Source organism: Engystomops pustulosus, chromosome 4 (genome assembly GCF_040894005.1).
Source record: "Engystomops pustulosus chromosome 4, aEngPut4.maternal, whole genome shotgun sequence".
Lineage (NCBI taxonomy): Eukaryota > Metazoa > Chordata > Amphibia > Anura > Leptodactylidae > Engystomops > Engystomops pustulosus.
Genome location: NC_092414.1, coordinates 76,875,250 through 77,019,428, shown reverse-complemented (window position 1 = coordinate 77,019,428; position 144,179 = coordinate 76,875,250). Strand labels below are relative to the sequence as shown.

The 144,179-nt window shown below is 40.5% G+C and overlaps 1 protein-coding gene across 1 annotated transcript; it reads right to left on the bottom strand.

Moving 5' to 3' along the window:
• Positions 1 to 24,767: 24,767 nt before the first annotated feature.
• Positions 24,768 to 90,699, bottom strand: IGF1 (insulin like growth factor 1). Its single transcript, XM_072146389.1, has 4 exons — positions 90,378 to 90,699; positions 86,799 to 86,955; positions 25,925 to 26,106; positions 24,768 to 25,138 (listed from the first exon to the last, which is right to left on the bottom strand). Exons 1-4 carry the CDS (start codon positions 90,438 to 90,440, stop codon positions 25,079 to 25,081), a joined length of 462 nt encoding a protein of 153 aa, XP_072002490.1. The 5' UTR covers positions 90,441 to 90,699; the 3' UTR covers positions 24,768 to 25,078.
• Positions 90,700 to 144,179: the final 53,480 nt, after the last annotated feature.

The following is a 144,179-nucleotide window of genomic DNA, read 5'->3' as shown; positions in this document are numbered from 1 at the left end:
TCGGGTCCTACAGCAATTACAATGTACTGTGTATATACATTTAATTGTTATATGTTTAATAACGAAGTGGGCGGCCTTCCAAGTTGAGAGAGAGCAGTAGAGGATTATGGCAAGAAGAAGGGAGGAGTTAAGAGTCAGTATTGAGCAGATTCAGTCAGAGGAAGTAGCTTGAAGAACTCAATGCTCAAAAGTGTTCAGAAGGAGTCTGAAGCAGCATGTCCTAGAGGACACAAGCAAGAGAGCCTGAAGCTCAGAGAAGCTAAGAAAAACAGAAGCAGAGTGAATCTGCACAGCAAGCAGAGGTTGTGCTTATGAGAAGCAAAAGTGCAGTGCAGCAGAGGAGCATATTGAGGAGCATATGTCACCAAGGTGGCCGGAAACCCTCGAGTTCAAGTTGAAATGCAAGTGTGCGAGTTGTTTATTTGAGCGCTGCCATTACCACAAGGCAAGTGATAAACACCTCCTCCTCCATTCACCCCCTGGGAGCCAGCCCTAGTCGTGAAGGGTTTATAACATCACGCTGACCCACAACACTTATCTCCCAGGGCCTAGGTCCGCGAATATTATCCAGACTGGCGTCACGAACATTTCCCTACAAGTCCGTTCCTTCCCCCTTTTCAGGGAGCAGAAAGACATATTTGCAATGCAGGTATGATGGGCTTCAGCTACCTGTCTATAGTGAAAATGAGGTCCCTGTCGACAGGTTCCCTTTAAAAATATAATCCAAATGACCCCTTTAAATCAACTAAACTTTCCATAACTCTTGAAAGCTGTTGCATGGAAAAAAAAATTATCACAGCTTATGTATGATACTGCAAGTGATAGCTTTTCCGAAATGCATTTTAATATTTTGGACAACAGAAGAAATGACTGTAACGACTGTTATTTAATAAAAGCAAATGAAATAACATTAAAGGAAAGGGAAACACATTTGACAAAGGTCACTTATAAGTGAAGTTATGACAATATTAGTGTACACTCCATGGAACAGATGTGAAGATCCCTGGGTGGGATATGATCTTGTAGTCCTCCCTAATACACACCTTCTTCTTCGAAAGCCAACAACAACAACAAAACGTATTGTTCAAAGTCTCACGGGAGACACTGGAGTGCTAAACCTACTATAAATGTTGCAACACTTTGCTTTTGATATTTGGAGTTGTTTTCCTAGTACAGGCGGTCCCCTACTTAAGGACACCCGACTTACAGACAACTCATAGTTACAGACAGACTCCTCTGACCTCTGGTGAAGCTCTCTGGATGCTTTACTATAGTCCCAGATTGCAATAAACAGCTGTAAGGTGTCTGTAATGAAGCTTTATTGATAATACTTGGTCCCTTTACAGCAAAAAATGTTTAAATTGCAATTGGCACTGGGGCCAAATTTTTTTTTGTCTGGATCTACAATTATAAAATATACAGTTTCGACTTACATACAAATTCAACTTAAGAACAAACCTCCAGACCCTATCTTGTACGTAACCCGGGGACTGCCTGTAATTATTTGCAGCCTGTTTTGAGAGACCTCCATTTCTACATTTCCAGTAATTCCTCAGCTAAGCAGTAATTATGGTAGATAAAATGCTGTGGAATGGAATCAACAGGTAACATTCTACTTGTGTGGGTGTCAGAATATACATTCGGGAACTATATTTAGCATTTTTCTTCTTTACATTGTACTTTCCCACTGTAAATGGGGTTGATATGGATACATATGTAAGGCTGTATTCATTCTTAATGTTTTTCAAATGCTCAGCGTATATGCCAGGAAAGCTTGTATGCTGAGCATCTCCATAGACATTCATTATTTTTGCCTCCATATTCACAGATTGGGGCACATTTACTTACCCGGTCCAGTCACGATCCCGCGGCGTGTTGTCAGACGCTGATTCGGGTCTGACGGGATTCACTTCTACTGATATCCAGCAGGTGTCGCTGCTGCGCCGAGGTCCGCTGGAGTTCACCTTCTTCCTGGTGCATGTAAGTGCTGATCTTGCGACACAAATTCTTTTTTAAATTCTGCAGTTTTTCCGAATGCGTCGGGTTTTCCAGTGCGAAAGTGCGGCATTCGGACCCTTAGTAATATGAGCCCCATTATGTTGCATACCAGAGGAAACACAGGATGGATAGATTCAGCATGGTATGTCTTTCTATTCTGATCCCTCCTGCTAAGTGATGTATACATTCAGCAGAGACCATTAGAGGCTATGCAGGACAGATGCAAAGTATTGCATCCATCCCTAGCCTCTGCTGTATTTTTACGAATTACAACTGAATGAGGTCTGAATGTAGCCTTAGCATCATAAACATGTTAGATATCCCTGTTATCCAAAATTCCAACCTGTAATAGTATAACATTGAAAGTTCCATATTGTAACACAGAAAAAGAACATTTGACATATTTTTGCCACTTTGCCTTCCATTAGAATGTTTATAAAAAGTGATCAAAAGTGGGTACAATTGTCAATTTGGGTTAATGAAAATATCTCACGTTGGCCCAGATTAATAAAAAATAGTGCAAACTACATTATGCGGAGTTTGCCTGTGGAGTGTGCAGTGTGCAGTGTGCGACAGATTCATGAAATGTGTTGCATGTTCTTCATGAATCTGGCGCCTCCTGCACTACTCCAGCAGAGTGCACCACTTTTTTCATATCTATCTATCTATCTATCTATCTATCTATCTATCTATCTATCTATCTATCTATCTATCTAATTATATATTTGTATGCATAGGTAGTCATTGCCCACAAAATAATTTAACTCCTGAAACACCTGATGCATTAAATACTGTATAGAGAGACATAGAGTGGTATAATTTTATAACATATTTGAGAGAATTAATTTATTTGGGGACTATAATACCTATTTTTATTTGTTAATACAGTAACCAAGGAAAAGGGTGCCTAATAAAATACAAGTTTTATTTACTCATTTAAAATCAGGGGACATTATATACAGTATAATGTGGTAACTTGTACCTGATGCAGAATCTGGGCTCTCCATGAGGGTGAGGTTATCACATTATACTGTATATAGTATTCCCTCATCTCATATGAGTGAGTAAAAGTTATATTTTATTATGCCCCCAATGTCCCAGATATATCATTGTGCTGTGCCAGATTTTTGTCTACCGTATATACACGAGTCAATGATAAAAATAAATACATTAATACTCACCCTCCGGTGTCCCCGATGTTCCTCACGGCTCCCGGCGGCTCCCGATCCCTGTCGCGGCTCCCGGCGGCTTCTTCACTCTTCACTGGCCGCGGATGACGTCATCAGCGGCGACAGCGCGGCATCACAGTGTGCGACGGCCAGCGCGATCTCCCGGCCAGAGAAGAGTGAAGAAGCCGCCGGGAGCCGCGATGGGGATCGGAAGCCGCGACGAACATCGGGACAACGGAGGGTGAGTATTAAGTTTATTTCTTTATATGTATACTGATGGGGGCAGGCTGTATACTACTGATGGGGGCAGGCTGTATACTAGTGACTGGGGCAGGCTGTATACTACTGATGGGGGCAGGCTGTATAATACTGATGGGGGCAGGCTGTATACTACTGATGGGGGCAGGCTGTATACTACTGATGGGGGCAGGCTGTATACTGATGGGGCAGGCTGTATACTACTGATGGGGGCAGGCTGTATACTACTGGGGGCAAGCTGTATACTACTGGGGGCAAGCTGTATACTGCAAGGGGACAAGCTGTATACTACTGGGGGCAAGCTGTATACTACTGGGGGCAAGCTGTATACTACTAGGGGCTGGCTGTATACTACATGGGGGCTGGTTGGCTGTATACTACATGGGGGCTGGCTGTATACTACACCCTCGGCTTATACTCGAGTCAATAGGTTTTCCCAGTTTTCAGTGGTAAAATTAGGGGTCTCGGCTTATACTCGGGTCGGCTTATACTCGAGTATATACGGTATATTTTCACCAAAAAAAGTGTCTTTGGATCCTGCACCTGTATTTGTGTGCACCACTTTTGTGTAATGGTTGCACTAACTGAACTAAGGCAGATTACACCAGTTTTCATATATCTGGGCCAATATTTATTATAATATTCGAATGGGGGTTCTAGATTATTTAAGGAGAGTACTAATGTGTAATAAATTCATTAATAAAGGGCAGCATACAAAATGCCCCCTAAAATAGTTAAATTTTTTTATCATCATAATTTAGATGTCCTGTGATTTATAATATAATTACGAGGGGCACTAAATAAAATAAAAGTTTTTATTAGGTCCAAAATTTATTTATGGGTTACACAGTGTGGTCAGTTATGATATGAAGGGTAAGCATTATTTAGGGGCACAGTATATTTATACAAGTGACATTATACTCTAAAATATCAAAACTGAAGCATTATTTTTTATTATAGCTGTATCATGATGCAAGGTAACTTTTCATGCATGCACGTCTGTTGTAAATAGTGGGGGGTCCCATTTGAAATATTGCTCCGGGCCAAGAGGACTCTTGTTACGCCACTCTGGTGAAGAATTCATGGGATAAAATCACTGCGTTGCTTGGAGCAGTTACAAGGACATGAATGGCTCAATGAAGAAAAGTGCTAAACACGAGAGATTAAGGCCATTGATTTTAATAGAAATGGAGTAACAAGAAATTCACCATGAAATTCCCAGTTCAGAGATTTAGGATGTCGTTTAAGATTATAATATGACTGTCTTTGAATAAATGTTGCTTTTTGTTTATACATTTTTTTAAATGGAATTCAGAGTTTGGAGAGTTATAATAATGTATAAAGAGCTATAAAGAGAAGTTGTTGACATAATGGCCTTTAAATAAAAAAATGTTGCTTCTTGCTCATGAATACCAGGATTGGTTAATGCACCATAGATTGTTGTACATGGAAGTAGAGTCACAAGACTTTCTTGATGGAATTCAGATGTTTATGCTGATGTATGTGATGAAATGACTTCAGTATAGCAATAAATGTTGAGATTTTTTTCATCAATGAATGTGAATATCAGTCCATGGATAAAAGAGACATTCCATGCAAATAAGACCTAGTGCCTCTTTAGGAGCAAAAATTTATATAAGGGGGTTATTTATCATACCTGAAGAGGCTTTGGCCTCTTGTAGTTAACTACAAATCTTTGCTGCTCATCCTGTGATGTGTGTTCCTAATTAGTTACTGAGTTACTAATGGAACATTTTTTTACATACCTACAGTGTTTCCCTGTAAATAAGCCAGTGGTGGGTATTTTTTAGGGCCACTGACATGGTATTTTTAGCTCCTTTGAAATTTGTAGTTGAACATTGTCTATATTACGGCATCAAGAAAAAAGAATACACTATATAGCATGAATTTTTTTTAAATGTTGGGCTTATTGTATCTACCTCTTTGCATATATCTTCCTCATTGGCCCACATTTATCAAAACTATGTGCAGATTGCCTGTGAAGTGTGCAGAGGGTGACTGATTCATGAATTGTGGTGCACGGTCATCATGAATAAATAATGTACTCCCCTTTATGTACCTAAGCCAGTAGCTCCGGCCGAGGTTGTTGTTTTACTCCATGATAGAGAAGGAATGTCTGGCTATTTTTTGTGCCCTGCAGCATCTGCAGCCCTACTTATGTGGGCAGCATTTCATTATAGAGACATACCACAATTATGGAGACATACCACAATCACCTTGGTGGTAACACTGCGAGTTTGCCACTCACCTTCCCAGTAATGCCAATGTGTTATCTGGGCATGGGAAGGTAGCAAATGGTCATGCAGTGAGACACTGAAAAATAATACCCTAGTGCCCTCTAAATGGGGGAAGATATCGAGAATGCTTATTTGCAAACAGTTTAACTAAAAGGCGGTTTGGCTTCAAAGACTTTGGATTTGCATTTTCACACCTGGGATAAAGTCTCCCTAAGACACACATAGCCAAATCTTCAAATCTTCAATCTTCTTTGCGACATAATTCATAAGGGAATTATGAAGTTATGGTATGGATACATTTCTGGAATCTGGGAAATGGGACATTCATCCGCCTCAGTCTCATGCTGTTTTGCAGCCATTGGATGAGGAGATACAGAGAACTTTCAATGGAAGCATTGGATCTAATGGCTGCAGAATAGAGATGAGCGAACATACTCATCCGAGCTTGATGCTCGTTCGAGCATTAGCGTACTCGAAACTGCTCGTTGCTCGGACGAATACTTCGCCCACTCGAGAAAATGGCAGCTCCCGCCGTTTTGCTTTTTGGCGGCCAGAAACAGAGCCAATCACAAGCCAGGAGACTCTGCACTCCACCCAGCATGACGTGGTACCCTTACACGTCGATAGCAGTGGTTGGCTGGCCAGATCAGGTGACCCTGGGATAGACTAGCCCCTGCCCGCGCTGCTCGGATCATTCTGTGTCTGGATGCCGCTAGGGAGAGAGCTGCTGCTGGTCAGGGAAAGCGTTAGGGTGTTCTATTAGAATAGTGTTAGGCAGGAGTGATTCAACAAGAACCCAACAGCCCTTCTTAGGGCTACAATAACGTTATACTTTTTTTTTTTTTGTTTGCTTGTGGCTGGGCTTGCTGGCACTAGTAGTGCAGCTAGTACCATATTGTGAGGAATTTGCAGGGGGACTTGCTACCGTTGTGTTTAGCTCTTAGTGACACACATATCCACCTCAAACACCAAAGTGGGAAAATTTATTAGGGGTTTGATTTCAATTAGGCACAGTCTGCCAGTTTCTTTTTATTTTACGTTTATTTTTTCATAACTCAGCGTCACCTCATCAGTGTGCTTTCATACTTGGCTAGAAAATAGCCAAAGGTGAATCCAAACGGCTTACTTACGCCTACAATAGCGTTATATATATTTTATTTCTGGTTAATCTGCTGGTGGCTGTCCTTGCTGCAGTGCATATACTAGCCAATTGTGAGGAATTTGGAGTGAGACTTGCGACCGCTGTGTTTAGCGCTTAGTGACGCACATATCCATCGCAAAGACCGAAGTGGGAAAATTTATTAGGGGTTGGATTTCAATTAGGCACAGTCTGCCATTTCCTTTTTATTTTACGTTTATTTTTTCATAACTCAGCGTCATCTCATCAGTGTGCTTTCATACTTGGCTAGAAAATAGCCAAAGGAGAATCCAAACGGCTTACTTACGCCTACAATAGCGTTATATATATTTTATTTCTGGTTGATCTGCTGGTGGCTGTCCTTGCTGCAGTGCATATACTAGCCAATTGTGAGGAATTTGGAGTGAGACTTGCGACCGCTGTGTTTAGCGCTTAGTGACGCACATATCCATCGCAAAGACCGAAGTGGGATAATTTATTAGGGGTTGGATTTCAATTAGGCACAGTCTGGCAGTTTCTTTTTATTTTACGTCTATTTTTTCATAACTCAGCGTCATCTCATCAGTGTGCTCTCATACTTGCCTAGAAAATAGCCAAAGGAGAATCCAAACGGCTTACTTACGCCTACAATAGCGTTATATATATTTTATTTCTGGTTGATCTGCTGGTGGCTGTCCTTGCTGCAGTGCATATCCTAGCCAATTGTGAGGAATTTGGAGTGAGACTTGCGACCTCTGTGTTTAGCGCTTAGTGACGCACATATCCATCGCAAAGACCGAAGTGGGAAAATTTATTAGGGGTTGGATTTCAATTAGGCACAGTCTGCCATTTCCTTTTTATTTTGCGTTTATTTTTTCATAACTCAGCGTCATCTCATCAGTGTGCTTTCATACTTGGCTAGAAAATAGCCAAAGGAGAATCCAAACGGCTTACTTACGCCTACAATAGCGTTATATATATTTTATTTCTGGTTGATCTGCTGGTGGCTGTCCTTGCTGCAGTGCATATACTAGCCAATTGTGAGGAATTTGGAGTGAGACTTGCGACCGCTGTGTTTAGCGCTTAGTGACGCACATATCCATCGCAAAGACCGAAGTGGGATAATTTATTAGGGGTTGGATTTCAATTAGGCACAGTCTGGCAGTTTCTTTTTATTTTACGTTTATTTTTTCATAACTCAGCGTCATCTCATCAGTGTGCTTTCATACTTGGTTAGAAAATAGCCAAAGGAGAATCCAAACGGCTTACTTACCCCTACAATAGCGTTATATATATTTTATTTCTGGTTGATCTGCTGGTGGCTGTCCTTGCTGCAGTGCATATACTAGCCAATTGTGAGGAATTTGGAGTGAGACTTGCGACCGCTGTGTTTAGCGCTTAGTGACGCACATATCCATCGCAAAGACCGAAGTGGGATAATTTATTAGGGGTTGGATTTCAATTAGGCACAGTCTGGCAGTTTCTTTTTATTTTATGTTTATTTTTTCATAACTCAGCGTCATCTCATCAGTGTGCTTTCATACTTGGTTAGAAAATAGCCAAAGGAGAATCCAAACGGCTTACTTACGCCTACAATAGCGTTATATATATTTTATTTCTGGTTGATCTGCTGGTGGCTGTCCTTGCTGCAGTGCATATACTAGCCAATTGTGGGGAATTTGGAGTGAGACTTGCGACCGCTGTGTTTAGCGCTTAGTGACGCATATATCCATCGCAAAGACCGAAGTGGGAAAATTTATTAGGGGTTGGATTTCAATTAGGCACAGTCTGCCATTTCCCTTTTATTTTACGTTTATTTTTTCATAACTCAGCGTCATCTCATCAGTGTGCTTTCATACTTGGTTAGAAAATAGCCAAAGGAGAATCCAAACGGCTTACTTATGCCTACAATAGCGTTATATATATTTTATTTCTGGTTGATCTGCTGGTGGCTGTCCTTGCTGCAGTGCATATACTAGCCAATTGTGAGGAATTTGGAGTGAGACTTGCGACCGCTGTGTTTAGCGCTTAGTGACGCACATATCCATCGCAAAGACCGAAGTGGGATAATTTATTAGGGGTTGGATTTCAATTATGCACAGTCTGCCATTTCCTTTTTATTTTACGTTTATTTTTTCATAACTCAGCGTCATCTCATCAGTGTGCTTTCATACTTGGTTAGAAAATAGCCAAAGGAGAATCCAAACGGCTTACTTACGCCTACAATAGCGTTATATATATTTTATTTCTGGTTGATCTGCTGGTGGCTTTCCTTGCTGCAGTGCATATACTAGCCTATTGTGAGGAATTTGGAGTGAGACTTGCGACCGATGTGTTTAGCGCTTAGTGACGCACATATCCATCGCAAAGACCGAAGTGGGATAATTTATTAGGGGTTGGATTTCAATTAGGCACAGTCTGCCATTTCCTTTTTATTTTACGTTTATTTTTTCATAACTCAGCGTCATCTCATCTGGCATAGCAGTGTGCTTTCATACTTGGCTAGAAAATAGCCATAGCAATAGGATAGCATTGTTTGGTTTTAAAAACTAAAAAACACAAAAAAAACCTAAAAAACACAAAAAAACACAAAAAAACAAAAAAAAAGTTAAAAAAAAAATTAAAGTTATATAACTTTCATTTTCAAAATGTTTAACCCGAGGGCTAGGGGTAGAGGACGAGGACGAGGGCGGGGACGTGGGCGTCCATCTACTGCAGGGGTCAGAGGCCGTGGTCCTGGGTGGGGTGAGACACCACCTGCTGATGAGGGAGCAGGGGAACGCCGCAGAGCTACACTCCCTAGGTTCATCATGTCTCAAGTTACTGGGACTCATGGTAGAGCACTGTTGAGGCCAGAACAGTGCGAACAGGTGATGTCGTGGATTGCCGACAATGCTTCGAGCAATTTGTCCACCAGTCAATCTTCCACGCAGTCCACCCATGTCACCGAAATCGGCACTCCTCCAGCTCCTGCACCTCAGCCTCCCCCCCCCCCCCAGTCTGCCCCCTCCCAGGAAAATTTGGCATTTGAACCGGCATACTCTGAGGAACTGTTTTCTGGACCCTTCCCACAGTCACAAACCACTTGTCCGGTTGCTGCTGAGCAATTTTCCGATGCCCAGGTTTTCCACCAGTCGCAGTCTGTGGGTGATGATGACCTTCTTGATGTAGTGGAAGAAGTGTGTAAAGAGGTGTCCGACGATGAGGAGACACGGTTGTCAGACAGTGGTGAAGTTGTTGTCAGGGCAGGAAGTCCGAGGGGGGAGCAGACTGAGGGATCGGAGGATGATGAGGTGACAGACCCAAGCTGGGTTGAGAGGCCGGGTGAACACAGTGCTTCTGAGACGGAGGAGAGTCTTATAGCAGAACAGGTTGGAAGAGGCAGTGGTGGGGCCAGACGGAGAGGCAGGGCCAGAGCAGGTGCATCAGCGCCAAATGTGTCACGTAGTGAAGCTCCCGTGGCGAGGGCTCCCGCGGCGAGGGCTAGATTTTCAGAAGTCTGGAGGTTCTTTAAGCAAACACCGGATGACCGACGGACTGTGGTGTGCAACCTTTGCCAAACCAGGATCAGCAGGGGTTCCACCACTACTAGCTTAACTACCACCAGTATGCGCAGGCATATGAATGCTAAACACCCGAATCAGTGGCACCAAGCCCGTTCACCTCCGGCCGTGCACACCACTGCTCCTTCCCCTGTGTCAGCTGATAATCAGCCCCCTGCCCAGGACCCTGCCACAAAAACCCCATCGTCGCCTCCACGATCCTCCACAGCATCCACCAGCGTTCAGCTCTCCATACCCCAGACGCTGGAGCGGAAAAGAAAATATAGTGCAACCCACCCGCACGCCCAAGCCCTTAATGTCCACATCTCCAGATTGCTTAACCTGGAGATGCTGCCCTATAGGCTAGTAGAGACCGAGGCCTTTCGCAACCTCATGGCGTCGGCCGCCCCTCGGTATTCGGTCCCCAGCCGCCACTACTTTTCCCGATGTGCCGTCCCAGCCCTGCACCAGCACGTGTCAGACAACATCATCCGTGCCCTGACCAACGCCGTTTCTGACAAGGTCCACCTGACCACGGACTCGTGGACGAGTGCTGCCGGGCAGGGCCACTATATATCGCTGACGGCACATTGGGTTAACTTGGTGGAGGCTGGGACCGAGTCTGACCCTGGGGCTGGTTATATACTGCCGACGCCGAGGATTGCGGGGCCTACCTCGGTCCAGGTCTCAAAGGCCTACTATACCTCCTCCTCCTCCCACCCCTCCTCCACCTCCTCCTCCGAACTACCATCCGTGGGCATGGCGCCATCAGTCGCTAGCTCTAGGCACAGCAGCAGTGCCGTCGCTAAGCGACAGCAGGCGGTGCTCAAACTGCTGAGCCTAGGCGATAAAAGGCACACCGCCCAAGAACTATTACAGGGCATCACGGCGCAGACTGATCTGTGGCTGGCACCGCTGAACCTGAAGCCAGGCATGGTTGTGTGTGACAACGGCCGTAACCTGGTGGCGGCTCTGCAACTCGGCAGACTGACACATGTGCCATGCCTGGCCCATGTGTTAAATCTGATAGTTCAGCGTTTCCTCAAGACATACCCCAATCTGTCAGATTTGCTCACGAAGGTGCGCCGCATCTGTGCGCATTTCAGGAAGTCCAGCACAGATGCTGCCACTCTCAGGGCAGCGCAGCGCCGCCTCCAACTGCCCGCTCACCGACTGTTGTGCGACGTGCCCACGAGGTGGAATTCAACATTAACCATGTTATCCAGAGTTTACCAGCAGCGCAGAGCGATTGTAGACTGCCAGATGTCAACTTCCACCAGAACTGGTAGTCAGGTCAGTCAGCTTCCTCAAGTCTACAATGAGGAGTGGACGTGGATGTCTGATATCTGTCAGGTGCTGAGTAACTTTGAGGAGTCAACACAGATGGTCAGTGGCGATGCCACCATCATCAGCCTCACCATCCCGCTGCTTGGCCTGTTGAAAAACTCTCTGATCAGCATGAAGTCGGAAGCTTTGCGCTCGTCACAAGAGACGGGGGAAGAAGATTCCCTTGTTGATAGCCAAAGCACCCTCAGGTCTGTTTCTCAGCGCATATCGGAGGAGGTGGAGGAGGATGAGGAGGAAGAGGAGGAATAATGTTGGCGAGACACAAGAGGGGAGCATTGCTCAGACCTTCACTGTTCAGCGTGTATGGGCAGAAGAAGAGGAGTTGGAGGAGTTGGAGGAGGAGGAAATGGACAGTCAGGCCAGTGAGGGGAGTGAATTCTTGCGCGTTGGGACTCTGGCGCATATGGCAGATTTCATGCTAGGCTGCCTATCCCGTGACCCTCGCGTTCAAAGAATTTATTCCAGCACCGATTACTGGGTATTCACTCTCCTGGACCCACGGTACAAGCAAAATCTTTCCACTCTCATCCCTGGAGAGGAAAGGAGTGTGAGAATGCATGAATACCAGCAGGCCCTGGTGCACAAGCTGAAACAGTATTTCCCTTCTGACAGCGCTAGCGGCAGAGTGCGTAGTTCTGCGGGACAAGTAGCGAGGGAGATTAGGCGAGCAGGCAGCTTGTCCAGCACTGGCAAGGGTACGCTTTACAAGGCTTTTGCCAGCTTTATGTCACCCCAGCAAGACACTGTCACCTGTCCCCAGTCTCGGCAGAGTAGGGCTGATCTTTACAGAAAGATGGTGAGGGAGTACGTAGCTGACCATACCATCGTCCTAAATGATCACACAGCTCCCTACAACTACTGGGTTTCAAAGCTGGACATGTGGCACGAACTGGCGCTGTACGCCTTGGAGGTTCTTGCCTGCCCTGCCGCTAGCGTCTTGTCCGAGCGGGTTTTCAGTGCAGCTGGTGGCATCATCACCGATAAGCGTACACGCCTGTCGACTGACAGCGCTGACAGGCTGACGCTTAATAAGATGAATAAAGCCTGGATTTCTCATAATTTCCAATCTCCACCAGGTGAAGGAAGCTCAACCTGAATAATTTATGCACTCCTCCTCCTCCTCATTTTCCTCCTTCTCCTCCTCTTTGTACACTAAAGCAGAGGAAACTGGCTATTTTTTGACAGGGCCCACAGGCTCTAGCTATAGTACTTTATGCATTTTATTTTTCTGGAGGGCCACCTACCCGGTCCTCTGTTTTAAACAATTTTTGGGAGTGCCACATACAGGCACTCAATCTATTCAATTTTTCTGGAGGGCCACCTACCTGCTCCTCTGGTTTGAAAACTTTTTTGGACTGCCACATACAGGCACTCAATCTATTTCATTTTTCTGGAGGGCCACCTACCTGCTCCTCTGGTTTGAAAACTTTTTTGGACTTCCACATACAGGCACTCAATCTATTTCATTTTTCTGGAGGGCCACCTACCTGCTCCTCTGGTTTGAAAACTTTTTTGGACTGCCACATACAGGCACTCAATCTATTCCATTTTTCTGGAGGGCCACCTACCTGCTCCTCTGGTTTGAAAACTTTTTTGGACTGCCACATACAGGCACTATCCAAATTAAATTGTCTCCATAGCAGCCTCCACACGTTGTCTCCATTGCTACCTCCAAAAGTCGTCCATATAGCTGCCTCCATACATCGTCCCCTTATCAAACGAGGTGTGTCAGGCACAAATTTGGGTTGTTTTCATGGATTCCACATCAAAGTTGTTAACTTTGTCGCCACCCTGCTGTGTTATCCACAAAATATACTGGCAAACTTTTATCATTTACCGATATTATTTCAGCGCTTCTTGCGCATCTGTTTACATTCCCCTCACCCGCCATATCCCAACCTTATAAGAACGCTACTACACTTGATCTTATAGAAAAGGTTCTTAGAAGTGCTGTTTGGGGAGTAGCCTAGAGACAGGGGCTTGGATTGGCGAAAGCTCGCCTGGCAGCGGAGCGCCAGCTCCATGCCAAGATCCAACTAACATAGTTTTAACTGCAGCACCTTTAATCTACTACTAGTTCACTGCCTCCATACATGGTCCCCTTATCAAACGAGCTGTGTCAGGCAGAATTTTGGGTTGTTTTCATGGCTTCCACATCAAACTTGTTAACTTTGTCGCCACCCTGCTGTGTAATCCCCAAAATATACTGGCAAACTTTTATCATTTACCGATATTATTTTAGCGCTTCTTGCGCATCTGTTTACATTCCCCTCACCCGCCATATCCCAAACTTATAAGAACGCTACTACACTTGATCTTATACAAAAGGTTCTTAGAAGTGCTGTTTGGGGAGTAGCCTAGAGACAGGGGCTTGGATTGGCGAAAGCTCGCCTGGCAGCGGAGCGCCAGCTCCATGCCAAGATCCAACTAACATAGTTTTAACTGCAGCACCTTTAATCTACTACTAGTTCACTGCCTCCATACATGGTCCCCTTATCAAACGAGCTGTGTCAGGCAGAATTTTGGGTTGTTTTCATGGCTTTTACATCAAACTTGTTAACTTTGTCGCCACCCTGCTGTGTAATCCCCAAAATATACTGGCAAACTTTTATCATTTACCGATATTATTTCAGCGCTTCTTGCGCATCTGTTTACATTCCCCTCACCCGCCATATCCCAAACTTATAAGAACGCTACTACACTTGATCTTATACAAAAGGTTCTTAGAAGTGCTGTTTGGGGAGTAGCCTAGAGACAGGGGCTTGGATTGGCGAAAGCTCGCCTGACAGCGGAGCGCCAGCTCCATGCCAAGATCCAACTAACATAGTTTTAACTGCAGCACCTTTAACCCCTTAAGGACGGAGGGTTTTTCGCCTCATTTCTCGCTCTCCAACTTCAAAAATCCATAACTTTTTCATTTTTCCATGTACAGACCTGTGTGAGGGCTTATTTTGTGCGTAACAAATTTTACTTTCCCTTAATGTTATTTATTTTAACATGCCGTGTACTGCGAAGCTGAAAAAAAATTCCAAACGTGGAAAAATTGAAAAAAAAACCGCACGTGCGTCATGTTCTTGTGGGCTCAGTTTTTACGACTTTCACTCTTCGCTTCAAATAACATGCCTACTTTATTCTTTGGTTCGGTGCAATCGCGGTGATACCAAATTTATACAGGTTTTATTGTGTTTTAATACATTTTCAAAAATAAAACGAATGTGTACAAAAAAGAAAAAAATTTTTTTGCCATCTTCTGACGCTAATAACTTTTTCATACTTTGGCGCACGGAGATGTGTCAGGGGTCATTTTTTGCGAAATGAAGCGACGTTTTCATTGCTACCATTTTGAGGTCTGTGCGACATTTTGATCATTTTTTATTTCATTTTTTATGTTATGTAAAAAGGTGTAAAAGTCGCATTTCGGACATTTGGGCGCCATTTCCCGCCTCGTAGATCACCGCCGCCCATAACAGTTTTTATATTTTGATAGATCGGACATTTTGGGACGCGGCGATACCTAATATGTTTGTGATTTTTACTGTTTATTATGTTTTATATCAGTTCTAGGGAAAGGGGGGTGATTTGAATTTTTAATATTTTATAAATTTTTTTTATTTTTTAAACTTTTTTTTTTCTTTTTTTTTTCACTATCTTTTAGACCATCTAGGGTACATTAACCCTAGATGGTCAGATCGCTGCTACCATATGCTGCAATACTTCTGTATTGCAATATATGGCATTTTTGCAGCACATTCATTACGATGAGCCACTGGCTCATTGTAACGAATCTGCAGCTGCCATGTAGCCTCGTGTCAAGAGAAGACACGAGGCTACCATGGCAACCGATCGCCTTCCCCCGATGACGTTCGGGGGCGTGGCGATCGAAAAAAAGATGGCGGCGCCCGCGCGCCGCCGTTTTTTAAACGCCGCCGGCGACTTTGCCGGCGGCAAAGAAGGTGTTGATAGCCGCGATCGGTGCAAGCACCGACCGCGGTTATTAGTGGTGGGGGTTTTGTGCAGAATGCAAAAACCCCCACCTTTGTATGAAGAGGACTCAGCCCGTGAGCCCTCTTCATACATCCCTTATACCTCTGCGCCGTAGAGCTACGGCGCAGAGCGTTAAGGGGTTAATCTACTACTAGTTCACTGCCTCCATACATGGTCCCCTTATCAAACGAGCTGTGTCAGGCAGAATTTTGGGTTGTTTTCATGGCTTCCATGTTAACTTTGTCGCCACCCTGCTGTGTAATCCACAAAATATACTGGCAAACTTTTATCATGTACCGATATTATTTGAGCGCTTTTTGCTCACCTCCTTTGGTTCCTCTCTGCCACCCATTGGTTTGAAGCCTGAGTCCATTTAGGGTATGTCGCCATGACACTCTCTAGCCTGCTGCCGCTGCCTCTGCATGCCGTCCCCTATAGTGTCAGGGTCAATTATTGGATGTTTTAGATGCTATCTAGCTTCATTCTGTCATGGCCATGCTGTTGCCCATAATTTTGGCATAATGGTGCGATTAAGCAGCCTCAGAGGCATCCATGCATGCTGCCCCTGCTGTTTCCTGTCCATTTCCGTGGTGTTTCCATCCTTTTCTGAGGTTCCCAGGTGTTTGGCCAAGCTTCCCTGTGCAGAGCCTTGGTCCCCTTGAAAAATGCTCGAGTCTCCCATTGACTTCAATGGGGCTCGTTATTCGAGACGAGCACTCGAGCATCGGGAAAAGTTTGTCTCGAATAACGAGTACCCGAGCATTTTAGTGCTCGCTCATCTCTACTGCAGAACCATTGCTCTATGATCTTTCATTAAGAAGTTTTGACTCATCTTGGGTCCTGAATTTACAGGCATTAGACCCAGGAGTGAGGAGCCCTAGCACCGTCCTAGAGGAAAGGGGTTGGGTTGTTCAAGAAAGCCCTGTATAGTACCATTTTGAACGGGGCTTATATCTAATGAGAGCTGGTGGCATTCTTTTTTTTTTGTTATGTAATTATGTACAGTGTAGATAAAGTATTTAGACCCCTTTAAATTTTTCATTTTTGTTTCATTGCAGCCAGTTGGGAAGATCAAAAAAGTTCTTTATTTTGCTCATTAATGTACTCTCTGCACCCCATCTTGACAAAACAAAACACAGAAGAAATGTAAATATTTTTGCTAATTTATTAAACAAGAATAACTGAAATATCACATGGTCATAAGTATTCAGACCCTTTTCTGTGACACTCATATGTAACTTACATGCTGTCCATTTCCTCCTTGAGATAGCTCTACTCCTTCACTGGAGTCCAGCTGTGCTTAATTAAACGTATTGGACTTGATTAGAAAAGGCACACACCTGTCTATATAAGACCTCACAGCTCACAGTGCATGTCAGTGCACATGAGAATCATGAGATCTAAGGAACTGTCCCAGGGGTGACAGAATTTTGGCAAGGCACAGATCTGGCCAAGGTTACAAAAGAATTTCTTCAGCACTCTATAATACTTAAATGTAAGAAGTCTTCCTCGACCTATCCATCCAGCCTAACTAAGCAATTGTGGGAGAAGAGCCTTGGTGAGAGAGGAAAAAAAACCCCAAGATCACTGTGGGGGATCTCTAGAGATTTGGTGGAGAGATGGTAGAATGTTCCACAAAGTCAACTATCACTGCAGCCCTCCACCAGTTGGGGCTTTATAGCAGAGTGTGCCGACAGTATCCTCTCCTTAGTGCCCAAATACAGTTTACAAAAACACATGAAGGGAAGACTATGAGAAATAAGATTCTCTGGTCTGATATGACAAAGATTGAACTTTTTGGTGTTATTCTAAGCGGTATGTGTGGAGTAAACCAGACACTGCTCAATACCTGCCAAATACAATCCCAGCAGTGACACGTGGTGGCAGCATCATGCTATGGGGGTGTTTTTCAGCTGCAGGGACAGGACGACTGGGTACAATTGATGGAAAGATGAATGCGGCCAAGTACAGAGATTTCCTGGATGAAAACCTTTTCCAGGGTGCTCTGGACCTCAGACTGGGCAGAAGATTCACCTTCCAACAAGACAATGACCCTAAGCACACCGGAAAAATAACAAAACAATGGCTTCAGAACAACTCTGTGACCAGAGCCTGGACCTAAGCCCAATTGAGCATCTCTAAAGAGACTTGAAAATGGCTGTCCATCACCATCCAACCTGAGGGAACTGGAGAGGATCTGCAAGTAAGAATGGCAGAAGATCCCCAAATCCAGGTGTGAAAAACTTGTTGCATCATTTCAAGAAGACTCATGACTGTACTAGCTCAAAAGGTGCTTCTACTCAATACTGAGCGATAGGACTGAATACTTATTATGGTATCATAGTATCATAGTATATAAGGCTGGAAAAAGACGCAAGTCCATCAAATCCAACCTTTAAGAATTAAATAAATGTTTTATCTCCATAACCCGTGATATTTTTTCTCTCCAGAAAGGCATCCAGGCCTCTCTTGAACATGTACATAGAGTCCGCCATAACAACCTCCTGCGGCAGAGAGTTCCATAGTCTCACTGCTCTTACAGTAAAGAACCTTTGTCTATGTTGATGGTAACATCGCCTCTCCTCTAGGCGTAGAGGATGCCCCCTTGTCCTGGTCACAGGCCTAGGTATAAAAAGATCTTTGGAGAGATCCTTGTACTGTCCGTTCAGGTATCTGTACATTGTAATGAGGTCTCCCCTCAGTCGTCTTTTTTCTAAACTGAATAATCCCAAATTTTGTAATCTGTCATTGTATTCCAATTCCGCCCATTCCCCTAATAATCCTGGTTGCTCTCCTCTGCACCCGTTCCAGCTCTACTATATCCTTTTTATACACTGGTGCCCAAAACTGTACACAATATTCCATGTGTGGTCTGACCAGGGATTTGTATAAGGGCAAAACTATGTCTTTATCATGAGAATCTATTCCTCTCTTGATACATCCCATAATTTTATTTGCTTTAGCAGCAGCCGCCTGGCTCTGGTCACTAAAATTAAGTTTACCATCCACCAATACCCCCAAGTCCTTTTCAGCTCCAGTTTTACCAAGTAATTGACCGTTTAGAACATAATTATACTTTTTGTTTCCATGGCCCAAGTGCATAACTTTACATTTATCTACATTAAATCTCATCAACCATTTCTCTGCCCACTCCTCAAGCTTCCACTAATCCCTCTGTAATGCTAAACTATCGACCTCAGTATTTATTACTTTACACAGCTTAGTATCATCTGCAAATATTGAAACTTGACTGTGTAAACCCACTACAAGGTCATTAATAAAAATATTAAAAAGAAGTGGCCCCAATACTGACCCCTGTGGCACTCCACTGGTAACCTCAACCCAATCTGAGAATGTGCCATTAATGACGACTCCACATTTGCATTTGCGTTACTGAAGAATTCACATATAAACAAACCCCTCCCCCTTTTTTATTTATACGATCCTTTCTAAAAAGACTATAACCATCTATAGCAACAGCCCAGTCATAGCTATTGTCCAGCCATGTCTCGCTGATACCCACTATATCATATTTCCGCTCCAACATCAAGAGTTCCAGTTCCTCCATTTTGTTTGTGAGGCTTCTGGCATTTGTGTACATGCACTTTATATGGTTTTCCCTGTCCGTATTCCTTTTGTTCTTATTCCCCAATCTAATTCCAGCCCCCCTTCCTCCCCCATGAACATATTTCTGTTTATCTTGTTTAATAAATTATCAAAAATATCTACATTTCTGTTTTTCTGTATCAAGATGGGGTGCAGTGAAGATTAATGAGCAAAGAAAATTACATTGTGATCTTATCAATTGGCTGCAATAAAGCAGAGTAAAAAATGTAATGGGTCTGAATATTTTCCGTACCCACTGCAACTGGACGGTTGGCATCAATTAAGCCAGGAGGGGTCTGACTAGTTTAATACTTCTACACCCCCTTGACTCCTAACATATCGATAATATATAGCATTTAAATATTTCTATATAATAATGAATCTCTTTAAAGGACTATATTGTCTTTCTGTTGCTGTCCTGGATAACAGGTTGGTGGTGGTTTGTGGGCCTAAATCCTAATAACAGGTTTCCTTTTGAGCAGTAAAAATTGCAACCATATGGCCTATAGACAACATAGTAGTGGAGCAGAGTTGAAAGTGTGTGACTTTACTCAAAAGATGACCATGTTGAAAGAATATTAGAGAGCTGAGCTTTGTGGAGATATTTGCAGCCAGTGATGATCAAGGATTGGAAGATGATAAACCCCTTTATTGACATCAAGGTTTAAAACAATCAACATTTTTGGGGAGAAATCCAGGGGTTTTATATTCCAGCCATAGCAATCACTTGCAATGTGTAATATGCAACCTAGTTGTCTAGTGGTTTGTCTAGGCGTTCAAGGGGTTGTATAAGAAAACTGATAGAAGACTGTATCTGAATTTTTCACTTTTCGAGTTCGCCATAAAATTACATAATATTCCAAATACTGTATATCTTATAAAGTGCAGGAAGCTTGGTCAGCACTGTATAAAAATAAAACATTACCAACAAAGGCAGAATGTCTGTTTGCACAGCTTTTGGTCTTATAAGTAGACGTTACAGTCCACATATCTAAAACATTCGGAACCTTTTTAAGCTTTGGTTCCAGCTGACACATTAAGATGACATTATTAAAATTTCTGATGGCACAAAAATTCAAGATAAATCGACATAAAAAAAACAATTCAATAAGTATCTATTTACACAAGGATTGTCATTATCCTTTGTTTAAAAATATATATTTTATATGCTTTATTTTTATATTTTAGTCAAGTACTTCATTAAAAAAAACAATAGCACCACTTTACCACTCCTGGCCAAATATGTAACTGGTAAAAGCAAATATGCTACATATCAGTGTATATAATGTATTGCAATGTACATGTGTGCCATAAGTGATCATCTAGCATATCATTGTGTAACCAGGCGCAACCCCCAATAGCTTTGCTTTTTAAAGAATGTAAAATATCAATTATTGTAACAAGATACATTTTAATTCTGCTACTTTCAACTATAATGGTGATGTGGGTTCCCTTACTGATATGTATTTGCACGTGACAATAATGTTTTATTTTGTAATTTAAAAGGCACAAATCATTTTTTTTTCTATTCATGCTGAAAAAAATCATAAAAAAATAGTTAGAGGAACTCAACATAAATATGACCAATTATTTGATTAAATATTAGTTCAGTGGCGCTCAAGCTAAATTTCTTCTGATTTTCATACACGGTAAATTGTGCAATAAATTTTAAAAGATATATTATCAATTTGATATAAACTGCTTTTTTATCTAATGTGTTGCAAAATCATAAAAAGGTGCTTATTATCTATGAAAGTATCAGTGACGGGGAAAAAACCTCTTCAATGTACTTATACTAAATTCTGAAAGCTGATGGATTCTAAATATACTAGATTTATTGTGGTCTATAAATAATTGTTAAATGATTTTCAGTTATTTCCTAAGTGAAGTAGCCACTTCTATTGATGGATCTTACTGTGGTTCTATTTTATTTGGTAAGGCTACACTATACACGGGCATGTGCGTTTCATTGGTCGCAAACAACGGATGGCCACTGTGTCATTGGCATGTAAAGTTCTCTTGCATTCTTGAAGACTGCAGAAAGGACACTGCCACAAACATGGATGGGAACATAACCTGCTCTGAGTTTTGGGGCCTAATACCTCACTCAAACAAGGATTTTTGGAAACCACTGCTATATATATGGACCTCTGCATAAGTTTTACTAAAGGTAACATAATTGCATTTAAAATTATAGTTTATTATCTGTCCTACGCTGTGTGTGAACAGGGCAGGAAGCAGCCCAGATATGAACATTATATAGGAATTAACAATTTGTTTATTTGCATATAGCATGGTTACATATCAGACAATGGACAATATGAATTTCCAATGTAAATCCGGGAACTGTATATCATATTGGCCCTGGAAAATTAGCCTTGGCTACATTCACATGAACATATGCCCGCCTGGCTATGCGATGGAAAGGGGGAGGAGTGAGCACTGCTCACTCCTCCCCTCTCCATTGGGATGCACGGTGCAAAGCCGTGTACACAGGGAAAGATAGAGCATGTTCTATCTTTTCCCTGTGTACAGTGTGGTGTGGAGCCACTCGTGTGTGGCACTGTACCGCCACTGGGAGCCTATTGTCATCTATGCGGCCGTATATACGCCCCCATGATGGTCGTCTGAACGCAGGCTTAAAGTAAAACCACTATAAAAATCAAGAATGATAAACCAGGGACACTTACTCATAGATCCAGATGCAGTGATTGTGGTAATCTTTTTTTTTCTTCCTTCTAAATCAACTTTTAGAATTAAGTCAATTCGCCTTGAGGGGTCTTGGTGGTGTTGCCAGAGCCACTCAGTGCTGTAGCTGTACTAGCTATTAGCCTGTCTCAACCTCCCCCTCCGCTCCCTCAGCACTACCCCTCTCTCTGCCTGGTGTAATCTTACTACAGCATTGTTTTAGCAGACAGTAGGAGGGGGGAAGTGCTCCTTGAACAGTCTCACAATCTGTGAAACTACAGAATGGAGAGGGTACCCTAGGCTGCCTCTCTGGCTCATAAGTATAGTTTCAAAAGTTGATTTTAGATGGAAGAAAGCCACAAATATAAGAAGTTTACCAGTCACTGTGCCTGGATCTATGAGTAAGTGCCCCAGGTTTAGCGGGCTTGAATTTTTTATAGATTTAATTTGAAGCATACCTAACTATTCAACAAACTTTAAATAAATGAAAATTTCAGTGTATATAAGGAATGAAACAGTTTCTCGGTGTAATATGGCTTCCTTTTCAAAAAGCTTTACCCTCTGTCGTATTACAGCTAATGAGTGTGGAGACCTAGCTGCAATCACTCATACTTCCAGCCTCCCATTTGCAGAGAGCTGTGGCATAACATTACACCTCAGTAAGCTGAGATTCTGAATGAAATTGATTTCATCAGGTCATAAGTAGAATTATATAAGTGAAAAAGTATATATTTGAAACTTAGAATAGTGATCATTCAAGTAGAAGCAAAGAATGACATTCAAAGTTAGGAAGGTTGTTTTTATGGTGACTTGACAAATGTAGAAGAATCAGAAGGAGCTTCATTAAATTCTGACTTATTTTGCTATATTTCTGTTTTTTCTTAGGTGCCTTATGTAACATTATGTATTACACTAAGTGGTCAGATAAAATATCTAGTGCAAAACTGAAAATAATATTTGTTGGCCTTTTTACTAAACTATATTTGATGGAGAAGAGAACTCGAAAAAAATCTTTTAGATTAAATCTAGAGTTAAATCTAATTGTATTAATATCGCACAGTCCATACAGTGTACCTCTTATCCTCCCATCTTGTCTGGAAGGACTTGGAAAACTCTCATGATGTGGAATCATCTGTCTATTACTTTAAGCTTCCATCTTCTAATTTCCATTATGGGAGAGAGTCAAGTCTTTGTTTTACACTTTTCATTTAAGGAACAATTATTAACTGTTATAGTTAACAGTTTTGTACATGTAAGAAAAGCAGCCTTTTCCTTTCACATAGATTGAATGAACCTCCTCCTCCAGTCACATATGGAATGAGGGTCATGATTCAATGAATTGACGTAAATTGACTCAGGGGATTGGGTTTTTTTTTACATCTGCTGCAGAAATTGAACACAAGAAAGCTGTTAAATGCTATACAGATTCTTTAGTGGAAGATGACTGGAGCAATCATTTAAAATACAATGACAGGACCCTCTTGGAGAAATACTCTTTCCATTTGGTTTGCATTAGCTGCTATTAACACTTTTTTATTTTGGATACTGAAAAATGGCCTTTAAATCTGTAGAAGAAAGAGGAGTGAGAAGAGACAAGCATATTTTGTAACTTGGGAAAATGTTCCTATACATTGTGTGGTTTTGGAAGTAGAAAAGCCATATAATCAAGCTGTACACATGGAAAACTTCATGTCTATTATGGGCGAAAAAGAAAAACGTCTCAATATACCAGCACAAAGGATCATTGTTGGCTGAATTAATCTTTGTGAACCTCAAAGAATTTATGGACTATAGAACAGAAGTTGTTTGGAGAAGACATTGAGCTAAGCTAATATTTATGCACCTATCAATCTTGCTACTGAATGGTTCATTGCATTTTATGCATCGGCAATGTCCCCATTTTGAAAGAATTATGATATTAATAGAGACATTAATAGGACATATGGGCATCATAACAAAGGCCTTCTTCTGTTCGGTTGATGTGTTATAACTGCATTTTGTCTGGAAACATCTTTGCTTGTTGGTAACAGCTTACACTGTGCTATGTTTAAGCTAGACCCAATATCTAGTCATGTTGACAGTTGTGTTTCTTTTCAACTATGTGAAAAAGACTAGTGAAAGTGGGCAGCATGTTGACTACTGAGGAAATGGAACATTCAGAAAAAGATTTATAAATAATGACAATTTTTTTTCACATTTCTTTCTTTCAAGTTCAGTCCAAGTAGAAAGTAACAATCAATAAAAGTGTATTAAGGCCCCAGTCTGCCCTTAAGAGATGTGTTTGCTTTTACCAGTTAACATTTGTGGCCAGATCGTTACACAACACTCACTACAACATACAGTAGCACCATTGTACTATTTTACAGCTCTACATACCAAATGATATATGTGCATTAGTGATATACAGATATTGCATGGATTGAGCACAAATGTATAGTTTTGGACAATTCATTAGCTTGCTATCTAGAGAGAATGGTGATGTTTATGAGCCTAGACATGTCTTTAACTGTTGCAACATACCATATTTAGTGAAAAGTGAATGAATCATGCCTTTATGACATGTAAAATCCTAACCCACAATTAACATATGTTGGGACGATGGGAATTATAAACTGAAAAATAAGAATAAAAACATATTCTGCTACTGAAAAGCTAAACTGTGCAAATAGAGAAGGGCAGGCAAACAATGTCATTGGACGCTGGATGATAAACAGCCCATGAAGAGAAGTGCAAATGTAAGAAAGAACTCTCTTAGACATGTCGGGGTCATTCCTCCAGCACCCATTAAACATTGGTTAAGTATAGTGCAATTGGAGCCATCAAGACGGCCATTTATTTCTGGACCTCTAGGGGCACAGGTTATTAAAAGAAATGTTTTTGCAGGACATGTAAAACAGGTGAAAGATTACACAGTATTAAATCAGCCAAGTGAGTTGCCATGATTCTGTATGGAATACATTATATTGGAATGTATATTTGCATTGTACAAAGGAAGAATGCCCATTGATTGAGAGAAGTGAAGTCTTTCCCTGTTTTATCTGATTTCCATATCAGTGATGTAGCCTGCAGATGGCACATTCATTCTTCAAGACCTTGAGTGGCGTTATAGTGTTATATCCTGAAACTCCGGCTCCCTGTGTTCCCTCTACTTGTATTCTTTAGATGTACTTCCTGGAAGCATATAGAAACACAAAATTACTCAAATACATCACAAACTAATGATATTTTAATACTAATTTTGTCAAAACAGGTAAATTTAGTCTCATACATAAATTTTACTTGCAACTATCATATGTTTTGTTATGTAGATCCTTGTCGTGTATCCGCATTGTTTATTATTTTTCTTAAACTCTACCCACAAGTGTTCTATTAGGTAGAGGGTTTAGGAACTGTGGGGACCAATTCAGCAACTCTACTTCATTGTCATTGATCCATTTCTTCACTAATCTGGGTTTATGTTTCAGGTCATGGAAAATGTCATCCTTTTCATATTCATAATACTTGAATGTACAAAATAAGTAATCTTGTCCAATATTAACATATAGCTCAGCTTTAATCCCAGAATCTATCCCAGTAAGTATCCAATGCCTTTTTTTGGTTTACCATTCCAGAGTTGTGAAATGTGCCTCACATGATACTTGTAGGGATGTCTGTGAGACATCTTCACTGCTGTGTTTGTCAGGCTAAAACTGATAGACCTTGTGATGAGTGAATTCTTGATTCCTACATTTTGCATAGACATCCATCTCTTGAGTCGAACCATTTATATTTTAATAGGGGAGCAAACTAATAACACAAAACAATAGAAATGAAGTAACATGACAAGATTATTCATAATTAAACATATGCTCAGTTGTTGCAAGTCAAATTTCTGCATGAGATAGCCAAGATGATTTCATTTAAAAGCATTGCTGTAAGCCCGCGACATCTATAAGGCTTCATATAATGCTGGTTTACCTTCTGGGCTTTTGGCATATCAGTGTGACGCTGGGCTCGCACAGACCGTGCTGATTTCACTGGTTTGGCTGGTGCACAGTACATCTCTAACCTTCTTAGATCACAGCTTTGGAAGCAGCACTCATCCACTATCCCTCTGTGATGTGTACGTCGACTGCTGTATCCATATCCTATTGGTTTACCTGAAGGAAAAGGAATGATAAAATAAATGAACATATGGCTACAATAGCTATAATTAATACAATATTGTAATCAATGTCCAATTGTCCAATAAATCAATGGAGAAACTGGGTATGCAGTGCAAAGGAAATTTGTTGAAGTAGCTGTCTGAAAGAAACGAATAAGGTCCCCTCTATCACAGTTGTCAAGATTTATAATAATGTGTCCCAAAGATGTATTACGTCTATTCTTAAGTAGCAGCAGTGCAACCATCATCATGTCATAGGTGGTTGCGACTGCAACCAGGCCCACAGGGATTTTTTTGTGATTTGGAATTGTGACTGCTGCGGGACCCTTGATCCAGCGCACTGTTCTACATGTGGTCCGTACCTTGGAACCGTTCTCCCTCTAGTGGGATCTGACCGGGAAGTCTTATCCCTGGCTAGATCCCAACTGTCATCTGTGGGAGTTTTCAACTGCCATGCTCCACTGCTCTCCATTACACAGACCACTATCATTCGAAGAACCCTCCTGTGCTGGTTCTGCTGAGGCCTATGACCTGGCACCTCATCTGGCACTGGTAGATGGTAGATCACTCATCACCTGCACCAGAGCTCCAGAAAAGAAGCATGTAAAGAGGAGGGTAGTAAGGTAAGTATTTTTACTTTAATCTATGTGGGCTCTATTACTAATGGGGGGGGGGGGCAAGAGTGATGGATTAATATGATTAATGGCGACTGCGAGGGGGGGCAACATGAATGATAGCTACTTTGGGGGATCAATATGACTAATGGCTACTGTGGTGGTAATGTGAATGGTGGCTACTGTGAGGGAGAAAAATGACTACTGTGACTACTGTGGAGGACAATATCAGTCATTTCTACTGTGGGGGCACTGTGACTTTGCTACTGTGAGAAGTCACTATGAATTGGTTCCTGTGACTATATTAACTACTGTGAGGACCCTCACAACCCTTTGGAGCCCTTGTGACTATATTACTACTGTGGAGGTTCTGTAATTACATTGGCTACTGTGAGACCCATGTTATTGTATTGGCTATTGAGGGAGTGCAGCAAATATAGTGACTATTGTTAGGCCCATGTTACTATATTGGCTATTTAGGGGGCAAGGCAATTATATTTGCTACTGTGAGGCCTATTTTACTATATTGGCTATTGTGGGCTGAACAGTATGAAGTTTGTATTTGTCATGGCTGGTAGAAGCTGACATGGTGGCCAATTAAAAGAAGAACAAAAGGAGAAATGATCTAATCAAAGTCACTAGTTTTACAGTAATTTCTGGTATTACACATGAGCTCACAATTCTGCATTATTGCCATTTGCTGTGACTCTGATATCTTCTCTTATGAGGGTAGCCTATATAAAGACAGTCTTATACTGCACCGGAGTTATTATCCAGCATCAGACAATTTGATCTGCAGCAATGTAAGTCCTGTTTCTATGTAGTAATCTTCTTTCTGTTCCTGTATTTATGTAGTAGTCTGGGTTCTGATAATGTATCGATGTAGTACTCTTTGTTCTGGTACAATTTCTCTGTATTAAGCTTAGTTCTTGTCTGCTTTCTATGCAGTAAGATCAACCGTTTTTTAATGTGGCTGCCGTTTTGCTGCAGTACTTTCTATGGGCCCATAGAAAAATTAAGCTCTAAAGTATAGCACTATAAAACGGGAAGGTGTGTGTGTGTGGGGGGTGGGGTGGGGTGCGGGGTGGGGGGGGGGGGTGCATTAGGAAATTTACCCTTGGGCCCAGAGGTCTGTAGTTATGAAACTGATACTGCAGTTATGCTTCTGCACTTTCATGGAGCTCAGATGTAATACTAGACATAACCCATGATCAGATGTGGCAGTGTTTTTAAAAGAATTGTTTTTGTTATGACATATAATTTAATATTCACATTTAATATTATCAACTAATTTGAACATTCTGGAAAGCAAGACATATATGGGAATTGCCCATGTTTGGCCAGCAGACAAATCAGTACATCAAAGACTTAGGACACAGTTGCAAAAACAACCTTATAATATAATGTTGTAATAAGTATTACAGTTTTTAGCAGAAGGAACAATGTAATAATCAATTGCCCTTTTTGTAAAAGGTTAAAATGAAAGATTTCTAAGTACAGGCAGTTCCCGGGTTACGTAAAAGATAAGGTCTGTAGGTTTGTTTTTAAGTTGAGTTTGTATGTAAGTCGGAACTGTATATTTTATCATTGTAAGCCCAGCCAGAACTTTTTTGGTCTCTGTGACAATTGGATTTTAAAAATGTTGGGTTGTCATAAGAATCAGGATTAACACTAAAGCTTCATTACAGAGGCTTGTGATAACTGTTACAGCTGATCATTGTAGCCTAGGACTAAAGCACAATAAATTACCAATATCCAGAGGTCCGTTTGTAACTAGGGGTCGTATGTAAGTCGAGTGTTCTTAAGTAGGGGACCGCCTGTATATCAGATGAGTGCCGCATATGCATTTTCTTGTTCAATCTAAATACAACTCTATGGGGGTCATTTCTCTTTAGTCAGGCCATTTGTGGGTGTCTTTTTTTGGTTATTCCAGGTTTGGGGCTTTTCTTAGGCTTAATTTATCTAAGAGGTTGATATATCAGGTACCTGAGTCTGTGGGGCTTTTGTGATTTTTTAAAATTAATAAGTCATACGAAAGTTGCACAAAAGATGGAAACTCTACTGCAACTTCTTTAAAAGTTTTTCCCACATCTAATTGAGATTTTAGTTTTGTTAACATTTGTAACCACGATTTGCACCAAAATTGTAACTTTTTCATATGTTCACATCCGGATGTTAGAGATATATCAGGTGCAACACTGAAAAATTCACAACTTTTCTAGGTGCGTGTAAAGTCACAAATTGTAGCGCAAATAATCAAATGCGCCAAAAAAGTTGCAAATATAAGAAAGAAAGAGAAAAACTTAATGTAAATGATCCCACATGACTTGATTTGGTAGCAGTGAGGGTGTCCTATGTAAGTCGAGCTAATCTGAGACTCACAATAAAACATACAGACTTAGGGTACATACACACAGCCGTATACCCACCTGGCTGCAGTCGGGCAAGCGTACCGCTGTGCACTGGAAGCAAGGAGGAGGTGACCCCTCCCCCCTCCATAGAGAAAAGTGGCGCACGGCCCACATGCACGGGGGGAAATAGAGCATCGGTGCCACACATGTGGCATTGTACCACCACCGGGTCGCCATTGCTATCTATGCGGATATATATATATGCAGGTGCAAATTTTCAGCCACATATACATCCATACAGACGGCCATCTAAATGTACCCAAAGCCCATGTCATTACCAGGACTCTGGCTGCAGTCGGGCGGGCATACCGCTGTGCACTGGAAGCGAAGAGGAGGTGACCCCTCCCCCCTCCATAGAGAAAAGTGGTGCACGGCCCACATGCACGGGGGAAATAGAGCATGCTTTATCTTTTCCCTGTGTATGGCGCAGATCGGTACCACACATGGCACTATACCACCACCCGGTCGCCATTGCAATCTATGCGGACATATATATGTGGGCACCATTGCAATCTATGCGGACATATACACTCACCGGCCACTTTATTAGGTACACCTGTCCAACTGCTCGTTAACACTTAATTTCTAATCAGCCAATCACATGGTGGCAACTCAGTGCATTTAGGCATGTAGACATGGTCAAGACAATCTCCTGCAGTTCAAACCGAGCATCAGTATGGGGAAGAAAGGTGATTTGAGTGCCTTTGAACGTGGCATGGTTGTTGATGCCAGAAGGGCTGGTCTGAGTATTTCAGAAACTGCTGATCTACTGGGATTTTCACGCACAACCATCTCTAGGGTTTACAGAGAATGGTCCGAAAAAGAAAAAACATCCAGTGAGCGGCAGTTCTGTGGGCGGAAATACCTTGTTGATGCCAGAGGTCAGAGGAGAATGGGCAGACTGGTTCGAGTTGATAGAAAGGCAACAGTGACTCAAATTGCCACCCGTTACAACCAAGGTAGGCAGAAGAGCATCTCTGAACGCACAGTACGTCGAACTTTGAGGCAGATGGGCTACAGCAGCAGAAGACCACACCGGGTGCCACTCCTTTCAGCTAAGAACAGGAAACTGAGGCTAAAATGTGCACAAGCTCATCGAAATTGGACAGTAGAAGATTGGAAAAACGTTGCCTGGTCTGATGAGTCTCGATTTCTGCTGTGACATTCGGATGGTAGGGTCAGAATTTGGCGTCAACAACATGAAAGCATGGATCCATCCTGCCTTGTATCAACGGTTCAGGCTGGTGGTGGTGGTGTCATGGTGTGGGGAATATTTTCTTGGCACTCTTTGGGCCCCTTGATACCAATTGAACATCGTTGCAACGCCACAGCCTACCTGAGTATTGTTGCTGACCATGTCCATCCCTTTATGACCACAATGTACCCAACATCTGATGGCTACTTTCAGCAGGATAATGCGCCATGTCATAAAGCTGGAATCATCTCAGACTGGTTTCTTGAACATGACAATGAGGTCACTGTACTCAAATGGCCTCCACAGTCACCAGATCTCAATCCAATAGAGCATCTTTGGGATGTGGTGGAACGGGAGATTCGCATCATGGATGTGCAGCCGACAAATCTGCGGCAACTGTGTGATGCCATCATGTCAATATGGACCAAAATCTCTGAGGAATGCTTCCAGCACCTTGTTGAATCTATGCCACGAAGAATTGAGGCAGTTCTGAAGGCAAAAGGGGGTCCAACCCGTTACTAGCATGGTGTACCTAATAAAGTGGCCGGTGAGTGTATATGCGGGCGCAAATTTCCAGCCACATATACATCCATACAGATGGCCAACTAAATGTACCCAAAGCCCATGTCATTACCAAGACTCTGATCTCTAATTGTAGCAGTACCACCACTAGTAGCAGCACCAATAGAAATATTAATATGGAAAAATTGAATAATGAATATTTGACTTTGCTTTCTGCTTTATATAGACCATCAGCTGTGGATTGTTCAACATAAATAATAAAACAAAACCTTTATGCTCCAGTTACTACAAAATGCTGTGACAAGACAATCAGCACTTCTGACAACTTAAGTGACAAGACTAACTGAATATTTCATGATTTTCCAAACCCTGGCAATTTAGCAGAACCATGGAAATATCAGCTAAAGATACAGTAGATCATACATGTGTGGAATTTTGTTGCAATTTGTTACCTTTCCATTTTACAGAGTCTTATAAAACTTTCACAAACAATGACGCGTCAACACAGAAGATATATAAAACTTACACGTACTATCATTTACAATAGATTCCAAACCACTCCCAATGCTAGTGGTCATCTTCCTTTGAAAAGTAATTTAGAAGACTCGAGGGAAGTATGTAATATCCTGTGTGGCATTATGTGTGGAAAGGGTGAATGGGACATTGACTGTAGCGGGCATAATCATAATGGGATATTCAGTCAAAGGGACATAATGCATGCTTTTTCCAAAATTTGAAAACCTTTGGAGACACGAGTAAGATCATATAATACTTGGTAGCTCTGCAGTGATTAATAAATTAATTTTATAGATTGAATAATGTGCCCTCTGTCTGTCATTAACATATATATCAACTCCACGCAGGGCTATATTTAGGTTAGTTGTCAGGATTCGGGGGTAGTGGACCCACTGAACCACCGTGGACGATGAGGTAAGCCGACACTTGGGAGCGGAGTCTAAGTGGCACCCGGTTTTCACCAGAGCCGCCCCCAAAGCGGGTTAGACTTGCTGCAGCGTGCTACCACCAGGTCGCTCCGCAGGCTTAAATTTGTCCATTGAGGTCAGAGGGAGAGCAGAAAGTGAGGGCAAAATTTTCTAAAGCAGCTGCTGTTTAAACAGTCTGTTCAGGAGAGTTGGCGAGCCAGACCATGCAACTGCACAAATCGCCCACACTATAATCCACCATTAGTTGGTGGCCCCTGTAGGAGAAAATGTGGTGGGGACACCTCACATCAATATCATGTAATCATGTTAATCTCTTATTGATGTAGATTTTTTTGGATTGTGTCTAAACAGTGTTTCGTGGACATTTATTTAAGTGTACACTACTTAATTAACACACTGATATATTACCTTGATCAGGATATATTGTGTCGCAAGACCAAGCACGTACATGCACCAGGAAGAAGAAGGTGAACTCTGAACTCTCTAGGATAGGTATGTATCCCCTATCCTATGTAGAAAAAGTAAATTTAGGTTTAGGCCCCATACCATATTATCTCTGCAATGTGCTTGTTATTCTCATATGTGTAAGCAAAGGGGGCGTGGTCTTAATTAGGACACCACGGGGGTAATTTATCTTATCTCTGTTTGTTTTTGCTAGTTTTTGCCTGTTGTTTTTCCGTCTGCTTCTATGGTAATTTATCAATCTTACTTTTTTATTGTGTTAAATGTTTTTTTTTTTCAGATTTCTTCTTGAGACATTTGTTACAAATGTTTCACGAATGTCACAAGTCAATTCTTTCCATTTTCTAAGTTTTCTAAGTATGGTTTTGTTTGGGCCAAAAATGTCGCAAATATTAGACAATTTAAAATGATAAATGTCATTTGCGACATTTAGCACATCTGGAATAGAAGATAAATGTGTCTTACTGCCGAAAAACAAATTTCAAAGTGCCCCTAAGGATGCGCAAAAATTGCAATGTGCTAAAAAAAGTCTCAAAAAAGAAAGAAAACAGGAAGAAAAATATTGATAAATGACCCCCAAAATGCGACAAAAAACCCCTAATAGGAAGTGCAAAGTACAACTAAACAGTCTTAAACTACAACATATTTCTCATCTAGCAGCAGACATTGTGATAAATCTGGCACTATAAATCTGTCTGGCTAACATTATACTATTAAATCTTCCTGAATATGTGACACATTTCTAAGCAATAATTATTGACATGTGACATGTACAAAATCGATGACAGATTTTTGTACTTGTAATAAAATGGGGCTTTCATTGTTCCGACTAGACAGCCAAGTCACAAATACATCCTTAAATGCACTCCTACAAAGTCACTTGGAATTGAAGGAATTAATCAGGAACTGGAAACAACCTCTGTGGCATGCGTAGATAGTCACCCAAAGCATAGTAAGCAGGGTATGAAAGAGGTGTGTTAGGAAAGCTGCTTATAAAGGTCTATAACTGGATAAAAACTGTGCTCCAGAGGGCGAGAGCCTCGCAAGCGCAGCATTATTTTCTGAACCAGGTCAGATTCCAGGGTAGAAAGTGAAATCAACAGCCAAGAAATTTTCATTGGCAACAAAAATGCTTTGCATGACAAAATCACTTTTCTAGGAAACAGACAAAATTTTTCAAGGTCTGAGATAAGATAATTAGATAGTATTTATCTTTAGCTTCGTGAACAGACAGTGGTGTCACTGTATATACAAATGTTATAGCAAATTTAAATTTTACTGGAATATTATTTTACTACTGCCTACATATCATAAAGCCTATACTGTATACATAACAGCAACAGATGATTAAATTAGTTACACAAATATATGGCAGATGTTACAGGACATGACCCCGTGGATAAGAGCATTTTAATAAATGAAAGAGAACTTGTCACCAGGAAGGTAATTTTTAGCCAATGACAGGTTCCAAATACCTTTGTCAACATTCTGAATCATTTCTGTAGTTAATAATAGTTTATTTTATATTATTTGGTTCCCTGCTAGCAGTGTCCATTGAGTCCCTGGGGAGGGGGCAGCTGCATCATGTGTGTGCCTGTATCTCCTCATGCATTCTTCCTCTACTCCACACCTCCACTCCTCCCCTGCCTGCTCAATGCACATGACCGGATGTGGGGGAGGGGTAAGGGAGCTGCGTGAGTGTGGAGGAGAGAAGACTGACACAGGCAGCAGCTGCGACTCTCCTCCAGGACTCACTACACACTGCTGGCAGGGAGCCAGGTAATATAAAATAAAGTGTTATAAACTACTGAAATGATTCAGAATACTGACAAAGACATTTTTAAAATCAGCATAGCATGGGCATATTGGAACCCGTCACCAGCTAACAATTATATTACTGGTGACGGGTTCACATCAAGCCAAATTCATGAGACAAAAGCACAGTGTTAGAATAAATGTAGCCATTATCTAAATGTGTCCAGTACTACCCCAAGCATTACAGTGTTGGAGAAGTACCATGATGAAAAATAAACTTTTCTTTTGATTGTCTATGTGGTAAATTCTGAGGAAAATAACTTTCACCCAGTATGTAAATTAGCAACTTTGCCTACTTTGTTACACAGTGGGTGTTTTTTTAGGGGAGTTGAAATACTCCATTCATTAATGATCATTTAGGTATAAGGAATGATACTACACTAAGAACTGGTATCAAATGCTGAATTCTAATATTAAAACAACACTAGTTGTAATTGGATACAAAATATACAAGTATATCTATTCTCCATGTCTTTGTCATCCAATTGAGGTGACAATAGTGATTTTTTAAAGAATATAGTTTATTCAGAAAGTAAAAAAAAATCTAGCATCATTTCCTATATGGTGTGTTACAAACTCTGCTTTAGTGATTCCCAGCATCTTTCTTACCTAAATACAACATTGGATTAAAGGATGTGCATCATTCTCTTTCTGCTCTTATATATGTCTAAAATGGTCCAAATGAAACCTAACCGTAATCCTAATTCTTCTCCATACATTACATGTTTTCAAGTACCTTATATACTCAAGTATAAGCCTAGTTTTTCAGCACAAAATTTGTGCTCAAAAACCCTAACTCGGCTTATACTCGAGTCAACTAAAAACATAAAGACAAAACTCACCTTTCTGACGTCACCCATAGATCCTCTTCTTGTCTGTCTGAGACAGAAGAGGACCTATGGGGGACGTCGGAAAGATGAGTACAGTGTTATTTTTTTTTCTTCTACAGGGGCTGGGTAGGCTGTATGCTACAAGGGTTGGGAAGGCTGTATGCTACAGGGGTTGGCCAGGCTGTATGCTACAGGGGCTGGCAGACTATATACTGGGAGGCTGTAACCAATGCATTTCCCACCCTCGGCTTATGCTCGAGTCAGTAGGTTTTCCCAGTTTTTTGTGTTGAAATTAGGGGTCTCGGCTTATACTCGGGTCGGCTTATACTCGAGTATATACGGTACTTTGATAAACTCCATATCTGCCTTGTTTCTTTGTCTTCCTGCTATGTTTCTTCTGTTGTCAAGGTGTACACTAGAGGTGCAACTTATAGCTCCAGGGCTCTATTGCACTGACACATGGCCCATTAAAAATCAATGTGTCACTTATTATATTGACTCGTTTTTTAACCATTGATTGCTATGTGACCTTCAGCACAGCTAGCAGGACAGCTATTACAATAAAGAGCAACCAGGGGCAGCAACTTGGGTTCCCCTGTATGCTAATCCTAGTAGTCAGACACCCATAATCAGGTATGTATCCTCTATCCTATGGAAAGGGGATACATGTAGAAAAAGTAAATTTAGGTTAAGGCCTCATACCATATTATCTCTCTAATGTGCATGTTATTCTCATAGGTGTAAGCAGGGATTTATACACAAATGGCACTTTACTGCCAGATTTAGATAAAGTATATCCAATCCCTGCCATGGAACCCCCAAGCACTAAGGCTCAAGAAAGAATCAGACTCTATTGGGCAATCTCTATATTGATGGCGCTACAATACATCATCATAATAAATAGTGTTAATTTTTTCCGCTAATTTCTGAAGATTCTAGAGGAGGTGTATGAATTCTGTATATTAACCCAGATTTAATCAAAATGGGGTCATTTGTGGTCATTGTACAATACCGTTTAAGCATCTCACAAGACTGCAAAGCTTGTGTATGTCTGCATTTTACTATTTAGTAAGTAAGTAGAAAATCACAACAAAATCCCAAATCCTGCTCAAATTTACTGGGACACGTATAATGTTTATATGCCACAGCTACCTTTAGTTTACACATCCTTTTGGTAAAGCTGGAAAATACCACCTCAATTCTATGGACCATAAAGACTCTTTTATAATGGAGTCTGCCATCCTTAGGCAGCAAACCAAGCAGGCAGACAGTAGGGTACCGGGTACCAGTAGAGAAAAAAAGATCCAACTAAAAAACCACAGCTGTATTCCAGAGTCTATTTATTGGTGAACATACCCTTTATGTGCCAGTAAGTGGCACCTTGAGCAAGCAGTTGACGCAACCCTCTTCTTAGGTAACTGGAATAAGATATGTCTGGTGGATGAAGTACAGTTGGGACAATCTGTTATTTATCGATAGGGAAACTGTGGTATGCTACTCCAATAAATCTACTAACTCGTATGTGAGTGCTGGTTTGAGTTCCTTCCACCTATTCATCTCTTTCAGCAGGGTATTGGACACATTACCGGAGAGCCAGCGGATTTACAGGGCTGAGGCTAGACCCCACAGACCCTATGATATGAGGACCCTACACCTACTTTATTTACACCTTGTGCTGTTCAGGTAGGAGTGAAATATGTCCTAAACACATAATATATTTGTCATATGCCTTGTTTTCCATTCTTTGGATGCAATTTATGACAGAGCACTACATTCCACTTAGTAAATCTCTTTCTCTGTTAATGCTATTAACAGGAATATATTTTGCTCATGGTAAAGAAATCACTACAGCTCATAGATGTCGCTAGTGGTTTTATATTCTGCATGGATAATATTTGCTGTGATAGATTTCAGTTATGTCTTCTGTCGCTTTTTTTGTGACAATAGCCATGTAATAATGTGGATTGGCAGAGCTATTTCTATGTCATTTCTATCATTATGTGCCCTGAGAAAAGAGTCTTCCATTAATGAGAATACAGTGTATCTGAGGTTTTAAGTTGGGATAAAAAACAGATTTCCTTTTGCAAACAGAGTTCATTCAATCCGAACAGTCACTGGCATTATTATACATTGTAATTGTTAAATGCATTAAATAAATCCGCAATCTGATGGAGAATGCAGAAGACTGCTGACTTTCACCAAGAATTTCTGACAGCTCCATTATTCTAATGTCATTATGATAACAATATATTAACCACATGAGCATGTTACTTAGCTTCTCCTACTGTTCAACTCGATTTGTAGAGGATATTATAGAAAGAAATACTTTTCATAGACTGAGTGATTAATGAAATTTCATTTTACAGTTCGTTTATCCATTAGTGAAGGTTACTGTCAAAGGATCAACAAAGTTTTAGAGATTACTCCATCGGTAATAAGTAATATATAAATTCAGCAATGAGTGGTCTTTTATCTCATTGCTTACAAGTTCCGTGGCCATGTTAAAAATCTATATTATAATAAAGTAATATTAATAAATATAAGCCTCACTTATTATTAGCATTTTTATGATATAAAAGAAAATATAATTGATTCATTTGTCTCTATTGCAAAATACTGTTGGATACAAGAATATACCTCAAGAAATGCTTTACTGGTACAAGAAAATGTGTCAAACACAGAGAAGGGATTGTTCAGATGTTGACAACATCTGCATATCAACTTTTGATAAAATTCTTAAATTTCATAGGCTCCTACTAACACCTGCACTTAGTGAAACCTTAAAATGGGTAATTATTAAGTCATGATGTAACATGCAGGGAGTTTCAGTCGGTGGAACAGTCCACATCTCTTTATTATTTTATCTTTTGTATATTGGTCAGTGTCCCAGTGGTTGACAACTTTTCCTCTTTATCTATTTAGTTTTTTTGAAGGCCCGGCTGCAGTGCATTATGGTCAGCTTAAGGGTGGTGGGAATCTCCTGTATTTAAGTCAACTCTGGGGGTTCTCCTGTATAGTCAGCTTTGGGGGTGGTCTCCTATATTAAAGTCTGTTTGGGGGTTTCTAGTATTATATATTTGTTCTGGTGTCCCCAGTATTATATGTCTTCTCTGGGGGTCTCCTGTATTATAGTCTGCTCTGGAGGTCTCCAGTACAATAAGTCTGTTCAAAGGTTCTCCTGTAATATATTTTTCTCTGGGGGTCTGCTCTATTATAGTCTGCTCTGGATGTCTCCAGTATAATACATCTGCTCTGGAGGTCTCCAGTATTATAATCTGCTCTGATGTCTCCAGTACTATAGCCTGCTCTTCTGATGTCTTCAGTACTATAGCCTGCTCTGGTAGTCTCCAGTATTATAGCCTGCTGTGGGGGCCTCCATTATTAAACGTCTGCTATGGGGTCTCCAGTAATTGTTAGTGCCTGCTCTGGGGGGGGGGGGAGTGTCTTCATTATTATTATTATTTGCTTCAGACGAGTTTTACTGTCACTATTATAGTCTGGTTTGTGCACTGTATGTATTTTTAGTCTGCTCTGGGGTCTAATAGTGATTGTACAAATGCAGCATTTGGTTTCCAGGGTGCTGTGATGGGGTTTTGATGTATCTAAGGTGTTGGTTACTAGTGCGGCCCCCTAGAGTTGAGAGGTATGAAAATGTGGCCTCGGACTGATAAAAGATTTGTACTTCTGCTTTAAAGTATATCACTAAATGCTGTTACTAGAACTCAGGCAAGATGACAGCCCCCACAACAGTAAATAAAAGAAAAAAACAGAAAAAATAACACATCACCAAAAGAAAAAGTGAAATAGAAAATTGATAATACCCATGATACCCTATTGCTGACCATACATAACACAAGAAGAAATCTTCATAAACAACTTGGCCCTAAAAGAAGAACTTTACCCCTTACACTAGTACTCCTACACTACTGGTAAAGGGTAAAAAGTCCTCCCCGTATCACCTAGAATTATCTGCCACTGAGCCACTGTTCTTTAATTACAGCCATTTTTGTGACATGCAAATGAGTAGACAAAGAGTCAATTCTGAAGAGAAGAGTCATGGTTTCTCCAGGCTTTCAGCGACCACACCTCATTCTTTTAATTGACAGCTCTGTGTGTCTTCAGATCTCAGCCTGAGCAGACAGGAAGTCCTTTCCCTGTCCACTTCCTGTCCTTACCAGAATGGCGTCCTTCTCACTGCATGGTGAATTTAGCAGTAAGCAAAGTGTTGGAAACTGCAGCTCTCATCACTATTTCATGCACCCCACGATGGGTGGAGCCAAACTGCAGTGATCAAAGCAAACATAGACATTGGCAGAAAATGTTTGGGTAGCAATTTTACTGGTGGGAGGAGACAGATATAAGCAGGGACACCCGCACTTCACTTTTCAACAAAGGCACTGTGTGTGGGGGAGGATAAGTGAGGGTTATTGTACCTAATCTTGATGACAGGTTCCCTTTCAAGTTCCACAGTGTCTTCTACATAGGTTTTTAAGACCTAAATGAATTACAAACATAGGAGAAATTCTGACACCAGATGAGTGGAGACATACTACTGTACCTAAATCTTCAGAAACATAGAGTCTCACTTCATAAAGGCCATACAAACAGACATGCAGTGGGATGACAACAGATTTACCAAAAAAAAAAAACTTATGTATGAGAAAACTGACACATATGAATACATATTTAATATCATTGTCATACACATTCACATTACTTTTCTATTTAGCAGACCAAAAAAAAAACATTTTTGTCTATCACAGCAGAAAAAAAAGATGAGTCACTACTGCCAGGAATCTGAGCCTCGACCCTTAGATTTTCTGCAGATGTTATGGACCGGTGCCAATGAACTATCTGTTGTGGAGAAGCTATACAATTTAATCATCAAGGATTATTTGAACAATTTATATTTCATTTTTAATATAAACTCAAAAGCCTTAGGAGGAATTGCCCTTTTGCATCGCTGGCAGCCATGTACCTATAACTATAAACACAAGGTCATTTCTTCTTAACTTAGCAATCTTCCCATTTCTTACTGTCGTCTGATATTCAAGTACATATTGGGAAGGGTCCAAAGAATGCACACTTGTAGATGTAAGCCCAGGCCCACAAAGCATGTGTGTTCTGTGAAGCCCTTTTAAAGTGAGTTTCCCTGCAATTAAATATTAAAGAACTTATCCCTGACTAAGACTGATCTGATTTTTTCCTCGTGTGGTTAAACTTTATTACTGGGATACGTCAAATGCTTGGCTCCTTTCACGTTTCCCAAATCCCCTTGCTTTATTATTATCTTTTGTTAGTTTAAAAAGCACAAGTCTAAGCAGCCCCTCCTAGGACCACTAATACAGCAGGGAATACATGTAGGGCCTTCAGATCACTGACATACGAAACACCCAATCTGGTTTCCGCTTCATAAGATGCCAATACCCAACACCACTTGTTTATGTAGACATGAACATTATCAAATGTATGCTGACAGCATGCAAATGTATTTGTTTTGTTATCAATCTCCATGACAAACATATTGGTATATTTTCCCTCTTGGCTGTACAAGTCCTATATTAAATGGTCATTTACACAGATTTCCTGTTAGAAAGTAAGCATCACATTTGACAGCTATATCAAAATGTGCATTGCTCAGCTCCAGCTGGGAGCGGTGTTGGATCTGTAAGGAGGGTCAACCCTGCGCATCAGGAGAGAGGAGATTTAGTAAGGGATTTAGTAAGGGTCAGTCCACCACTTTGTTAAAGGAGTTGGCCACTTTACTTCATGTCTTTTGTAATGTGTGTGTGTGAGTGTGGGGGTCAGGATATTAGGTAATTTACAGTAAAAGTCCGATATAAAGTTAAGCTCCGCTTTCTTAATATGTAAAGTCAAGCCCTCTTTTACTTTATAAAATGGCATATAATGAAGGGTCATGTGATCCTCAAAGTCCATGTGCATGCTCCCCTATATTGGGGACAAGGGATGTTACACAGTTTATCAATTCACTTCTCCCCTCACAACCGAACCATATCACATTGTACAGGGGAGTGATGAGAGTGAATATTGGAAGGAAGAGCAATTACACACAGGTCATAAACATTTATGATCACATGACTCACATTTTTTTGCCATTTTATGGACAGGAATGGCTGGTGGATAAGGTAAAAGGCATTTCTGAACCAATGGGGTTGACTTTACAATTTCAAGGAATTAGGTAGAAGGTGTGCAGGTTAGCTTAGTAGTATGATACAAGAGAGATATTTTTCTTTCTTGTAGATCAATGGCGGTGAACCTATGCCACAGGTGTCAGAGGTAGTAGAAAATGGCAAGGAAGGACAAGGAGAAAGCGATAATAAGGTGACATCTTTGAGATAAAGTAAGGATAGAGTTGTGCTCACCGTATTTAGTTGTGCTTAGGATAGGCACAACACTATTTTCAGGCTTCAGCAAAGATTTTTAACAGGTGCTGCCTCCAAATAGAAATCTCCTGTATATCGTCGCCACACAATACAGGATATATGGACAATGTTTGTAGAGGGTGGTCTAATCGAATGGCGCACTCTGGAGTATAGGTTAAAAGGTTTTATTTGTAATAAACGGTCTTCGAATCAGAATGCATTTCAGGCAAAAAAAACTCTCAAGTGGAAAAGACTGATGCCGAGGGTACAACAAAAGACCACTAGTGGCATTCACTAGAGCGTCACAGCAAAGGGTCTAAATACTAATGATAATGGGATATTTCCAATTTTCTTGTTTAATAAATTTACAATATTATCCACATTTTTTTCTGTCAAGATGTGCTGCAGAGTGAAAATTAATGAGCAAAAATAAGAACTTTTTTGAACTTACCAATTATCTGCAATGAAACAAAAAATAAAAAATTTAAAGGAGTCTGAATACCTTACGAACCCATTGTATCTCTAGGCTCACGGAGACTGAGTTTTTGACTCTCTATTTTTTTTTGTAATAGTTGAAAAATAGAAATAGCAAATTAAAAGTTACATCTACATATCTTTGATAAAATATCAACCTAAAACCTTCCATTTTTTTTTTTAAAAGTATAATTTTAATCACAAAAAGTGCACATTGCTTGAACTGCCACTGATCCTGAGAATGAAGACAACTCATGTTATTGTTTGTCTTTGGTACACTTGACAGTATTTCATATCACATGGCTAATAGGAATTGATAGGACGACTGCCAAATTTCCAACAGATTTTTACAGTACAAAGTTTACAGTACTTATTATTGTAGTTGTCCAGCCTGAGCGGGCCATTATATCTATATAGTGATGTCCAGCAATGTCTAGAAAGTATTATTTTGACATGTTTTATGTAAAGAATATACAAGAGCTGGTTGGGTGATGCGCCATCATTCAAGCATTCAGTCAGGAAATGTAAAGCAGAATGCTGTAAAGCAAAGCATCACCTCCTATAAACAACCTGCTTAAGTTTATTATGTTGTTTTCCCAAACTACTTCTTAGTTACACACATAGAGTAAATACATATAAATGCAATCTATTTAAAAAAAACATTTAGCGATAGTGGAAGCAATTTCTGTTTGCATTTTATAAATGCTTTGCTCCATGGCAACGTTTTGTAATGATAAATAATGTTGTGTGTGTACGAAATAGAACTGTGCCCATGACCAGTTATATTTATACATGTCAAGCCTGCAGTGGTTTGGCTAAGCTTGTCGATGTCTATAACATGGCCTTATCTGATTTCAATGAATTATACATTTAGTAAATCTGATACTGGGCTACAACTTTATACTTGAATTCACTTTCTGACAGAGGGCCCTGTGAAACCTTCCAGTAAGAAATTCCTTGATTTCAACGTATCGTGCACTGTGTAATGCGCATGGAGTTTTTCCTGTCAATCAAATGATCAAATAATGTTTATTTATAAGTAACTATTAGATACATTCACATGGACACCACAATACTCTTGGAGAAAACGTGGAGAGAGGCTCCACCAATTACCCTCATGGGGATTCCAGTGGCACAAAAAAGCCAAGGCACAATTGTTAATTGTTATAATCACTATTACGCCCTTCCCATTGCACTTTTGTCTCATCAGCATGATTTTAAAAGTTGATTTCAGAAGGAAAGATGCCATGTATAACACATACTGTATAACACGATTACTACAGTCACGGTGCCTGATCTATGAGTAAGTGCCTTGGGTTTACCCTGTTTGATTTTGATGGTATATTTCCTTTAATTATTGGTTGTGTCAATATAAGAGTCATCAAAAGTAATAGTTGGTCCATGTAGCAGAAAACAGGTGGACCAATTTTAGGTATTATTTATGTCAGTTATCTGGTGGTAAGTTGGGATGTGTTTGCCCTGGCTCCTCTTTGTGCATTCTTCACCTACTTTGTAAAAAGTGGAATTGGCATTGAAAACATTGTAATTGTTTGTTGTGTAGTAACAATTGTGTCTATTACATGAGAGCAATGATAAATTCTCTTATACGACTAGTATTTAATAGATGTATCCAGTAGAACCAAGCACTGTATATTACAAATGTTATAATGACTTAGAATGTTCATTCTAGGGTCATTGAACCAACAAGAATTGTGAATTTTTTACTCTTGTTTCCCAAATGCAAATATGTACATTATGTAAACTCCATGTCCTTTACATCCTCACTGCCTGGTAGAGAGCTTTAGAGGAGAAGTCATCATGACATCCCCCCATTTCTCTTAGCTTTACTGCATTCCTTCATGTACATGAAGTTATTTTACATTATTTTTCTACATTATTCACCATTGATGAAACCAAGATCATTAAAGCCTGCAAATTCTGGTGATAAGTATGCTGCCTGCAGAAGTAAAATGAAAAAAAAACCCTATTCCTATCTACTCAACTCCTGCACCTTAGATGGACCTGACTGGCCTTATGGAGATAACATGCTGTACCTGTCCTCTCCAAATCTTTGCAAATCCTGGACAATCCCTTCTACTCTTCAAAAATTATCAACAACAAAAGACAACCATTGTATCTATATACAGCAGTTTTTTGAGAGAAAATACTAAATTTTCCTTCTAGCCGGAGCTCCAGAGTTCCTCTAATCCTTCTCCTATAGTGTTAGATATCCATTCAATGAAATCCAGCATTAGCAATGAGAGATCCTTCTGATGAAATATGCCTCAGTTCAGACCAGCACTACCGCGTTTGTTCCCCTTTCGCCTCTTAATTGATTCTTGTCAGACGATATTGCTGCGAGGAACATACAGGCAGATGGTATAGTGTGTGTTTCAACACAGTAAAATTGCGCATCAAAATTGATAGCAGGACGCTAGCTCAACCAAGCTGCCCGACCCAGGGTTTCGCCTCCAGGGCTTCTTCCGGGGTGTTTGCTCTGTCCCTGCTCTGTTCCTCGCAGCAATATCGTCTGACAAAAATCAATTAAGAGACGAAAGGGGAACAAACGCAGTGGTGCTGGTCTGAACTGAGGCATAGTTTCATCAGAAGGATCTGTCATTGCTAATGCTGGATTTCATTGAATGGATATCTAGAGGAACTCTGGAGCTCCGGCTAGAAGTAAAATTGATTATTTTCTCTCAAAAAACTGCTTTATCATTGAGACTTTGTGGGCCGGTCTTGTTCCGTGAGTAGCTCCGTAGGGCCGAAATTGTGCACCACAACAACCATTGTATCTGTATACAGCTCTATCTAATATCTGCACGTGTCAGATCTTGTCAACTTTTGACTTTTGGAAATCTATAAGCCTTAAAATATATAATCAGAATACTGGAGATTACATTTTATGGGCAATGAAATATTAAGAAAGTTATGCAATTCTCAAAAGAAATAAACAGTAACTGTAGCTTATTTGACCTCTGTAGTTCTGTAGAAAAAATGCACGTTCATCAGAGTCCATGCTTGGCTGACTTTATGATTTGTTTTCCAACCATGAGAATGTTTTATAATGAAATATGAATTTATAGTCATAAAGCTGACAAGACTAATACTATTTGTAATACTTAAAGGCTGAAGCAAGGATAAAGATGTGTGAGGAAACCAATGTGCCAAAAGCTGAACTGCCACAACTGGCAAAATTAAAGCAACAGCTGAAAACCAGCAACTAGGGTGGAGATGCCAACTACCGAAGAGCGTAGCAAGACATTTTTGAGAATTCAAATATGGAGTCAGTGACTTACGTTGGTTTATAGAGGAACATGTACAGTATGATAATCTGTAAAAAGAAACTACTCCAACGCAATGCATTTTGGATCACTAAGTTAGATACTCTATCTCCCGGGGTCTTAATTGTCAATGTAATGTGAATGTATTTCTGTAAATGTTTGTTGTTGTATTAAAATGTATGTGATGTATTTCGATATTGAGTATAGTTTCAGTAAGAACATTAATGTGTTAGTGGTGTAACATGTATAGGTCCCTAAAAGGTATATAAGAATTATCCCAGTCAGCATCACACATGTCTGAAGAAGGAGGAGCATCCTCTGAAACATCACTCACAGCCTGGGCATTCGTTGTCTTGGTGAGAGCCATGAAGACTTAGGGTGGATCGTATCAATATATATGGACTATGGCACGTCTAGCCAAAAAATGGTGATGCACATGTGTCTTTTTGTATGTTCAAGAAAATATTTATAAAGGAAATGGAAATATAATATAGATGGTCTTTTTTCTGATTGAACTACCGAAGAGCAACAAAATGACCAATAAATGTTTTATCTCCAATTCATAGGAGGGACTATAAGCACTTTTTTTCTAAATGTAATGTGATAGTGTTACTTGGAAATTAAAGGGAACCTGTCACCAGGAGTCCCATTTTTAGCACTCCCCCATAGCATAGTACATACACTGCCAAAGTGTTTTTGTATAAAAAATAGGTTTTACAGAAAAAAAGATATGTTATATTGTACCTTTCATTAGCATCTGCTGTGTGACTAGGCAGTTGCCCAATGGGAGGAGCTGGAAAGGAGCAGCCCCCCCCCACCCTTCGGAAACATATGACCTTTTCAAATATATGAATAACTCCCCAGACTCGGGATTGACTGTAGAGGAGCACGGGGCGTCGCTAAGCCAAGTGATGGGTGTTTTCATATATTTGAATAGGTCACATGGAGTAGCTGTTCCCCAAGGGTGGGGGGGGGGAACTGCTCCTTTCCAGCCCCTCCCATTTGGCAACTGCCTACTCCCACAGCACATGCTAATGAAAGGTACAATATAACATATCTTTTTTTCTGTAAAACCAATTTTTAATACAAAAACACTTTGGCAGCGTATGTACTATGCTCTGTGGGAACTGTGAGTGCTAAAAATGGGTCTCCTGGTGACAGGTTTCCTTTAAACAAGAGTTATCTAACATAGCTGCTATCTTCTGAGAACACCTGTTCATGGGAAATGGACAAATAAAAGCTTTGGACAGTTGTAATGCCAATTTGACAGTGTACTGTGATTGGTTGTAGGTCTTCTGTCTCTTTTTTTAATTAGTGAAATTTGGGTAGCTACATAAGATTGATTTTTATTGTGTAATTTAATTAAAATGAGTTTCCAGTAGTAATATTATAGTTAAGAGGGATCTGCTGGGGCACGTTATTAAGATAAAACTATATTTCACTGGCCCTACTACACGGGAAACACTACTGAAGACCGCTAAGTCAATCGCTGGCCAAGGTCAGTCACTACTATAATCAGTAAATGAAAAATAGAGCGTGGACTTATTATAATGTACACTTACATTGGTCATATAAAGTACCACAAAAAAGGGGATTTAAAGAAAAAAGGGGGAGGGGGAAGCAGGAAGTGGGTGTGTCTTTGAGACTAAGACTTAAAGTGTAACCGTCATTCTGAGCAAAAAAAAATAAAAAACAGAATTCTGCCTCTTGGTCCTCATTTAGTAGAATCTGGCGCGCTCTGCACACTACACAGGCACACAGACCTGTAGGCTGTGCAGTGTGCGACAAAATCAGAATTTGTGGAGCGCGTTCTTCATGTATCTGGCGCCCCCTGCACTACCCTAACAGAATGCACCAACTTTTTTGGTGCACCTCTTACATAGGGCCTGTGACACACTTCTGTCGGACACTGCATGATAAATTAGTTGCATGGGCCAACTGTGCACCGGAACACCCATTTCAGTGCAGAAATTTGTAAGACACATGTGTGTCGTGTGTGCCACAATTGTGTTGCGGACACTTCTTAAATACATGTTAGTGTAGCAGTTTGCACTGAAAAGCATTTACAAAGTCAGATAAAAACTAAATCTAGGTCTCATTTATCAAAAATAGTGACAACAGCAGTATGTGCAGTTTGCCTGTGTAGTGTACAGTGGGAGACAGATTCATAAAATGTGCACCAATCTTTTTTGTGCAACTTTAACACAGGAATGCCCCTTTCAGTGCAGAATGGTGCAGCCAGCACACAAATCTGTCGCGGACACTTCTTAAACACATGTACAAGCAGTTTGCACTGAAAAGAACGTGCAAAGTCAGACAGAAAACTGGTGCAGGGGCTTTAATAAATCTGGGCCAATATGGGCCAGGAACTACAAGTGGCGCTACCAAAACAGTTACAGGCCTACACATGACTCATTTTATGTAACATATTACTTAGCTGAAAAACAGTTTTAGGCTACATTAACACAATGGGGCACATTTACTAAGGGTCTGAATCGCGTTTTTCCGCCAGGTTTTCCAAATTTTACCAATTCGTGCCGAATTGCCCCGGGTTTTTGACACACGCAATCGGATTGTGTCGCATCTGCGCCAGCTTGCATGCAACGAAAAACGGGGGCGTGGGCGTCGGAAAACCCGACAGATTCGGAAAAATAGTGCTATTTAAAAAAAAAAAAAAGTCTTGCTTGAGACGCACTTACATGCACCAGGAATAGGATGGTGAACTCCGGCGGACCTCGGCGCAGCAGCGACACCTGGTGCACATCGGGAGCATGACCTTTGTGAATCGCCGGAAGACTCGAATCCTCGTCGGAGAAAGTGCCGCTGGATCGCGACAGGACCAGTAAGTAAATGTGCCCCAATGTATGCCCGCTGTACCGTAACATGGCAGGCACACGTTAGCGCTCTTCACAGTGATACTTGGCGCATGGCAGCATATTCCAGGGAAAGATAGGACATGTCCTATCTTTCTCCCGGCTACGGAACAATATGGTGCCGCACGACTGCGCCCATTGCCATTGCCGGGGGATGTATATACGTCGTGTAAATGATGCCTTATGATAGTGACCTTTTATTTGCTAGTCTTTTTGAAAAATAAATTGATCTGAAAAATACTTTTGTTTTAAAATAAAAATGTACCTGAGATACCTGTCATTTACCTACAGGAGTTGTGCCATTATTAGATACTACATTTCTCTGATGCAAACATTGCAATTTTTCAATTGGGAGTAATTTAAGAAAATCTTCTTGTGATATATTGCTGTTACATTCTTTGTATTGCACCCACTTGTATTCTTATAAAACATTCTCAAAACATCCATCTCATGTCTTCAGCAATGACAAAAAGCTGCTGGCAACGCAGAGCATGCTTGAACACTAGGGCAGAAGGGCACCATATTGAACATGTAAGTGCATTATCCCAAAATATGTGTATTTATTATATTATTCCTGAAAAATATTTTTCCTAGAAGTTTTTAAAAAAAAAAAAATAACAAATCAATGTCATATGTAATTATACAAAAACTCTTTAAGCGAGTTTGTATAGATTAACATCCCAACTCTTTCTATCTTGCTTTTATTTAAGTAAACCTATCTATTTCTGCGTATTGAAATTCTAAGAAACATGCAAAGAGAGATGGAAAAACACCAGCGTTACTGATGGAAAGTATGGAGAATGACACAATAGGGATTTCCTGTCTCTCTCTGAGGATGGAAATGCAGCACTGACAGGAATGGTGATAAAAATGGAAGATGGATTTTATACACCCAGGAAAATGGCAGCACCTAGTCCTGTCAAATGTGGAGGGGGCACATGCTGACATGTGTAGAAGCATGGACTGATGCAGTCTATGAGCACTGGGCTATGCTCAACATTTCATAAAGGAGAAGCAGCTTAATGTCAATATCACGAGTCAGTGTATACTCTCAAGGGAATAAAGTCCTTTTTCAGTAGCTTTCCACTGAATCTCTTCATGCTGCGAGTCACAAATTCCCCTATGCCAAGCAAAATATATTGCTTGGAAAAAAGAATGGATATAAAAATAAGCAGCAAATATACAGATCAAAATAACTTGCTCATGAAGTAGCAGCTGATTAAGAATTCAACACATGGAATGAAATTGTTCTAGAAGCCATCACTAGATCATTGCTCTGCCAAAGAGGCAAATCTGACTCTTCTTGCCTCATTTTCACATGACATGAGCCAAGTTTAGTGGTTGCAGGGGTAGTGTCACTTCAGACACCCCAATTTTCTGTTCTATAGATTCTATAAACAATCATTTTGTGGCATATTAAAGATAATAATCTACATTAGATTTGTGAGCTATAGAACCAGAGATACAGACAAATACAGAAAAGTACATAGTTGGAAATGCAAGCTGCAAAACAGTTCATGTCTGTTTTTTAATTGTCTGTAGCTACAATTCTGGAGCTCACAGAACCTTAAAGAGAACCCGTCAGGCAAACTAACCCCCTAAACTAAATATAGTTTCATAAACTGCCATTAGAAAGCATTGCCTCTATTGCCCTTCATTGTCCCTCTGCATGCCTATAAACCCAAGCAATGAAATCCTAAAGCTGTATGCAAATGACCTGTGAGTCAACGAGTTATTATCATATTCAAGCTGTCCAGCTTATTCATGAGTGGGAGGCACAGCCACACCCCTCAGAGCTTCACTGACAGCCTGTATAATGATGTGAGGTATAATGGTGTAATGGCTCCTCCATGTGCTTCCTGGTGCTGGCGGCCACACCCCCTTCAGCCTGTGTGTGTATGAGAGAGATACAACAGCTCCAGGCTGCAGCCATGTTATAGCAGAACATGTCAGATACAAGTGTAGCTGATTTATGTGTCTCGGTGTATTAGAAGGATGCAGCATGTCAGCAGATAAAGCACAGACACTAGCAATGCTTTACTATACATTACATCCAGACATGTGCAGCGGGAGAAGAGGGCGGGGGGGGGGGGGGCAAAGGTGACATCACTGCCTCTGACCATTTGACCAGCCTCATTTAAATAATAAAAAAGATGATTTTGCAATGATTAATGTATGAATTGACTAGATAAAGGTTGGGATGGAATCCTTGTGAACTGCTCCAACAGGTAGAGGTGACAGAATTAGTGACAGAGACCTGATGACAGGTGTACTTTAAGCCTTACATGATCTGAAAGATGAGATTCTTATCTTTAATATGCATGTTTATAGGTACTATAAAACCAAAGATAGGGGGTCCTGAAGTGATAGTGTCCCTCAAACCACTAAACTTGACTCATCTCATGTGAAGAGACATATGTGCCTGAGGGAGATTTTTTTTTATAGGGAAAAGTGTGAGATTTCAAATAAAATAGGGAATTCTAAAAAGGACCTTTCATACCTTACCTGTTGGTGCTAATTTAGTGGGGTAAAACCTGGTGACTGGTTCCCTTTAATGTTATCGTTTCTCTATAACGATCTTACTGTCAGGGTTCAAGGTCTGTAGACCCTCTGGACCACCGCGGGAGATGGCACTAGCCGACACCAGGGACCAGAATCTAAGTGGCACCTGGTCTTCACCAGAGCCCACCGCAAAGCAGGATGGTCTTGCTGTGGCACGGTGCCACCAGGTCGTTCCACAGGTTCAATCAGCTGTGCGCTGGTTTTGAGAGCATGGAGAGGTGAGTTTGGAGCGGGGGCCGGGGCAGCGCCATGGAGAGGGGCATGGGTGTGCCGTGATCCTTGACATGGATCGCGGGGGCACTCATGACACTTGTGACATGTACCTGTGTATTCTCTGCCCCCTGTGTCCACTTCCCCCCCATGTTTTATTGCTCTCAATGATACAGTATCTGGCTATGTATCAGATAAAAATGATATAGACATGTTCCCCATGCGAGGGGTTTATGTTCTTGTACTGCCTTGTTCTTTGTTGAAACCAAAATACTAACCATGACTTACAAGCTGTCCACAACATATCCTCTCAATACATCTCTTACCTAATCAGCTCATACATTACCTGACCTTATCTCTGATCCCCACAAGACCTTATGTTTTGCTCTCCTTTATCTACTCCTCTCACGACTATCTCCAAGACTTTTTCTGTGTATATAATTGACTCTGATGCTCACTAAAAAACAAATAAAACTGTACCCACATTCCAAACCTTCAAACATAACCTAAACCAACAAAACCTGTTGGAATTGTTTGTGTTGTGTATTCCATTTCAATTAAGGTACTGTGTGCTTTTTTTCTAATCATAGCCAGCGTTTTCTCGTGTTTGAGAAGTCGCAGGCTGCAGCAAGTCACAGGCTGCACTGGCCCCACCCCCTTTCACGCCATTCCATGCGCCATTTCTGGCCATACACTAGCAGTTGCGATTATTTCAGGGCTTCTATGCCATTTTTGTGACACAGAAGTCCTGATAGTTAAACCCTATGATTAATTGTGTCTTGCCACTTGTACTAGCTGTGGTTTCAGGTCGCAGTCAGATGTAACATTGCAATGAACAATATGGTAACTGTGAAATGGCCACACATGGAATCAGGGCCAGCGCCAGCACTAGGCATACCTGGGCAAGTGTCGGGGCCAAGTGCTGCTGGGGGGGCCCATTTAAGGCTGTGCATAAGGAATCCATGGAGGTGAAGGGGGTTGTATCTAATGAATACATAGGGGGTGAGGGGGGCTTTGTATAAAATAACCATGAGGGGGCAGTTTGGTATGATACACTAGGGAATAGACTGTTTTAGTTTCTGATTTTTTAATTCCGCCTTCTGAAACCTGGAGCCGCCCCTGCATGTAATAACAAGTAATGTCCAAGAAAATGGCATTAATTGAGCTTCAGCTTACACCTTGGTATGCAGAGCAACTTTTAAAAGAAAGTGATGATTAAGAAGAAACTAGCTCCTTTTAAATCATAAATCTAAGCTCAGGGAGTATAAATAGACACTTACATAACATAATACAGCTGATGTGACCTCCAAGGAAACAAAACTGAAAACTAATGCTATAGCCCAGTAATAGTATGAAGTAGACTAAAATCTGGGCACAAAGTCAAGGCTCAAGATGGTTCCTGGATGCACTTTTTCATTATCCTCTGACCTTCTTGTTTAAATCTGTTTTAACTAAAGTTTTACTTTCACTGCAGGCATTCAAATTAGACAAAAGTTGAAAGACTATAGAGTGCTTCATGTTAGTAAAATACCCTATATTTTCTGAATGTCATTGGTGCCAGTTTGTTACCCAAATTCACTCTAGAGTTATGCCACCTAAAATGCATATAATTCCAATTACAAATCTAAATTGTTAATCATACATGTAGATGACCACGACCATTTCGAGAACTGGAAGTAAATGTTCAATCTTCCTGTAGCACCACCACAGGGGTAATGGATCACTATACAGCGCCCATTCATGCCAGTCTAGAGAGTTGACTGCAATTGGGGAGAAGGCAACCTTAGGCTCCCTTCTCCTTCATTAAGCCTATCATGTTGTTGTGTACATATCCAAAAGTTTGCCATGGGGCTCAATAGGTTTTCTGTGAAGTACCCTCTCATGGTCGTAGTTAAAGGGGTTGTCCGACTGTTTTTAAAAATTCTTCAGGCGGGCTGGTGAAGGATTTTTTAAAAAACAAAGCTACTCACCTCCTCCGCCATTCCCGGCGTCCCATTCCACCGTGTTGCCGTGTTTAAAAGTGCATGGAAGCTGCGCTGAGTTCAGCTTCCGGCTGGCAGAGGTGGCGGCCACCCCCACCTGTCCCAGTTCCCGCTGTATCATGTGCTGAGATATGGGGATGGGTTCATGAGACGGTGGCACGGGACACTGGGATCGACAAAGGAGGTGACTACAGCTTTGTTTTTCTAAAAATCCCTCCCCAGCCCGTTTTATAAACTTGATCTGGGTATACTGTCCAAACCTTGGACCGGTCTAGTTGCTTAAAAATATAGTAGGTTCTGCAAAAAAGGAAGGACATGTGATATTCAAGTCACACAAATCATGTAAAAATGTACAAACTTCAAGGAGGAGTTCTGTTATCTATTGCATGTTGCTAATATGTGATCTAACTTTTTAAAATGTATTTATGTTTATTAACAGAGTTTAATGATGTAATAGAAGATTGGAACAAGTATTTTGGGGGGGGGGGGGGGTTGGAGTTTGCTAAAGGTAACAACTTTTTAGTACATTCCTGAGATAAATTGGATTGAGATAATCATTACTATAATTGCAAATGCTTTAATTCCTAATTAGAGATGAGCGAACATGCTCGTCCGAGCTTGATGCTCGTTCGAGCATTAGCGTACTCGAAACTGCTCGTTGCTCGGACGAATACTTCGCCCGCTCGAGAAAATGGCAGCTCCCGCCGTTTTGCTTTTTGGCGGCCAGAAACAGAGCCAATCACAAGCCAGGAGACTCTGCACTCCACCCAGCATGACGTGGTACCCTTACACGTCGATAGCAGTGGTTGGCTGGCCAGATCAGGTGACCCTGGGATAGACTAGCCGCTGCCCGCGCTGCTCGGATCATTCTGTGTCTGGATGCCGCTAGGGAGAGAGCTGCTGCTGGTCAGGGAAAGCGTTAGGGTGTTCTATTAGCTTACTGTTAGGCAGGAGTGATTCTCCAAGAACCCAACAGCCCTTCTTAGGGCTACAATAACGTTCTACTTTTTTTTTTTTTATTTGCATCTAGTACCATTTTGTGAGGAATTAGCAGGGGGACTTGCTACCGTTGTGTTTAGCTCTTAGTGGCACACATATCCACCTCAAACACCAAAGTGGGAAAATTTAGTAGGGGTTGGATTTCAATTAGGCACAGTCTGCCATTTTTCCTTTTTTATTTTACGTTTATTTTGTTTAATAACTCAGTGTCATCTCATCTGGCATAGTAGTGTGCTTTCATACTTGGCTAGAAAATAGCCATAGGAGAATCCAAACGGCTTACGCCTACAGTAGCGTTATATATTTGATTTCTGGTTGATCTGCTGGTGGCTGTACTTGCTGCAGTGCATCTACTAGCCAATTGTGAGCAATTTGTAGTGAGACTTGCGACCGCTGTGTTTTGCGCTTAGTGACGCACATATCCATTGCAAAGACCGAAGTGGGAAAATTTAGTAGGGGTTGGATTTCAATTAGGCACAGTCTGCCATTTGTCCTTTTTTATTTTACGTTTATTTTGTTTAATAACTCAGCGTCATCTCATCTGGCATAGTAGTGTGCTTTCATACTTGGCTAGAAAATAGCCATAGGAGAATCCAAACGGCTTACGCCTACAGTAGCGTTATATATTTGATTTCTGGTTGATCTGCTGGTGGCTGTACTTGCTGCAGTGCATCTACTAGCCAATTGTGAGCAATTTGTAGTGAGACTTGCGACCGCTGTGTTTTGCGCTTAGTGACGCACATATCCATTGCAAAGACCGAAGTGGGAAAATTTAGTAGGGGTTGGATTTCAATTAGGCACAGTCTGCCATTTGTCCTTTTTTATTTTACGTTTATTTTGTTTAATAACTCAGCGTCATCTCATCTGGCATAGTAGTGTGCTTTCATACTTGGCTATAAAATAGCCATAGGAGAATCCAAACGGCTTACGCCTACAGTAGCGTTATATATTTGATTTCTGGTTGATCTGCTGGTGGCTGTACTTGCTGCAGTGCATCTACTAGCCAATTGTGAGCAATTTGTAGTGAGACTTGCGACCGCTGTGTTTTGCGCTTAGTGACGCACATATCCATTGCAAAGACCGAAGTGGGAAAATTTAGTAGGGGTTGGATTTCAATTAGGCACAGTCTGCCATTTGTCCTTTTTTATTTTACGTTTATTTTGTTTAATAACTCAGCGTCATCTCATCTGGCATAGTAGTGTGCTTTCATACTTGGCTAGAAAATAGCCATAGGAGAATCCAAACGGCTTACGCCTACAGTAGCGTTATATATTTGATTTCTGGTTGATCTGCTGGTGGCTGTACTTGCTGCAGTGCATCTACTAGCCAATTGTGAGCAATTTGTAGTGAGACTTGCGACCGCTGTGTTTTGCGCTTAGTGACGCACATATCCATTGCAAAGACCGAAGTGGGAAAATTTAGTAGGGGTTGGATTTCAATTAGGCACAGTCTGCCATTTGTCCTTTTTTATTTTACGTTTATTTTGTTTAATAACTCAGCGTCATCTCATCTGGCATAGTAGTGTGCTTTCATACTTGGCTAGAAAATAGCCATAGGAGAATCCAAACGGCTTACGCCTACAGTAGCGTTATATATTTGATTTCTGGTTGATCTGCTGGTGGCTGTACTTGCTGCAGTGCATCTACTAGCCAATTGTGAGCAATTTGTAGTGAGACTTGCGACCGCTGTGTTTTGCGCTTAGTGACGCACATATCCATTGCAAAGACCGAAGTGGGAAAATTTAGTAGGGGTTGGATTTCAATTAGGCACAGTCTGCCATTTGTCCTTTTTTATTTTACGTTTATTTTGTTTAATAACTCAGCGTCATCTCATCTGGCATAGTAGTGTGCTTTCATACTTGGCTAGAAAATAGCCATAGGAGAATCCAAACGGCTTACGCCTACAGTAGCGTTATATATTTGATTTCTGGTTGATCTGCTGGTGGCTGTACTTGCTGCAGTGCATCTACTAGCCAATTGTGAGCAATTTGTAGTGAGACTTGCGACCGCTGTGTTTTGCGCTTAGTGACGCACATATCCATTGCAAAGACCGAAGTGGGAAAATTTAGTAGGGGTTGGATTTCAATTAGGCACAGTCTGCCATTTGTCCTTTTTTATTTTACGTTTATTTTGTTTAATAACTCAGCGTCATCTCATCTGGCATAGTAGTGTGCTTTCATACTTGGCTAGAAAATAGCCATAGGAGAATCCAAACGGCTTACGCCTACAGTAGCGTTATATATTTGATTTCTGGTTGATCTGCTGGTGGCTGTACTTGCTGCAGTGCATCTACTAGCCAATTGTGAGCAATTTGTAGTGAGACTTGCGACCGCTGTGTTTTGCGCTTAGTGACGCACATATCCATTGCAAAGACCGAAGTGGGAAAATTTAGTAGGGGTTGGATTTCAATTAGGCACAGTCTGCCATTTGTCCTTTTTTATTTTACGTTTATTTTGTTTAATAACTCAGTGTCATCTCATCTGGCATAGTAGTGTGCTTTCATACTTGGCTAGAAAATAGCCATAGCAATAGGATAGCATTGTTTGGTTTTAAAAACTCAAAAACACAAAAAAAAAAAAAAACACAAAAAAAAGTAAAAAAAAAATTAAAGCTATAACTCTCATTTTAAAAATGTTTAACCCGAGGGCTAGGGGTAGAGGACGAGGGCGGGGACGTGGGCGTCCAACTACTGCAGGGGTCAGAGGCCGTGGTCCTGGCCGGGGTGAGACACCACCTGCTTATGAGGGAGCAGGGGAACGCCGCAGAGCTACACTCCCTAGGTTCATGTCTGAAGTTACTGGGACTCGTGGTAGAGCATTGTTGAGGGCAGAACAGTGCGAACAGGTGATGTCGTGGATTGCTGACAATGCTTCGAGCAATTTGTCCACCAGTCAGTCTTCCACGCAGTCCACCCATGTCACCGAAATCGCCACTCCTCCAGCTCCTGCACCTCAGCCTCCTCCCCCCCAGTCTGCCCCCTCCCAGGAAAATTTGGCATTTGAACCGGCATACTCTGAGGAACTGTTTTCTGGACCCTTCCCACAGTCACAAACCACTTGTCCGGTTGCTGCTGAGCAATTTTCCGATGCCCAGGTTTTCCACCAGTCACAGTCTGTGGGTGATGATGACCTTCTTGACGTAGTGGAAGTGTGTAAAGAGGTGTCCGACGATGAGGAGACACGGTTGTCAGACAGTGGGGAAGTTGTTGTCAGGGCAGGAAGTCCGAGGGGGGAGCAGACTGAGGGATCGGAGGATGATGAGGTGACAGACCCAAGCTGGGTTGAGAGGCCGGGTGAACACAGTGCTTCTGAGACGGAGGAGAGTCCTCGACCAGAACAGGTTGGAAGAGGCAGTGGTGGGGCCAGACGGAGAGGCAGGGCCAGAGCTGGTGCATCAGCGCCAAATGTGTCAACTAGTGAAGCTCCCGTGGCGAGGGCTCTTGCGGCGAGGGCTAGATCTTCAGAAGTCTGGAGGTTCTTTAAGGAAACACCGGATGACCGACGGACTGTGGTGTGCAACATTTGCCAAACCAGGCTCAGCAGGGGTTCCACCACTACTAGCTTAACTACCACCAGTATGCGCAGGCATATGAATGCTAAACACCCCACTCAGTGGCAACAAGCCCGTTCACCTCCGGCCGTGCACACCACTGCTCCTTCCCCTGTGTCAGCTGATAGTCAGCCCCCTGCCCAGGACCCTGCCACAAAAACCCCATCGTCACCTCCACGATCCTCCACAGCATCCACCAGCGTTCAGCTCTCCATACCCCAGACGCTGGAGCGGAAACGCAAATATAGTGCAACCCACCCGCACGCCCAAGCCCTTAATGTGCACATCTCCAGATTGCTTAGCCTGGAGATGCTGCCCTATAGGCTAGTAGAGACCGAGGCCTTTCGCAACCTCATGGCGGCGGCCGCCCCTCGGTATTCGGTCCCCAGCCGCCACTACTTTTCCCGATGTGCCGTCCCAGCCCTGCACCAGCACGTGTCAGACAACATCACCCGTGCCCTGACCAACGCCGTTTCTGACAAGGTCCACCTGACCACGGACACGTGGACGAGTGCTGCCGGGCAGGGCCACTATATATCGCTGACGGCACATTGGGTTAACTTGGTGGAGGCTGGGACCGAGTCTGACCCTGGGGCTGGTCATATACTGCCGACGCCGAGGATTGCGGGGCCTACCTCGGTCCAGGTGTTTCAGGCCTACTATGCCTCCTCCTCCTCCCACCCCTCCTCCACCTCCTCCTCCGAACTACCATCCGTGGGCACGGCGCCATCAGTCGGTAGCTCTAGGCACAGCAGCAGTGCCGTTGCTAAGCGACAGCAGGCGGTGCTCAAACTGCTGAGCCTAGGCGATAAAAGGCACACCGCCCAAGAGCTATTACAGGGCATCACGGCGCAGACTGATCTGTGGCTGGCACCGCTGAACCTGAAGCCAGGCATGGTTGTGTGTGACAACGGCCGTAACCTGGTGGCGGCTCTGCAACTCGGCAGACTGACACATGTGCCATGCCTGGCCCATGTGTTAAATCTGATAGTTCAGCGTTTCCTCAAGACATACCCCAATCTGTCAGATTTGCTCACGAAGGTGCGCCGCATCTGTGCGCATTTCAGGAAGTCCAGCACAGATGCTGCCACTCTCAGGGCAGCGCAGCGCCGCCTCCAACTGCCCGCTCACCGACTGTTGTGCGACGTGCCCACGAGGTGGAATTCAACACTGACCATGTTATCCAGAGTTTACCAGCAGCGCCGAGCCATTGTAGACTGCCAGATGTCAACTTCCACCAGAACTGGTAGTCAGGTCAGTCAGCTTCCTCAAGTCTACAATGAGGAGTGGACGTGGATGTCTGATATCTGTCAGGTGCTGAGTAACTTTGAGGAGTCAACACAGATGGTCAGTGGCGATGCCGCCATCATCAGCCTCACCATCCCGCTGCTTGGCCTGTTGAAAAACTCTCTGATCAGCATGAAGTCGGAAGCTTTGCGCTCGTCACAAGAGACGGGGGAAGAAGATTCCCTTGTTGATAGCCAAAGCACCCTTAGGTCTGTTTCTCAGCGCATATCGGAGGAGGTGGAGGTGGAGGAGGATGAGGAGGAAGAGGAGGAGAATGTTGGCGAGACACAAGAGGGGACCATTGTTGAGTCCTTCACTGTTCAGCGTGTATGGGCAGAAGAAGAGGAGTTGAAGGAGTTGGAGGAGGAGGAAATGGACAGTCAGGCCAGTGAGGGGAGTGAATTCTTACGCGTTGGTACTCTGGCGCATATGGCAGATTTCATGCTAGGCTGCCTATCCCGTGACCCTCGCGTTCAAAGAATTTATTCCAGCACCGATTACTGGGTGTTCACTCTCCTGGACCCACGGTACAAGCAAAATCTTTCCACTCTCATCCCTGCAGAGGAAAGGAGTGTGAGAATGCATGAATACCAGCAGGCCCTGGTTCACAAGCTGAAACAGTATTTCCCTTCTGACAGCGCTAGCGGCAGAGTGCGTATTTCTGCGGGACAAGTAGTGAGGGAGAGTAGGCGAGCAGGCAGCTTGTCCAGCACTGGCAAGGGTACGCTTTACAAGGCTTTTGCCAGCTTTATGTCACCCCAGCAAGACACTGTCACCTGTCCCCAGTCTCGGCAGAGTAGGGCTGATCTTTACAGAAAGATGGTGAGGGAGTACGTAGCTGACCATACCATCGTCCTAAATGATCACACAGCTCCCTACAACTACTGGGTTTCAAAGCTGGACATGTGGCACGAACTGGCACTGTACGCCTTGGAGGTTCTTGCCTGCCCTGCCGCTAGCGTCTTGTCCGAGCGGGTTTTCAGTGCAGCTGGTGGCATCATCACCGATAAGCGTACACGCCTGTCGACTGACAGCGCTGACAGGCTGACGCTTATTAAGATGAATAAAGCCTGGATTTCTCATAATTTCCAATCTCCACCAGGTGAAGGAAGCTCAACCTGAATAATTGATCCACTCCTCCTCCTCCTCATTTTCCTCCTTCTCCTCCTCTTTGTACAGTAAAGCAGAGGAAACTGGTTATTTTTTGACAGGGCCCACTGGCTCTAGCTATAGTACTTTATGCATTTAATTTTTCTGGAGGGCCACCGACCCGGTCCTCTGTTTTAAACAATTTTTGGGAGTGCCACATACAGGCACTCAATCTATTCAATTTTTCTGGAGGGCCACCTACCTGCTCCTCTGGTTTGAAAACTTTTTGGGACTGCCACATACAGGCACTCAATCGATTCAATTTTTCTGGAGGGCCACCTACCTGCTCCTCTGGTTTGAAAACTTTTTGGGACTGCCACATACAGGCACTCAATCTATTCTATTTTTCTGGAGGGCCACCTACCTGCTCCTCTGGTTTGAAAACTTTTTGGGACTGCCACATACAGGCACTCAATCTATTCTATTTTTCTGGAGGGCCACCTACCTGCTCCTCTGGTTTGAAAACTTTTTGGGACTGCCACATACAGGCACTATCCAAATTAAATTGTCTCCATAGCAGCCTCCACACGTTGTCTCCATTGCTACCTCCAAAAGTCGTCCATATAGCTGCCTCCATACATCGTCCCTTTATCAAACGAGGTGTGTCAGGCAGAAATTTGGGTTGTTTTCATGGATTCCACATCAAAGTTGTTAACTTTGTCGCCACCCAGCTGTGTTATCCACAAAATATACTAATAAACTTTTATCATTTACCAATATTATTTCAGCGCTTCTTGCGCATCTGTTTACATTCCCCTCACCCGCCATATCCTAAACTTATAAGAACGCTACTACACTTGATCTTATACAAAAGGTTCTTAGAAGTGCTGTTTGGGGAGTAGCCTAGAGACAGGGGCTTGGATTGGCGAAAGCTCGCCTGGCAGCGGAGCGCCAGCTCCATGCCAAGATCCAACTAACATAGTTTTAACTGCAGCACCTTTAATCTACTACTAGTTCACTGCCTCCATACATGGTCCCCTTATCAAACGAGCTGTGTCAGGCAGAATTTTGGGTTGTTTTCATGGCTTCCATGTTAACTTTGTCGCCACCCTGCTGTGTAATCCACAAAATATACTGGCAAACTTTTATCATGTACCGATATTATTTGAGCGCTTCTTGCTCACCTCCTTTGGTTCCTCTCTGCCACCCATTGGTTTGAAGCCTGAGTCCATTTAGGGTATGTCGCCATGACACTCTCTAGCCTGCCGCTGCTGCCTCTGCATGCCGTCCCCTATAGTGTCAGGGTCAATTATTGGATGTTTTAGATGCTATCTAGCTTCATTCTGTCACTCTGTCATGGCCATGCTGTTGCCCATAATTTTGGCATAATGGTGCGATTATGCAGCCTCAGAGGCATCCATGCATGCTGCCCCTGCTGTTTCCTGTCCATTTCCGTGGTGTTTCCATCCTTTTCTGAGGTTCCCAGGTGTTTGGCCAAGCTTCCCTGTGCAGAGCCTTGCTCCCCTTGAAAAATGCTCGAGTCTCCCATTGTCTTCAATGGGGTTCGTTATTCGAGACGAGCACTCGAGCATCGGGAAAAGTTCGTCTCGAATAACGAGTACCCGAGCATTTTAGTGCTCGCTCATCTCTATTCCTAATCTAAAATTGCTAAGTTCTTGGTGAATGACAACATGACATCAGTGTTAAGGATAGTGAAGAATATTAAAAAGATACGTTTTTGAGATGTAAATAAAGGCTGATGTTTTAGCCTTGTAATCTGGGAAACCTTAACTGAAAGCTCATCAGAGTCAACAAAGGTGGAGGAGAACACCCTATGGGACACAAAAGAGTTTTACCAGAGGGAATATGTTATTTTAGAGGTAAAAATAAAAACAAAAAAAAAAAATTGGCTGATAGTTTCCTTTAAAATGTCTCCAGTAAAACCGCTATTAATTTGTCATCTATATTATGTGAGAATGGCCACTTTTAGTTGAAGCCATTAAATAAAAAGCAAGAATTATTTATATATCTTAAAGGGAACCTGCCACATAAACTAACCCACACTATCTAAATGTATCTTTGAAAACTACTATTATACAGCAATACAACTATCCCTATATTGTTCCTCCCTATGCCTGTAAAATTTCACAGTCCATTTATAAAGTTGATATATTTTAATATACACAGTCTCAAACAGGAGGTGATTAATATCTTTTTTTCAACAGAAAACTTCTATCACATATCACAAATATTTTTGTACCAATCAATTGGTAAACAAGTAAATGATGTTTTCCTAATTTAGCAATATTTCAGACCGATGCTCTTTTCGCAATACTATAGAGCAGCTGATTCTGAGATTTTGCTTCTATTGCTCAACATAATTTTTTATCATTTGAACATCACTTCCCTGAAGCTAAATGTGTTGTAGTCCCAAATGGTGATTTTAAATAGTCCTCCATGCTTAAATCATGTCTGCAAAACTTGCTCAGCAGGATTAAGAAACTCAGTCATGAATTGCCAAGGAAATATCTATTCCCCTGGTGTTCCAAAAACACAGGTCCTGATGTTTTATCAGTTCCAGATTAAATAGATCTATAAAACTCTCACTATGTTTGCCAAGCAAATTAGAACAGGTTTGCAATGTACTTTTTGACACAGCTGAGAATTCTGCTCATAAATTTTGAGAATGATTTGTATTGGTTCAGTCTTCAAACCTGTGCTGAGCTGAGATTCCACATTGAACAGATAAATAATGCCTTTGTCAGTATTATGGACTCTCTATTCTCTTGAGCTGCAACCTTCTCCCTTGAGTGTGTGGTTTGACGTAAAAGAGGAGGTTATGTCTGTAACTCTTTAAAGATGTTAAAATTCCAGTGCACACCATTACTCTTTTATATGGATTAATTTATGGTAGGAAAGGTACATCTCAAAAAGTCCAGTAGGAACCTTTACCAATAGCAAGTGCTCTGCTGGTTGTCTACTTCTAAATCTTAAACAAATATAGAGACAGTAAAATTAAAATACAATCTTTTTTGCTTAATATTAGGTTCTTGGTTTTTACACTGCTTTTCTCTTGTGGAATTTCTTCAAGTTGTATAAAATCAAAGATATATTAAAAAACAGTGACGGCCAAAGACTTGTATAGGCATTATAAATACAACTCTATACAACTTCAGTGTCTTACAGATATACAGTACATCTAATCTATGTATTATATGTGCATACTAATCCAAAAACTTCTTTTACGAGTTAAAATGTGTGAATTAGTTTTTTCATCCATATATCCATCAGCCAGTGTTTATTAAAAAACAAAATAGCCCTAAACCACTTGTTCAAATTAGACATCCACATAGTTGCTAAGAATTGTCATGCACATGCACTAAAAATAAGACTTTCCAGCCATGGATCAGCGCTTGTCTATAAATACATCCAAATCTGCATTTTCAATCAGCAGCCTGACATTAGGGAGTTCTGGGCTGTAAATGTCTTCACCAAGCTTGTTAAATCATTTGCTTAGGATACATTTTCAGCCCTTTGCTAAATTTTCCCACAATGTAATCCCCTTATACAGAGATTCTCAGCTGGTTCCTCCATCCATTTGCATCAAGGTAGCAGACTGGGTGTGTCATAATGAACTACTAACTTCTGCCACATTTCAAGCCCTGTCGTGTGTCATTTTTCTAGAAATAATATCAAAGACTTTTGATAAGGTCTCTCATTGATCTAAAATTACAAATGATCTCAACGTCATAATTCAACCATGTAGCATTTTTTAAACATATGTATTCCATGTTGGTATCTCACATGAGAGCAAGAAATGGCAAGACCACATAAAGGCTGTTACTGGTTTCCTTCTTCAGGGTTTATGTTATGTATAATGGCAGCCCACAGTGCTCTACCTAAAGTTAATCTCCGCTGGCTATTGGAAGGAAAGAGGTTGTTTTTTTAATTTTGGATAATGTCATAACCAATAATTTGCTGTTAGCCCATTTTTTGGTTCTCTAAGGCCTTGGCCGGGGATAGCAATGATATAGGAGGATGGATCATATGTAGATAAGCTACATTTATAAAGTTATCCAGTAAGTGACTTGAGATGAGAATCCAACTCTCCACCATCTAATGAGACCTCGCCTTCCTACCTTTAAAGGGGGTGACCACTTTACCACATGTCTTTTGTATGGTGTGTGTAAGTGTGGGGGCAGTATATTAGGTAATTTACCAATATGCATCTTTTTAAAGTTCTGAATCGTTTCCTTTATATGTAAAGTGAAGCCTTCTATTTCCTCATCAGTCAGACATTCCTGACCATTAAATGGCTGGAGATGGAGGGTCATGTGATCTCTATCCATGAACAATCGCCCTGCCAGGACCTTATGATATTATTCATGAACATAAGATTAAGGTCTTGGCAGGGTGGTTGTTCATGGACAGACAGATATACCAAATTTATAAAGTTTTTTTTTTGTTTTAAAATTTCTCCTTCCATAACTTTTTCACACTTCATTGTAGGAAGTTGTGCAAGGTTTATTTTCTTTATGGATTTACAGCTGATGTTTTTATCAATATCATTCAGGGTCCTATGCAATCTTTTGATCAATTTTTGGTTAAATGGTGAAAAAGTGGGGATTCAAATAATTTGTTTTCCATTATAACATTCTCCATACAATCTTAAGTATGCTTCTCTGTACTATTGTGGTGATTCTTGATAAGTAGTTACAAAACCAAAGAAATATAGTCCTTAGGGCAGTACTGAAGTCTGTTTTTATCTATATCCAACTTTTTGGAGCACCAGCAACAGGTCTATGCCATCTTGTGCGACCATTTTCTTCTTTCAACATCTTACTTCTGCAAAAGATATTAATCATTATGTAAAGAAGGTGGTGCTCTTGGTAATGCGAAGCCTATAAAGAAGAAAACATGTGTTCTCACCTGGTGCTCCAAACTAAATTACTTAGAGATAAGAATATAATTTTTTCTAAAATTACAGATTGCTGGGAAACCGGAAAGATTAAAGCAACTCCAGTTATTACCCCATTAATCTACTAGCCCCTCAGGTAGTTTATGAAATGTCATTTGAACTAAAAACAGTCATAAAAGTAATAAATAGAGATGAGCGAGCACTAAAATGCTCGGGTGCTCGTTATTCGAGACGAACTTTTCCAGATGCTCGAGTGCTCGTCTCGAATAACGAGCCCCATTGAAGTCAATGGGAGACTCGAGCATTTTTCAAAGGGACCATGGTTCGGGAATAAAATGTGTTATTTAATTGAAAAAGAATGTCTTCTGATAAGTTATCAGATGTATGCAAACATCTGCAATCTATTCTTCACTGTTCCGCGCGTATATTATCTCCCGACAAGTTAGCAGATGTGAAGAACAGTGAAGAATAGAATAAAAACAGTGAACACAGGATCATTTAAGTGAAAAACACAGTGAAGAACACAGTGAAGAATAGATTACAGATGTTCGGCACATCTGCTTACTTGTCGGGAGAGGAGATACGCTGTCCCGGGATCCGCTCCTCTTCTTCCACTGAAGTCTCCCCGATGTCTCCCTGCTGCCCGATGTCTCCCTGGTGCCCGATGTCTCCCTGGTGCCCGATGTCTCCCTGCTGCGCGCGATGTCTCCCTGCTGCGCGCGATGTCTCCCTGCTGCGCGCGATGTCTCCCTGCTGCGCCCGATGTGTCTCTGCTGCGCCCGATGTGTCTCTGCTGCGCCAGATGTGTCTCTGCTGCGCCAGATGTGTCTCTGCTGCGCCAGATGTCTCCCCGCTGTGCGATGTCTCCCTGCTGCCATTCCGCGTGTATCTTCCGACAAGTAAGCAGATGTGCCGAACATCTGTAATCTATTCTTCACTGTGTTCTTCACTTAAATGATCCTGTGTTCACTGTGTTCACTGTTTTTATTCTATTCTTCATTGTTCTTCACTGTGTTTGTTTAATTAAATGCTCGATCTCGAGCAGGGGAAATACTCGTCCGAGCAACGAGCCGTTTCGAGTACCTTAATACTCGAACGAGCATCAAGCTCGGACGAGTATACTCGCTCATCTCTAGTAATAAAGTGTAATACATCAGAAACTATTGTGGGGATAAAGAAATGTTTTCTTGTACATGCAGAGAATCATAAGATGCAGACTTTTCCTTTATCTTGGCACCAATATAAAGTACAATTTCATAGGGAATAAGACCAAAACTTTAGGCCAAACAAAATTAATTTATATCAAAACTACGTCAATTTTTTTAAATAAAGGAATTGGATATAAGAAGTGTTCCTTCACTGCCAACTGGTTTTCCAACCTTATTGCAAGTAGTTTTATAATTACTATATTGGGTTTCCAAGCAATTCCTAAAAACCTATTTGGAACTTAAAAAGATATAAAAATAACTCATTCAGTATGTGTTAAGGAACATATGGCCTTCACTACTAATTCACATGTATCTGGTTGACTCCTGTGGTGTGCCTGCATAACATAGAGCAAACAGAAGCCCAATGATTTTTGTAAGTCATATTACTGAGAATTCCAATAGTTATAATGTCATCGTTTTGGTACCCTTCTGTATACAGCCACATATGACCTTTGATCATTTTCAGACAAAATGGCCTAGTGCCACCTAAAGCAGGATGATGACCTTCAAAACAACATCTCACTGATTTCACTGCATTGCTCTTATTACAGTTTGAGACTAAGGTTAAGTTCTCATCACCGCCAGAGGGTGATTGAATAGAATAACAGACACCTTAAAGGGGTTGGCCACTTTACCTTATGTTTTTTCTAATGTGTGTGTAAGTGTTGGGGGGCAAGATATTAGGTAATTTACCAATACACATCTATTAAAAAGTTCTGAACTGCATTCTTGATATGTAAATTGAGGCCTCCTGTCTTTTACCTCATCAGTCAGACACTCCTGACCATAAAATAGTGATGTCACAAGATCTTCCCCTCTATATTGTTAATGAATAACATTCTGATATTTATGGCTTGGTGACACCATGTAGCAAAAGACTGCTAATGCCCCCATATTACCACTGTGGGGCAGCAGTAATGTAAAGGGACATCAGGGGATACAGTCACCAACTGAAAGCAATAATTGCATTTAGGAAAGGGGAAGAATCATATGTGAGGTGACTTTAACCCCTTCCCACACCATGACGTTGGGGAACGTCATGGTGAACTTGTATTTAGCGCACCATGAAGTTCCCTAACGTTATGGAGATTGCACGGGCTCAGAAGCAGAGACTGTGTGATCCATGCAGGAGACTGGCTGTATCTGACAGCAAACCTTCTGCACGAACAGTCGAGATCACAATAGTCATCAAACAAAACCGCAGTGCCTAAAGGGGTCAACCCCCTCTCCACCTGGTAAGTGGCACCCACGCGCTGGATACAGGAGTGCTGATCATATCCATAGAAACCCTGGGGTCCATTGGAAGACCACGGGGCTGGAAAGTCTGACTGCCATCTGGATCCTGCCAGGACCAAGCATTGCCAGTGTCAGCCTGTGCAAATGCTGGTATAATGCATTGCTGGTATATCTCTATAGCAGTGCATTAATTTGAACAAGTGTGCATAAATAATAAAAAATACAGCAAAAATTATGATTTGCCCCATATATACTGATCAAAAAGTTACATTATCCCAGCATAGAAATGTACATCTTGTCCCACAAAAAATAATCCCTATAACAGCTCAATCAAAATAATAGAAAAGCATACCCCTTAGTAGAAGGGAATGCAAGAACAAGGTTAAACAGCGGGTTCTTGCGCCTCCAAATATAGTGTTACTGCATTCCTTAAGGGGTCTAGTTTTTAAAATGTGTCCCCTCTTTGGAGGTTTTTACTGTCCTAATATCTTAAGGGCTCAGCAAATTTGGCATACTACCTGAAATCTGTTACAGCAAAATCCGTCTTACAAAAGCCTTTTACCTTCCAGGCCCCACTGTGTGCCCGTACAGCAGTTTGTGATCACGTATGGGATATTACTAACAATCAGGAGAAACCAGGTAACAACCAATGGTGTGATTTTACTTATTTAACCCCTTCTAAAAATAAAAATTTAGGGGCAATGCAAAGTTTTTTTGGAAAAACAGTTCCTCATATATGAGTCAATGTAAATAGTTTCTTTAAAACATCTGTGGCAGTAAAAAGCTCAATATAAGCCTTGATTCATTCTGAGTGGTGTAGGATCGTTTGTGGGGGGAAGGGGGCTTCACTGTTCTGGTACCTCAGGAACTTTTCAAATGCGTAATTTCACCATCGGCCCTCTTAAAGCTCAATGATGCTCCTTCAGTTCTGAGCTCTGCTGTGACCCCCTAAAGTAGTTTACATTCACATGTAGGGTATTGCTGTACTCGTAAGAAACTGCACAACAAAATCTGAGATGTGTTTTCTCATTTTATCCTGCATGAACATGTACATTTTAGGACTAAAATCATTTTAGGGTCAAAATTTAAAAATTCCAAATAGAATGTCCATTTTGTTTTAATTCTTTTGAGATGCTTAAAGGGTTAAAAGCTTACCAAAGGCTGTTTTCCGTTTTATAAGTGCAAAAAAATTCAACTAAAATATAGAATTAATGAGAAGTATTAAGAAAAAGCAGTCTGAAAATAACATCGGTAAGATAAAGCGTTCCAAACTTATAACTGCATATAGTGACAAATACTGATTTGGCTACCACCTCCAGCTAAAATGCTCCCAGAATACCTTTATCATATCTGTTCATTAAGCTGTTCATGAGATATTAGCAAAAAGAGGCCTGCTTTTCCGGTCTTAAGTCCATCTTTTTCTTGTGTTGCCCCATGAATTACACAAGACAAATCTCTTATTTATCATAGTATCATAGTATATAAGGCTGGAAGGAGACGCAAGTCCATCAAGTCCAACCTTCAAGAATTAAATAAATGTTTTATCCCCATAACCCGTGATATTTTTTCTCTCCAGAAAGTCATCCAGGCCTCTCTTGAACATGTACATAGAGTCGGCCATAACAACCTCCTGCGGCAGAGAGTTCCATAGTCTCACTGCTCTTACAGTAAAGAACCTTTGTCTATGGTGATGGTAGAACCTCCTCTCCTCTAGGCGTAGAGGATGTCCCCTTGTCCTGGTCACAGGCCTAGGTATAAAAAGATCTTTGGAGAGATCCTTGTACTGTCCGTTCAGGTATTTGTACATTGTAATGAGGTCTCCCCTCAGTCGTCTTTTTTCTAAACTGAATAATCCCAAATTTTGTAATCTGTCAGTGTATTCTAATCCCCCCATTCCCCTAATAATCCTGGTTGCTCTCCTTTGCACCCGTTCCAGCTCTACTATATCCTTTTTATACACTGGTGCCCAAAACTGTACACAATATTCCATGTGTGGTCTGACCAGGGATTTGTATAAGGGCAAAACTATGTCTTTATCATGAGAATCTATTCCTCTCTTGATACATCCCATTATTTTATTTGCTTTAGCAGCAGCCGCCTGGCTCTGGTCACTAAAATTAAGTTTACCATCCACCAATACCCCCAAGTCCTTTTCAGCTTCAGTTTTACTAAGTAATTGACCGTTTAGAACATAATTATACTTTTTGTTTCCATGGCCCAAGTGCATAACTTTACATTTATCTACATTAAACCTCATCAACCATTTCTCTGCCCATCCCTCAAGCTTCCACAAATCCCTCTGTAATGCTAAACTATCGACCTCAGTATTTATTACTTTACACAGCTTAGTATCATCTGCAAATATTGAAACTTGACTGTGTAAACCCACTACAAGGTCATTAATAAAAATATTAAAAAGAAGTGGCCCCAATACTGACCCCTGTGGCACTCCACTGGTAACATCAACCCAATCTGAGAATGTGCCATTAATGACCACCCTCTGTTTTCTATCACTAAGCCAATTACTTACCCAGATACACAGATTTTCTCCTATTCCCAGCAGTCTCATTTTGTATACCAACCTTTTATGTGGCACGGTGTCAAATGCCTTTGAGAAGTCCAGATATACAACATCCACAGCGTCCCCCAGATCCAGTCTTGAACTTACCTCCTCGTAGAAACCAATCAGATTAGTCTGACAGGACCGATCTCTCATAAACCCATGCTGACGCTGGGTTATAAGGTTGTGCACAGTGAGATACTCCAGGATAGCATCTCTAACAAACCCCTCAAATATTTTCCCCACCACAGCAGTTAGACTTACGGGTCTGTAGTTTCCAGGATCGCTATTTGATCCTTTTTTGTATATTGGTACCACATTTGCTATGCGCCATTCCTGTGGAACATAACCAGTCCTCAGTGAATCTTCAAATATTAAAAATAACGGTCTGTCTATCACGGTACATAATTCATGCAGAACCCGGGGGTGTATGCCATCTGGCCCCGGTGATTTATCTATCTTAGTGGTTGCGAGGCGGCGCCGTACCTCTTCCTGGGTTAAACTGTTGACATTATAAAAAGAATTAACATTATTCCTCATTGTGTCTTCCACCAGGGGATTTTCCTGGGTAAAGACAGTTGAGAAGGCGACATTCAGTAGATTGGCGCTTTCCTCATCTCCTTCCACCATGACCCCCATGTTATTTCTAAGGGGACCCACACTCTCTGTTTTTAGTTTCTTATCATTTATATACTTGAAAAATAATTTGGGATTATTTTTGCTCTCCCTGGCAATATTTCGCTCAGTCTCTATTTTTGCGGCCTTTATCTGCTTTTTACAGGATTTATTTTTCTCTCTATAATCCTGTAATGCCTCATCACTACCTTCACGTTTTAGCACCTTAAATGCTTTATCTTTCTCGCTTATTGCTTTCCTTACAAGACTAGTTAGCCACATAGGGTTTTTCTTGTTCCTTTTATGCTTTTTCCCATAAGGTATGTGTTTCTCACAGGACTTTTTCAGAATATATGAGAAAAAGTCCCATTTTTGGGGGGGGCTTTTGTCCTTGAGAGCATTATCCCAGTCTATGCCTTTAAGGTCTTCCCTTAGTTGCTGAAAATTTGCCCTCCTGAAGTTTAGAGTGTTGGTTGCCCCTTCACTAACGTGCTTAGTAAAGCGTAATACAAAATCAATGATATTATGATCACTATTCCCCAGGTTCCCCCCAACCTGTAGTTTTGATATCCTATCAGGTCTGTTGGTAAGGATAAGGTCCAGCAGTGCCCCCCCTCTTGTTGGCTCCAGGACTAGTTGCGACAGGTAATTGTCTTTTGTTGTTGACAAGAACCTGCTACCTTTGAAGGACCTGCAGGTTTCTGCCCCCCAGTCAATATCTGGGTAATTGAAGTCCCCCATGATAAGTACTTCCCTGCGCTTTGAAGCCGCATCCATTTCACTTATCAGCATTTCCTCTGCTGCCTCCATTATATTTGGAGCCTTATAACAAACCCCTAGTAATATTTTATTATTCTTTTTCCCTCCTCTTATCTCCACCCATAGGGACTCCACATTTGCGTTACTGATGTCATCTCGCAGGACGGGCTTGAGGCAAGAATTCACATATAAACAAACCCCTCCCCCTTTTTTATTTATACGATCCTTTCTAAAAAGAGTATAACCATCTATAGTAACAGCCCAGTCATAGCTACTGTCCAGCCATGTCTCGCTGATACCCACTATATCATATTTCCGTTCCAACATCAAGAGTTCCAGTTCCTCCATTTTGTTTGTGAGGCTTCTGGCATTTGTGTACATACACTTTATATGGTTTTCCCTGTCCGTATTCCTTTTGTCCTTATTCCCCAATCTCATTCCAGCCCCCCTTCCTCCCCCATGGACTATGACCCTTCCCAGCTCTCTATGTACACCGTCTATTTGCCCTGCACAAGTGTAATTGCCCTTCCCCCAGGTCTGATGGAAAGGTTAGTGGTCTAGCCAGGAATAACAGTGCTCTGGGTGCATCAACTGCTTCATTAGCATGTAGATTTAAATGGGAATTTCTAAGAAACAGTACAATGGAGAGAAATACTAAAGGTATTTTTGAAATCATAGCTAATTTTTCTACAACATACCTCCAGTATATTATAACACTGGGGGGAGGGGGTAGACTACCCTTAAAATATCATAAAATCCCTAGCCATCAGGCACCACTGCTATAAGTAACTTCAGTTTTAACCCGGCAACTCATGAGCAATCCTTCCAAGACTGTTAACTCCATACCAGTCCTCAGTAAAGTTCTCACATTCCGGGAAAGAATGACAGCATGAAAAATTATTTCAAATGTTCCCTGGAAAGTACTTAAGAGGAACTTAATTCTTGTTGCCTCAGTCTTTTTGATATATGGCTCTGTGTGTCATGAATAACAGCAGAATTACAGCATGTACAAAGGGAATTGTAACACTGGGTTCACTTTATTTGTTTGCTTCCAACATGTGGAATATTGAGCCATTTCCACAAGAACACTCACTACGGAGGTCACTTGCATATACGTATGATCACAGCAGCAAATGATTTTAATTAAAACACTGTGTGGTCTCTGTCAACTGTATGGCCTGGACCAATGATTAAAATGGCTAATCAAAGAATGCTAAGCAATTCATTATGTCAGACCAGGGTATAAGACCATGTGAAAAGCTTTCTGTCCAATTGTTCAATGTTATTTGCCAAGAAATCAAGTAATTCAAGGGTTTTTCTTGGTATTTTTGGTCTAGGGAAAAGTAAAAGTAGTCCATGTGCCAAGAATCATTTCCAAGCTTGCCAAGTGCTTCTTTAGATGAGTTTTGCCAATGAGAGACTAAACAATGCGTTAAATCTGAATAAAACTGACAGTAGTTTAAATAACCGTGTCAAGTAATCATTCTGTGCAGTATTTTCCACTCTATTTAGCATCACGTTGGAAGTGAGTTCATCTGGTACATCAGCCCTGCTGACCAAAAAAGTGCCCGAAGTATATTCTTCTAGTGTGCATACAATGGGACAGATTGACCATTTACTAATTATCTGTCATAAGATGTGCCAACAAACTAAAATACTTCCCACCACATATCACAAGGGTTTATAACAGTTTTTAGACATCATTATGACTAACTTGAAAGAGGACATGGCTGGGGTACATCAAAGGTTGTACATCTCTAGTCTTACTTTTAGACACTTTTAATAAATCAAAGAAAAAGTTTGCCTATATCTTTAACTTCATAGCTGTGTTTTCAAAATATTTTGGTGGTCAAAGTTATGTGTACAGTGGCCCACAATTCCAAAAAACTGTGCAAACAGCAGAGGGCACCAGATTCAAGATCTAAATCTGGCACTCCCTGCACTGCTCTGACAGTGTTCACCAATTTTTTGGTGCATTCTTAACATGGGATGCATGGCACACTTCTGTTGGACTTTGCATGATAAATGTGTCACACGGTCCGACTGTGCACCAGAATGCTCATTTCAGTGCAGAAATTTGTTTGCATGAAGAATAGTGCAGGTGCACCCCCAAAAATTGTTGCGTTACAAATAGATGTGCAAGCAGTTAGATCTGAAAAGAGTGCGCAAAGTCCACAAGGAAACTAGTAAAAGCACCTTAGTAAATGTGGGCCATTATGCATCATAGTTGCACTATTCTAACCTTCACCTGTGCCTACTTTTCATATTTTATAAAGCTATGCTTTCTGTTGAAGAACACTATTCAGATGAATAAAAAAGAATTTTAGTTGTAAAATATCTTCACCAAATTTGCCAAATTTATGCTAAATAGTAGGATCCTGAATTCCTGGTACCTTTATTTTTATTATTGAGGAGCTGAAACATTGCACTTGCACTTCTAATTCTGCATTACTTGGGAGAGCTACTTCTATGTTCTACTTCTAGGCATACACCTAACTTTGAGGAATAGATCCTCCATTTTCTTTGTGCTGCTCTATTTGCTCAGTATACATAAATATATAGGCCCAGATATAATTATGTGTCTGCTGTGTGTCAGTGTTTGTTTGTAATTTGCGCCACATTTATTACTGCACTGCACCACAGGCACACACAGGCACACACAGGCTGCAGCTGCCCCTCCCCTGGGATTCAGCACACCCTGCTGGCAGGAAGCCAAGTTATGTGAATTAATCTTACATAAACTACTGAAATGATAAACTACTTAATGATAAACTACTGGTTTTCCTTGTGAAAGGTTCGCTTTAAGTTCTGTCAGCATATTATAAAATAATTGTATTAAAGGGGTATTCCCATCTAGGAATCTACATTTAATTTAATTCATTTTCCATATGTAAACATTTCTTCAATTGGTTATTAAAAAAATGTTCCTGTGTGAAGATAATTTCTTATAAATGTAGCCATGTTGTCCCTTAGAAATGAGATAGCTTCCTCGGATACGACCACCCCACACTCTGGCAGCGGAGGCCAAACATGCACTATTCAGTACTGCCTGACCACTTGGATTTAGCGACTTGGAGTAACTCCTGGTCATTTTACATACAAAAACCTTTTGTTTCTTTGTGCAATCACTGGAGCAGAGGTGGTCATATGCAAGGACACAGTCTTGTTTCTAAGGGACCATTACTACATTTATGAGAAATTATCTGCACATAGGAACATTTTTTTTTAATAACATCTAATTGAAGAAATGGTTACATATGGCAGATTAATGAAATTGAATGTGAATGCCCAGACGAGAATACCCCTTTAAGTTTAAAAATGCACAGCGCCATTAACAGGACTTTCCTTACAAGAAAAATAAGACCTTTTTCGTAAGCTTCTGGTTTGACTGATATTTTTAAACATGTAACAAAGCTTCCAAAGAAGGGTCACATATGGGCCCCTTGTTTAAAAAATTACAAAACACATGATGCTTTTGACTATTATCGGTCACATCTGCATCAAACTGATAATACACATTTATAGCATATTAGGCTATTTGTAATTTTTTTAACCTAACATCGTGTGAGCTTTTTTTTATTTGTCTGCACCAGTAGTTAGATTTGTTTTAACGTCTTCGAACGTTAGTTAACTTTAAACATTGTTTAGTTTACTGTTTACCTAAGACTTTGCTCTTAGAAATCACAGACTACCGCATGTGAAGCATGTTTCAGTATGAGATTATATGACCCAGCAGCTGCTCATACTTGGCTAGCCCTACTTATACATGTAAACTTACTGACTGAACTGAAACACTTGACTAGAATATGTTTCATCATTTTCATACATCTGCTCCTGGCATCACAGCTTTGGCAGGCCTAGATTAATATATCCCATTAAATGACATAATTCTCTGAAAGGAATTTGGTTATTAAGAAATATTATTTGGCACGTGAATATTTGTTTCTTCTAAATTACCCTAGTTGGCAGTCGTGTTCTTGTTCAGTAATGGAAATGCCATTGAAGTGACCTGTTACTTTTATAAGCAGACGGTTTTCTTGCCTTCACATTTATCTTGAGGTAAACTTTTATGTGTCTTATAGATCAGCATATCCTCATTTATTGTGCATGAAATTTTTCATGTATATTTTTCATGTGTTTATCCTGTTTTGTGACTTCAGATTTATTCATCATATACACTTCTTTGCTAGTTGAAGCACAGATGTAGCCTTCACACATGCTAAGTTAATGATTCCTACAGTTCATTTTCCAGACATATTAAAACAGTATAAAAACAGATTTTGGAGGAATATACTCAATTCTTGAAGACGTAGTCAGTAGTGCACAAAGTGATGGAAAGAATTTGTATTTATTTTGACACCAATGATCAACCTCTTGACACCTAGAAGGTGTGATGCAGGGCTAGGGCATATCTATCCAAGTATACTTATATATAGTGACCTTTGCATTTTTCATGTAAACTAAAGGTAGTTATATTATATAATGCACCTTAACATTGCTGTGGGAGAAAAGGAAGGGCATCCAGGGTACGACAATGAAGTGCTATAGAGCTTGATATTTGATACATCCCGAACAAGCAAAGCAAATTCACTTGCATCCAGTGTATTGCTCCTTTAATTAAGTTAACATTGTGGCAACACACATCATCTGATTCGTTAGACCATGTGATCCATTAGGTTATCTAATGATAGAGTAGTCTTTGAAGGACTCTGATTACATGACCTTTATCTCTTCTGATACATGAAGTTGAGAGGGGTGTTTAAGCATGGGAATATGTAGTTAATAAATTGACAGGTGCTGTTTATTTATAGTCAGCCATGAGAAAGGGTATCTAGTACTCCAGAAAGGCTTTGGTTGAGATGTTTTTATCCTGTATGTTGACTCTATGCTAACTTAAAGGGGTATTCTCATCTGGGCATCCACATTTAATTAAATTCATTTGCCATATGCAAACATTTCTTCAATTGGATGTTATTAAAAAAAATGTTCCTGTGTGAAGATAATTTCTCATAAATGTGGCCATGTTGTCCCTTAGAAACGAGATGGCTTTCCGGATACGACCACCTCACATTTTGGCAGCGTTGGCCAGATATGCGCTAATGAGCTCTGCCTGACCACCTGGATTCAGCGATCATTACCACAGGACAGCTGAGGGACCTGCAGTAACTTACGGACATTTAATATTCAGAAACTTTTTGTTTCTTTGTGCAATCCCTCCAGCAGACGTGGCCGTAACCAAGGACACAGTCTTGTTTCTAAGGGACCTTATCACTACATTTATGAGAAATTATCTTCACACAGGAACATTTTTTTTAATAACATCTAATTGAAGAAATGTTTATATATGGCAGATTAATTAAATTGAATGTGAATACTGAGGCGAGAATACCCCTTTAAATAAAGTTCAAGGCATTGGTTCGGCCTCACCTGAAATATGCCGTACAGTTCTGCGCACCGGTCCGCAAAAATGATGCCCTGGAACTGGAGAAGGTTCAACGAAGTGTCACAAAAATGATAAGGGGTATGGAGGGTCTCAGCTATGTTTAATCACCGGAGGCGACAGGGCTTTTTCACTATGAGAACTGTCAATCTGTGGAAAAGCCTGCCTCGGGCGCTGGTCACAGCAGGGACAACAGAGAGCTTGAAGAAGAGAATAGATCTCTTTTTGAATCTAAATAACACTGATGGTTTTGTTATTTAGAATTGTTTCCCCTAAATCCCTTTCTCATCCAATCCCTTCCTTGGTTTAACTTGATGGACACGTGTCTTTTCTCAACCGTATAAACTATGATACTATGAAAAGAGTGCTACTCTGGATGCATCTGAGCTGGATTGGTCTAAATTAGTTTGTAGGCGTTTTATTGTCTCTTGATAGGGCCATTGATACATCTAAATGGATAAGCTGGCATATCCTGTTTGATATTTTGGACTTATACTTGAGCTTGATACATCCCCCAGTTTTCTGGATATTAGCAACATTTGATTACATGCTTAAAAGTATTAAAATACCGTAATATGGATCTAGAAGAAACCCTCATCATTTGGAAAGTTTTGAGTGTAAGTATTTGAGTTTAAAAATTGTGTCCGAAGTGTCCGAATTGTCTGCTCGACTTTTTTTCAGGTTTTGTGAATATTGAATAAACTGCAATATTTTTAAATACATGACATCGTCATGAAACTGAAATCTTTTTGTGGAAAGAATCTTCTTACTTAATAACAAACAACAGTGACACAGTGGAAGTGCGCTCCAAAGAAAACCAATCATCAACCTAAATCTGATAGGACCCCAACTGCCTTCCTCCCCTGATAACAGACAGTATCGGGAATGTCTTCCACATGACCTCATTCTGTGTAATGCACAATCAGACATGTCATCTGCGCTGTCAGATATTTGACGTGCTAATGCAGAAAAAATAAATCCATAATCCACAGTTACAAAAAAATCAATGCGATGAAAACATTTTTTTCCATAAACAGATGTGTAACTTAAATTCCCAGAAACCACAGGTATGGTTCAGAACAGGCTGCATAAATATGAACATTTTCTGTATGAATATATTTTCAAGGATACTGTAGGTGGGTTGACATGTGCAGATCTTGCAGTGTATCAGAATATACATAGACAACTCTCTTCACAGTTTTCGTTTTTATGGGCTCCATGATGATTGTGTGAGATCTGTTATTATGACCTATCATGAGTCATTTGATGGATTCCTTATGATCCATATTTTCTTTTTAATGGGTGTATAGAGTTCACCATTTTAAAAGGTATATTACATTACTCTGCATTAAACTGCAACAAAAGCATGTCTGACAAGAACTAACACAAGTGTGAAGAGGGCATTCCTTATCATACGTAAAACTTTCATATCTGTTGTAAAGCTATGGTTGCGTATTCATTGGTTTATGGTTGTGCCATTTGTATCCATTCTGATGCAGAGACTATTTCCTTGTACAGATATCTATATATTAACAGTCAACTGTACAATACCCAAGCACTATAAGAAAATGATTATAACACAAAACCCATTTCTGCACAGGACCCTACCAGTCACTACATATATCAAATACACATAAATGTATATAAAACTGAATCACCATAAACACATCCATTAAAAAGCACTGCCAAAATAATAATCAGTAATGGATTATAATATAGGCAAATTGGGTGTTGAAAGCCGGAAGAAGTGATACATCCTCAATTCTCCAAGAAGCTTGATTCTAGTACCAGATGTAGGAAGTGATTCCAGGCTTGTAGGGGCTATAATATTCATATAGCCCAGGGTCCATGGCAGCCTAAATACGCCCCTGATAATAAAATGTCATAAATGTAAATTACACAATGACATATGCCATCACCACAAATTACCTACCTGAACTAACTTCTATGTTATGTAGGGCAATGTCTGCAAATGTCACCCATATCTTTATTGTTAATTTCTAGCTACTTCTTCCATGCCAAAAGTGAACTTTTGAAATATGCAAATTAGGCTAAAGCACTTTAGGGGGCTTAACGGGAACCAGTCACCACATTTTCACAAATAAAGCCAGTGACAGATTTCCATAGAGCCCACTTAACTAAATGGCAGCCTTCTTTATGCTAAAAATAGTTTCCCCTTACATCACCATAAAATCAACTTTTCTGGCATCAGAGGAGGTGTTTCCTTGGCCGACCCATCCCACCTACTCCTTCCCATGGTTTATGCCTCCTCACTGTAGAGCACTTTATGTCATGTGACCAGGGTGTTGTCATCTAAGGTCCTTTATCCAGTAACATTAACATCTTCCCTAAGTATGTATCTGATCACATGAAATCACAGCATGCATTCCTGGATCTCTACCTCTCCTGATGCCTCCAGGGAGGCATTCTGTGATTTTATGTGAGCAGATACATACATGAGGTAGATGTTAATGTCACTGGTTAAAGGACCTTTATGACATCACCTGGTCACATGACATGAAGTGCTCAATGATGTAACAGGACTCTCTCTCAAAGTTCCTGCAAAGCACTGTGTAAAACATTTGACACAGCTTTTTCTACATCTAATAATATGTAAATAGAGAAGTATATGTATGTAGTTAAATATTGGCAGATGGTCCCTAAGTTCTAGTTCCATACAGCAGCATGTCCTAGCAGTGAGACCTATCAATCAGGAACAGGGCAAAGCAAGTAAAAGTTAATATGCAGGACTCAATTAATATCATTGGACTCAACTCAGATGAGTTGCATATGAGTTTACAAACTAACATTGCAGCCAAGGAGAGGAACAATTTAGGGATAAGGGCAATGCTATTTAATCATAGTTTTTTTTATTAAGTATTTATTTCAGGTGGATTAATTCAAATGGCAAGTTCCCTTTTAAAGAGAGCACCTCAGAGCGCGGCTCAATAGCAATTACAACACCCCCTGCCAGGGCCGGTCCTAGACAAAGTGGGGATCTTGGCAAAACTAAAAGTGGGGCCCCAAAATAAAACTATTTTATGACCTGTCACGGTCAGTAAGAGGCTTCTTTAAGTATGGTAAAACAAACTGTAATATGGGAGAATTTTATAGGAGATAGATAGATGAGAGAGATTGATTGGCAGCACGGTGGCTTAGTGGTTAGCAATACAGGCCCATTTTGAGCAATGAAGCAAATACACTGCATAGTATACTGATTGGACAGCGTAGTACATTCAGTGAAAGATTTCTGCAAATCAAATGTAGAACAAATAGATTTAAAAACTAATTTTTACTTATTTTTTAATAATTTTTTTATGTCTATGTTTTGTATGTATGCCATTATGTTTTTATTGTTTGTATCTGTATTTGTGATTATGAGGATGGAGATGTTATTGTTGTGACACATTCAATTTCCCATGTGGGGACAATAAAGTATTCTATTTTAGCACTACAGCCTTGCAGTACTGGTCAACATCTGCAAAGAGTATGTATGTTCTCTCAGTGTTTGTGTGGGTTTTCTCCGCATCCTCCGGTTTCCTCCCACACTCCAAAACATACTGGTAGGTTGATTAGATTCTGAGCCCCATTGGGGACAGGGGCCAATTTGGCAAGCTCTGTGTAGTGCTGCGTAATCTACACTCACCGGCCACTTTATTAGGTACACCATGCTAGTAATGGGTTGGACCCCCTTTTGCCTTCAGAACTGCCTCAATTCTTCGTGGCATAGATTCAACAAGGGGCTGGAAGCATTCCTCAGAGATTTTGGTCCATATTGACATGATGGCATCACACAGTTGCCGCATATTTGTCGGCTGCACATCCATGATGCGAATCTCCTGTTCCACCACATCCCAAAGATGCTCTATTGGATTGAGATCTGGTGACTGTGGAGGCCATTTTAGTACAGTGAACTCCTTGTCATGTTCAAGAAACCAGTCTGAGATGATTCCAGCTTTATGACATGGCGCATTATCCTGCTTAAAGTAGCCATCAGATGTTGGGTACATTGTGGTCAAAAAGGGATGGACATGGCCAGCAACAATACTCAGGTAGGCTGTGGCGTTGCAACGATGCTCAATTGGTACCAAGGGGCCCAAAGAGTGCCAAGAAAATATTCCCCACACCATGACACCACCACCACCAGCCTGAACCGTTGATACAAGGCAGGATGGATCCATGCCTTCATGTTGTTGACGCCAAATTCTGACCCTACCATCCGAATGTCGCAGCAGAAATCGAGACTCATCAGACCAGGCAACGTTTTTCCAATCTTCTACTGACCAATTTCGATGAGCTTGTGCAAATTGTAGCCTCAGTTTCCTGTTCTTAGCTGAAAGGACTGACTGGTGTGGTCTTCTGCTGCTGTAGACCATCTGCCTCAAAGTTTGACGTACTGTTCAGAGATGCTCTTCTGCCTACCTTGGTTGTAACGGGTGGCGATTTGAGTCACTGTTGCCTTTCTATCAGCTCGAACCAGTCTGCCCATTCTCCTCTGACCTCTGGCATCAACAAGGCATTTCCGCCCACAGAACTGCCGCTCACTGGATGTTTTTTCTTTTTCGGACCATTCTCTGTAAACCCTAGAGATGGTTGTGCGTGAAAATCCCAGTAGATCAGCAGTTTCTGAAATACTCAGACCAGCCCTTCTGGCACCAACAACCATGCCACGTTCAAAGGCACTCAAATCACCTTTCTTCCCCATACTGATGCTCGGTTTGAACTGCAGGAGATTGTCTTGACCGTGTCTATATGCCTAAATGCACTGAGTTGCCGCCATGTGATTGGCTGATTAGAAATTAAGTGTTAACGAGCAGTTGGACAGGTGTACCTAATAAAGTGGCCGGTGAGTGTATGAGCGCTATAAAAATAAAGGAATTATTAATTATGATTATTATGATAGAAGATAAATATGAACGATGATAGAGATTTTTAGATGCAGAACTATAACGTAGAGGATATATACAGTAAATGGAATTAGAGTTAAATACAGTAGAAGAGAAATAGAAGATTGATTGAAAAATAGATAGAGAAAAAGCGAGATATAGAAATGGAAATGGATGATAGACAGGAGATGGGAGATGGATGATAGATATATAGACAGGAGATAGACGATAAGCATCTTCATCCGGGAATTCAATCAAGGGGCATTAACCCTTTCACTGCCAGGCATTTCTGGATATATTTTGTAGCATTATTGACCAGAGCAATTTTTTAAATTTTGACGTTTACAAATAAAATCAAAATTACAGCAAAAAGAATTAAAGTAATCTGTAGCAAACTACATATATTGTGAAAACAGACACTTGCCCCATTTTCAAAATTGCATTAAAGAGTTTATAGACATAGGCACCTTCATGCAATTTTGATTCAAACTGAAACATTTTCTGAAAAATACTTAAAATTTTAGTTTGATGGCAAAAAATATTTACCTTCACATCTTCTAAATGTAATAGATAGACAAGTGTAGAGTTCACAGATACCTCATATTGATATGTATATAATTTTGAAAGCTTACAACCAGGCGATGCATTTGGCAATTAACATTTGATCACCCTCATGTAACTTTGTGACAAACACAAATTATTAAATACCTTGATAACATACGTTTTTACATAAAGCTCACAAATCGAAGTTGAGGTTTACGCACAAATAGGGATTTAAAAATAATAACACAAAGTGAGCAGATTTATATATACCACAATACACAACATCAAGAATTTACACTCCCTAAAATGCTAAAACAAAAACTTTGACATATTTAGTTGCTTTTCACAAATTCACAAATTTGTGTTTAAAAATAAATCACACACAAAATAAAAAGCTCCTATTCTGTCAAAATCTAATTTTTCCAGAAATCACCATGTAAACAAGAATATCTGTTAAATTCAGACACACTACCACCTTCATGCAACTTTGCAGCAAACAGCAATAAAATGCACAAATTGCATGAAAATTCTAAATTTGCTCTAAAATATGTACAAATACAGATACTTATGTAAAGAAAATCTTTCCTAAAACAGCAAGATGTGAGGAGATCATACATACCACACATGTGTATATTAGCCAAAATATGCAGCAAAGGGAACGTTAAACCTACAGCGGGAGCCAAGCATTTTTTGCAGAAAATTGCACTGCGCATCACACAGATCTATCATTGTTTGCTCCCTTACACAATGGTAACCCAAATAAATAACTATATATCCATAAACCCCCCTAATGAGATAACAAAAGTCACTTTTAGATGTGCGCCATTGTATTAGCCGCACAATAACAGAACCGTTCATGCTTCATAAGAATTTGAGTGAGAATGTCATAACATAGGTATAAATAATGGAGGATGGTGGGAAATAAAAACTTAATTCCAGAACATGTGTGTTTTTTTGGAGTTCCATATAAGTTTATGGTTGCTGTGTTAACATGTAGCCACATTAGGTTAAGAGGATCGAATGTTCATCGTATCAGTCAATTTTCACAAAAAAAACTATCACGAAATAAAAGGCATAAGAGAGAAAATGTGCTCTTAGATAGTTCTCGATAGGAGAGGGTTAAAACCATGAATATTAGTTGATATTATTCCAAAATGTAGTAACATTTAAAGTGAATATTTCCATTACCTGTGAGTTGCAGCAGCTCCTATGTGCAGCAAATTCTCCCTGTAGCTACTGGCTAAGAATCTTAAGGGGGGGGGGGTGTACATTTCAGAGGGCTGTATCTCTGGCTCTGTGACACATAGAGTCTCACTTCTTTTTTCATATGAAAGAAGAGAGTCTCCTCTTTTATATGTATTTGTGTTTCTAAGTTTCAGGAAAAGAGAGATATTAACTGTTAAAATGCGGTCAGAGTAATTTTTATATATAAGAATCACACCTGATGTTCTCTGATATTCTCACTTTAAACCTGAATATCTCTGGATCCATGACACCTAGAAACACAATTCTAGATTCTTTGAAAGAAGAGATTCTCCTCTTTCAGGGGGCCCTGGGCAAATGCCCACTTTGCCTACCCATAGCGCCGGCCCTGCCCCCTGCGATACTTCCACTGCCCAGTGACTTCTATCATCCTTCTGCCTTCACCTATGTCACTCCTGGGACCAATGAGATGTGGAGCTGGAGCCTCTGGAGCCCAAAGCACTTCAGTCTTTACATAGTTCTAAAGTGTAGTTTTGTCATGGAAGGAGCAGCTGGCCAGTAAAAAGAAATGCATGGGCAGCATGTTTTGGCATAGCACTATGTAATATAGCAGTTAATACCTTATAACTTTAGGATACCTAAATAAACTACAGATGCAGCAGCTTAGTGGCCCAAGTGCCCTAGTTTATATTGTGATGAGATTATGTCTTTAGATACAAAAAATACATATAGGTTACTTTCTGTATGCTCACGTCTACTATATATGACCTTCTATAATTGTTTATGAACCCAACACAGAGCTGTACATTCAGATTTATTTGCTGAGACATGTTGTGGTTAGACATGACAACTTTAACATTTGCTGAATTATGGAAAGAAAGAAAATAGCTCTGTATTATCTGTTTACTTAGCAACTTAGAATATAAACTACAATATAGATTGTAGCTTAGTGGCCCAAGGTCAAGATAGCACACAATAAGAGCAAGGTATTCCAAACCCAACATATTTCATGGCATAGCAGCACCCCTACTCCTTTGGTCCCTGGATGGGGGCCGCCCCCCCCCCCCCTGTGAAGTCCCCTGTCAACTTATGTTGACAGCCATAGCAGAACCTCATAATAAACACAAGTGCTGCTGCAGAACCTTGCAATGCAAAGCTTGTCTGCTGCAGAACATCACAATACACACCTTAGCTGCCGGGGAGCCTCATAATACACAGCTGGGAACATTCAGAACATCCCAATAGACACATCAGATGCAGCAGAACCTCATAATATACATATTGGAGGTAGAATTGTCAAAGATTTATCCTTAAAAATGCTGATAATTTTCCATAAAGGAATTTTGTGTGAAAATCTTAATTGCAGACACCTTTGATAACTGTTACAGCTGATCATTGCAGCCTAGGGCTAAAGTACAGTAAATTACCAACATCCAGAGGTCCGTTTGTAACTAGGGGTCATCTGTAAGTCGGGTGTTCTTAAGTAGGGGACTGCCTGTAATGCAGGTTTTGTAGTATGTCTTTCTCAAAGGAAAAGCAGGAGTTGGCAGTATCTATAAGTTATCTTGCCCTTGTGTAATTTACCATTGTGTATTTTCACAGACATTTATGTTAATTTTCATAATATGTATTATCCACTGATATTCATTTAATTTATACATACACAGCTGTTTAGTGTATTGGTATATGCAATGCATTGTACACAAAGGGTGATTGCTATAAAAGGCAACTTAACATGTTTGTTTTTTGGCCCAAACTGATTAAGACCATTGTATTAAAATGAGAATATAACAGCCCATGTTGTCAAATGTACATTTTTAATAAACTCAATAACTACTATTCCCTGGAAAAAGGTGTAGCTTGAAGCTGTTGGGCTTCATTTTCAATTTTGCAATGGCCCACCCCCTATAAATATGCATCTACAATAGCAGTATCCTTACATGTGGAAGAGAAGCCTATGGGCCACCTCAGGTTTTAGGGTCTGCACCCTCTAAATCTATGCTTCTTTCCTTGCAGACGGAGTGTTCTGTTTAGTCTATATTGGAATAAAGTGTAGGGTATGTTTGGCTTTCAGCAAGACACTAAAGTCTACACTATCTGTTTATGGTAATGTGTGTGCCCTCTGTTTCCAGCTATATTCTCACATCTATATGACTTAACACCTTCTCTAAAAAGATTTATGAATCCTATACAGAGCTGTAAATTCTGTTGTTGTGACGATGAAAACATTAAACTTTGATAATATACGTTACGATAGAGACTGATTCTGCATGGTTCTTTCTTTATTTAGCATTATCATTGTTGGGTAGGTGGCAAAATTTAGAGTTGGTTATTTTTATTATTCTATGTATCCAGTGGTATCCTGGGTGCCCATACCACAAATCTAAAGGTGGCATTATAGAGTCAGGCCCATCTCACGTTGACCCCAAATCCAAATTGGGTGATGAGTACTGACTAGTATTTTTATTAGCAATTTATTAGTATGGAAGAAAGAAAACAGGGGAGGATGTAATTGACGTTATATCACCCTTCCTACTACAAAGCTTGGGAACGGAGGAATAGTGAGCATGATGAGTCCTGATGGAAGTAACCAGCACAAAATAAGGGGGATTTACATTGTTTTTGGACTGTAACTTTTGTAGATAACTGAATTAAGAGTGGTGATGTGTTCTACTGTAATACATTTAGTCCATACTCTTGCCAAGCGCCTTTGTCTCCATATGTGCTCTCAAAAATGTATTATTTTTGAACCTTTTTCACTAAACTACTAACGTGTGAATTTTATCTTTGTTTTTTTTTTAATTGACAATTTAGTTCATCAGGTATCTCTCTACACTGGGCGCTCTCTGCAAGGAGTCAACCTGCCATATGAATGAGATGTGAAAATCCACAAAAGTTGAGCTATACCACATCAATTTGTCTGTGGTAAAAACATGTATATAAATGGAAAAAAGCTATTTCTCTTTAACTTGTGCTTGTACTAAAGTCGGATTAAATGCTCTCCGTTAGTTCCCTACGAGTTAGGCATTGTTTGCATTTCATTTTACATGGATCACCTCTTCAACAAATCTTACTATATAGGCATGTACTAGGACACATGCTCGCCTAGCATTCAGAGGAATATGTCTATGGCATAGGAAAGTGTAGTTGACTTTCATATACAGGCAGTCCCCGGGTTACATACAAGATAGGGTCTGTAGGTTTGTTCTTAAGTTGAGTTTGCATGTAAGTCGGAACTGTATATTTTATCATTTTATCATAATCCCAGCCAGAACTTTTTTGGTCTCTGTGAAAATTGGATTTTAAAAATTTTGGGTTGTCATAAGAATCAATATTAACACTAAAGCTTCATTACAGACACCTGTGATGACTGTTATAGCTGTTTATTGTAGCCTAGAAGTAAAGTACAATAAATTACCAATATCCAGAGGTCTGTTTGTAACTATGGGTCGTATGTAAGTCGAGTGTTGTTAAGTAGGGGACCGCCTGTACAATGAACAAGGATATACAATGATACAAGGATATACAATGCATGCCATGCATGCCTACACATAAAAGATACGATTGGTATATGCTAGATGCATGGGGACCTACAAGACGGGTATATGTTCAGGCATATCACTGTGTAGAAAACTGAAGTGTGAACAGTACCTTACAGCTGGAGGCAAAAGTGGGAAACGTCTTACTAAAGCTCTCGCTTAAAGTGTACAGACCTGTCATTTTTGTACAGCGCCTCAATAATTCATATCTGACAGTAAAGTCAACCACAGCAAACATTAGTAATGCAAATAAGCAGAAACGTCATATATACATAAATGTCAGTAAAAACACTTACTGAAGAAGAAGCCCCTGTCTCCACACACGAACTGCAGAGCATCCACTAACTCAGCGCCGCAGAGTGTCTCTTGGCCGGCCGCTGCTGAGTGGGTTAAAGTGAGTAGACATATACTCAGGTAAAAGAGATGAAGATAGGACATTGTATGCATCCTGACCTGTGAAACATAGAGAGATATAACATTACTTAGAAAGGCACATGATAAACAATATAATGATTGGTAGATATTTGTACTATTCTTTACACCAACATTATCAAATTATTACAGTTTACATGCAATGTGACATAGGCCTATGCATTTTCAACAGCAATAGTCATTACTTCAAGAGTGCCAGAACATTTTGTACACATGTAGAGTCATGTTATTTCCTTAAAGAAATGCCTTTTCATGGGTAACATCGGATGCGCAGTGATGGAAGGTGCACGTAGACCATGTTTCAAAAACCATCTTAGCAGCTGCTAACTGGTTCATCCATCAATTTAAAACATTTTTCAGCTCAACACTCATAGCTAGATTGATGCATGGAAAACAGACTTGATGAAAGCACTTGGGCTTGAGGAAAGGCAATGATTGAAGTTCCAGCGCCATCAAAAGTTTAAAATCCTAAATTTATTTCTTTATATTATAAAAACAAAAAAAGATGAACATACATCTCAACCTAAAGGATGATAAAGTGTTTTGAGTCAATAGTTCTAAGTCATACAGCAACATAACTATGGATTAGGGACTCTCCAAAACACATAAGATGGTCTTTTCATGTGACATATATGATCATCCATCAATTTACCCATTGTCTTTGCACAAATGTATGACTGTCATGGCCGACAGATAGAATGCAGTAGAGAAACCATCTGGAATTTACATGAGACATTGACAAAGAGCAAAAAGATGGTTGCACCCACATACTTTCGGAAAATTGTACTTGCTTCTGAAAGATTTTTAACTATCAGAGAAAAAATATACACCAGCAACAATTCTTGCCAAACAAGACCTCAGAAGACTACTTGATAAATTGAACCCCAAACTGTTTTTTAAAAATTTTCCTTGGGGTGTTTTGGTTGACAGGTTTGGATAAAGGAAGCGCTTCTGATAGAGGCGCCTAGTAAGGTCATAAGAGCAGTCACGGAAAGTCAAAGAAAAACTATTTAACTGACTATTTGGCTAATATAGTCAAGGTAATGTAATGTAATGTAGTAAGGTTTGTGTCTTTAAGAATGTCTTTATATTGTATAATGCATACACATAGCACCTCAAAATACTCTTTATAGTGAAGCTTTCACACACTTATAGTAGTAGTCTACTAAAAAGTTAGGGTCCTGTTACCTATACTATAGGAACAAGTCTTTTTTTAAGTTTTAAAGGACCCTTGTAGAGTCATTTAGATGTCCAAAACGAGCCTGTAATATCTTAATACATGGTTGAGCCTATACCCCTTGGTATAGACCTTGGTATAGGGTCTATTTGTTATTGCACTTGTTTACCATGACAATGCAGCTCATAGGTAACTTCAAAGGGTCAAATGATTTAATTAAATATATACATAAATTCACTGGGTTAATATTAACAGTTGAAATAAATTTCCAACACCACTGTACAGAGTATGTTGTCCCATGGATTGGGTTTGTGCCCTCTCTAAGCATACATATACCTACTTGAGTAACCTATGTCCTTACCTTTTTTATGTTCAGACCTATAACATGATGATTTAAGACATTCCAGAATCACTGTCAATCCTACGTTACAGCCCTGAGCTTGTGGTATTAAAGGGAAAGGGGCGTGACCCAATGATCAACGAAATATGAGAGGGTAAAATATTACATTTCAATAAAAGCTGTAGAATAAGAAGGTAATCAGATTTAAACATGTGTTTCTCACATCTTAATGTTGAAATAAATCTTGTTGGAGTACTATTAGTACTGTGTGTCACCAGTGGTACAGCTTATTCTGAGGACCTGGTTCTTTAACTGCAGGCAAGTATAATGCTGCTTCTTTAAACTATTCCACAACGCCTCTAAGGCCAAATGCAAAATAATATAGTTGTCAGAGATTTTGGCTTTCATGTATGAGGGATGATGGATCCATAATTATTTGTAACTCTGCCTGCTAAAAGTCCTTGCCAAAAGAGAGAAGAACTCAGTGTAACATTATATCTCTACATTGTAGACTCACATTACCCATCCTACACTAGTGAAGTTCAATGCACAATGCACTAGAACTAATTGCATTGAACAGTGATCTAAAATGTAGTTATCAACAGCAGGAATCATAAAAGTTACATTTGATAACCAATATTGAGCAAAGACCGCTCTACAATACATGTTCCCTTCTATACCCTGCATTATTGATGCTCCATGCAGTGGGCAGTATGTTATCACAAGTCTAAAGCTACATCTATCACACAGCTAGTCATACATCGACAGTTCTCTACATTTGAGCCATAACATTAAACACATTATTTAACCAACCAGCTCGCTTAGAGGATTCTTTCAAACTATCACATTAACGTTGTGAACTCCCATCCTAACCAAGATCATTTCATCCCCAATTCCCAAGAATAAACAGAACAATACAGAAATGTAGAAGCCAACAAGCAGATTGTCATATTGATTGGTACAATGTGTTTGTTGCTTTTTTTTTTGCCTAAGACGAATAAAATTAGAATTGGGCAGCGATTGCATGTTTTATGGATTGGGCCTAAAGTGAACGCTTGCAGTGGCTGATCCAATGGTGTGAACTCATTCCAAGCTATAAAAAAAGGCAATCATATGAAACTTTTTTCTGAGAAAGGAAACTTGAAGACTGGCCAACGACTGCAAGAAAGGTCAGTAAAACCTCACTGACCAAATAAGCCTGAATGTTTCAAACACAAACCAAATCAATGGTGCAGATATAAGTCCTGGGTGCACTATACTATAGCCTGGTATCTCATCAAGCTCCAGATGCAACATTATATTTTAGTCTCAGCAATGACAAGAATGCAAGATAAAAAACTGGCAATATTAAGTTTATTGTACTTCTACTATCTGGGTAAACTCCACTAAGAATTGTAACAGGTGCAGAAATGTTTTGTTTAAAATAATATAAAGGTGGTGTGATACCAGTAGAAAACCAAGACAAGAGTTAAAGAAGAATCACAATAGTGAATATAAAGTTTGGAAAAACTTCAAAAATTATTAAAATGACATAAATTCATGAATGCATTGCTTTCCTGGCAAAAAACTGTATGCATATATAGCAAATATTATAAAACACAATATCAGGCATACAGCAGTGCTATTATGCATTAACAAGCATGCAAATCATTCAGTTTCCAGAAGATCATCAGCTACACATAACATGTTAAAAATGCTAGAAATCACATAAAGTAGGTCAAAATATTAGCACATATGCATAATAAATTACCATTGATAGAAGAACACCAACATACACAAAAAAATGCACATTCAGCATTTTAGAAAATTGCAGATTCACTACTCTATGACAGATGAACAGCTGAAGCATTCTAAGAAATAAGAGAGACACAGCAAAGCATTAGAAGCCAAAAAATATGAAAGCAAAAGAAATAAGAATTGAGTTACCTTTAAGATATCACAAAAGTAGCACTTTAATAATTGTGACGAGAGGGAGTTGTTTTTTTCCATAGCTTCTTTAAGTACAGGGTCTGCAAATGAGATTGCTAGCTGATAACAAGAAAAGAAAAAAAAAAGAAATCCAGAGAGATATTCAGAGCTATGTCACATTGGAATATTAGGACTTTACTCCATTGCGTAGGATCTGCTCTGATTTTAGCAGTGACAGTCAGATTTAGCAAACAGAAGAAGGATTTACAGAAAATCCTCACATTTATCTACATTTACACACTGTAGACAGGAAACAGCTGGGAGAACAGTTGTGTTTTCTCTCTCTCTCTCCCTCTTCTGGCAAGTTTTTTGAGCAAGGACTTTTTTTGGGCTGCCTGACAAATAACATCATCATACCTTAGCTTTGCAGGACTGGATCACAAAGCATATTTATTTTTACTTAAAGGAATTCACTTTGGTGACATAGTGCAAAAAAAAAAAATTCACAGGAGGGAGTCTGCTGCTGTGCAAGTCTGACATCTTTTTCCTATGAAGCCTGCATGATGTAGGTAGAATTCTGCAAGCAATCAGCTCTGGCTGTTTGACGTACACAGTGATAAAAGTTCAAGCAGGAAAATATGATGACTTATTTTTATTGCAATATGCAATATGATAGGCTAGGCCTTTTATAGAAACGACAGATGTTATTTTTTTTCTCTATTTTTATAAACAAGTCTAATAGGTTACCATATGAAATCACATAACTTGCCATGGGAAATGTATAAAGTATTCCAAGAAGTAGTAAATGTTTGACAAACATTGAACCTGAATTGTATATAAAACAACAATAGCGGAATCATTTAAATAATAGCAGCTGCTCGTCACTACGTGATCACAGGCCATGATGTCATTCATTCGGATCCCCCGAGAAGCTGCAATGAAAGCCCAAGTCAGCTGTTTTTTTTCTATTTATATAGCATAGAACTTAGCCCTATTCAGTGGTTAACCTTTAAGTTATATAATTTTATAGCTTCAACGTGTGACATTTTACCATAGTCATAATGGTTCCTAGTTAAGGGCATAGATAACCTTTGTAACTGAGCAAAAAATTAACTCTGTCTACATAGAAAGCTCAACTGAACAGCCCTGTGAGCATCACAGTTACTTTCTCATCAGTGATGACATTGTGTGGGATCTATTTACAGAACTAATGATGATGAGTGTGTGGGATATCTGGGAGGCTTGTGCCACAGTAACTATAAAGACAATGCTATATGAAGAAATGTTTAATATAGAATACACCCCAGCAATGGTAAATATATACATTTCTTGTTTCAATGTTTTTAATCTTACATGCATTTAAAGGACATGTACCATCAGGATCAAGAATTATAAACCAAGCACACTGACATACTGGTGTATGCCCATCCCTTCCCCCCTCCCAGGAGGGTCTGCTCTTCTATTAGCTTCTTATGACCTTGTTTTTACAAAAAAAGCTTTGAAAACTATGCAAATAAATCTGAGGGGCCCTGGGCTCTATTAACAGCTATGGAGCCCAGAGCCCCTCGGGCTCATTAGAATAATTTTTAAGCCATTTTTTTTGTAAAGACAAGGGCATAAGAAGCTAAAAGAAGAGCAGACTCTGGCAGAGGAGGGGCACACCAGCATGTTAGTGTGATTGGTTTACAATCCTTCATCCTGGTGGTTGATGACCTTTAGACAAGTGTCATTTTTTTTTTCTACCCAGCAATCCAACTGCAGCTTGTACAGGGCTCCTAGTCTCTTGTCTGAAGCAGATGGCACAGGACCAGTGCATCAAATTAACATTACAAGCATGGTGGTTCCCATCAACCTGCCTTGGATTCAGTGGCCACATGACACCAGGTTCTTGACATAGGAGCCCCATTGGAGTGCTGAGTACTATATCCAGGAATTGAGATTACTGAATACCATACACTGATGATGTGCATGTAGACAATCTGCCCCTGGGCCCTAAATTACAAAAACACTGTACCGCGAGCAGGCAAGGTAGGTCACTGGTGGTTTATAACCACCTACAGCATGAAGAATGCACACAAAGACCTAGACCTACCCTTCTCTTGGTCCCTCGGCACAGAGCTGTTACAGGCCTCAAAATCCACTCTAGGGGACTTATTAATACAAACTAAAATTTCAGTGTCAGATACAACTACACCACATTGCTGTACATTAATTTCGGGTTAGGTCTTTCTCTAAATTTTCATATTTCTGGATACCGCTACAAAGTATGTATTACATTTAGTCCAAAATAAATAGTAGTGAACTAGGATAGGAGAAATGTCATTTCTATATAACGGTAGGAAAGAATGACAACCCTTCCATTAGAGACTAGAAATGTGTAAAGAGTCATATAGTGTATTACCTTATTTAGGCCTCCATAGTATAATCTAACAGTTATTAACTCTATAACCTGCTATTAATGATGGTTAATGAACCTTCTATTAGGCCCAGTCTATACAGCAAAGATGTTTTCAAACATTTTTTAACATATCTGTACTATATGCCAAAAAAGTGTTAGCAATATTTAGTTATTGTTAATTGTATAGCCTGCAGGGCCTTATTTGCCGCTATGCAAGGGGGTCAAGGTGCTTAGGGCAGCTACCAGGAGGGGTTGGTGGCCCGAAGGACGGAGGTACTATTTGGGGAGGGAGGGTGTTGTCAGCACCACCTGGCACCTACTCCAAACACTACTCCAGAGGTGTGATCCAGCTAAAATGCAACTACTTAGGGGCAGCACTGGCTACTGGTGCATGGGGCAGCACTGTGACTACTGGGGGGCAGCACCGGTCTGTATGTGTACAAAGAAGTTGCAGTGATGACAAGATCACTGTACCTTGTAGTGTATACACTAAACATTACACAAACCACAGCCAGGACCTGCAACTGCAACGGCTGGCACACTGGTTGTGAGGTTACTGCTGTGCCTCTATATACATACAGAGACTGGAATAAGCTCTTGTGAGCGAAACGCGTAGGTCGTCTCCTGTGAGTCTACTGATGTAAATCTGCCATGGAACGTGTTTTATTCGGGAACATAATAAAGAAAAGATAACTTTTATTCTGGATCTCCGAAAGCGCTGGTGTTTTGTTTAAGACATACAGAGACTGGCGGTCACAGCAGAAACATTGCTGGAACGGAGCACCAGAGGGGGGTAAGTACAACTGCTTTATTGTTTTCATGGCCCCACCCTAGCTTGGAAAACCCCTTTAACTATTGAGAGAATTGCATATGATTAGGGTTGGTGGGGCTAGGTTTAGTTGGCTTAGGGTTGGTGGGGCTAGGTTTAGTTGGCTTAGGGTTGGTGGGGCTAGGTTTAGTTGGCTTAGGGTTGGTGGGGCTAGGTTTAGTTGACTTAGGGTTGGTGGGGCTAGGTTTAATTTTCTTAGTGTTGGTGGGGCTAGGTTGAGTTGTCTTAGTGTTGGGAGGGGGCTAGGTTGAGTTGCCTTAGTGTTGGGGGGGCTAGGTTGAGTTGGTTAGTGGGCACACTTAGGTTCTAGTGATTACATTCACACTGTACATTTGAATTTAGGAACGCAATTCCTGCAGAGTGGGGAGGAGTTTCTCCTAATATCATGTGTACAATGTAAAACACGTGGTGCACATTCCTGGGAAAAACTCTTCCCCTCTGTGCGATGTGGCGGCTGTATGTTAGCAGTACGACATGGAATGGTACGGTGAGCCTCCTCTATCTTTTACCATACATACGGCTTGTTAGTATGCTTACCTATGGAGAAGGGATGGGTGAGAAATGCTCACCTCTCCAGCTGAATGTAATCCATCTGTTTGTGTGTAAGAAGCCTAAATTTATTTCAAGCGCATAGTGTGAACGCAGCTGGAGACTGCATTCTGATGATGCGTTTGTAATGCAAAACGTGTTTTGCCTTTTAACATTAATAGTGATGCCTAACACACACACATTAACACACACATGTCACACTCCACATGCATGTTTCTACTAAGAAGATGTATTTACATGTGATGAAGCATTTTGCACAATGCAATTTAAAATACAATGTGAATGCAGCCTGAAGCATTATTGGAGAGACTCCTCCTGGGTCCAGCGCTGCTCTTTTCTAGTAACATGCTGGGGGTTATGGACTGCTCTGATAGGGGCCTTAGCACCGAGAGTTCCCAGCATCAACACTAAATATGTGATAGTCTGTGTGCCCTAAACACAACTTCTTCAACTGCAGGTGCATACATTTGGAATATTACTTACTACCAGGTGGACCAAATCTAAATAATAAAGAAAACCAAGAATATAACAAGATAATTATGTATATATACTGTATACTGTATAGAGAAGGGGGGGGGGAGAGAATATTACAAGAATTTTGTAATTTCAAAAATATGTTGGCCTGAAGTAATTGCCTTTTTAGTTTGACATACAAGTTTCGCACATCCCTATTATGCAATGTAATTTGTACTTTCTTGTATGCACATTTTGTATGCATACCTTTTGTATTCCAAGTTACATCTTATACACGTAGCTGCATGTTCTCCAGTCATCACAAGGTTGAGACTAATATAGTAGAATTCTTTGACCATACAGAACAGGCTGGACATACAGTATGTCTAATGGAAGAATGTTGGATGGGATCCATAGTCTGGCACCCCTGCTGACTATTGACTCATTACACACTTTAGACAGATTTAAAACATGCTGGTTTTTAAACTAAGTGTAAAGATTTCTCACATCTGAATCTTTAGGGATCTAGGCAGTGAATTCTTAATCAACACATTTTGGCATGTTCATCTTTAGCATTGCCACTGGCAAACCACTTATGTTTCTTGCCTCCCAGAGGAGCTGAGATGCATTATTCGACTTGAATCACTTATTTAAAATTCACTTCCAAATGGCTAAAACATAACTTTGAACTCTGGAAATGTAATATGTAATAGCATGGGCAGAGCTCAAGCAAAGCTAATTACAAATCTGAGGAGCAAATGGGATAAATTTGATTAATCATAGCTTGTTTTTTGTGTCTGTTTCCTGCTGATGTAATGCAAAACGTCAGGAAATAAAAGTCAGGGCTGAAACTAGAGCTTCTCATAATCGTATGGCGATAGAAACATGGTTTGCTAATAAAACACAGCAACAGTGACTTTGTACAGGGACCATCCAATAAATACTAAATTAAATGTTTTTTAATGTAGTTACTCTAAGGCTATATATGGATTTCTTATATATTATTGGGGAAACTGAATATAGTGCTTTCTAAATGCATCTGGATTTCTGGTAATAGAGTAGGAGGAGCTAAGCAGATGGATATATTAGTAAGGTGGCAAATGAATCATTGTTAGGGCCCCTCACACACTAGATCTGTCGGGTCTGTGATCACTAACTGTGCTGTTTCCTGTATCATGGGCCAATCAAACAGCTGGGGACAGAATTCCTTGCATCGTAAAGATATGTGATGCAAGGAGTGTAATTGATTACTGTATCAGTGATGCCGTTAACTGGGGAAGCAGGAACTTCTTGCATTGTATATTTTAATATACATTTAATTATTTGTTAATTGTGAATTGCTCAGTGAATAGTGAACAATAGCTATCTGTTGATGTACAAGCATACAAAGAAGGATGTAACATACTAAGTAGAGGCACCCCCTGGACTCCTAAACATAGAGAAGGGATTTAGTTATGTTATACTAAAGCTTTCCCCACAAAACTTTCTGCTTAGCTCCTCTTGTTCTATAAAATGCTGCCTACAGACAGAACACAACATATACATTTGTTTAGCTCCTTCTTATCTATAACATGTTGTCTGCAGATAGGACTCTATGTACAATCTACTTAGCTCCTCCTGTTCTATAACACGCTGCCTGCATAAAGGACACTATGTAGAATCTGATCAGCTGCTCCTGCTCTGTAACCTGCTGCCTGCACATAGGGCATTATGTACACCGTTTTACCTACATATAGTATACATTATACAATTTGCTACGCTCCTCCTGCACAGTAATATGCTGCCTGCAGACAGGACACAACATACAAATTTGTTCAGGTCCTGCTTATCTATAACACGGTATGCATGTACAATCAGTGAACCTCTTACTTCTCTATGTACAATCTGTCTCACTCATCTTGCTCTATAATATGCTGTTGGCAGACAGGCCACTATGTACAATCTTCTCAGATTCCCTGCTATTCCTCTAGATCAGACATTATCATCTCCTCTTTATTGGACAATTGGTCTTAGCCTTTATTTAGTTCTGTTTACGTTACATTTCACTTTTGTACCATTATTTTGTCCTATTTTTATTTTGCCTCTCCATAACATTTCTATATTGTTTCGTTCTAAGGATATGAGCACACTCCAAGTGGCTTGCAAGCAGCTGCAGTTTTCAAATAGATCGCTGTAAATTGCTTATCAATTTCTATTAACAATAAATAATGAAACTTTCTTTTTTTAATGGATCCAAGAGTCAACCACAGAGCAGTGGCTGTAATGTGTGTTTATACTTCAAAGCTTGCACCTAAATAGCTTGTAGACTTCTTAGTATCAGAAGTCATTGGATGATCATTAGGAGTATTAAAAGCTGTAGGCCAGTCTGGGTATCTGTCTAGTCAGCTGACAGGACAAGAGTATGTAGGATATTTCTTGGAATGATATTCTGGTTCTGGATATGGGTTATATATGTTTATGCAGACTGGCTATTTCTTTTGCAGGGCATTCACGACTGTGGACAAATAGAAAGATCAGACATACTAACTCACTGCTTCTCTATAAACACAGTCTACATTAACAAAAGGCCAAATGCTGCAAACCTTTGCAAATTTCCTTTATTTTCTTTTTCATTTTGTTCGCTTCCTTCTCCTTAGAAAAACATTTCCTGGGGATTTATTTTTTTATTGAATGATGCAACATCCATTCTGACACATTTCAGAAAGAAAAGAATTACGTTTAGTGAGATACTACAGAATTATTACCTGATGTTTGCTTAAAGGAAACCTACCACCAGGTGCATATACTGTAATGTATGTAAGGATAGCACTTTTTAGGGCTAATACTTTTTACTCAACTATATCTTTCATTATCTTTAATTAGGGAATATGCAAATTTTCAAAAGAGGCTACTGGGGCGAGGAGTAGCTAGAGCTGAGGCTACACAGCGTGGCTACTCCACGCCCCAGTGGCCTCTTTGATCCTTCTACCAGATAGCTTCAGCTCGCAGCTAGGAGGAGCTGCACGCACTCGTCCGCTAAACCAGAGTTCTGCCATTGCGCAGAACGCGGGCCGGCGGGTACACAATCTTGGCTCTGAAGCCTGAGCTACTGCGCATGCACAGAACTCTGGTTTCACGGACCAGTGCGGGCAGCTTCTCATACATACATTAGATGCACCTACCACCGAATCTACCTTAATAGGTAGATCCATGGTGGTAGGTTTCCTTTTAATGACATCAAATATTTGTTTATACAGAACATTTTGTGAAATACATTGAACGTTTATTTAATGCAATACTGGGCAAAAGCACAATCTTTATGTTGATTCAATTGAGACACAGTTCAATCGTTGTCATGTTCAGGACAATGATTAGTATTTATATAAACCACATAGATAACTATAGGGGGTTTCCAGCTAATATACACTCACCGGCCCCTTTATTAGGTACACCATGCTAGTAACGGGTTGGACCCCCTTTTGCCTCAATTCTTCGTGGCATAGATTCAACAAGGTGCTGGAAGCATTCCTCAGAGATTTTGGTCCATATTGACATGATGGCATCACACAGTTGCCGCAGATTTGTCGGCTGCACATCCATGATGCGAATCTCCCGTTCCACCACATCCCAAAGATGCTCTATTGGATTGAGATCTGGTGACTGTGGAGGCCATTTGAGTACAGTGAACTCATTGTCATGTTCAAGAAACCAGTCTGAGATGATTCCAGCTTTATGACATGGCGCATTATCATGCTGAAAGTAGCCATCGGATGTTGGATACATTGTGGTCATAAAGGGATGGACATGGTCAGCAACAATACTCAGGTAGGCTGTGGCATTGCAACGATGCTCAATTGGTACCAAGGGGCCTAAAGAGTGCCAAGAAAATATACCCCAGACCATGACACCACCACCACCAGCCTGAACCGTTGATACAAGGCAGGATGGATCCATGCTTTCATGTTGTTGATGCCAAATTCTGACCCTACCATCCGAATGTCGCAGCAGAAATCGAGACTCATCAGACCAGGCAACGTTTTTCCAATCTTCTACTGTCCAATTTCGATGAGCTTGTGCAAATTGTAGCCTCAGTTCCCTGTTCTTAGCTGAAAGGAGTGGCACCCGGTGTGGTCTTCTGCTGCTGTAGCCCATCTGCCTCAAAGTTCGACGTACTGTGATATATAGACAACCTATCCATAGAAATCATATTGGTGGGGTTCCAACATTCGGGACCCCTGATTTCGGCTGCCCTCGGTACCTGAATCAATGCCTAGTGAGGAGCTTGAGGAATAGCTCTGTTGTCAGTTTAATAGATGGGCAAGGAAACTCCAACTCAGCTAACATTCAATTGAATTGGTGCAGATAAGAAAAAAAGGGGCACTCCCGATGACAGTCTCGATGAGAGAAATATACCTCCGTCTCGGTTTCTCTGAGCCTTTTCTGTTGGGGAGCTGACAACATGTATTTTATGTGGTGGTGCTCATACCCATGAAAGCAATAGATAAACAGTAATTTATCCGTATGAAGTATAGAGGAAAGAAAGGTAGGCACTCACCACGTTTTCTTAAAATTCCTTCTTTTATTCGAACATCCTTAAAAATTGGCACACACAGGGAAGGGAGGATATCATGCTATGGAGTGTTCCAGGGACGAATCGTTTTGCGTTACTGTCAACGCTTCATTCAATTGAATTGGAGCTGAGGTGCAGTGACACAGTTTGGCCACTAAATTATGCTCTGCCTTGTGAGTTGTTTCCAGTGCTAGAGGCAGCCAGAAACCTCATGATTAGGGGGGGGGGGTGTAAGTATTTTCCAGGTGTATAAGTAACACATTTAAGTTGAAACATTAATATGTTTTAATAACTTATACATATCAATGAAAACTGTGCATTTATGTCTGTAACTCAAACTCAATTTCCAGGGAGCTATTTTGACTGCCATGATAGGGGTTAGAAAGGAATTTTACCCTACTTTGAGCCTACTGGATCTACTGTATGATGTACAATCAGTAGGTTGGACGTGATGGACTGTTGTCTTTTTCTATCCTTATTTACTACTATGATAACTTAAATAAAACAACCTATAGACACCATCTTAGAACTTACGTAGGATCTCTATAAAGAGACAAGAAAAGCATGCCATGTGCATAAGTCCTCCTGACACCACCAGGACTCTTCATATAAGGCAAGATGCTGTGGGAGATATGGTTTGGGCAAGCTGGTATTCAACTGCCCAATCTTGTTGTTCTTTGAAGATAAGTCGCTCCTAGAGTGTTCTCTTCATTAATGACATGTTCACAAAGCCCAGAAATAAGTTTTTTTCCGAATTTTATTTGATTCAGATAGACATATCTCACAAGGAACCTGTTTCTGAACGTTTTAATTAATATTTTGTCATAGCTTTCATACAACTTTCAGACCTTCTCCATAAAGATAATAAGAAAACCATGTAACGTGTTTGAGTCCTCCTGACTCCACCAGGACTGTCCATACAAGGCAAGATGCTGTGGACTGGACTGGGCAAGCTGGTTTTCTATTGCCCAATCTTGTTTTTCTTTGACAAGATAAGCTACTCCTGGAGTGTTCTATTCATTAATGACTGATTCATTGATTAATGTTCACAAAGCCCTGCAATAGTTTTTTTCCCAAATTTTATTTGATTGAGATAAACATATCTGACAAGAAACCTGTTTCTGAACATTTTAATTATATTTGATCATAGCCTTGATACAATTTTCAGACCTTCTCCATAAAAATGATTTAAAAAGCTTAAAAACATCACAGTTTTTTATATTATTTTATATATATATATATATATATATATATATATATATATATATATATATATATTGAGTGTACTTAACACCTGCAGTGCAGGGTACACTGGGATTCTCTCAGGGTTCTATATTGTCAGGGTTCTGGGTCTGTGGACCCTCTGGACCACCGCGGGAGATGGTACTAGCCGACACCTGGGACCGGAGTTTAAGTGGCACCTGGTCCCGAAAAGCGGGATGGTCTTGCTGTGGTGGGCTGCCACCAGGTCGTCCCGCAGGTGTAACTAGCCCGTGGTGGTAGCCAAGGTAGTAATACGGAACACAGTCCAAGGGTGACAGCGGGAGTACAGCATCGAAAGGAACACTGGAACTCACGGCAGGAACACAGGAGCTAAAACACAGAACAGGAACAGGTGAGAGCAAAGCTTCCCCTTGTCTGTATGTCCTTGTTCTTCCCAGTTTTGGAACAGGCAACCCAATTCAAGTCTCCGCCTTTCTAGACTTTGGCTCTGCATGGAATTTCGTGAATGCTGTCTTGGTCTCTCAGCATCACTTTCCTGGGGTGCGCCTATAGAAGCTGCTGGTTATTTCTAACGTCAGTGGACAGATTCTCCATTACCTGGTCCAGTATCATACGGAGCCTCTGTCTCTGCAAATTGGGGCGTTGCACAAGGAGAGATTGTCATTTTATGTGCTCCCCTGGTCTAAGTCTTCAGTGCTTTTGGGCCTCCCATGAGTGCCATTCTCGCTGTCTCCTGGCTTTCAACCCGGTTCCCGCCATGTCGTCTCCAGACTCCTCCAAGCAGTTGACAGGTCTTTCCACTTCTTATAAGGACTTTGCAGATGTTTTCTCTGAGAAGCAAGCAGAGATTCTGCCACTGCAACGTCCCTATGACTACCCCATTGACCTGCTGCTGGATACATCTCCTCCATGAGGTTGGGTATACCCATTATTTGTGCCTGAAACTGCAGCTATGTCAGCCTACATCAAGGAGAATTTGCAGAAGTGATTCATCCGCAAGTTGTCTTCCCCTGCCGGTGCTGGATTTTTCTTTCTGGCCAAGAAGGATGGTTCTCTCCGTCCAAGCATCGACTACCTCGGCCTCAGTAAAGTCACAGTGAAAAACTGCTACCCGTTGCCTCTCACCACTGAACTTTTTGATCGAATTCGGGGTGCCATGGTTGTCACCAAGCCGGATCTGCGGGGGGCATATAACCACGCATCCGTGAAGACGTTGAATGTAAGACGGCCTTCAATACTTGTGACGGACATTTTGAATATCTTGTAATGCGGCTTCTTCTCTAAAACCTACTCCGCCGCAGAGAAGAATTATTCAATTGGTGATTGGGAACTTCTGGCCATAAAGCCAGAAGGAGCTGATCATCCAGTCTATATCTACACTGACCACAAGAATTTTCTGTACCTCCAGACCACTCAGCATCTCAATCCTCGACAAACTTGTCGCTCCCTCCTCTTTTCCCGGTTCAACTTCTTGATTCACGTCCAGCCGAGAAGAATGTCAAAGCTGATGCCCTCTCTCATGCCTCTAATGTTGTTGGGGAAGACCTGGCTCCTCGTCAGATCATTCCTCCAGAATGTCTGGTAGTTGCTGCTCCTGTGAACGAACGGCAGCTTCCTCCTGGCAAGATCTATGTCTGACCAGCTCTTCGGAAGTGGAAACTAACATGGGGACAATGCTCTCGCTTGGTCTATCCCTCTCATATCTTGTTACTACTGGTGGCCAGATCTGGTCAAGGACATTTGAGATTTAATGAGTTTCTGTTCCCGTAACAAGTCATCACGTTTTAAGCCAGCAGGTTTTCTCCTGCCATTGCCAATACCCAGTTGCCTGTGGACTCACATAGCCATGGACTTTATTACAGATCTCCCATCTTCTTCCGGTAATACAGACATCTGGGTGGTAACGGATAGTTGAGTTGAGATGGAGGAAAAAAAAACATTAATAAAAAGATTAAATAGTAATGTTCACATTTTACACACAGTATGCACACATTTGACACCTTAGAAAGGATGAAAGAGACACACTGAAATGTGTAAAGTGTATAAGGGGGTTTCTTTCCTAAACTAAACTCAGAAACACAGACCCACCAGAAAGGAATTCATATCTATTGAACTTGGACATAGGGAAGGGTTAGGAGGGATTATTTTACATGCCTTTTAAATTTCAGGATTTCAGTCTCTCAGGAATGTGATCATATCACCTAACACCGCTATTCCTGAACACAGAATAGTTTGGAAATTGCACTGGACCACCGTGGACTATGACATGAGCCAACACCTAGTACCGGAATGGCATCCGGTTTCCATCAGAGCCCACCGCAAAGCGGGTTGGACTTGCTGTGGACTTGCAAAATCGTGATCAGGGACAGGCAGGAGGTCAAGACGTCAGGGAACACAGGAAGGTGTTGGGAATTTACCAGAATTGGCAACTGGCCAATGCCAATTATCGGCATGCTGGACCTTTAAATCTCAGAAAGCCGGTGGTGCCGTTCCACCGGAGTCATCACGGGAGGTGGGTCGCAGGAGCACCCATGACACATTTACATACTTGTATGAACATACTGGTTCATACGAGTGACACATACTTGTATGAACATCTCTCTCTCAGTGATGTCAAAAGCTGTGGAGTGAAAGGAAAATATCTGCTTGTAGCCTGAAAAACAAGATTTACGTATTCCTATAGTTAATTGGGTTATATATATTTTGGTGCCAAAAAAGGAGAATCTATCATAACAGCTCCATCTTGAGTAGGTGGACTGGGTTTTATGTGCTAAATCACAAGGATTCTAGCATAAGTGCACCCCGTGATGTAACTCGAGAGTGGGGGTTCGTCACATGGTACAATAGCCCTACTAGTTTAATTTTTAGTCCATGCCACAATTCCACCATTAGTCACTCAGAAACTGCAGATTACAAATTAATTCCCTGTATACAAACCAGACAAAACACAGAAGAGGTACAAGAAGAGGTAGAAAAACATATATCAAATTAAGAATGTCACAGGGATCATCTTCCTCAGCCCCACAACTAGTGAAAATTTTCAATCCGTCTGCGCATTTCTTATCTATACAAAAGAGGGATGTCCTAAACAAAGGATTATCTTTCTGTCCTACATAAAAGATAGTTTTCTACTTTTCTTGCAGTTACATTAGTTTGTACAAAAACAAACTATCCAGAGGAATTTTGCCAGTCAAAGTAATAAAACTGTCAAAATGCCTCTAGAATCCCTGGCCACGGCAAACAAGGAATCTTCTACTTACAAGTTAATATCAAACCTATCTCTACATTTTATCCCCTAGAAAGTCAGTCACCATGTTATAATATTTTGCAATTTGGTTTTAAAAAACTTTGTTGCTATTGCTGTCAAACTAGTAGTAAATAAAAGTATCATTATCAGTATCAGAACTGATTCAGGTTTTTATCAGCACCAAACACGGTTGTCACTAATTGGGGTCCAGGTTCAGGTACACTGACAGTTTTTTAAATTTGGGTTCGGCCGAACTTGGTGGAGCCCAAATTTCAACAGGCCAATTCATCACTAAATTAACATTACCAGAGAAGAATGAACAGCTATTAAAAGCCTACAAAAGAACAAAAATATAGTCATTAGTTCCACAGATAAATGAGGTGGTATGTTCATTTTAAATTACACAGATTACATGCAAGTGGCAGACTATTAGGGGATAGTAAGTATGAAGATATGTTTCCCACTGTACATACTAGATTTGGTGCATTACTCTTTGAAACTAATTCTTCAGGTGTCATTTCCAAAAAGGACAAAAAATTCCTTCCCATTCCTAACTCCCTCATTCCTTATTTGTGTTTCCTTCCTAAAATCCATAAAAATCCATTTCACAATAAATGGACTTTTTAAATACATAAAAATGTATTTTAGAATTAGCCAATTATCTTAAAGACTCCACTCAAAACTATGGATATTTCACCATTCTATACCAATATCAAACCCCATTTGGGTCTACAATGCATAGAGTATTTTCTCACCAATGACCACAGCATCTCTTCTCTGCAAAAGAATTTTGTCATTCTAGGTCTAGAATTAATTTTTTAAAATAACTACTTTACTTTTATCCACAAACTATGCTATCAGGAGATTGACACAGGAGTGGTGACTCCCAAACCCCCAGCTACGCCCACCTCTTTATGGGTTTTTTTGAGGCTAGTCACATACACAATTACCCTGAATATAATAGGAACATTGTTGAGTAAAAGAGATAAATTGCTGATTTTATTTTGACTTGGAAAGGAACACCTTGTGAGGCTAAATTTTTTTTTGGCCTCCTTAATAATAATGACTCTCTTTTTCTGCACATATGAACAAGACATGAATTGATTTTCTTGACCTTTCAATCTCTCTATTCAGCTAACATTATCGTAACCTATACAATTTTTAAGGAAGTAGATTCCAATAGTTATTTAGAATTTGATAGTGGACATTACAAGTAATGGATAGAAAATATCCCTCACAGTCACTTTAAAAGGGTCTGAAAAAAATTGTACTCTGAAATCTGATTTCACCGACCAAGCAGAGACAAATTCTTAAGAAGAGAATTTCATGAGAAAAAATATCCCAAAAGATTAGTGGAACATGCCTTCAGTGGAGCTAATAATTCTGCACAGGAATATTGCATCTGATAGACATATCCAATACAAAACACAGATTTTAAATCTAATTTTCTTACCATGTATAATTCACAGCATACATCACTAAATATTGGAATATTCTCCAGAACGATCGAATACTTAATAGAATGTTTGTAGAGTAAGTTCACTTAGGAACCAACTTTTGCTTAGACAGCATACTATTTCCAAACGTCCAATCAAATAATATCTGGAAGCTAAAAATCTAGGGACTCTAGATACCTCTGTTGCGAAAGAATCTGAGTGAACAATACATTCAAAAGTCACTGGAGAAACGTCCCCCATAACTTGCAAGTCAAGTTATATTATATCTTTAACCCCTTAAGGACGCAGCCATTTTACAGCTTAAGGCTCAGTCTCATTTTTTAGATTCTGACCTGCGTCTCTTTATATGGTTATAACTTTTGAACACTGTTACTTATCAAAGCGATTCTGAGATTGTTTTTTACCCACATGTTGTACTTCATTTTAGTGGTAAATTTTGGCTGATAAGTTTTGCGTTTATTTACAAAAAAAAGAAAAAAATTATGAATTTTTAGAAAAATTTGCCATTTTCGAAATTCAAAATCACCGCGTTTTCAGGCAGATCGATTTACCACCTAAATAACTTGCCGAATAACATTTCCCATTTGTCTACTTTACATTTTCATAATTTTTTAAATGTTTGGATAATTTATTTTGATGTCACGCGGCCTACAAATCAAATAGCGATTTTCCGTATTTTCAGAATTGACTATTTTGGGGATAAATACTGTTTGAAATCAAATTTTAGATATTTAGCAACGAAAACCCCCTATATAACCAACCCATTTTCAAATCTGCATCCCTCAAACTATCAGAAACAGCATTTACAAAGATTGTTAACCCCTTGAAATTTAGAATGGTCAAATTTTGTCGGTTATACGTTCATTTAGCCCTAAAATTTACACATTTCCAAAAGATAAAAAAAGAAAACTCACCATAAAATTTGTTCTACAATTTCTCCTGAGTGCAGCGACCCCCCACACGTGGCCGTTACATGTGTTATGGGGGCACAGCGAGGCGCAGGAGGGAAGGAGCACCCTTCAGCTGCCAGGATTTTAGTTTTCTCTTGCCCCCTTTTGAAGGCTATAAAATTTTCGCTTTTCCGTTATTTGGGTCATGTGATGGCATTTTTTTTGCGGGACAAGATGCTTTTTCCAGTGTTACCATTTTGGGGTTGGTATCACCTATTGTTGAAAATTTAAGAACTTTTTTTGAGGTCATGAGTAGAAAAGCAGCAATTCTGTACTGGATTTTTTACTTTTTTTTTTTTTTGTGTTCACCGTTTAGCCTAATAATCCTGTTATCTTTATTCTATGGGTCGATACGATTACGGGGATACCAGACATGAATATTTTTTCTTATGTTTTACTAAATTTGCCAAATAAAACCCTAATGTGGGGAAAAATCTATCATTTTTGCATCGCCGTCTTCCAAGTGGCATAACATTGTTACGTTTTTGGCTACAGAGCTGGTTGATGGCTTGTGTTTTGCGGGACATGTTGTTCTTTGCAACAGTATCATTCTGGAGTACATATGTTTTGTTGATCACTTTTAATAGCATTTTTAGTGGGATATAATAGGTAAAAATCATAATTTTTGGCAGGTTTTTAACGGTTTTTTTTTACGGCGTTCATCATATGGGTTCAATAGTTATTTAGTTTTATTCTATGGATTGTTACGGACGCGATGATACTATATATGTGGGGTTTGTGTTATGATTTAGACTTTTTTGAGCGTTATATGTCTCTTTATATGTTTTGGGGCTTATGGGCATTTTTAGTGATTTATAAAGTAATTTTTTATTGAAAAACATTTTTTTTTACATTTTTTTACATGATCCACCATGGGATATGAACAAGCAATCATCTGATTGCTTGTTCTTGATAATACTCTGCAATACTAATGTATTGCAGGGTATTAGCCGTTGCCAGCCTATGCAGATGCATAGGCTGACACTTTGCCTTTAAGATGACGTCACAGACGCCATCTTAAAGGCAATCCCTCCAGACTTCTCTGGGGTCCCGATCGGACCCCAGAGGTGCCAAAACAGCGATCGCCCCCCCCCCCCCGAAAACGGTGCGGGGGGGGGGCGATCGTGGGGTAAAGACCCCCAGAAGGCATGTTAAATGTCGCAGCATTTAACGGGTTAAACACCCGCGATCGGAGCCCACTCCGACCGCGGGTGTTAGCCGGGGATGTCAGCGGTATATTACGGCTGAAATCCCGCGGCTAACGATGCCGGTTCGGCTGCTGTGCAGCGCTGAACCGGCATCGTCTCCGCGCAGTAGCTGTACTGCGCTGAGCGCTAATCGTCGGAAGCTGCGCAGTACAGCTATGGCGCGGAGCGCTAAGGGGTTAATTCAGTGCGGTTGCTGCAAACAATGGGGCAGATTTACTTACCCGGTCCATTCACGATCCAGCGGCGCGTTCTCTGTGGAGGATTCGGGTCTTCCGGCGATTCACTAAGGTAGTGCGCCCGATGTCCACTAGGTTTTGCTGCTGCACTGAAGTGCGTCGGAGTTCACTGAGTTCACCAAACTATCGTGGGTGCAGGTAAGTGCGTTTCGCGTGCATGCCGGTGCCGATGCGCCACAATCCGATCGCGTCCGCCAAAAACCCGGGGCAATTCAGGGAAAATCGGCGCAAAACAGTAAAATTCGGGTAACCCGGCGGAAAAATGCGATTTGGGCCCTTAGCAAGTGACCCCCAATATGTTGGCAGAACGATTCAATATTCCCAATAACCACAGAAGCAAAAAGTTAAAAATAAGTTTTAAAAACATGGATTGTCACCTTTAAACATGAGGAGACTAGAATAGCATTCCCATAGATCATGTACCTAAATGCATCATGGATAGGTTAAATAAATTAAAAAAAAAAGGAAGGCTTTCTGGATGAATTATTTACTCTCAGGTATCAGATATCATTTTCAGTGTTACTTTGAGTGTTACTTTATGTACTTTATTATAATAGAAAACAAATATATTAAACATACACACTCCTGCTATACATTCTTTATCTCTAATATCCATATTGTATCGTTGTTTTCTTTTGGACTGTTTTGGCTTTCATGTTTTTCCTACCAACCACAACATTTCTCTCCTCAGCCGCAAGTTTTAGGGTCTATAGCAACATAATGGAACCATATTTTACATTTTCTCGTTGCGTATTTCATATTGTAATTTAGCTATAACTCCTATCATCAATACCTTAGGATCCTGCCACTACTTTTATCGTTTTTATGATGCATCATATTAGAGAGCATTGTATCATTGTATCCATTCATTCAGGGTCACTGGCAAAATTTAGCTAATAAATGTTTTAACAGTATTTGATATTATATGTTATTCAGTCAGAAACAGACCAGACACAATGACACAAATAACTAATGTACAAGCTAATTCAGACAGAACTGGGTTTAATCCATGGTGGTAGCGAAGCCCAGAATCTTATAGCAAAAGAATTGTCTGATAAACGTCTGATTATTGTTTGATAGCTGAGGTCAGATACACAGATTAGCAAAGTAATAGCAAGCAGAAATTGGGAGACTAGTAGAACCAGCAAGTTATAATGGAACTGGGCAGATATGTAAAGGAGTTCCTGGATGTTGCCCCCAGCAATTGGCTGGACTGCCCATCCATCACCCAAGTTAACCATTTGCTGGACAGAGCTGAGCTGCAGAGGAACTGGGTCTGGCCCAATCAGTCCCAATACAGAAGCAACCTAAGCCACAGTTTACACTCACAAAACACAGAGGAAAATCAATGTCTTCTAATTCGCATTGTGTGAACAGATGATGATGATGGCATGGATGTTACAAATTGACCCTTATTTATCATGCTTGATTTTAAAGACGGATTATCTTTAAAAGATAATACCTTTAAAACATACCCCTGCTGTATATTTCCCCTCTCCCGCTCTTTAGGGCCCCTATCAAAATTATCCATATACATAACATGAAGATACCATAAAAGCAAGTAAGTTCAATAAACATTACCTTATTCAGTTCCAGACTGGTAGAGATGTACAGAAGATCTTGCCTACTAGACTCTTTTTCTATACACACAGGAGAAGACAAAGGAAATGTTGTAAATGATCTAAGATGTTAAGCACAACCTTAATCATATTCCATTTGTTTATTATGCTAGACTTTCCTTTTTTCCTGTGCTAATGTGATATTATGACACAAAGCAGAAAATATGATATCAAGTATTCCGGAATCATTTTAACTTAAAAATCAATCTGAAATCTTATCAGAGATTCTTCAATCCTGATTGAATTAGAATCCTATCTTAGTACCCTGTGCCAGGGATCTGCAGCTGTGAAACTATGACTTTTATGGGGTGGACTGGGAGCTTAAAATGGAAAACAATAAAACCTGCATCAGTCCTGCGTTGGAATAAAATTCTCACCTGCAACGTTCTAGAGCAAAAGAAAACAAAAAGACTAAAAAGATGGAAGATTAAACATACCAGATGCCACCTAAGACTGAATAATCCCACTAATTATAATATTTTGCTGTATGAGAGTCCTAAGGGCAGGAGTAAGGTGCAGCAGAGACACTTAGCAGAGCCTTTGCAGTCCAGTGTAAAACATAAATACAGCACCAGAACAATGTTCATACCCTAAATACAGAACTAGAACAATGCTTGTACTACAAATAAAGCACCAGAATCAATGTTCATATCATACATGCAGCACCAGTTTAACATTTCTTAAAAAATGGGGCATAGGTTCATCTTACGGCAGGATAATGACTACAACAGGATAAAAACTACAATAGAATATATTTCAAGGCATATTTATGTATTGAAATGATGCAGTTAAAATCCAGAGTTAAATCTCATTGAAAATATGTGGCTTGACAAGAAAATTGTCGTTTACAAATGTATCCCTGCTAATCTGACTGAGCTATGGCTATTTAAGAAAGAATAATGAGTATCAAGGTTTTCATGTGCAATCTTAGAAGAGATCTACACCAACAGATTTTTAGCTGTTTATGGTCCTGGTTGTGCAATGTATTGACTTGGCGGGGCTGAATACATATGCATGCAATAACTTTCAGTTTTAACCCTTGCTATGGGTTCCCTTTCTTCATTTTGCATTTCGGCCTGCAAGCCCTTCTTTATGCTATCTGAACTACACTATGATTCCATAATGTGTCTTTAAGATGGTATGAATACGTTTGCACCCCGCTGTAAATATAGCACTAGAACAATATTAATACAATAAATACAGCACCAAAACAATGCACATACCATAAATATAGTACCACATCGGTTGGTTAATAAAAACAGTACTTGAACAATGCTTGTACCCTGCACCCCATGATCTTTTCTCACACAGTCAACACCTGCATGTCTTTGTGTCACCATATTTTCCTCATCTTTACACAGTAAGATCTCCCAGTTCCATCTCATCCTCCTCACAGTAACAACACCCCCATGTCTACTTCCTCTTCACATAGCCAGCACCCGCATATCCCCTTCTTTTCCCACAGATTCCCGCCCTCGTCTTATACCCTTACCACACACATAACTATCTTGCAGGACCTGTGTGATGACGTTACATATCCTGTAAACTAAATAAAGAAATACATTTACTAAATCCTCCTGGGCAATGATGATATCATTCCAGGTCCTACAGTATAGTTCAGTGTCCTTACTGTACATCCCTTCATTATGTATTTTTAGTGAATCATGGCAAAAATGTGACAAAACTGGCCCTAACAGTAATGTATGTCCATAACAGCTAAAAAGCCTCAAGCTAGAGCCCATAACTCTATCAACCCATTTTTCCTAGAAATACAAGCAAACCATTATGCCCAATATATATGCAGGATTTTATTTGCAGTATTAGGCAATAGTTAGAGAACTTTAATGTCAGCCTTTTTACATGAGTTTTATATTACCTTAGTATCTTACTTTTGATGACAAATTTCTTCTTAGTGTAATTATTCAATCCAGAATTTAGACATTTGTGAGCCACGCAGATCTGAAACATATGTGTACCTTTGTTGCCAAGGAGATGTTTTCAATATTTTTGTGAGGCTTAATTTTAGTCTAAGTGGGCATCTTTTTCACATATTTCAGTGTCAGTAGGGTTTTCTTTGGACCACTATCTGTAGAGCACAGTGAGATGGAATACGGTGACCCAATGTTTGAAAAGAACTTGAATGTGTGGAATTAGGTTTCATGATGTAAAACTTTTTCTTGGGATACTTAAGTCATATTACTAATAACTATTAAAGAAATTGTGTATTGTGAATCAATATATTTACTTGACTAACAACTAAATATAGCTATCGAATTCCTATTTAGAAGCATGTAGAGTGTATTGATGGGATGGCTACTCAAGCAATAGTTGCAGTCTATTTAAATGTAAATTATGTGACTTAATGATCTTGAACTATTCAGTTGTTTTATGATATTTTTGATTCTTCAAGTTATGAATGTAAAATTATAAATGTCAAAAAAAGATACTTAAAAAGCTGATTTTTCATTGTGAGGAATAATTTATACAGTGCCTTGCAAAAGTATTTGGCCCTCTTCAATTTTTTTTTAACCTATTTTACATTTTCATGCTTCTAACATAAAAATGTAAAATTGTAGTTTTCTGGTGAAGAAAAACAACTGGGACAAAATTGTGAAGTGGAATGAAATTTATTTATTTATTACTTTCAGTGCAGCAAACTTACTCAAGAAGTTCAATGAGGATCTCTGAATGATCCAATGTCCTAAATCACTAAATGACTAATCATGATAAATATAATCCACCTTTGTGTAATCAAGTCTCTGTATAAATACAGACAGTCCCCGGGTTACATACAAGGCTCTGTAGGTTTGTTCTTAAGTTTAATTTGTATGTAAGTCAGAACTGTATATTTTATAATTGTAACCCCAGCCAAAATATCTTTGGTCTCTGTGACAAATGGATTTTAAAAATGTTGGGTTCTCATAAGAACCAGTGTTAACAATAAAGCTTAATTGCAGACACCTTTGATAATTGTTGCAGCTGATCATTGTAGCCTGGGACTAAAGTACAGTAAATTACCAATTAACGTTTGTAACTAGGGGTCGTCTGTAAGTCAGGTGTTCTTAAGTAGGGGACCGCCTGTACACCTGCTCTGTGATAGTCTCAGGGTTCTGTTTAAAGCACACAGAGCATCATGAAGACCAATGAACACACCAGACTGGTCCATGATACTGTTGTGGAGAAGTTTAAAGTCAGTTTTGGATGCAAAAAGATTTCACAAACTTTAAACATCCCAAGGAGCACAATGCAAGCGATCATATTGTAATGGAAAGAGTATCAGACCTCTGCAAATATACCAAGACTGGTCTGTCCATCTAAACTTTCATCTCCAATAAGGAGAATAATGATCAGAGATGCAGCCAAGAGGCCCATGATCACTCTGGATGATCCAAAGAGATCTACAGCTGAGGTGGGAGAGTCTGTCCATAGGACAACAATCAGTCGTAGACTGCCCAGATCTGGCCTTTATGGAAGGGTGGTAAGAAGAAAGCCATTTCTCATAAAAATTCTTGTTTAAAGTTTGCCACAAGCCAACTGGGAGACCAAATATGTGGAAGAAGTGGTTCAGGTCTTATGAAACTAAAATCAAACTGTTTGGCCACAATGCCAAAAGATATGTTTGGCGTAAAAGCAACACAGCTCCTCACCCTGAACACACCATCCCCACTGTTACACATGGTGGGGGCAGCATCATGGTTTGGGCCTTCTTTTCTTTAGCAAACACAGGGAAGATGGTTAAAATTAATGGGAAGATGGATGGAGCCAAAAACAGAACCATTCTGGAAGAAAACCTGTTGGACGTGAGACTGGGACGGAAATGAAATGTGGCAAAAGGTAGAAAACTTCAAGGGGGCCGAATACTTTCGCAAAGCATTGTATACGGATAGAAATGAAGAAATCCACAATCACAGCAACCAATAATTCTTTCTAAGGTAGGTATACGCAGGGCCTGTTCTTCAACATTTCTAATTGTTGCAAACTTGTGTATCAATAGGAGATATTCCCAATGTTGTAATAAGTGTGTTTTCACAACGCTCACAGTGGTAGATATAACAGTCATATTGCTGCTGTGGTCTGTCTTTTCCTTTCATTTCCAGGAACTTCCTAGAATTATGGGCTGATTTCTGGAATCTTTAGTTCAGTTTCATCACAGGGATATTACATCAATATTTGTGATGGCAAAAGATTATATTTGGAAAAAGGGAATATCTGAAGAAGGGGGTTGAAAAAGCTTACAGGAGCAAATTTGATGCACAAATCCGTACTGTAGGTTGGAAATGCATTGCATACGTGGAAAACGGCTTGGAAATGACTTTACAAAAAACAAGGAGAAGGAGGTTAGGCCCCAAGTAAAACTGGAGAATGCTCTTGAATGTTATATAAATCATACATTTTAACCAGTTATATCCTTCAGGTACTTTTTAATAATATAAGACAGTGTCTTAACAGTGATTTACAATAACCCACACACATATAATTGATCATTTCTGCCAAGCTCTGTCTAGCGCTGTGGAATCTGCTATATAAATAAAGGAATTATTATTATTTCAATTCTTTTGTCACAGGAGCATTGACTGAATGATCAGATTATGCAATAACCTAAATGTCTTTCCGAAGAGATTAGGTTACCTTTAAAAATTCTAACATTAACTAGATTTTAGAGATTGGTGAACAATGAGGAGAAACATTAATAGCATGTTTTGACGTTTTTTCACATTTCTAAAGGTGTTTTTAAGATTGATCACACTGGAGTCAGGGGGGCACTTGTACATCAGTAATTTCGATTATTTCCCCCTTCACCACTCTATATCATACAAACTTTCATGTCTGAAAGTTAGCAGGCTATAGCGCAATTCCATGCCAGGCAGGACATGGCATCGAATTGTCCAATGGCACGGCGGTTCACCAGATACCTCAGAATGCTGGAGCCTCCAGATATGATGTAGGGACTTCATCATATCCAGCGCTGTTTCAATTTTTGAAGGAGCCATGAGTAACCAGGTTTTTATCCAAACAATTGGATAATTGATAAATTGACAATTTGCTCACCAAAGCCATTATAAATCCCACAGAAGAGGAAAAACATAAACTTACAAGGATGTTCCATCTAAAACTGTATTATTATTTTCACCATTCTATACAGATGTAGGGGCAAATTTATAAGTCTGGCAGTCCCAATCCATTATGTATCATTTATTGTGCTACCCTCCTCCTATTGGGAAGATGCACCTTATGGGCTCCTTAAGGCTCAGAAGCAACCACACCCTCATAGTCTTGATGCTGAGGTTTTTGGGGAAACTCCCTAGAAACTTTGTGTGTCAGCAATTGGAACACTATATTTGGTACAACAAAGATCTTTAAAAAGGCCATGTATATGAAAACTTAGGGTAAGCTTCCCGGAACCACAAGGCAACACAATGAGATTCATTGCAGTTTGCTTTGATATTATTACTGAAAAACCAGACCCAGTCAAAATTCTTCTTCTTCTTCCTCTTATTATACAGCATACAGATTTCAGAAGATAATTATATCATGAAGTCAGTGATGTTTTAGCCATCTCACTAATGACTTTTAGATCATTTTAGTTTTGCATGTTTTTTATCATTGTAGTTTGAAGGAAGCCACACTGATTCCAACAAACAACCAAATAACAGAGGGATAAATACTACTGTAATTCAGTGCCTAGATCAACAGTTATAATAGTATATTACTCATCCTAGTTGTTACTAATATTTCAATTATTCATCCAATGCAAACACTGCATGCTAATATATCTGGCCTGTTGTCATAAGCCTAAGAAAGAAGTCAGAACTCTTTTCTCTTGAAGAAGAATTATGCATTTTAAAATACTGGCATAATAAGTTATACGTATATCCACTTGTACTGTTGTATCTGTATCCTCTTGCACTGTTATTCTTTATAAACAGGGAAACACTATAGTAAGGCAAGGTTAATGAGCAATTACAATTTATAGAGATGCATAACATCATGGCTACTGGGGGACAGTGTGGGTACTAGGGGCAGCGTGGCTACAGGGGGCACTGACAAAAAGGAGCAGCGTGGCTACTACAGGGAAGTGTGACTGCTAGGGGGCAGTATGGCAACTAGAGGCACTGTGACTGCTTGGGGAAAGTGGGTATTGGGGGTAGTGTGGCTACTGCGGGCCCTGTGACTGCTGGGGTGGTAGTGGCTAAAGGAGGAACTATGACTGCTGTGGAGGCACTGTTGATACTGGGTTACTGTTATTGCTGGGGGCAGTGTGGCTACTGGGGGTGCTTTGACTGTTGGGGGGTAATGTGTCTACTTGGGGAACTGTGACTACTGAGGGGCAATGTGGCTACTGGGGGAGCTGTGACTACTGAGGGTCAGTGTGGCTACTGGGGCACTGTGACTGGGGGGGGGGGTACAGTGGCTACTGGGGAGCATTGTGGCTAATGGGGGCACTGTGGCTCCTGGGGGGATACTGTGGCTACTGGGTACAGTGATTTTCTGGGGGCAGTGTGGCCACTGGGGGAATTGTGACTGCTGGGGAGGTAGTATAGCTACTGGGAGCAATATGACTGCTGGGGGCACTGTGGCTGATGGGTCGGGGTAAAGGTGGCTGCAGGGAGAGTTCAGATTTGTGGCTTTATTTTAATGGTAATTCTGTATACATGTAACTACTAAACAACTCAAGTTAATATATTTATACACTAAAAAAAAAGGCAATTGGCCCCTTTAAGACAATCACGAGGCTGATGTGGGCAATCGGCCCCTTCAAGACAATCACGAGGCTGATGTGGCCCCCAAAAAATGAGTTTGACACCCCTGTTATAGACAGTGGGAGGTGGCATTAGGTTAACACTGTGGAGAAGGGCTAACTTGTTGTTGACTGAACAACCCCTTTAAAAGTTTATTTTCACAACTATCTTGCTTCTAACAATTTATTGCAGCTCTCCAGGATCCAGTATTGCAAGTCCTATAAGTAGGCACCATCCCTCACAATTAAAGATGTGGCTGCGCTTCCGTGACCTCAGTCTCAGTTCCTCCCCTCCAAATCCCCACATTCCAAATTCCAGCTTCTCTTCTCCCATAGGTGACTGGTGCTCCTAAGTGCAATGCTTTGGCTGCCATAAATCCCTCATTAACATAAATAACAAAGGGGCTTTATACAGCTTTATGAGGGAACAGACCTATAAATATTAAAGAAGGAAAAGATAAACTTTAATTAATATTTAAACTTTATTAAAACAAGACAATAGACTAATTGATAGATAAAAACATTGCAGCTGCCTTGTGTAAATGGCCTAATAGTCTTAGCAGTAGATGCGCAGTTGCCGTACTGGAACCTGCCTTGCAGTAAGAGGCTCCAGAGGAACAGGTGTCTGTGCTCAGATGGTGGTCCTGCAGCTGGGTTGGCAGCCACATGCAAAAGATCTTTCTCTCTTCTATCCATGGGAAACATATGCAGGCCACATGTACCAAACAAATTAGCATAGCCAAATTAGTCTTTAGTCACACACAATGCTTTAAATCCTTTACATTTCTGGAAGGCTATCAACATTATATTTGATCCTTTTTTGTATTTAGAGATTTCTATATCCCAAAAGGGAAGGTTACTTTTCCTATGATCCCTTCTGAGGATGTGTGTTTTATTGACAACATTATGTAAGTGTCTTTTAAGTACATGAAACATCTTGGCAGATAATGGTATAGTTGTTCTATTAAAGGCCCACAGTATATAGTAATGATTTGTGTTTCTCTTGATGCAAATTGAGTTAATCGTATCAAGACACCTCTATTAAAATATGGAAAACATTTTATAGAATTATAATGAACCAAGATTCCTGGTACAGGATGTAAGAATAATGTATCTAAATAAAGACTTGATCAAAGAAAAACATTCCACTCACTGCAATATTCAAGAACATTTTTTAATATGCAAATTAGCCAGTGGCACTCAGGCTTATGTCACCTAAGCACCTCTCAGCACCACAGTATGTTCATTTATTCACGCCCACACTGTCATTGTCCCGCCTGTTTCCCACATGAATAGCTTGAATTCTGCACTCAATAAACAACACTGAACTTGGTTTTGGTTCTGCTTTCATGTACAGACGGTCCTCTATTTAAGGAAATGCAACTTACAGACTACCTCTAGTTACAGACAGGCTTCTCTGCCTACTGTGACCTCTGGTGATGCTCTCTAGTTTAGTCCCAGTCTGCAGTGATCAGCTGTAAGGTGTCTGCAATGAAGCTTTATTGATGATTCTTGTTTCCATGACAGCACAATATTTTTAAAATCCAATTGTCACATGGATAAAAAAAGAATTGTCTGGAGTTACAATCATAAAATATACCTGTTCCAACTTACATTCGAATTCTACTTAAAGCATAACTGTAAAGCTATAGTGATTTTACCAAAGTATTACATGTGACTCCCCCTTTGAAAACAAAGGTTAAGGCATTTTCTGTTCTGAAAGTGGTTGACAAAAATCTCAGCAGAGGTGAAGTAATAACACCTTATAACAGTTTATACCCTCAGACTGAGGCCAGCTAGCTTGCCCACATATCCCATGATGCCTTGTGTTCTCTCTCAAAGTAATTTAGCATTAAATCCATTTAGTTTCCCACAAGTAAATCCACTGAACACTGCACAGGGCGCATACAGGATGTATATGGTAACTGATCTGGCTGCTTCCATCACATGGAGGAGCAGGGGACATGTAATAAGTGAACCCAGTTATATGCAGTCTATAGCCTGTGCTGTGTGAGCACTAAGGGTTGATAGCTTATCCGGACAGAGCTGATAAGACAAGATGGGGAGGGGAGCAGAATGACAGACTGGGATGGAGGGACTGATAGGGAACAGGGGAGACTTGTACCTCACTATTCTGTGCAAAAGACATCTGCATACACATATAGCTCTGCTGCATTCACTGTTACATGACCTCCTCCTCTGTTAGCAGGAAGCAGAAGCCTCTCCCCTCCCATGAATCTGTAGTTTGTTTACACTTTGTTTCCCTGACGGATTCCAGGGCTTATCAGCACATGGAGAGGAGGCAGCCATTGCAGTGCTAAGGTAATCTGAGGGCTATAGCAAGGAAACTGCTGCATATAGGTAAAAAATATATTAGGCAAAGTTGTTTTACATCCCAAGAGCTATTGATTTGTGGAAAACAAAAATTATTTACACTTACTCTTTAAGAACAAACACAAGGAACTTATCATGTACGTAATCCGGGGAATGCCTGTAAATGTATATTATATATATATTATAAACACATCCATACATATCCTTCACAATTAAAGGGGTTGGTCAGTAGCTCTGGGTTAGTGGGGCTAGGTTTAGTTGCTTTGGGTTAGTGGGCACATTTTGGTTCCCAGTGGTTATGTTCACACACTGCGCTTGAATTACATTTATGTCCACACTTCATGCACAGTGAAAAGGAGTTCTTCCCGATTGCATGTGCATAATGCAAAACACGTGGTGCACGTTCCCGATCACAAGTATTTCAATGTAAACCAAGATGAGATTGGGAGAAACTCCTCCCCAATGTGTTTAAATTGTGTTCCTAAATGTAATTTAAGCCGAGAGCATGAACACACCCAGAGCCGCATTCTGGTGATGGAATACAAATGCATTGGGCAAAATGTAGGACCAAACCTATATACGTTTTGTAAGTAGCAACATGCTTTTTGTCTTGTTATATTAATACTGGTGATGAATAACTATTTCACACACCATATGCATGATCTTACTAAGAAAATACATTTTCATGTGATGAAGCTTTTTTCCCATTTCAAAACACCATGCAAATGCATCATGTGAACAAAGCCTGAAGCAATTTTTGAATCAAATGCAGTGGATCATTAGAGAAACTCCTTCTGGGCCCTGTGCTGCTCTCATCTAGTAACGTGCTAGGGATTATGGGCAAAGGCGTTAGCTTCGATAGGGGGCGAAAGCACTGAGAGTGCCTAGGGCAGCATCAACACTAAATATGATCCTCCCCCTGCCGCAAAGACTGCAGGAATAGGGCTTGTCCTATCTTTTATGTTTGTTCTCAGTGCAGTGAGACAATGGAGCAGATTTATCAAGCTGTCTAAAAGTCAGAATATTTCAAGTGGCCAATGGCAACCAATCACAGCTAAGCTTTCATTTTACCAGTGCTCATGAATATTTTAAAGGGGAGCTGTGATTGGTTGCCATGGGCAACTAGAAATATTCTGACTTTCAGACAGCTTGATAAATCTGCCCTATTGTGCCTCATGGTGCTGGCACTGCAACATGAATGTGCCCAGTACAAAGCTATAGGACTTAGAATTGGGTGCAGTTTGTTAGGCTAAATGACGCCCACTGCGTACTCTGATCATGAGAGTGTTTCTTCTTAGTTTATTCCTCCTTCTATTAAACTAACCATTTTTCTAATAGTGGTCAAACAATGTTTCACAAATGTGTTCTTGTACCCTTGAGACAGCAAAATATTACTGACTTGCCAGATTTAGTATTTAGTTACATATTAAAAAAAGCAGATTTGAAACCCATTTTGTAAAGAAATAGAGTTTAGCATATATCCCATAGCCAGATACAGTATTACATAACTGGTGTATGAGCCAATTATTCATAATAGTAACATTTCATAATCTGCTCATAAATCCTCGGTGATCACATTTTGTACCACCTGAGTTCTATTCAATTTTGTTACCAAGAATGTTTAACATTTTCACAATAGGTTACATTGCACTTGCAGAAAACAAGCGGTAAATCCATTAGTGATGTACCGGCTGTCATTAATAATTTTCTGGCAATGTAACATGGTAAATGATTTTCCATTAAGTTTCATGAAGAAGTACTTTAGAATTTTTTTTTACTGTTAAATCTACGTGACTTGAATAGCTGGGTGCAAGAGAGAGGAGGGGTGAGTTCTCCTCACACCTCCCCTCTTCATAAAAAGCAGAGAGTACATTGCCAAAATATGGCAAAATATATATGTCCTATAAATTGCACACCTGCAACCGGATCACAAACTCCCATATGTTTGTGAGAGTGTGAGGCCTAAGTTTGTAAAGAAACTGACTGCTAAATGCCACTTAGTTACTGTATTATTTCTATGTTGCTACGGCGAATCTGTCTCTCCTCTATTCTGTTTTATACACAGCTGTGAGTGAGTGTTAACCTTTCTTGCTCTCTCCCTGGCTGTAGTGTGCGATTAGAACTAATTAACATTATGCTGAATGTAAAGGAGTCAACCCCAACTGCCACAAACAGGGAGATTAGATGTGAGCTCATTTAGCCTCCATAGACACACAGAGGCATATTTATCAGGACCTCTGAGCCATGTCAGCTTAATGCTAGCACTTGCGATTATTTTGCCCTCTCCACCACCTTCACGTCAGTGGGGCATGAAAAGTGTTGGGGGGGGGGGGGCGTGGTCGGCTGCGATTATTTTGCCCTCCCAGCCACCTTCACGCCAGTGAGGCATGAAGGGGCATTAGGGGGTGGGTGGGCACGGCCAGCTGCATTTTTTTCTACGCCAGGCAGGGCGTGAACACAGCGCAGCCGCCTGCCCCAATACATCAAGAGACGGAAGCCTTTTGATTTATCATGCTGCGAAAATGCAGTGGCGGGGCAATGATCGCCAGCGTATGATAAATATGCCACACACTGTTGAGGCTGGAATAAAATCTTTATGGGAGGGAGCAGCTTGATTTTTGCTTTACAAACTAAGGGAAAATTGTTAATAAAGTTGTTATTAAACATGATCTAAAATGACAGTTACACGTTAAACTTATGAAGGATATATTTTTTAAAATTAGGTTTCAGAGTGTGGAAACACAGCTTCATCTCTATCATGGCAATTAGGCTGTGTTCACATCTTCTTTTTTTAAGTCTTTTTTAAAGATTTGTTGGTGGGATTCCTGGCATATCCCGAAATAGAGGACAGCAGTGTATCTCACTGTATTCTTATACAATGGGATATGCACTCCGGTTAAGCTCCTCCCCACTGAAAGTAGGAGCAGGAGTGAGCCTCTATAGCAACCATTGATTTGCTGCTGCCGATGTTTCCTGTGTCTCTCTAGTGACATAACCATATACGGAAATTTACATCACCGATTGACAACCTACATTGTATGAGCAGCATAGTCCGGAGGTGTATGCCATACAGTGGTTTCCATTAAACGGCCACTACTAAATATATCCTTTTTTTACAGCAACAAAAATGATTAAAAAGGCATTTCCATCCTATGTTGCTTGCTGGTTGTGATGAATACTGAGAAGAAGAAGGCCAAGAGGATGCTTCTGTCTGCCAGCATATGTCTAAGGACAAGTTCAGCATCTACATTGGGAGCTATGCTGGTATATTCACTGATGTGTTGCGAACATAGCCTTTCATAATCTCCATCAGTAGCATTGCATTTATATAATATGGCAGATAATTAACACTGTACTCACCTTTCTGACGCCCCATGTAGGTCCTCTTCTTGCTTCGTATCCTCTTCAGGTCCGTCGGTCTTCCTTGGCTCCTCTTCAGGTCATTCAGCTCTCTTCGGGTCTTTGCATTTGGACGACACACTAATGACATTCATTTTTTATAGACTCGAGTATAAGCTGAGTTACTCAGCTTATACTTAACCCCTTAAGGACGCAGCCATTTTGTAGCTTAAGGCTCAGCCCAATTCTTTGGATTCTGACTTGCGTCTCTTTATACGGTTATAACTTTTGAACACTGTTACTTATCAAAGCGATTCTGAGATTGTTTTTTCCCCACATGTTGTACTTCATTTTAGTGGTAAATTTTGGCAGATAAGTTTTGCGTTTATTTACAAAAAAAAAGAAAATATGATACATTTTTGAAAAAATTTGCCATTTTCGAAATTCAAAATCATTGCATTTTCAGGCAGATCGATTTACCACCTAAATAACTTGCTGAATAACATTTCCCATTTGTCTACTTTACATTTTCATAATTTCTGAAATGTCTGGATAATTTATTTTGATGTCACGCGGCTTGCAAATAGAATATCGCTTTTCCGGATTTTCAGAATTGACTATTTTGGGGATAAATACAGTTTTGAATGAAATTTTACATATTTAGCATCAAAACCCCCTATATAACCAACCCATTTTCAAATCTGCACCCCTCAAGCTATCAGAAACAGCATTTACAAAGATTGTTAACCCCTTGAGATCTTCATAGTAATTGAATCAAAATGGAGGTGAAATTTAGAATGGTCATATTGTTCCCTTATACGTTCATTTAGCCCTAAAATTTACACATTTCCAAAAGATAAAAAGAGAAAACCCACCATACAATTTGTTCTGCAATTTCTCCTGAGTACAAAGACCCCCCACATGTGGCTGTGACTTGTGTTATGGGGGCACAGCGAGGCGCAGAAGGGAAGGAGGGCCCTGCAGCTGCCAGGATTTTAGTTTCCTCATTGGCCCCTTTTGAAGGCTATAAAATTTTCGCTTTTTTGTTATTGGGGCCATGTGATGGCATTTTTTTTGCGGGATGAGATGCTTTTTCCAGTGTTACAATTTTTGGGTTTGTATCACCTATTGTTGAAAATTTAGGAACTTTTTTTGAGGACATGAGTAGAAAAGCATCAATTCTGTACTGGATTTTTTACTTCTTTTTTTTTTGGTGTTCACTGTATAGACTAATAATCATGTTATCTTTATTCTATGGGTTGATACGATTACGGGGATACCAGACATGAATATATTTTATTACGTTTTACTAAATTTGTGAAACAAAACCCTAATGTGGGGAAAAATCTATCATTTATGTATTGCCGTCTTCCAAGTGGCATAACATTGTTACTTTTTTGGCTACGGAGCTGGTTGATGGCTTGTTTTTTGCGGGACATGTTGTACTTTGCACCAGTATCATGTCGGAGTACATATGGTTTTTTGATCACATTTTATAGCATTTTTTGTGGGATTGAAAAGGTAAAAATCATAATTTTTGGAGGGTTTATAACATTTTTTTTTTATGGCGTTTATCGTGGGGGTTCAATAATGATTTACTTTTATTCTACGGGTTGTTACGGACGCGGTGATACTATATATGTGGGGTTTGTGTTAAGATTTAGACTTTTTTTTGAGTTATATGTCTCTTTATATGTTTTGGGGCTTTTGGGCATTTTTAGTGATTTATTACTTTATTTTTTTATTGAATAACTTTTTTTTTTTTACTTTTTCACTTTTATACCATGGGACATGAACAAGTAATCATCTGATTGCTTGTTCATGATAATATTCTGCAATACTCATGTATTGCAGGATATTAGCAGTGTCAGCCTATACACTTGCATAGGCTGGCACTGTGCCAGTAAGATGACGTCACAGACGCCATCTTACTGGCAGTTCTTGCAGGTAACTCTGGGGTCCAGATCGGACCCCAGAGTTACTATAGCAACGATCGGCGCCCCCCGAAAACGGTTCGGGGGGGCGATCATGGGGGAAAGAACCCCCAGCTGCATGTTAGATGCCGCGGTCAGCGCGACCGCGGCATTTAACGGGTTAAGCACCCGCGATCGGAGACAACTCCGATCGCGGGTGTTACACTGGGGTGCCGGCTATCAGTCACAGCCGGCACCCCGTGTTTCCCGATGCCGGTTCAGCTCAGATCTTGAGCCGAACCGGCATCAGCTCAGCGTCCGATATATCGGACGCTGAGCGCTAAGTCACTGCGCTCAGCGTCCGATATATCGGACGCTGAGCGTTAAGAGGTTAAGTATATACAGTATTCAGTAATCAGTTTTACGTTTTTTTGTTTTTTATACACCAAATAGCATAGCTAGCTTGTTATTTATGTTCTAATGGTCAGTATGGTTATGGCGATATCCGATTTATATAGCTTTTTTCTATTGAATAAAAACTCATTCAGAGAGAACAATCCCTTGATTTGGCATTGCCGCCTACTAAGCGGCGTAATATTTTATTATTTTGTTAATTGAGCTGTTTTAGGACTTATTTTTTGGCGGGCCAACTTTAACTTTCTATTGGTATCATGTAGAAGTAAATGTGACTTTTGTGATCACTTTTTATGGTGTTTTTGTTTGGGTGAATGCTCAAAAATCATAATTTTTGCAGTGTTTTTCCTTTACTTTTCACCATCGGGTTCAGTAATGATTTTATTTTATTGTACGGGTTTTACGGATGTGGCGATACCCATATATGTGCTGTTTGTGGTGATTTTCATGTTTTATTGTGTTTGGGAGTTTTATGCTACTTGGGGCATTTAGGGTACTTTTATTTTGTATTAAATTCATTTTTTTTACCTTTTTTTGTTCCTCTCTGGAACTTGAACAAGTGATCATCTGATCACCTGTTCAAGTTAAGTTTTCCCCTTAACAGATGGGGCCACACTAGTGTCAATCCTCTGGATCCTCCGGTCCTCCACTGGGCCAGTGTGTCTCTAATTGATGGTCCTGCAACCAGAGACATCACTAAATATTTCTCCATAAGTATAGTTTTAAAGGAGGTGCTTAATCTTAAAGGGGATATTCTTTTTTTTTCCTATTTGGGATCATTTTTATTTTTGTGAGTTTAGATCTATACATAATAGGGGTCCTGGACAGATTTTTTCAGCTCTTTCATGCTTATGCTGAAACAGGGGATGAGGCTTGGTTTCAGGTTTGGTCAAATATATGTACAGAATACTTGAGATGAACTAGCGCTCCTAGAAAAGCAGTTTCACATATTTATAAATTTATTATACAAGCTTTGGCAGAAAAAGATGTTTTGTCTTCATGTCGGAAATGGGAAAACGATATTGGAATAGTTTTTAAAGATTTTTGGAACAGTTGTTATAGAGGTATCACTTTTTCATCGCTGTCTTGGAACCAGAGAATGGTCCAATTTAATTTTGTGCACCACTTATATTGTTTTCCTATTTTATTATTTAAAATGAGGATGAGGGAAAACTCTGCTGTTGTTGATCTGAAGAGGGTGCAGGTTTTGTGCATGTGGCCTGGTCGTGCGGGATTTAGTCTATATTTCAGTTTATTGAGGATGTGTTTCTTATATCTTTACCAGGACCAATCCAGGTGGCTGTATTGGGTATTTATGATCTAGAGAGTCAGGACCTGGGGGAAAAAAAATCTGCCCTTTGTAAAATTCTTTTATTGGCCAGATTGGGAAGCCCGCAAAGCCCACAATGGCTAGCTCTGATGAGGAAGTTCAATGCCTTGGAAAAAATTAGGCATTCCCGCCATGGGTGTCTTTATAACTGGAGGAAGATCTTGCTGGTAGGGGGGGGGCTAAAATGTCAGGAAATGTGAAGTTTATTTTTTCTTCTCTTTGCTCTACTTAGCCACGATAGGTGAGGGGGTCGGGGTGTGGGGAGGGAAAGTAGGGATAAAGTGTAATTAATTTTTTTTGTATTTAATACTGCAATGGTAATATGATTGTACTGTGGATCTGTTTTTATTTATTAATGGAATTGTAGGCTGCTGTGTTAACATTTTCAGTTAATTACACTTCCAGAAATGGAGGGGGATGGATTCGGGCCAGCCAGATGCATGGTAAAACCGGACCCTAAAAAAATTATTGGTTGTATAAAGTCAAGGAGGCGGAGTCTTGAACACTGAATTAATGTTCTCCTTGTCTCAGAATGCCCCATTCACTGTAATTGATGGTCATGCAACCAGAGACATCACTAATGAGATCTCCAGAAGTCTCAAATAGATTTTTTTGGATGATGGAACCATGCTACGACATGAAAGAAACACGATCTGGAAGGTATAAGCCTCTAGACAACATACTGGTAGTGGTTTATTAGGTCAATTTCTGATGACAGGTTCCCTTTAACCCATTTTATTTTGTTATAGCTAAGAGAAGTTATTTACTATTCTGGGCAATGACAGGAGCTAACGCTAGTTTATTAATATAGATTTTAATAATATTTTATAACATTTCCAGTTATGTGTTTTGCCTTTAATGGTTAGTTACACATTTTCAGAGGGGTTAAGGATTGTATCTCAATGCTGCCAAAACAATAAGTGACATAACTGAATAAACTTTAGTAATGACTACCAATGACTTTTGAGAAATATATGTCAATATTGCAAAGTTCTAGATCATTTATCTGTATATTTTGCAGCTTTATGGTGCAGAGAGCTGAGTATTACATTCTTCAGTCTGATATGTGCTGCTGTTAATGTAAGGATTAGCTCATGGTTTCAAATGTCAAACCCATATGCACATCATCATCCTTTTCAATGAAGACCTTTGCCTCTTAATTCAATCAAGAAATGTGCTTCAGATTGGCTGAGAACAGCACAAAATGACTACATGGATAAAATATTGCATGATGTATATACATGCTAAGCAGATGATGTGAAACAGTGGGGATAACATTTCCTTTGCTGATTCATACATCATTTTTTGTAAAGTAAGTAACAACAATCCATTAAAATGTCATTACATTTAACTAGTCCAAAAACATTTCTAGTTAGAAGCCTGTTCAAAGCAGATGATGAGCTTCTTAGTGTTATGGATACAAAACTCCTTACATCCTAAAACGTCACCAGGCCATTCTTCTCATGACCAAAGCAGTCTTAAATGTTAGTAGTGTAGAGACCTACTCCTTCCCTCATCTGAAGCCAAAATCCCTAAGAATAGTGAAATACATTTACTAAATATGTGTCCATTTACTATATATGTGTCTGCAAGTTTTCATTTTTAAACCCCTTCACGACCATCCAACTTAAAATCACAGGCTGTGAAGGAGTGTATGTAGACTGTGGCCACACTGTTTTACAGTAGTCACCCATTGCTAAATGCTGGCATCGATTGCAGCATTTAATCTGTTATAGTGGAATTCCATAGTTGCCTGGCCAAAAAATAGTTTTTTCACAGCTGGAGACTGATTTTGACAACAATTGCAATGATACCTATATAATGCTGCTGGCCTCCTCCTAGTCTGAGATCCATCCTGGTATAACTATCAGCGCTCTTTGTAAAATCATCTTCAGCTTCTCCAGAAGTAGGCAGGAACTTCCCGATTGTGACATCAGCTAAGGGAACTGAGGCCAGAGGTGTTTTTTTTCTCACACGGAAGTAAATTGTCTTCATCCTGTGTATCATACTGCTGTGCTGAACCCCCCCCCCTTCATCTCACTGACCCAATTATCAAATCCTATAGAAAAGGGGGTGATGTGCAGAGTAGGTTCAGGTTCAGCTATTGCTGCTATAGAGAAAAACTTTATATAAGCCTGTAGGAGGCTCCCATAGTTGTTATTCAGCACTATTACAGCCTATTGTATAACTGCCCAGACCCCCTAGGATACAAGCACTCTTAGAAGCCAGAAACAATTGTAAAAAAATAAATAAATAAATAATTAAAATAAAAAAACTAATTGGAAAAAAGTAACCACCCATTCCTTAGAATGCATATATAAATAAATAAAATTATAAACATATTATTGATTATATTGTGAATGCTTTGACGGAAAAAAATTGCCCAAATTAATACTTTTTTGCAATTTTGCCTCTTAAGTTTTGCCGCTTAAATATTAGAGTAATTTTGAGAATTTTTAAAAAGTGATCAAAGGTTGTACAGTTATCAATGAAAATTACATCTCATCCCACAAAACTACATCTTACACTGGTTCTTACAGCAAAGTAAGAAACAGTCACTGAGATGCAAAGTTTTTGAATTTATTTTAAGGTAGTAAAGAGAACATGCCATGCAAATTAACCCACCTTAAATAAAATCTTCATTAAAAACTCTAATTAAAAAGCGTTGTCCTTATCCATATAAAATTCCTTTCCGTGGCTGCAATGTCAAGAAAATCAGTTTGTAAACTTGTTAATACCGCCAGCAGCTTTGCCAGCGCTGATCAAAGGGTTAACACCCACGATGGGTGCTACCACCGATCGCAGGTGTTAGCGACGGGTGTTTGCTCCATTGTGAAGCAAACACCTGGTGAGTATGAAGAGGGCTCAGCCCACGAGACTGCTTCATACTCCTTCCTACTGAACAGGACGTACAGGAACGTCTTTTTGCGTTAAGAGGTTAATAGGGCTCTATGGGAACCTAGCTGTATTTCTGAAAATGTGATGACAGGTTCCCTTTAAGACATAACCAACCTATAAAAACATGCTATCATATTGACCCAAAGAATGAAGGGTCATATATTATTTAAACAACACAGCGAAAGCTGTAAAACAATATTTTTTCCAGTTTCAGTAGAAAGTTCAATTTGTCCTGAACATCACAAACCCTTATATAGATTGGTAAAAAAGAAAAATATAAAAAAAAATGGCTTGTGGGGACCGAAGGAAAAAAATGGAAAACAAAAAACACTGAAAAATCTGGTTTTGAAAAGGTAAAGCTTACACAGAGGTTCCCAGTGCATAGTAATGCTACAGTAGTGCAACATAGAATGGTCAGCTACCAAAGAATGGGGTTGATGGGATGACCTATTCACTACTGATAGTTTTGTTCTGGATATTTAAGTTATTTATTTTTGAACAGACTGTTAAAATATGTTCCCCGTGGTGCTAAACTGTTTGTTGGATGTTGGATTCTCGTGATGAATATGACACCATAATTGTGCAACGCACAAACCAAATAATAATAATTTAAAAAAACATATACAGTATTTCTAAAGTACCATATGACAATGGGTGTTAAAGTGCTTTCAGATATAAAATTTACCATTAGTGCAGTGATGGGGGATAAAGTGCATTTGTTCAGGGCCTAGAACTAATCAGATAGCCAGACGGATGAATACTCACAGTAATAACAGCTGCAGTTATTGACATGGCCCCATGAGGAGATAGATTACATTATGTATTCCTTTTCTGGTTTCCTGGAAGTAGTCATGACATCAGTAGACAGAGGTTCAATTTACTTATCATACAAATCATGACTTTTGGATATGGCATGGATATCACTTCATCTTAACTCAAGAGGAAACACTGGGGGGAAAGTATCTCTATTTCTGCTAGTTAACCCCTTAGCGCTTCGCGCCATAGCTCTACGGCGTTGGGTCCTGCGTTTAGCGCTCAGCGCCATAGGGCTGTGGCACGGAGATGATGCTGGTTCGGGTCTGCACTGGAGCCAAGCCGGCATCGGGGGTCATGGGATGTCAGTGACAATCTACCGCTGACATCCCACGTCAGTGGTAATCTACCGCTGACATCTACCGCATTTAACTTGCCTTTGCAGGGCTTCTCCCCCACGATGGCCCCCCCCCCTCGTCGTTTTCGGGGCCGCTGATCGTTGCTATGGCAAACCTGGGGTCCGATCAGGACCCCAGAGATGCTTGAAGGCAGTGCCTTTAAGATGCCATCAGTGACGTCATCTTAAAGGCACAGTGTCAGCCTATGCATGTGCATAGGCTGATCCTGCTAATACCCTGCAATGTATCAGTATTGCAGAGGATTATCATGAACAAGCAATCAGATGAAAACAGTAAAAAAGTTAAAAAAAAGTTTTTCAATGAAAAATAAAGTAATAAATCAATAAAAATGTCCATAATCCCCATAACATCTAAAGAGAAATATAACACTAAAAAAGGCCTAAATCATAACATAAATCCCACATATATTGTATCACTGCATCTGTAACAATCCGTAGAATAAAATTAAATAATTATTGAACCCGTACCATGAACGCCGTAAAAAATAAAACTTTAAAAACCCAGCCAAAAATGTTTTTTACCTATTGAATCCCACAAAAAATGCAATAAAAAGTGATAAACAAAACATATGTACTCCAGAATGATACTGGTGCAAAGTACTGGTGATACTGGTGCAAAGTACTGGTGGAGGGGTAACCATCTCAGGTGTGAGCTCCTGGTGTTGAGGGGTAGAATTACAGAAATGGCCCCTTTGTGTGGAGGGGTAACCATGATGGGTATGGCCCTTGCTGTAGAGGTGTAACCATCATGGGTTTGGCCCCCTGGGTTTGGCCAAAAACTTTTTTTTTTTTACTGTTTCTCAGACTCCCCAGAGTCTGATTGATCCTACCATATACTGCCATACTACTGTAATGCAGTATATGAGAATTTTCCTCATCATTCATTAAAATGCACATTGAAATGCAAAGGTTAAATTCAGACAGCCTCAGATCTTCATAGGACCCGAAGTTGTTACGTGACAAGATCACCGCTCCCAGATGAAGTCACAGGGAGCATCGATCTTCACCAAGCACCATGCGCCACCATCTTTTTGATGGCTGCGATGGAAGTGCAAACTCCTGCGATCAGTGCTTGCAACATTTGTGAGTGTTACTGGTGGGTGCCTGCTGTAATATGCAGCAAACACCCTCTGGGTATGGAGAGGCCTTAGCTCGTGAGCCCTCTCCAAACATTGCCAGGCAACATGTAACGTACTAGCGCATCACACGCCGTTAAGGGGTTAATTTTAAGACATAACTTTTTTATTTTTCCATGTATGTCAGTGGTCTCTATCTCTCTCTGACTGTCTGAACGTTTTTGTCTTGAGTGCCTCTGTCTCCAAGTGTCTCTGTTTCCTATTGTCTCCGTCTCTGACTGTCTTTGTCTCTGATTGTCTCTGTCTGTCTCTGTCTCCGACTGTGTCTGTCACTGACTGTGTCTGTCACTGACCGTTTTTGTCTCTGAGTGTCTGTCTGTCTTCGACTGTCTCTGTCTCTGACTCTCTGAATGTCTCTGACTATCTCTGACTGTGTCTGTTTCTGACTGTCTCTTTACAGAGATGGTCAGAGACAGTCACAGTCAGAAAAAGTCAGAGACAGTCAGAGACAGAGACAGTCAGAGACTGACAGTCATAGTCAGAGAGAGTCAGTCACAGTTAGTCACAGTCAGAGACAGTCAGAGAAAGTCGGAGACAGAGACAGTCAGACACAGAGACAGAGACAGTTTGCGAAAGTGAGAATCACAGAATCAGGTCTATTTTGTGGATCATGCAGCATGCATCTGAAACACTGCATGCTGTATGATCCACATATTAGACCTGATGAACCACTTTGTATAGTGCGAAACGCGTTGTCAACTGAATAAAGAAACCCCTTTTTATTGAGTACCTGCGCCCCACCAACGTCTCTGTTTTTAACAGGGGGGTTACAGCCAGCCTGCAACCTACCCTTCCTATTCATTGCTACATTCCCTTGATACCCAACCCTTGGGTGAGGGTGAAGACGAGGCAGTGGCCACTCACCACATATGCCTACCCCGTTGTTGTGCCTGTAAACAGCACAAACAGCACAACCAGAATAGAGTACAAAACCTCACCTATTTATATACCCCCAACCTACCAAGTATAATCTTGCGCAAGGTAGCGCCATTCTTATTTTTTTATCTCCCCTATACCTTTAGTGATTATACACCTGCGAGTAGATACAGAATCTTTAAAGAAAGGACACTGAGAAAACAGTTGTACGGGTTGGCATAAGTTAATGGTAATGTGTCTTAATTCAATGAACAAATATCACTTTTACCTTTTGTGGGATTTGTATAATGTCTATGACCATTAGAGATAGGCCAATTTGTTGAAATTTGGTTCAACCCAATTCGGCAAATTTTTCAAAAAAATTTGATTCCACCCGAATTGAATCATGGCGAATCACGTTAAAAACCAGGTATTTCCTGGCTGCAGAGAGCCTGTAGGGTGTTGTAGAACGGCCGCTGTCATCAATGCGGGGAGACGCTGTATAAAATAGACTGACCTAACATGAATCTTCTAGTTTAGTCTACTATTAGTTCTGTGCATCATGATCCCTGATGAATGTGTTCAGGAAACGCGTCGGATCAATTAAATAATCTTATAGGAGAGCCAGTGGGGGATAGTTAGCATATCAGAGCAGCACAGTACAGTCCATATGTGAAATCGGCAATGGACTGATAGGTTGGCAGCTCAGTTTATCCATACAGCCCACAAATTTACAGCCTCCTCTGCATATCAACTGGTCCCAGACTGTGACAGTGATTATCTACTTGTAGTCTGGGGTTTTAAATTTCACCTGTTCTGTACACTCATTGGTGTAAGGTTTACACTGTGGTTTACACTATCTATGTATCTTCAATAGTATTTTGATAATTTTAACAATTTGTTAAAGGTTAAGTTTTAACCAATCTATACTCCCTGTATCTCCCCTCAGTGAAAAGTGTCCTTTAATAGGGAGGTTTACAATTCTTTATCCATTCTCAGTGAAAGTGTTGTAGAACGTTGTGCCATGCTCATACAGGCAGTCCTCGGGTTACATACAAGATAGGGTCTGTAGGTTTGTTCTTAAGTTGAATTTGTATGTAAGTCGGAACTGTATATTTTATCATTGTAATCCCTGCCAGAACTTTTTTGGTCTCTGTGACAATTGGATTTTAAAAATGTTGGGTTGTCATTAGAATCAGGATTAACACTAAAGCTTCATTACAGACACCTGTGATAACTGTTACAGCTGTTTATTGTAGCTTAGGACTAAAGTACAATAAATTACCAATATCCAGAGGTCCGTTTGTAACTAGGGGTCGTATGTAAGTCGAGTGTTCTTAAGTAGGGGACCGCCTGTATATGCATAGGGATCGTGGTTTGGTCTTCAAACAATGCTGTGCTTTAGTATGACACACACATGACAGCCGCCGCTCTTAGAATTGCTTCACTCTTCACTTCCATGTGCACTTACATAGGCCAACTTCCCCAAATAAGTGAAGTGGGAAGGCAGCCTGACAAAATAACGTCTGTGCCAGCTCGAAAGGACTGAATTTGAAGCTTGAAATGAATGGGAAGTTTGAAATGAATTTGAAGTTTGAAATGAATTCAAAGCTTGAAGTTAACTTGAAGTTTGAAATGAATTTGAAGCTTGAAATGAATTTGAAGTTTGAAATTTTTTATTTAAATTTGAAGATTAGAGACGCCACATGCATCATTCATTATAATTTTCCTGAAAATATTATGTCTTTGCCAAAAAAGGACAGAAATTTGGGGTATACTTGGAGCAAGAATCACTCCAGCAACAATGTGGATTTTACACCGATTTCTTGCTATTAACTTCAGCAACAAAAAAGAGCAGCAATTTGGGGTATACAGATCCCCCAAAACGGACACCCTGTAATTGAAGCAAAAATCCCTCCAAAAACTAAGTGGATTTGACACATATTTCTTGCTATCAACTTTAGCAACAAAAAAATATTGAAATTTGTGGAATACAGGTACCCCAAAATGGACACCCTGGGATTGGAGCAGAAATCACTACAGAAACTATGTGGATTTGACACATATTTCTTGCTCTCAACTTTAGCAACAAAAAAATATAAAAATTTGCGGTGTCCAGATTTCTTCCTATTCACTTCAGCAACAAAAAAACAGCCATTTGAGGTAAACAGAGCCCCCAAAATGGACACAATGGGATTGGGGCAGAAATAACTACACAAACTGCATGGATTTAACATATTTCTTGCTCTCAACTTTAGCAACAAAAAAATATAAAAATTTGCGGTATACAGATCCCCCAAAGCAGACACCCTGGGATTGGAGCAAAAATCACTACAGCACAGTAGTGCAAGCAGCTAGATGCTACAGACAACACATGCAGTGTGGAATGCCGAGATTGCAAATGGCTACCTGTTTTTATAGGGCTGTGTGACATCACATAAGCCTGCAGGTCGCTGATTGGCTTACAGACCTACACATGTCATCGAGGGTTTTCCTTTCTCCTTCCCAGAGTTCTCTGCCCCATGTAACACGTTGTGCTCGAGTCCATTCAGCTAAAAAAAGGGGGGGGGGGGGGGAATTGTTCCTATGAATCACCGTAAACTTCGGATTCATGATGAATCGAATTTTCCCTGAAATTCGGACGGAATTCCACTTAGTTCAAATCAATTTGCCCATCTCTAATGACCATAATGTCATATTGGGATAATGTTTCCTTTTAACAATTTAGAAGGTAAAGTCAATATTGTAACTTCAACTCAACAACTTCTTAGTGTGTATTTGAACAATGAGCTTGTTGTGATGGAGGACATAAAAGGGGGCCTGAAATTAGAACAAAAAAAAAAGGGAAGATGAAAAAAATCACCCCCTTTCCCAAAAACACATTTATAAACAAATAAATAAATAAATAATATAATAATATATAAATAAATATATAAAATTAATTATCTCCTAATACTGGCTTCAGAATATGTATTGAATCTTTTTGCTAAATTTTAATTAGCAAAGACATAACCAAATTTTAACTTTTGTGATCTCTGTGAACATACTAAACCACAGGGGACGTATCATCTGTGGCTGTTTGGGCTTTAGTGCCACTCCGTGTAAAGTATAACATAAGATGAGTTGCTGACTGTGATTTTGTACTTTATTTTCATTCTGTCCTGCACTAGTCTTAACACTGTCCTACTTCACTTCTGGATGTCTATACACTGATCTACTTCACTCCTGGCTGTCTGTACACTGCCCTACTGCACTCCAAGCTGTCTATACACTGCCCTACTTCACTCCAGGCTGTCTATACACTGCCTTACTTCAGTGCAGGCTGTCTAAACACTGGCCTACATCACTCCAGGCCATCTATACACTGCCCTACTTCAGTCCAGACTGTTTAAACAATACCCTATTTCACTCCTGGCAGTCTGAATTGATTTCCACCACACTCTTATATGTCATAAGATAATATTCCCAGTGTTTGCTATTAATCTTCTTTGGATCATGCTAGCATTTTCTTGATTTTCGAATTCTTTGATCTCTTGACCCTTTCTAGTTTTCTGACCATCCATTTGTCTCTCAATTCTGTACTGCATTGACCTCTTGGTTTTGACCCATTTGAAGCAAGTGTCTGTCGATTATTAGATTTTGTGGCCATTTGTGCATGAAAAATCATATAACTTGAAAGCTCATGTTCTGGTGACACATCTCCTTCCTTTTACTTATTTCTGATATCACATGTCTTCTATTTTATAAAAATCTTCATTTCTATAGTGTAGCCATATTCTGCAGTTTTATAGATAATAGGGTTTACTGCAGAGTAATAAAATAGTCAGAAGTTCAAACAGGAATAACAAGTAACACAAGAAGTAAAGTGCTCACAAGGCATCAGAATAACTAATGATTGATGAATTATTGAGGTGGTACTGTATACTTATAAAACAATATTAAATATATATTAGATATTAAAGATATTGAATTTAATTACATTTTAGCTGCATATTTAGTTTTCCTATTTATCAAAATCGATTTTTTTAAAGGTGCTAAACCTAAGTACAAATTCCACATCTCATTGAAATACCAGTGGGAGACATTAAACTTTACACTGGCAAATATGTTTATTTTTATTTATTTTTTTCTTTTCGTGGAAATTGATAAATTTTTAGTGTGTAAATAAACTTCAAGGGTAATAACCCAAGTGTCTGTTGCAGCATCATCACACATTGCACATCGCAGTGCACAATATAAGCAGCATGGCGCCATTAAACTTAGGAAATGTAAGAGTCATTGAGCTCTCACAAGGTTCAGATTATTTTATATAACATTGATTTATTTAAACCTGTTTCATGGTATATATAGAATTATTAACAAATAAATAAATTACTGTAAAATAATGACTGACATAGTAACAAAAAATGCCACACTCCCTCTACTTTGCTGGCAGATATACACTCACTGGCCACTTTATTAGGTACATCATGCTAGTAACGGGTTGGACCCCCTTTTTCCTTCAGAACTGCCTCAATTCTTTGTGGCATAGATTCAACAAGGTGGTGGAAGCATTCCTCAGAGATTTTGGTCCATATTGACATGATGGCATCACACAGTTGCCGCAGATTTGTCGGCTGCACATCCATGATGCAAATCTCCCGTTCCACCACATCTATTGGATTGAGATCTGGTGACTGTGGAGGCCATTTGAGTACAGTGAACTCATTGTCATGTTCAAGAAACCAGTCTGAGATGATTCCAGCTTTATGACATGGTGCATTATCCTGCTGAAAGTAGCCATCAGATGTTGGGTACATTGTGGTCATAAAGGGATGTACATGGTCAGCAACAATACTAAGGTAGGCTGTGGCATTGCAACGATGCTCAATTGGTACCAAGGGGCCCAAAGAGTGCCAAGAAAATATTCCCCACACCATGACACCACCACCACCAGCCTGAACCGTTGATACAAGGCAGGATGGATCCATGCTTTCAGGTTGTTGACGCCAAATTCTGACCCTACCATCCAAATGTCGCAGCAGAAATCGAGACTCATCAGACCAGGCAACGTTTTTCCAATCTTCTACTGTCCAATTTCGATGAGCTTGTGCAAATTGTAGCCTCAGTTTCCTGTTCTTAGCTGAAAGGAGTGGCACCCGGTGTGGTCTTCTGCTGCTGTAGCCCATCTGCCTCAAAGTTCGACGTACTGTGCGTTCAGAGATGCTCTTCTGCCTACCTTGGTTGTAACGGGTGGCGATTTGAGTCACTGTTGCCTTTCTATCAGCTCGAACCAGTCTGCCCATTCTCCTCTGACCTCTGGCATCAACAAGGCATTTCCGCCCACAGACTGCCGCTCACTGGATGTTTTTTCTTTTTCGGACCATTCTCTGTAAACCCTAGAGATGGTTGTGCATGAAAATCCCAGTAGATCAGCAGTTTCTGAAATACTCAGACCAGCTCTTCTGGCACCAACAACCATGCCACGTTCAAAGGCACTCAAATCACCTTTCTTCCCCATACTGATGCTTGGTTTGAACTGCAGGAGATTGTCTTGACCATGTCTACATGCCTAAATGCACTGAGTTGCCGCCATGTGATTGGCTGATTAGAAATTAAGTGTTAAAGAGCAGTTGGACAGGTGTACCTAATAAAGTGGCCGGTGAGTGTACTTAGAGGCCATGGCCAAAAGCTATCTCTGCCACATCAGACCAGTTTACACTTCAGCCACCATCTATAGCAGTGATGTCGAACCTTTTAGAGGTCGAGTGCCCAAACTGCAACCCAAAACCTGCATATTTTTTTGCAAAGTGCCAACAAAGCAATTCAAGCATATACTTATTGTAATCTTCTTGCTCTGTGCTATACCACAGCTTTCAATAGGCCTGAGGGCACCAGAAGGAGAGGAAATTTGGAATGTCATTGAAGCGTCCCTTGACATCCACCTGAACAGGAAGATTCAGGGATCGCACAGAAGGAGCTCCAATGATAACCTGACCCTGTCCACACCTCCTCTCTCTTCCTGCAGTCTCAGATAGACCAGGAGGCTCCAAATTAAAATAATGTTAAGCATGGCAAGTCCTGGGACTGCAGGAGGATCCCTGTATGGTTAACTCTGCCGTGGGACAACAGCCTGAGCGCCCACTGAGAGGGCTCTGAGTGCCACCTCTGGCACCCGTGCCATAGGTTCGCCACCACTGATCTATAGTATAGTAGGGGCCCGCTTGGCCCCAAACTCACCCCTATCATGCCAAAATGATGGGGCTCATTTACTAAGGGTCAGAATGCAGCACTTTCGTCGGGTTTTCCGAATATTTCCAATTTGCGCCGAATTGCCCCGAGATTTTGGCGCACGCGATCGGATTGTGTTGCATCGCTGCAGGTTTCACACGACAGAAATCGGGGGTGTTGCCATTGGACAAACCAACGCATTCAGGAAACCTACGGAATTTAAAAAAAGAATTGTGTCGCAAGATCAGCTCTTACATGCACCGTAACGAAGTAGGTGAACTCCGGCGCAGCAGCGACACCTGCTGGATATCGGGCGCATGACCCTAGTGAATCCTGGCAGACCCGAATCAGCGTCGGGCAACGCGCCATGGGATCGCGACTGGACCGGGTAAGTAAATCTGCCCCGTTGTGTGGAATGTAATTCCAAAATTGTCAGAAAGGGGGCTTTATACATGCCTTGTCTACCAGAAAACTGGTTGACAAGGTATAGTAAATTCTTCCCAAGGTCTAGAGAGATCTGCATAAGTTGTGTGTGTGAGTAGGGTTACAATGTTGTGTGAGGATGAAGGGATGTGTGGAAAAAAAGAATGAGCAAAAAGATGTATATGAAGCAAATTCATGGTGTATATGAAGCAAAAACATAGTCATTCGGATGGAGAAAGAATGTTACTATGATTTGAAAAGATGGTCATCCCTAGTGCAGGTCACTGTAAGATATTGGGGCACATTTACTAAGGGTCCGCAGCCGCGAATCCGTCAGGTTTTTCCCGAATATTTCCGCTTTGCGCTGTATTTCACGGGATTGTGGTGCACGCGATCGATTTTTGGCGCAATCACGCCGTCTTTCGCGCGACAGTAATCGGGGGGCGTGGCCACCGGCCAACCCGAAGGATTCGGAAAAACCGCAGAATTTAAAAAGCCATTTGTGTCGCAAGATCAAGCACTCACATACACCAGAAAAAACCAGGTGAACTTCGGCGGACCTCGGCGCAGCAGCGACACCTGGTGAATATCGGCGCACGGACCTTAGTGAATCCCGGCAGAACCCGAATCAGCGTCAGAGAACGCACCGCTGGATCGCGACTGGACCGGGTAAGTAAATGTGCCCCATTGTTTTTATGTATCACTTATATTGACATGCTGCTTCAGTTTATAGTAGGCTTATTGTGATGTGGCTTTGTAGTATTATTTTATCATAGCACAGTGGTGTTACTCAGGTAGTATATGATTAATGTGTTGGAAATTAATGATGAGAATTCTTGTCATAATAAGCATTTAATGTATTTAATACTGAATGCACATCTGTTACCAGAGCCCCTCCGTGCTTAGTTTGATGGTAGATTTCCTTTGAATTATGTCATATAGACATAAAATAGACATATTTGGTATTTTCTATTCATAAATTAAACATGTACAGTACCTAAATATAAGAAATCATGTAATAGATCTGATTCTGTAATGTGTCTTGAGACTGTAATATGTCACTGAAGTATCAGATAAAAATGTATTGGTCTATCTACGGAGATGAGAAGGATGATGGAACCAGGGTGAAAGCATGAGACACAGGCTTATTAATGCTGCTAAGAGTAAGTTTTCTATATCCACTCAAAGCTTAAAGGACACCTGTCATCAGGTCTGTGTCACTTGTCCTGTCCCTATTACCTGTTGGAGCAGCTCACAAGGATCCCATCCCAGCCTTTATCTAGTCAATTCATACATTAATCATTATAAAATCATATTTTCTTTATTATGTAAATGAGGCTGATCACATGGTCAGAGGCAGTGATGTCACTCCTGTTCCCCTCCCCTCTCCTCCCCCTGCTCATGTCTCTGTGTAATGTATAGTAAAGCATTGCTAGTGTGTGTGCTGCATCTGCTGACATGCTGCATCCTCCTAATACACAGAGACACAGACATCAGCTACACAAGTACCTGACATGTTCTGCTGTTACATGGCTGCCTGGAGCTGTTGTATCTCTTCTATATACACACACACAGGCTGCAGGGGGTGTGGCCACCAGCAAGCACATGGAGCAGCTGTCAGTCAAGCACTGCGGAGTGGGGCTTTTCCTCCTACTCATGAATAAGCAGGACAGCTTAAATATGCTAATGAATCATTGAACATTTCACAGGTCATTTGCATACAGCTTTAGGACCTCATTGCTTAAGTTTACAGGCATGTAGAGGGAGAATGTAGGGATAGAGGCAATGCTCTCTAATGGCAGTTTATGAAAATATATTTAGTTTATAAAATCCTTCCTTTTAAAATCAACATGTAAAATTATGCTAATGAGCCTAAAGGGCCTAATCAGAGCCTCTCTATGCTGTAGCTTTACAGGCTGTTGCAGGATGCAAGGAACACTTCTCCCCTTCCACTGTATGCTGTAAATTCCACTTCCAGGGTGGGGAAGTGCTAAGGGGGAGACAGTGAAACAGCCTATGAAGGTACAGCATGGTGGGGCTCTGGTAACAACCCCAGAAGCACCTCGTAAGTATAATTTTAAAAGTTGATTTTAAGGATGGAGGCCATAGATAATAAATATAAGAAGATTACCACAGTCACAGTGCCTGGATCTATGATGGATTTTAATAATAGATTTCCCCTTAATGACCGCCATACCAGGTTTTTACAGCCATTAAGGGGTTCGTCAGCGTGTCAGAAGAAGATTTAAGAACATCGGGTCCTGTAAGTGCCAGTGTCGGGCTGTGTCATCACATCCCAGACCTGGCACACACACTGGGGATCGGAAAAAGCATGACCGCCGCGGCGTGTAAGTCTGATGCCCCTGGATTGGACCGCCCATGTTGAGATTACCAAGGGATCCTATCCTTCCTGCTGCAGCCCCGGGGTCCGCCTGTGCCCAAGGTTGCTGGTAATGTGTCACAATAAAGCAAAATCTCAAAATCACCTGGATATGTTAAAAACTATGTACAAAAATATTTCCCCCCCAGGGGATCAATAAAGTTGTATTGTATTGTAAAGGATTCCAAATTTATAATTAATTACCACATGTAAGATTCTAAAAATAGAGTCTGGTCATTAAGCTGAAAATATGCAATGGTGATAAGGGGTTAAATCACATCAATACTGTACTATATTGTATTCTTTGCTTCTGCTACTGTGTAAAAAGCAGGTAGGATGTAGAATCTTGTATTTTCTCTATGTTCTTTCTAATGGATGTCAGGATTCGGGATGAGTGGATCTTCTGGACCATCGCGGGAGGTGGTACTAGCCGACATCTGGGACCGGAATCTAAGTAGCACCTGGTCTTCAGCAGAGCCCGCCACAATGCAGGATGGTCTTGCTGCAGCGGGGTACCACCAGGTCATTCCACAGGTGTGACTAGCCCATGGTGGCAGCCGAGGTCGAGGTACCTTAGCAGGAGACAGTCTCATGGTCAGGTTCAGGCACAGGGTCAGGGCAGGCGCAGAGATGCAAGGTCAAGTCCAATCTGGGGTCAGCAACGGGAGGTCCAGGCAGATGGGAATGGGAACACAGGCACATGGGACACACAGGAACTCAGTAGCAGGAACACACAGGAACACACAGGAATGCAGGAACACGGGAACTTAGGAGCAGGAACACACAGGAATGAAGAAATATTGCAAGGCGTATTGCAAGGCGTATCGCAATGGCGTAGACTCAAAGATCCGGCAGAGAAGGAAGGGAGGTGCTGGTTAATAAGGTGGAGGTGTTCAGCCAGTACACCAATCAGAGGTGCGCTGGTGCTTTAAATTTCCGACAGCCAGCGCGTTTGCCCCTGCCTCCTAGTTTGCTGAGGAGCAGGAGCCGGGTCAGGTGAGTCTGGAGCTGCGGCAGCCGGGGGGGCACACGGAGGGACACCGGTGTGCTCGCGATCCAAGCCAGGGATCGCGGGAGCAACCGTGACAGTGGACAATGACAGATGATTATTACAGCCAACTCTTTAGAGAGAAACTTTTTAACATGCAGAATCGTCAATTTGTCATTTATAGATATATGGAAGCATCTCCTGAAAAGTCATCTGAAAAGTTGGATACACTTTTTATTTTCACCTCCCGTGCAGTTGCTGTACTATGTGCACCACATTTATTATATATCAGTGCCATAATTTGTGTCACACATTTAGACTCACAAAAAGCAAGTCTAGCAAAATCTATAACACAGTCTGGAAACGCTGGAAACACTGGAGCGTATGGGAATGCTGAATACACTCGGGAAGGTATGGGAACGCTGGAAACTATCTCACGCCGCGGAAGGAACAGCTTAGGGAAGCTTGGTACGGAAAACACGGAAGTCCCTTCAGGAACAATGCTGAACTGAAGATCTGGCACGGCAGGAAGGGAGGTGCCGGATTATAAGGGTGAGGCCGGATTAACGAGCTCCAATCAGGAGGAAGCTGGCCCTTTAAGGCTAGGAGAGCTGGCCTCGTCGATCGGGAAGCAGGCTTGTGGAGAGGTAAGTCCGAGCCAGGGCTCGCCGCACCACACTGGGGGGCACGGGTGTGCCAGCGATCCGGGAAAAGGATCGCGGGTGAATTTGTGACACTGCCATATCTGGTTAATCTTATAAACAGCGCATTTGTAAACAAGATATGATTAGAAGACCCATCTTCTAATTCTGTTTTTTTTTCCTCACCTCCCTGCTGTAGATTGTCCCGTCCAAATCCTTTGTTCCCAGACTGCTTTTTTGGATAACTTTGTTTTTCATGTAGATGATAAAGGCAATTCAGAAGCATTGACAGAAAGCCAGGCTTTAATACATCCCAGCCAGAGAAAGTATTTGTGTTGGACATACCCTCATTTTCACATGGACAGCCATTGTATGGAGAACTCAAGGGTTATTAGTGAACTCTAAATGCAGTCCCTATGATGCTGTGGAGTTCTTTTATATATCACAAAATGTCAAGCATGGATTATCCTTAATGTATTATTATATACTTTGCCTTAGTAATAGAATTTCAGCAGCTCATCCCTCATCATTTGTGGAGATAGCATTTATTACAAGTCAGATATCTTACAGAGATAGAATAATGAACATGAAGCTCAAATGAATGCAAATCATGTAGCGACATACAATGGTTCGGACCCCAGGGGGGAGTATTCACTATCAAGTAATTTGTCAGCAATGTACAACATATCTTCAATATAGTTAATACTCTATTCTCCTCTATCTTTAAGACACACAAACTCGAGGCTTATATATTGTGCACATCATTTACTATGGCAAAATACCCAGCCTTCGATTGAGCTCATTGTTAGACACTTGAAAACATAAGGATACTTCAGAATGTTCTAATCCAGGATCATCAGAAGATGCAAGGAAAGTGAATAAAGCACATGTTAATGGACGCTCATCACTTCATAAATATGCTAAATAAAAAAGTTATGTTTTTCATGTTTGCACATAACTACATTTAACGTACTAATCTATGTAAGTCTCAAAATAACAAGCCCTTAATGCGCCTAGTGAAATGACATACTATGGAATCCTCCCTTTTTACTTTTATAGAAACAAATAATGCACAAATACTCTACACATCCAAAACTAGTAACTGCTTTTGCTTGTTATTGTCCATTTTGGATGACCCTTTTCCGCTTTATGACCAGAGGGGCTCCTATGGATTACCCCAATGGAAAATTAGAATTGCAACGGGTTATATCTAGAGATGAGCGAGTATACTCGTCCGAGCTTGATGCTCGTTCGAGTATTAAGGTACTCGAAACGGCTCGTTGCTCGGACGAGTATTTCCCCTGCTCGAGATCGAGCATTTAATTAAAAAAACACAGTGAAGAACAATGAAGAATAGAATAAAAACAGTGAACACAGGATCATTTAAGTGAAAAAGACAGTGAAGAACACAGTGAAGAATAGACTACAGATGTTCGGCACATCTGCTTACTTGTCGGAAGATACGCGCGGAACGGCAGCAGGGAGACATCAAGCAGCAGGGAGACATCAGGCAGCGGGGAGACATCGGGCAGCGGGGAGACATCAAGCAGCAGGGAGACATCAAGCAGCAGGGAGACATTGGGCAGCACGGGGGAGACAGACATCGGGCAGCACGGGGGAGACAGACATCGGGCAGCACGGGGGACACAGACATCGGGCAGCACGGGGGAGACAGACATCGGGCAGCACGGGGGAGACAGACATCGGGCAGCACGGGGGAGACAGACATCGGGCAGCACGGGGGAGACAGACATCGGGCAGCACGGGGGAGACAGACATCGGGCAGCACGGGGAGACTTCAGTGGAAGAAGAGGAGCGGATCCCGGGACAGCGTATCACCCCGACAAGTAAGCAGATGTGCAGAACATCTGTAATCTATTCTTCACTGTGTTTTTCACTTAAATGATCCTATGTTCACTGTTTTTATTCTATTCTTCACTGTTCTTCACATCTGCTAACTTGTCGGGAGATAATATACGCGCGGACAGTGAAGAATAGATTGCAGATGTTTGCATACATCTGATCACTTATCAGAAGACATTCTTTTTCAATTAAATAACACATTTTATTCCCGAACCATGGTCCCTTTGAAAAATGCTCGAGTCTCCCATTGACTTCAATGGGGCTCGTTATTCGAGACGAGCACTCGAGCATCTGGAAAAGTTCGTCTCGAATAACGAGCACCCGAGCATTTTAGTGCTCGCTCATCTCTAGTTATATCCGATCTCATATAGGGGACACAATGGGGGTCATTTACTAAGGACCCGAATCGCGTTTTTACGGCGGGTTACCCGAATTTTTCAGTTTTGTGCCGATTTTCCCTGAATTGC

Excerpts from the sequence above, each read along its gene's own strand:
- IGF1 (XM_072146389.1), bottom strand. The coding sequence starts at position 90,440 with ATGGAAAAAAACAACTCCCTCTCGTCACAATTATTAAAGTGCTACTTT. Across the intron at positions 86,956-90,377 it reads ACTTTTGTGATATCTTAAAG|GTCAGGATGCATACAATGTC; the intron begins GTAACTCAATTC and ends TATGTTTCACAG. Across the intron at positions 25,139-25,924 it reads ATATGCCAAAAGCCCAGAAG|GAAGTACATCTAAAGAATAC; the intron begins GTAAACCAGCAT and ends ATATGCTTCCAG.